General features: G+C 39.6%; 3 protein-coding genes across 3 annotated transcripts; all 3 read left to right on the forward strand.

Moving 5' to 3' along the window:
• The first annotated feature begins 14840 nt into the window (after nucleotides 1-14840).
• Nucleotides 14841-92371, forward strand: LOC308187797 (uncharacterized protein). Its single transcript, XM_080576141.1, has 30 exons — nucleotides 14841-15097; nucleotides 15194-15435; nucleotides 16490-16638; nucleotides 16737-16862; nucleotides 17735-17896; nucleotides 18529-18646; nucleotides 19190-19323; nucleotides 19682-19841; nucleotides 20614-20717; nucleotides 21370-21431; nucleotides 54910-55029; nucleotides 55167-55411; nucleotides 55880-56028; nucleotides 56131-56262; nucleotides 57117-57278; nucleotides 57824-58034; nucleotides 59182-59315; nucleotides 59862-60021; nucleotides 60889-60992; nucleotides 61180-61282; nucleotides 85095-85128; nucleotides 86624-86868; nucleotides 87148-87296; nucleotides 87384-87509; nucleotides 88033-88194; nucleotides 88571-88688; nucleotides 89357-89490; nucleotides 90691-90850; nucleotides 91749-91849; nucleotides 92080-92371. Exons 1-30 carry the CDS (start codon nucleotides 14975-14977, stop codon nucleotides 92178-92180), a joined length of 4230 nt encoding a protein of 1409 aa, XP_080432267.1. The 5' UTR covers nucleotides 14841-14974; the 3' UTR covers nucleotides 92181-92371.
• On the forward strand, nucleotides 68069-78013 carry LOC308195695 (stromelysin-1-like). The gene is given in 13 exon segments (XM_080593567.1): nucleotides 68069-68098; nucleotides 68924-69139; nucleotides 69143-69165; nucleotides 69256-69404; nucleotides 70419-70544; nucleotides 71062-71223; nucleotides 71373-71530; nucleotides 73475-73607; nucleotides 74173-74183; nucleotides 74187-74285; nucleotides 74287-74333; nucleotides 75617-75717; nucleotides 76738-78013. Coding segments are annotated over 13 exon segments (1341 nt in total). The 5' UTR covers nucleotides 68069-68083; the 3' UTR covers nucleotides 76839-78013.
• A 5796-nt stretch (nucleotides 92372-98167) lies between the features above and the next one.
• LOC308195685 (matrix metalloproteinase-27-like) lies at nucleotides 98168-105402 on the forward strand. Its single transcript, XM_080593560.1, has 10 exons — nucleotides 98168-98402; nucleotides 98766-99004; nucleotides 99581-99729; nucleotides 99828-99956; nucleotides 101945-102106; nucleotides 102225-102348; nucleotides 103073-103203; nucleotides 103454-103613; nucleotides 104818-104921; nucleotides 105150-105402. The coding sequence occupies exons 1-10, from the start codon at nucleotides 98241-98243 to the stop codon at nucleotides 105248-105250; spliced, it is 1461 nt and encodes a 486-aa protein (XP_080449686.1). The 5' UTR covers nucleotides 98168-98240; the 3' UTR covers nucleotides 105251-105402.
• Nucleotides 105403-136582: the final 31180 nt, after the last annotated feature.

A 136582-nucleotide genomic window follows, 5' to 3' on the forward strand; every position in this document is an offset into this window, starting at 1 on the left:
TTCTCAGCCTCTCTTTGCATGTCCTGTGCTCCAACCCCTGACCCTCTTCATACTCTCTTCTGTATACTAGGGAGGCCCAAACTGGACACACTACTTCAGATATGCTCTCACTAGAGTCAAACAGAAGAGGAGAGGATCAATTCCCTGCATCTGATGGCTATGTTTGCTAATGCAAACCATATGTTTTAAACTGGTTTTGTTTAGACCTTAGCTCTCATTAAAAATACCTGAAAGGTGTTATGTTCTTTTTCACTGACAAGAAAGACAAACACAAAAACTTTCAAATCAAATCATTCCTTTTTTTTTTTTTTTTCCTGACTGAACACAGAAATTAGTTATTCACACAGCTTTAGGGAAAAAAAAAAAAAACATTTATCTGGTGCACAGCACATCATATATCCTATAATTTAACTTACAGTTTACTTAGCCACATTTTTTTTTGTCATGTCAGCTTTGAATGGGAAATTGATCTTCCTGTTATTTATTCTTTTCCTGTAAATGATAATGAAGCAGTGCAACTAAAATTGCACAATAAGGTAAAACAATCCTTGTGTTTTGATAATGTTAGAGGACAGTATGCACTTCTAGAGTTGGTGGTTTTTTGCTTTTTTTTTTTTTGGTAACACTAAGACAATGGTAGCAAAAATCTACAATTGTCAGACTTATTTCTGTAAGAAACATTCTTTCTGCCTTTTGGATTTGAAAGATAAACAGCAGCAGTATAAGAGCAAAAGTGAACTCTACAGGAATAAATCAGAAATCATGTTGACTGGGTCAACATGCTCTGGCAGTCAAAAGAAGTCAACAAATCTCTGGGCGTCATCAGGATAAGTGCTGAGAACACAACGGAGGGCGTAATTTTGCCACTATATAAAACATTCTTGTGTCCAGTTCTTGAGTACTTAATGCGGTTTTATTCTCCATATGTATGACAATTGAGGAACATTGAGGAAAGTAACCAGATAGGCAATTAAAATGATTAAGGGAATGGACCAGCTACCAAATGAGGAATTTGGAGAATATGAGATCAAGAACTTGGTGTAATTAAGATCTGAAAAATCTTGAAGGTGAATCATAAGCTGAATGCAAAGCTGTTGTGTTTTAAGCTGTAGAGTATTCTAACTATGGGGCATTCAGTCAGGCTTGTAGGAGCCTAGTTTAAGACACAGAAATGACAATATCTCTTGCAGCGTGGTAAGTGAACATCTGGTCTGGAGCTTGCTATCAGAATATTGTTAAAGCAGACAGCATCAGTCAAAAACTCATCAGACTCATATTCTCCCTAGATGTAATCTCCTGTTACCATTGCTAAGAGACAGAATACTGAGCTAGATTGATTAGTTATGCATTTCTATGTTAAATGGAGAAATTGAAGCAATTCATCAAAACTAAATGAAAGTATCTGTACTTAATTCTACAATCAGAGTTTTGTGCTTTGGGAATTAGGTGCTCCAGGAGGTAGAGTCAAAAACTGGATTAATTTATTCTCACACAAACAAAGGCAGGAGGAACAGATTCATCCCTTTGGTACATCCCTTGACTAACCTGATCTCCTTCTATGATCTTATGACTCACTTAGTGGACAAGGGAAAGGACTTATTTACTTGGACTTTAGCAAAGCATTTGATGCTGTTTCTCACAGCGTTCTCCTGGAGAAACTGGCTACTCATTGCTTGGATCGATTATTGTTCACTGGGTAAAAAACTGGCTGAATGGCCAGGCCCAAAGGCTCACTGTGAGTGGAGTTAAACCTGGCTGGCAGCTGGTCACAAGTGGTGCTTCCCAGAGTACAGTACTGGGGCCAGTTTTGTTTAATATTTTTATCAGTGGTCTTGATGAGGGGATCAAGTGCACCTTCAGTAAGTTTGAAGTTGATACCAAGTTGGGCAGGCGTATTGATCTGCTTGAGGTTAGGAAGGTTTTGCAGAGGGATCTGGATAGGCGGGGCCAATGGTCCATGTCCAATTTTAATGCATTCTGCAAGGGTAAGTGCCAGGTGCTGCACTTGGGGCACAACTCTATGCAGCGATACAGGCTTGAGGAAGAGTGGCTGGAAAGCGGCCCAGCAGAAAAGTACCTGGGAGTGCTGGTCAACAGCTGGCTGAAGACGAGCCAGCAGTGTGCCCAGGTGGCTAAGAAAGCTGGTAACACCCTGTCTTACATCAGAAATAGTCTGGCCAGCAGCACCAGGGAAGTGATTGTCCCTCTGTACTTGGCACTGGTGTGACTGCATTTCAAATACTGTGTTCAGTTTTGGGCCCCTCACTACAAGAAAGATACTGAGTTGCTGGAATGCATTCAGAGAAGAGAAACGAAGCTGGTGGAGGGACTAGAAAACAAGACAGATGAGAAACGGCTGAGGGAACTGGGGTTGTTTAATCTTGAGAAAAGGAGGCTGAAGGGAGACATTGCTTCCTACAACTGCCTGAAAGGAGGTTGTAGTGAGGTGGGTGTCAGTCTCTTTTCTCAGGTGGCGAGTGATAGAACAGGAGGAAATGGGCCTCAAGTTGCACCAAGGCAGGTTTAGGTTGGATATCAGGTAGAATTTCTTCATGGAAATAATGGTTAGGCATTGGAACAGGGTTCTCAGGGAAGTGGTGGAGTCACCATTCCTGAAAGCATTTAAGCAATGTGTGAGTATGGCACTTAGGGAGATGGTTTAGTGGTGGACTTGGTAGTGTTAGGATGATGGTTGAACTTGATGATCTTAAGGGTCTTTTCCAACCTAAATGATTCTATGATTCTACAGCAACATGGGTATTCTGGGGTCTGGGAGAACCCAGGCTCAAATTCCTACTTTGCTAACTACATGGATTTGAAATTATGTTTCCTATTCAAATTCTCTAATAACCAAAAGTTATTCACTTTAAACAAGATCTGTCATGTTGCAAAGTCCTCTTCAGTTGGAAGAGTTTCAGTTCCCGAGAATCAACTGGGTTAATACCACACAGAAACAACACTTACTCTTTCTGTCCAGGAGCAAGTCAGAAGTTAAAATATGACACTTCCTAAACACAAGTAGGAAAATGTTTAATGTAGAGTTAGTGGAATAGCTTCAAATAAGTCTTTATAGAAAAGCAACCTTTGGAGAAAATATTGATGTTTCTTAATATTCTGCTGTTTTTAAAACAAACCTGAAAGATAGTACCCCACTGTTACTCTTTACTGATCCAGGACTAAAGGAAAATAAAAATATGCAAACCTTATTTGTAACCATTTATCTAAGCTTGGAATTTAAATAGTCTTTTTATTTGATAATAGTAGAGATACTTTGTATAGTTAGAATTTTCCATGTCAGTTTGGAACATGTTTTATAAATTATTTTTCACTGAAAATAAATAAAGCAATAACAAAACATAATTCATAAGCTCTATGAAACTTCCAGTGAACATTTGTCATAGTTTGCTTTCATTTAGGAATTTCCAGTTTATATGCCAGGGGAACCAAAAGACATATAGCTCCAGGTTTTTTATTAACTTGAAATACTCTGACACAACTCCAGACAGATATTTTCTAACCTGTTTATATAATATATTACACTTCAGAACTGACTAGCAATAATGACTAAACAAACTAGACAGTACAGAAACTTGAGAATGGTATGACTTGAAATCTTCCTAAAACCTTTTCCTGACTGTCTTGTGGTCTTTCTGGTATCATGATCAATTTCAGCAGAAAAACTGGTTAAGAGAAGGTGCTCTAACCATTTTAAGGAGTCTACAAACTTGCTACTCTGAATCTATTCTGACTTAAGCCTTGTGTCATTTTAGTAAACTTTTTTACGTTTATGAATCTGCAAGTATGAACCATCATACAGGAAGTCTCATTTATGAGATTGCTTACATTTTGTCTGTATTCTTCTCTTACACATGGAATATTTGATTATTTTTCTAAGTCTTCCAGTAAACTGAACCATGCTTCACCTGAAGGAAATATGTGCTGATGACTTCCAGTAGCCCCTAGTCTCCCACTAGTGTGTCCTCAAGTGCTAGGAAAGACAGTAGGAAACTTACGGTGATTGAACAGCTCTGAGCCTTAACTGGGAGGTTAATTGCTGGTAAAAGTCATTGAGTGGTAAGCACCTCTCAGGATGTATATGTAGTTATCATAGTGGTAGTGATTAGAAGCAGCTGTTTAATACACCTACTGTTTGTGAAATGCCTGAACGTAGTTAACTACAGAGATGCGCAAAAAGTAGACATCTGTAGTGGATCTTAGATAAAGCCTTCTGACTGATTTACCACAGTCCTTAGGTAATAAATATACTGCCTTCATATTTAATATTCATTAAGACAATGAAATAAACTCAATAAGCCACTGTATGCAATCTTCAGACAGATAAAGTTTACATGGAAGTCAACTGTAATGGACTACAGGAAATTAAAAAACATGAATCTAATGTCTGTAACAAGCTAGTTTTTGTTGCTGTGATGTTTTAAATACTCTGGCAAGAGCAGTTACTTCTGAGCTGTATATTCCTTACGTGTTTTACAGGTGTAAACTTTTGTAAGATTCCTTACACAGGTATTGACTTACAACTAGAAATGTTTTCAGCAAGGGAAAAATACCAGTCTAATTTTTGTTTTCTTCTGGTGCTTTATAGGAAGAGAAGTACTTGCTTATCTTATTGGGCATATGAAGAGTCCAAAGAATTTAATGGTTACTTTACATCTTGGGAAATTGCAGATTACAACATGCATCTAGCTGAAAACTAACTCTGGATTAATATATAATGTTTCAGAATGTATTGGCGATAAAAAAGAAACATTTTTATTTATACATTTGGCAAAAGTTCTAAAAACAAACAAACAAACAAATAAACAAACAAAAAAGTGTCAGAGAGCAAGAGGGAATGAAGTAAACAACTTATATATCTTTTTTAAAAGTACTTGAACAGAGTGAAATAGAATGTTCCATAATGAGATTATTCAATGCTGATGAGGCCACACCTGGAGTACTGTCTGGTTCCGGGCTCCCAAGTACAAAAGGGACATGGACATACTGGAGAGAGTCCAACAAAGCGCAACAGAAACTATGAAGGGACTAGAACATTTCTCCTGTGAGGGAAGGCTGAGAGATCTGGGACTGACTCTTCACCTTCTAGAAGGCTGAATAGAAGAAATAGAAGGTTCTGTCTGAATATCAGAAAACACTTCTTTTGCTGTACGGATGACAGAGCACTGGCACAGGTTGCCTGGAGGGGTTGTGGAGTCTCCTACTTGGAGATCTTCAAAAAACCTCTGGGCATTGTGGTGGACAAGCTGCCCTAGGTGTTGCTGCTTGAACAGGGGGTTGGACTAGATGAATTCCAGAGGTCTTTTCCAGCCTCAGCCGTTCTGTCATTCTGTGAGATGAAGGAAGGAAGAATCTCATAAATTTATCTCTGTCTTATGTGGTGTCCTCTGAGGCAATCAGATGAGAAGTCCTTATGCCCAAGGATTGCTTACTGTCCTTCAGGTAAGCTAAGTTCCACTTATGGATGAGAGCTTGATAGGGAGAGATTTAAATCCTAGCTTTCAGTCTGCAGCTTATCTGATCCCAGAGAATTTGAAGGGAAATTTTGCAGAGCAGTGTAACATCAGATCCCCTCTACCACAAAGGTTTGTGCAGATGGCCTATCTGACCTAGATTTAAAAAGAAATCAGTGCAAAATTGTGTGCATAGCTGAGAAGTACTGAATTCATCCAATAGAAAACAGTGACATATATGTAAGATGTGTTTAACTGTCTTTCTACAGCAATGCTAAAGTAAGGCTTGAAACAATTAAGTATATTGCCTTTCATAAAACTGTACACTAGGGACTGGTCTGAGAAACATGTTTGTGACTCCGATTGCCAGAGAAATTTCAATGGTTTCTGCCAAATTCTGCCAAATTACTTAATTTTCCTTAATAATAATTTTACCTTAATAATTATTTTCCCTTTATCCTTATCTCAACCCATGAGTTGTTTTTTTTCTTTTCTTCTTCCCCTCCTCTTCTGAGGAGGAAGAGTGAGAAAGCGGTTGTGGTGGAGTTCAGCTGCCTAGCAAGGTAAAACCGCCACAGGAAGGCATAAAAAAGAAACACTACAATTGTTCCATTATACGTGACACAACACAGGTGTCTACACACACACAAGTGAGAAGCCTGGTGAGATCCTTTTCAGTACCAGAATGGTCTTTATGCCTGCCAAGAGAAATATTTTAGAGGATGGTTGTACTTTAACGTGAGTGCAGATGTGCTTTGAGAGAAGGGTTGGGGCCCGGACCCAGAGCAATGGCAGAGGGTGGGAATACACCCACCCTGAGCATTTTGCAGCTGCTGCTGATCCTGCTGCTGGCCAGCCCTGGAGGAGCAGTGAAAAGGAGGTATCTTAAGGAAAGGGAGATGGGAGTGCCAGATTAGGATGCTGAAAGCTCCTTCTTTGTCTACTCACAAATGTAAGCTGTGCTACTTTCCCTAATTCATTTGCCTTTACAGTTTTGCAGCTTCCATTTGATTGCTCTTATAAATTTGGCCCTGCATTGAGCCTCCGTGTAACCTCCATGTAGTGTAACACTGATATGGTCTCTCTGATAATGACATTGTGGTATTTCAGCATCAATATGAATAAACATTTATGATAAGTGTCACAGCCTTGGCAAGTCTTCTGTTAACTGATGTATTTCTAATTTTACTTTTCTATAATCCCTTAACCTCAGTAACCAGTGTGAATTAATGGCAGATGCTCTTTATCACTGCAGTGAATGAGAGCGTGCTGCCTACTGAGGAGAGAAGAACAAGTGAAAGATGCCACTTTTTGGTATTTGCTGGTACAGGAAAGAAAATGTTGAAGTCCAGAGCTAGGAAAAACATGACTGGAACTTTTCAGCAGGTATAAGAACAGAGACACATGGCAAAAAATAATTTCTAAGGCCTTATAAAAAGTGCTGTAGAAATTCATCTTTTTCATCCTCATTTCTTCCCACAGCTACCTTGTTCAAAGTGTTTAGTGTTTAAAGCTGCATGACTTTGATCAGGAAGACTGAGAACATTTTACCAGAGACTCTGTGGGAGAAAACTTCATCATCTTTTCCCCATCCCATGTATTTGCAGTTGAATGCTGGTCATCATGTGTTTGTATTACAGTATCTGTAGGTCTTGTGAAAAAGAGGAATGGAAGCTGTTATCTTTTTGTGAAAGTGAATACAGGAGGACATCTATACAGCAGAGGCTGGGGAAAGAGGGCAGAATGACAGAGAATGCCAGAAGAAGGAATGAGGAGATCTGTAGTAATTGCTGAAAATGCTGGTAACATTATCTATATAGAGCACTGTAGTATGCAAGGCATGTTATGGCAGTGGATAGGCTAATAAAGTATGTTTGAATTATTAAATTTACTTATCTAGAGAACTTAAGTCTGAATCACATTAAATTTCATTTGCATTTGCAAACCGTGTTGATTGGTTACTTTTTCTATATCAGGTTCTGACCAGTATTTCACAGTTACAGGAAATCCACTAATATCATGAAAATATGCATCAATAAATTTGAACATGATTGAAAAAAACAATGTAAACTACAGGAGAGTCCACTAAAGATAGATTTTGAATGCCAGCCAACATTTGGGAACCTTTTTTTTTTTTTCCAAACCCATCTTTTTCTGACTTCAGATACAGCAAAACACCAAGACTAATTCATACTCAAAATTCTGTGATGTATGGAACTTGAATATGCCTCCCACCATCTTGGTGGCCTCCCCTAAACTCAGTCCGTATGGAGGGGGTGAATTTTTAATTACATGTACCAAAACCTTTACATTGTGTTTCTTTGTAGTAGAAAAATTAGATGTTTATTTCTGCGCTACTCACCATTATAGTGGAAAACTGCACTTTGTTAGGTACCACTAAGAATTTCCTTAAATCCCCTTTTAGTAATTTTACTAGTAATTCAAACCATAATTTTGACCTCACCACTTGCCAGTAGCACTTCCTATAAAACTGTATGCATCAGACATCTAGTTTTCCTCCCTTCTTCTCAAGAGCTTTTGCAATAGAGTTGAGAAAGTGCTTTTTAACAAGCCCAGCTGTATAAACACGAGTGTGGTTGGCAAGCAAAAGCCAAGGCTGTAAAAATCATATTTCCTTTTGTAAGTGTTTTTAAAATGTATGGTTTGCTCCTAAAACTGCTTACAAATCAAAAATGTACAGTAAGCTGTAAAGAGGGTCTTCTATGCACTTCTGTGGAGGACAAGCAACAGTCCTTAGCATTTGTGATGCTATCTCTTTTTCTTATTTTCAATTTATTTTTTTCCCATTCATTTCACATTATATTGAATTATTTGCTTATATATATGGGAGGCTTTGATCCTGAACAGAAATCTGAGATAGATGTTCAGGTGGAAATTGGGTATTGACTTGGAAAAAGAACAGGCATCAAGAATATGGTTCAACTAGGCTGTACTTTTAACGACTGATGCATCTGAAAAGAGTTTTGTAATACCTCAATCAGCATGTATTATCATTTTGTGAACAGCAGCCACAATTTTCATATTTTTAACTGGCACTAAAGAGAGGGTTTCTCTCCCCTCCTCAAAATCCACACCATTATCTGCCCTCTTCCTCTGTGACATTTCTTCTTACAGTACCTAGGATGACAAAGTTGTCCACAGGGTTAAGTGCAAGAGGCAGCACTGGTTTGAAATACCAGTATCTATTCAGCAATGCTTGTACTTGTTCAGGTTTGTTATTACGTGGGAAGTACAGAAGGTACAGTGCTCTTCTTAATTACCAATCAGTAGAAAGCTGAGTCAGAAGTCATGGGAAGTCCTCATTACTGATAGTAAATGTGTTAACACACATCAGAGAAAAGACCTTGTGGAGACAGAAGGATGTGTGTGGTTCTGCTAGGCTGCTATCTCCAATTTTACGAAAAAGTTGCCTGAACAAAAACATTTCAGAGTATATTACATTTTTAATTTCACATTTCTAAAAGAGCCATCTGTCCTTCCTGAAGGTGTAGAATTCACAAAACTGAAGTTCAAACTCCACTTGGACGTAAATCATGTGGAATTTCTGTTTCATTTGAACAATTTATTTAAACCCTGGATCGTCCAAACTTTTAGAAGTAACTGTTGAAATACTATATAAATAAATCATCAAGCCATTTGGTTTTTTCCTACTGATGATTTATACTACACCTACAACCAGCTACGTATTTCTGTGAACAATAGTTATCCATACATAGTGGATTTTTTAAGGTTTGAGAATAAAGTTGCATGTTACTAAAACTGTTTACAGACAGGGAAAATATTTTGCCACAATGGAAGAACTAAAATTAAAATGTTTTTATTATATATTATATGTATTTCTTTGTTGACACAAGGAATAGAATACATCAAACTTAACCAAGATCTAATTATGAATGTCAGAGACCCACAGTGCTATAGAGGTAGTCTTTAAATAGATTTTGTGTTTGCAAATGTAAACAGTAGGATTTTAAAAATAGAAATATAGGGCGTTGGATGTCTCAAAAAGACAAATATAGAAAATTAAGATTTTACTTTTGAACTGGATTACTGGGTTTTATTTTCCATTATTTGTACTGTTAACCAGTTCCTTCCCATTAGGAGCAAAATTATACTGGCTAGAGAAAAAAATATTGCTTCCCTACAGTTTACTAGCAATAGAAATAACAGGATATTTTGTACGTGCATATTGGTGTGACCAGTCAACGAACCCCTTCAATGGAAGAAGGCTCTGAGGAGATGGGGAAAGGTGATGTGCTCATGAAGGTCAGGGAAGAATGCAGAGCACAATTAATGGTGGGTGTTGCAAAGAAATCTGACCTTTTCTCAATGCAAATGGGACTGGAGGTTACATCTGCTGAGCAGATCAGCCAGCTAACTCAGTGGATCAACCAGCTTTGTAAATGTTTGTCCCTGAATTAATCAGAAGAGTGCAAAATGTATTCCTGAGTTAGCCAGACCAGCATGGGGAATGTATATGTGGCTCAACACCACAGCGAGTATAAAAAAATAAAAAACTCTGAAGAGAGCAAAGGGTGAGCTGATTTCAACCCATGTACTACTTTATGGGAACGGTGGACACCCAGTGGCATTACAGTGAGCATATAACAGAGACTGGTAATAAGGATCACATTTGTATTGTGATTCAGCTGAATGTTGCAATTGTACTCTGTAACTGTAATTTGTAATTGCACTTTGTAACTGTAATTTATTGTGATTTGAGTGTATTGCTACATCACTGTGCTAAATCGAAATTCCATGTAACTTTAAAAGAAAAATCAAGTAAGTAAACTTTGTATTAAACATTAAACCCTACTTGTAGAATATCCAAAAGAGACCAGTCAGAGTTTATTGGACTTGGACAACTGGGTACCACATTTTACAAAGTAATAAAGTAACCTTAATGAAAGAATAAAATACAAGCTTAGCACACAATGACTGATGTCATTCTTCAAATAATTATCTCTTTTTTTTTACAAGTTCCATCTATTTCTTTCACAACTCAATAAAATTCAATTACAGCAACTGCTATAAGTGTCTTCCTCAAACTGTTGGTGCAGCTTGGATACAGGAGCACTATCCTGACTGCAGTGAGAAGCACAACAAATGAACCAGTTCTCGAGCAGGTCAGTACCTAGTGACATACCACTACATATGTACAAAAATTGACATTCGAGCAGAACTGGAAGGCAGCTGTGGTCCTGGTGAGTGCTCAGAGTGGTAAGGAGGAACAGAGCATGGTCTGACCTCTGTGGGAGTTTGCAGCTACTGCCTTGCATGGAGTAGCTGACTGGGATGCCTGCACTTCTCTGGGGCCTATTTCCCATATCTGTTGAGTTTCTGCCAGGCCAGGAGTTGTTTGTACAGAATAAGTCACCTGCAATGTGTATCTCTGTGTGCGTTGGGTGGTAGGGCTCCTCTACAGATGGTGGCTATCAGATCATTACAATCAGCAGTGCCCAGCTGTGAGGGGTCAGCACATCACCTTGAAGAGAGGCATCCAGTGGCATTTGAGATGCAGGAGGGAACCCAAGATATTTGCATGAGACTGTCAGATATAATGAAGGAATGATTAGAGCTGTTTGTCCTTCAAACAATATTGGATGTCTGTGTCAACAACTATAAGCCCTAGGTGCCTACCTCAGAGTAAGCTGAAATGTTCTCTAGAGTTTAGTGAGTGTATTGACCAACTTTTCATCATTTATAATGAAAGTTTAGACACACAGCACCCAGGAAGATACCCAAATTTAGTTCTTTTTTTTTTTCTTCTTTTTAGTTCTTTTAAATTTTAGTTCTTTTTTCTTCTGCAGCTGAGTCTTTCCCTGGAGCTTAATGAATACAGAAGGTGCTGCTGATCAGCAGCTCCCAGTGTGGCAGCAGCACCCAGGTCCTGCCAAGCTCGAGCAGGTGCTGTGCTGCAAGTTGCTTTGCTATGTAGGCAAGCAGAAAGGCAGTCCATCCAAATAATTTGCCTCTGTAGGACAAAGTGGTCCACAGGGTCTACAGGGACTCATTTGATCAAGAGCCATTGCCTTTTCAAAAATGTATATATGTTTTTTGCCTCTGGCACTAACCCCTGCTGAACACATCCAAGCATCCCAGTTGCATCTTTTGGCCAGTAAATGGCACAGGGATGCTGCGGTTTGATTTAAAAAGGAGTCAGGCGTGCGCAATATCCTTGGCCATTCCAGCTGAAGACCTGCCTGTGGGAGCCATTCCCATGTCATTGGCCCCCTCTTGTAACAGAGCCTGCAGATGGAGTCAAACCTGCAGAGGCAGAGCTGGGGCATGTGTTTTTAACCACTCCAGGACTTAATTTATCCAGCTGCACAATGGCTCTCAGAATACCTTCCTTCTCAGAGGAAGCTGATTTAAACATGATGGTGTAACCCTAGGCACTGGAGACATTCCAACTTGGAATACAACTTGTGGTAAGAAACATTAGCAAATTGGCCCATTGACTTTATTTATCTTAGTTTATTTGTCTTGAGTGAAGTGCCTGCTGTTTCAGAGTTAGAAAGCATTCACCACGTTCACTCCCCAATGCTATTTTGAGCACCAAACACAGGGGGTAAATCAAAACATGACACCTTTCAATTATCTGCGGTCACAAAATGCATGTTGAAGCTATATGGTTGGCACAATTTTTGTTTTCAAATACTTAGTACTTTAATGCTGGTTTGAGGTACTTCATTTCTTCTTACCATTTCTCCCATTCCTCTTTATTCATTTTTTTCTTTGGGGGAAAAAAACAGCGTGCTTATTCCAGTCTCTGCTGTGCCTGTGAAAATTACCATCAGCCCAGCCAACTTTACCCACACCCACAAGATGCCAGGACTGCAGAAATTTTGCAGTGCTTATTGAAAACATAGTATTCAGCAGTTTTGTGGGTTTCAGTGTTTGCAAAATGTAACTTCTTTGTGCTTGCTTGTTTGCAGTGGGGTCAGCACAAGGTCTATGAACTACTGCTGTCTGCTTTTATCTCTATTTACATCTCTCTTCACAGTTTTTAGCTCCATTTTTTATTATTTTTTTATTTTTATTTTTAAACTCGGACAGTGGCATCACTTGAGCCTGAGCAATAACTTGAATATCTTACATTGCCCAAGACTGGCAGGCTTTGAAGCTGCCATATGTCCTTGCCAACTTTAAAATCTCCACTTCCTAGAAAAGGCTTTAGGGTCAATGCACTAAGGTAACAGAGGGCAAATTCAGGGTTCTGTACTTAGTTCTCAGCTCTGTCAAAGTCTTTTTGACTGCCCTTAAAGAAAAAAAAAAATCACACACTACGTCTATGATGTTTTTTCTGAAAAGGGGGAACAGTGCTGATTTTCACTGCCACTTCAGTATGCTTGTTTGCACAGTGCTTTGTCAGTGTCTCTTCATTTTGTGTACAGGGAACAAACAAAATCTGTGCCTCTATATGGGCCTCTTGCCACTAGTGTACTATAAATAGCAATAGAAATAAAATGTGCAAGAAAACATATTGGATCATGTATATTTGCATGGCGAAGGCTCCCAAGGGAATCAACCAAATGTGCAGAAAACACAGTTCAGCAACAGTGCATACACAGAATACTCATTACACTTTCTTTGAGAAATCAATTTCTGTCTTACAATTTTTGTTTACTCTGTGCAACCAAATAATTATAGACTCCTCACATTTTTCACTTTAAATGTTATCTAATCACATGCAGAATCTGTTCAAAACAATGGGCTGTGATTTTGCTTTTTTCATTGTCTTATAATAGCTTAAGGCTCAGCTTTATGCATCTCTTCTTACACAAATCTAAAAATAAATTGTTTTCAGAAATGTTGCCTTTTTTTCCAGTTAGCTAACCTATATTTATTAACGTAATCCTGAAAACACTTAGGAATAATTTGGGATTATTCTGTCATAAAAAACAATGGACTGATCACATTTTTACAGTAGCAATTAGCTTCTAAATTAAATTCTCTTATTTCAGAAGCAAAGGTCCCAATGTCACAACTGACAAAGAGAAGTTGGATAAAGGTAAAACACTTTTTGTTAAACTTGGCAAAGTGCAATGATATACAAATGCTGGTATACAATTATTCTCCCTTAGGTGCAAGAAAGCTCATTTCAGGGAATTTGGAAATCACAAGAATTTTAACTGTGCAGTTTAAAGTTTTTCATTTTATTTACAGATTTCTGAGATATGTTTGGTACTGTTCTGCAGAACAGTGATGCTCACAACTTCGCAAAGTCTCAGGAAATAGTTCCTAATGCTGTTTGAGTAACAGATTGAGCTTTTTCACAGCGAGCTACACTGATTTTTATTTGTTTCCTGTTTTGTCAACAAGGCAACATCAATTGCAGGGTAGTGTGTACCAGAAAGTGTTTACCAATGTCTACCAGAAAGCTGCTTGAGGATTTCCATGCCAGAATAGCCTCCACAAAAGAGGAGAGTGAATTCAGGTGGAACAGGACCTCCACTTGGCATCCACGCTCATGGGCACGTGTTGTGATACAAGTCTTAGCAGCAGCTAAGGTTGGAGTGACCCTGGGGAGACAGTAGTCATCAATGAACCTTCAACATAGTAATGCCCATGTATGTCATAATGCCAGATTTATACTATTTTCCACCTCGTAACTCAAAATCACGTTTCTGTCATTCTAGACACACAGATTCATTGCCTGCCTATAGCTGTTAGGTTGCCTCTCTCAGAGAAGTAGCTTTCTCATTGATCTACAGCTGTAGAATGTAGAATTTACTTCTCATGAAGTAAATTAAATTCATGTTTTTAAGGAAGACAGATTGTATGAACTAATCACTTTACATGACCTGCTTTACTACTAAACAAAAACACTTTTAAATATTCAAAGCTTTTTCCTGGTGTTTAACATTTCTGATATTTTTTTTTCCTCAAGCTGTAAATTAGTTTGAAAGATAGACAGGAAGTCACTTTAAAGATCCCTGAAGTATAATTAGGATTAATGCTTTAGAATTATATTTCCTTACAGAAACAAGGAAATGTGGTGTCATATTATAAACTCCATGATGTTACTTCTCATCAGCCAAAGCAGCATTTATTTAAAAAATAACTGCCTCTGTATAACTACTGAAAAGTTGCAGAATTTGCTTAAAAATTTGTAAAACTCTTCTATTTTTTATCAAATAGTAGAATAGTAGCAATCACTCCAGCAGAGAGGAGAAATAAGCCAGTGTAAGTTATTGCAAAATAATCAAAAAGTGATGTTTTCTTCTGCCCATTTATTCCCACAACCCATGTAAATTCTGAGACTGTGTTTATATGAAGATACTGTTTCAGAGACCTCAGTGGGACAACAGATGCCTAAACCACAGCATTGGGGAGGAAAGAAAAAGTAGTTGTCTAAGCATGTTTACTTTCAGTGACAAGGAAGTTCTAACTTGTCCCTAAGTGGTGACTCACTGGGGTAGGACTATAAAAGTAAAGGTAACTGCTCTCTAAAACATCAGGGCTTCAGACTTCACAAATCCAACATGATGCAGTCAAGGCTTTCAGCTGTCTTCTTTTTCTTGTTGGGTTTGTCATTTTGTCTGACAATTCCTATTCCTCTTGAAGATAGCCATGAATTCACAGAGGAAGACCTTCAGTTTGCAGAGGTACAGTATAAAATAATTAATTTGCATTTTTTATAAATACTTTTGTAGTTACAGCTGTTTGGAAATCAGGCTTATTACTTTTTTTTACCTTCTTAGCGCTACCTCAGGACTCACTATGATCTCCGTCTGAATCCCACTGGCATAATGAAGAAGAGTGCCAACACAGTGGCATCTAAACTTCGAGAAATGCAGGCTTTTTTTGGCTTGGAGGTGACAGGAAAATTAGATGAAGAAACATATGAGCTCATGCGGAAACCAAGATGTGGTGTCCCAGATGTGGGAGAATATAACTTTTTCCCTAGAAAACTCAAGTGGTCAAAAACAAATTTGACATACAGGTAAATGCATGGCATTTTGAATGTTATTACTGTTCCTTCTTTCCATGTAGCTTGTTCCATAGGTTGCTCAGTACATGAAGTTGATGGGAGAAGAGTGTGTTCAAGTTTGACAAAATTTAAGTTGCAGTTTATAGTCTTTACAGCCCTACTTTTGGAAAGGTCCCCTAGAACCACCATACGGTCTGAGGAAGTAAATACAAATATTTTTTTTTATTGGACTTTTTCATGTAGGAAAGCCAATGTGGTGTAAGCCACTCACTCCTGAGCTGGCCTCCATATAAACACTCTGGGCACATCCATGGTTCCAAATGAAAGAGGGGTAGGGACTGAGCTTGCAGAACTTAATTGTTAGGTTGGCTCTGTTTTGGACCAGGCTTGTTGTGTGCTCCACCTAGGTCTGTCCTGGACAAATCTGCTCAAGAGGGGTTATCCCAAAGCAGTGTGCATGCAAAACAGTCCGTGTAATGTGGCTGTGAGACATGGGACTGATCCTTGTTCCTCTTCCATTTCACAGCCCAGTTGTAGATATCTTTGCTTGGTTAGATGAGTCCCTCACTACATCATGTCCTCAGGCAGTTGGCCCTGGGTAGCAGATTCCAAATATAAAATCACTGAACTCTTTCAGAAATACCAGTCCAGTATCTGGTAATAATTACTTTAATACTGGTGATTCAAGACTACAGAAAGTTCTTTGGTTCATGTTTGTTCCTCCAGGAAGTGAGAGTCCTGAAATATTTTATATGGCATTAAAATAGTTTTAAGTTAGTGATATGGTTTGACTTGATGCCAATCTGTCATTTTCTAAATCCTCTGGTGCATATAAAATTTATTATAGAAAGCTGTTGGATCATTTCACATGTCTCTGAATAACTGCAATGGAAATGGTTATTTTTATTTCTTGGAGTATTGTATGCTGCTGGCTCTTTGGTTTTAGATAAGAACAAAGGGCAGAAACAAGCAAAACTTTTTAATAAGGTGTACAGTCAGATAAAAATGTATTACACAGTTGCTTCAATCTACACAATTTAACTTGAGATATTAATCTTCTTGATAGAATTATGAATTACACATCAGATCTGAGACGTGCGGAAGTAGACAGAGCTTTCAAAAAAGCATTCAAAGTTTGGTCTGATGTGACACCACTTAACTTCACCAGAATACGAAGTGGCATAGCTGATATCATGATCTCCTTTGGTACTAAAGGTAACACACAACAAATTCTTTTTCATTACAGTTATATTGCTGCCAATTTGATAAGATGCAATATAATTGATTTCATTGGTTTGAATGTTGTTGTATAGAACACGGCGACTTTTACCCCTTTGATGGACCCTCTGGATTACTGGCTCATGCCTTCCCCCCCGGTCCAGACTATGGAGGAGATGCCCATTTTGATGATGATGAAACTTGGTCAGATGATTCTAGAGGTAACAGAGGTTCCTGAGATTACTTCTGACAGTGATAGATGGATAATTTCTACCTTTTGATGTTTGTAAATGGTTTGTTTTGTCTGTTTTCCTGTTTTTTAACCAGTATGTTCACTGTCTATTCATAGGAAACTGGGTTTAATCCCCAGTCATAAATGGGAGTATAACATATGCCTACAATCAGTTTTCAGATTTACAAATCGTAAGTGGAGTGGTTTAAAAAACAAACAAACGAAAAAAAAAAACATGTACAAGCTATTCTGTCAGCTAGACATTTCACTCTGCTCAAAGGCAGCTAGTTGGGAATGATCTTCCTAAAACTTGCAAAAAAGCATATACTTAGCTCAGCTGCAAGTCAGCTACTTATATCTAATTCGAAAATTCTTCATCTTGCCTATTCAGGAGAGAGCTTTGAGCTTTAATAGAACAAAACATTTTTTTTTTTTCGATAGTGTTATTTCACCTTCCTGGCATCAAAGCTAATTGATGCAGTACCAAAACCAACACAGGCTCTCCATTGGAGGTGAATTCCCAACAAATATTTTCTTGACTTTAGTGGGACTAAGACTCCACTGTAGATCTTCCCAGTGTTGCTAAGAAATTTCAAGGAACCTAAAGCTGCCTACAGAACACCGTTGTCAAATAAGATTTAGCTTGAAGAACAACTATGAGATAGTGAACTGATTGAGCCCTTATTAAAACAAAACTTATAGTCACTGGAAAAAGACGATCAGTTATACATCACTTTTCCATTTCTCCAATTATCTCCTTCATTATCCCACGTTAAAGCACAGTGTTAATGTTAATTGAGTAGTTAAGTCCACTTTGGTTATCCAGGGTTATAAATTTTCTTTCATTGGGGTTTGTTGTAGGGTATAATTTGTTTCTTGTTGCCGCCCATGAATTTGGTCATTCACTGGGACTTGAACACTCCAGAGACCCTGGAGCTCTGATGTTTCCAATTTACACATATACTGGAAAAACTGGTTTTGTGCTTCCTGATGATGATGTGCAAGGGATCCAAGAGCTCTATGGTAAGTCTGTATAATATATATATTTCTGGTGTCATTATAACCTGTTACAGATGCACTGCACTGTTTCTAAAGAGCTGCAGATGCTCACTAGCAACAGTCATGACTGATTAAGTCCTAATCACTGAATTCTTGGCAACCAATCTTTAGGAATAGAATTCTTTAGGAGCAGAAGATGCTCAGATTTAATTGTTCAGCGGAAAAAGAAATAACATTGAAGTAACTTTTCAGTGGACTGCTGCTAGCTCTTTCATGTGGTGAGGGGCTCGTAGATTCTTTTGACCTTTTTACCACATAAGAGAAGGTGAAACAAGGAGAAGTAGAAAGGAGAAACAAATATTCTTTTTTCAATGTTCCATCATGGAAAGAATAAAACTTTTAGGGGACCTTCAAAACTTAGGATAAAGAAGGAAGCAAGTCCATTTAATATCTTTGCAGCACAGCTGAACTACAAAGGCCATTAACATATTTGGCTAAAGGAGAGAAGGAGAAAACTGTTTTCCCCAATATAAATGGTTTGCTCATTATGCTTGTATTCATCATGATTTTTGGGAACTCTTCCATGTCCTATTTAATATTATGATCCAGGAAAAGGGAAAGAAAGTTTTTAAACCTATCATACTACATGATTCCAGGTGCTGGAGACAGAGATCCGAACCCAAAACATCCTAAAACACCAGAGAAATGTGATCCAGAATTATCACTTGATGCAATAACAGAACTTCGTGGAGAAATGCTGGTCTTCAAGGACAGGTAACGAGATTGCTATATGATGGATTGTTGGTACTTGATAAAATTTGAGCAAGAGAAAGAGACGTTTCAGTTTTTCACTAAAGATTTGAATAAACATAAATTAAAAAAAAAATCCCAAATCTACATAGATGCCTATAAGAAGTTACATAATATCTTTTTAGGCAGGATTTATAATGCAGTTACAGACTTGACTGCCCAATGATGTGAAGTGAAGCTGATGCAGCTGAAGGCTGACCCCATTTTTACAGAGTTTTCATTTCACAGGGCTTTCTTCAATATGCAAAAATTTACTAACATTTATCTGAATGAAGTTGTACTTTGAAGATTCACCTTTGTCTTTTGAAATGATAACAGTACGTGAATGACAGAATTGGTCTGCAGTCTGATGACTGAGGAAAGTCTTACCACGGCCTCTATGTATTGAAAATTGTATGTTGTGAAAAATGTCATTCTCCATTAATTCATTTTTAGTACAGAACATCGAGGATACTGCTATTTTGTAGTCTGACACTAAAAATGCAATATTTTCTTTTTCTGAGCTAGGTTTTTCTGGCGACTGCACCCTCAGATGGTTGATGCAGAGCTGGTTTTAATTAAATCATTTTGGCCAGAGCTTCCAAACAAAATAGATGCAGCTTATGAAAACCCCATTAAAGATCTTGTCTTCATGTTTAAAGGTGAGTTTTTTATTCTACTGTATGTAGAAAATATATATATATATAGTCAAGTTCAGTAAATGATCAAGAGGTAATCGATGGAAGAACATAACATTCTATCTTCCTTGTTCAAAAGACAACCTATGAATGCTGGCTTCACCCCATGCAAACTTACACAACCTTCAGTAAGTTAGCACATGTACACAAGATCAGATGCCTAGGATTAAATTTAGCATAAATAGTTTAATACACACAGAGTACATGGCCTAAGAATCTGTTAGTTTTATGAAAATAAGGACCCTGGCATCCTCATTTTATCCTTCTCTCAAAGCTGAGCCTTTTTACAAAAGACTTATACATACTTTGTTCTTATTTTCAGGAAAGAAAGTCTGGGCTATGAATGGCTATGACATAGTTGAAGGCTTTCCTAAAAAGATATATGAAATGGGATTCCCAAAAGAAATGAAAAGAATAGATGCAGTTGTCCATATTAAAGACACTGGCAAGACTCTCTTTTTTACTGGAAATAAGTACTGGAGGTAAGCTGCAGACAGAGTGGTGCTTTTTTTCAGCATCCTTAGTCATAACCTGTCCAGAATATTCAAAAAATCAGTTGGGGGGGTTCAAACCAGGCACTACATTGTGGCTCAGATGTTGCCAGTGTGTGGTTTTCATGGGTGCAACAGCTGTGTAGAATAGAAGTCTTGCATGCACATTCATGATATAAATACGCAGTCACAGCCTGTAAAAGCTAGAAAAGTGAAAGAAAGGAGAGAAGAACAAATTGCCCTGATGCAGGAGAGTCTGGATGTCTCCTAGATAAAATTCCTATCTTGCTTCCTAGATTCACTTGTGTGGCACAAGCTGGATATTAGTGCTGGTCTGTGAGAGCAAGAAATCTATCTTACCCTAGGATGGCCATTTTTTTCCTGGCCAGAAATGGGGTTGACAGCCAGGTCATTTGTATAATCAAGAAAGATGTCACCATCCCTTCCCAGAACCTGTGTGTTAAGCAGCCTTAGGGTACGCTTGCAGCGCTGATATGTCCAAGTACCATCACCTCCCTATAGTATGTAGCTTATATACTTCTGAAAATGTGACTTTACTGGTTTTGTGATTATTGGGATTGTACTTCTGGTGTAAGGGTGCCCTGGTTATTACACTGAGTTTCATTAGTGCACTAGACATGCGGTACCCAATGGCTCCTGGCTACTCTTGATGTGGATAAATTCAATGCATACAAAGGGCACACACCAAATCTAAGGCTGTCTAAATCCTCTGAATTTTTATTTTCTTTTATGTTTAATGTAGTTATGATGAAGAGACAGAGGTGATGGAAGCAGGCTACCCCAGACTGATAGAGGAAGAATTTGCAGGAATTGGTGATCGAGTGGATGCAGTCTATCACAGAAATGGTATATAGCCCAATTAACAAAGCTTTATTACAATTAGTTGTGGCTGAAACCTGAGATTAACAACCTGTGGGAAATTCTGTCATTTGTAATTTCAATTTATTTATTTATTTATTTATTTATTTATTTTGACATCAGCACTTCTGTTCTTGCCTGAATCAATTTTCTGATCTCAGTTGCACTCTGGCAAAGATGCTCTTATAAACTGTGGAGATATGTATTTGAGAATCCAAAGGAGACCTTGCTAAGAGAACCTAAGCGATATGCATAATACAAATGCATCATAATGTTTCTATTTCTTCAAATCCAGATCATTCATAGCCAGTTTTTCCAGGAGTGTTTCCAAGTCAGAGACTTAAAACCAGGGTTTTCCTGTTAATGTTTTCCTAAAAAAATGTTATATAATAATAAAACACAGAACTTGACACTAGGTTAAGATATTATTTATTTTAAAAAACTGATCCAGATCATACAAATGGAATGAAGACTCTCAAAAATTTAGCTCAACATTTTAAATACTAAAATATTGCATTTTTACTAAAATATTGTAAGAGTTATTAAACATTAAGACAAAACAGGTAATTTTATTTTGAAGGAAAATTTTAATATAACAGATTTTTCAGGGTTAATTCATTTTAATTTTCTTTTTTCTTAGGTTACCTCTACCTCTTCAATGGATCTTTGCAATTTGAATACAGCATCTGGAGCAAAAGAATTGTCCGTGTCCTGCACACTAACTCCATATTTTGGTGCTGATTACAGTTGAATGACATGTTACAGGCTGCAGAGCAGCTTGTAGTACATGGAAGTAATAATATGGGCATATAGGTTTATTAGAGGAAAGCAAGGTTCTGTGAATATGCACTGGATACCTAGAAACAAATGTATACTGTATATATGGAACTCTATAGCTGTATGTCAGTCTGGAACTGAATTAACTTAACAGGAAAGAAGAAGAAATGATAAGCATTTCAAGGGGCATTACACCATTTAAAGTTTGTCTCTCATTAAAGTGAGATGCTGGATACATCCTCCATGATCATAAGCACTACTAATTTCCAGTAATCTATGCATGTCTAGCATCTTCTCAGAATCTTCTAGCAATTCCGAAGACATCGAGTTGATAATCCCTGGAGTGTTTCTTTTTAAAACTAACCCTCCTGCTCTTTGTAAAATTATTTTTCAAGTACTGGGGATTCAGACGTAATGAATGAGTCAGGACTGCATGGTGATGCCATGAGCAGCATAACACTAGGTTGCAACACTAAAGTTAGAAAATTCAAAGGTATTTGAATGGGAACATCCCCCTAGAAATAGATGCCCATATGATATTTGGAAGAAGCTGCAGGTATAGAAATATTGAGGTGTCATCTCAAAACAGACTGAAGAGCAGGAAAAGGGAACAGTATTCCCTACAGAAATCATCAGTTAGTATGGCACTGGGGAAAATAGAAAGTAGTGATACCAAGAGAATCGCACAGGTTGAAACCTTTCATGAATCTACATCTGGCAACAAAGCCCATGTTTTCAGCTGGTGTAAACTGAAGTAGTTCAAATGATAATTATAGAAGTTATGCCTATCTGTGCCAGCAGAGAACCTGAACATTCAAGTTAAAATATTCAAAATAATACTGAAAGGGTGTCAAACATGAAAAATGTTTATAATGTTAAAAACGAATATATCAATTGTTTCAGCACCATGTAAGCTTTGGGGGGGGGGGGGGGGGTGTTTTGTTTTGTTTTTCAATGCAAATGATGTGGGACTGTGGTGATTTCTCAGTTTAAAAAGTAGTATTAAAGAAACGGGAGGAATAAAATGAAATTGTGAAAGGATTTCAGTTAAGATATCCTACACTGTATGTTATAAAACAAGACAGTGTTATTGGATAAAAGAAATCAAGAAGCTTAACCTGTGCATTTTATTCATTAAAATTTTTGCTTCTACTTAAAACTCTGTTGTTTTTTATCTCTGATTTTTTTTTAATTTTATAGAAAAGAGGAGCAGAGAAAAAGTCATTAAAAGAGAAACTATAAAAGAACCACTGAATTCACAGAATAAGAACTAAGTTGAAATTAGTCCTTATCAATAGAGAAAGTAGCACAAATGATAACAAAATACTATGAAAATCAGTTCCACACTAGCTTGAAGTCTAAACTTTAATAACGAATTCAATCTAACTACCTTGTCCTCTTCTTCCTCCTTAAAACCAAACCCCAAATCAGTCAGTCAGCCAGCCCACCAAGCAAAGCCCATCAATGCTGAATGTTTTTTAAATAGGCATAAATTGCCAGGTTTACCAAGCAACAGGTTAGGTGAGTTTAATTTTGTAATTTATGCCACATAAATAGTAGAATCAAAGAATGGCTTGGGTCAGAAAGAGCTTTAAAGATCATCTCATTCCAATACCCCTGCCATGGGCAGGGACACCTCCCACCAGATCAGCTTGCCCAAAGCCTCATCCACCCTGGTCTTGAACACCTCCACGGACAGGACATCCACAACTTCTCTGGGCAACCTCTTTCAGTGTCTCACCACCCTCACAGTATAGAAATTCCTCCTAACCTCTAACCTAAATCTCTCCTCTTTTAGTTTAAAACCATCCCCCCTTGCACTAACAGTGTCTGCCCGAGCAAAAATTGCTCCCCATCTATTTTATAAGCCCCCTTTAAGTATTGAAAAGATGCAATGAGGCCTTCTCTTCTTCAAGCTGAACATCCTCTGCTGTCTCAGTCTTTCTTCATAGGAGAGGTGCTCCATGGTCAGATGAGGGAGCTTAACAGATTTAGTGGTCTATTCTGACTGTAAAACTGGAATTAATCAATGTCAGACCTTAAAATATTTAAAGGAAATGTAAGTAAATAGAGATGAAGAAAAAGCTTTACAAATGGAAAAACTTGCACTAAAATCAAAGTCCTATTATTTGACATAATGTTGATAAAGCTGCTAGAAAAAAAGACAGAAATAGAAAAAAAAAAGAAAAATTCTCTGCATAATAAACAGAAAATCATTCATTTATATATCAAAAACATTTTTGATAGACATCAGACAGATGTCATTTGAGTGAATGATGTTTGACATTGGATTGCAGTTTAGTTTGAAGTTTCATTGCAGTCTGCAGTGAAATAAAGATCTGGAGGTTTAACCTTAGCCCTTGTTATTTTTGTTATAAAGACTTGGTGGAAAATTATGTCAAAATAGTAAAGAGAGACCAGTTGATTCTGACTGCTCTGAGCTTCAGAGGTCTGACCTGAGCCTCACTTGAGCAGGGATTGCAAAATGCACAGGGAAGCAAGGAGACATTGATTACTATCAATCATATCTATGTAAATTTCTGAACATTTGGCAGCAGTAAAAGGTACTACTTAGGAAGCTGGACCTTCCAGAAACTTCAGCATGAACATATCCAGCTGCTCCCCAGCCCAAACAGTCAGATTCCTGTTTGCTGCTTGGCTGACTGGAAGCAGTCTTCGGCACCAGTCCAAACACGGCTCCAGCTCATGCATCTGCATCCCCAGTGAGAGACGCACAGCCCTGCGGTTAGCTCTACCTCAGATGAGAAAAATACCAGCCTGTCAGTTCCTGGCATTTTGTTAAAAAAAAAAAAAAAAAAGGAAAACAAAAATGCTTGTGCTGTGGAAGTGGAAAGCTGAGGTCAGAGCCAGATGGGCCCTGACACTGCACAGTCAGCCAGAAAGGAAAACTCAGCATGGGACTTGGTGCCTTTGGACCTGCTGCCATCTCATGAGAAAAACATTGCGCAAGTCCATGGTGAGAGCACTGAATGCACACTGATGAGATGCAATGGTCTTAAGGGGTATTGACCAAGACCATCAGGTATTGAAAAGAATTGGGTCCCTTACTTGAGAACTTGACTGAACTCTCTGCCTTCCCTGAGCTGTCGTGAGTGAGGAAAGGACCACAAGAGGCTGAGACAGCTGTGTCCCGGGCTGTAATACAAGCAGAATTAATAGCTTCCTGCCAGATTGCCAGTTTTATGTGGAACTACACAAATCCACCTAATAGCACAGGAAGAGTTGTTAATTAATATGTCTTTTATATTGGTCCCGTTTCTGCTAAGAATGATCATTTGGAGGGGAAGAAAGGGTAATGAAGAGAATGAAATCTGTCAGGTGCTCCTCAGGACCAGTTTCTGTGCTGGTTAAGTGATCCTGAAGAAGGAGGATGGAGAGGATGTCACTCAGAAGAGAGACAAAAGTGAGCAAATGTCATTTAGACTTTTCAAAGTGAGAAACTAGGCATCTGTCCACTGAGTTAAATAATACATTAGAAAGGCAACAAACACTCAGCTACTAGCTGAGGAACTGGAGAAGAAATTCAATTTTAGTGTGAAAATGTTTTATTTTTGGTATAATCTCCAGAAACCTGTTTCAAGGACACTAGGTGGCAGTGATAACTTTGCTCTCTAGAGGACCAGCACAGAAACCCTCAGCCATAGGGGGCGAGACCAAAAATAATACTGTGGGCAAGGAAGCTGCAGCCAATTATGTCAAATTCTTACAGTAGATGAAGATACCAAACAAACATCACCAAAAAGTAGAATTAAATGCTTATATTGTGTTGAAATGTGGATCTCTGAGGAATAAATTAGGACACTAAAATATTTAGGAAACTTCTAGATATATAGACTGTAAAGACCACTAATTTTTTAATCTATTGATAATTCTCTTTCAACATCAATGCAAAATACTTAAAATAGTGTATTCTATGGATAGTCCTCAGAATAGCACAATCCATTAGTTCAACTTCATTAACTGGAAAAAACACACACAGACACAGATTTGTAATCCAACTCCTTGGGAACATGAGAACCTCTCAGCTACAACTTGGTTTCTGAAAAAAAATGGCACTGCTGATATGGAAGCTAGGCAAAAGCAGAGGAAAACATCAGTTGCAAAGAACTCATGTAAAATTGTAAAAATACAAAAAATAAAAATCTGTTATATCAAGTATGTGATCATATCTGCTTGAGAGAACTAAGGACAATTGATAGACAGCTTTTCTCAGTCATTCTGAATTAGTATTTCCAGGCTTGTGAATATTTGACAGAGAATATGATCATGATCTCTGAATCCCTAATACTGCCAAGATCATTAAGAGTACTGAGCATTTAAAGCTAGACAGAAATTGATTTTTGTATCCTGAAAATATTTTTGAGATTTTCAGACACTTTGCTGTTTCCACTGGAAAGAAAAACAAGAAATTTTGAAACTTTTAATCAAAAACAAAATTAAACTAAACATAAAGAGATTCCAGTGTTTATCCTCTGGAATAATCTGTAGCTATATCATCAGTCAGAATACTTACGGGGTTTGGATGGAACAATGTACTGTTTCAGTTTTTTTCTCAGCCTGATTTATAAGAAGGTCTGGACCTCAATCTTCAATCTTCTAAATGAAAAGAACTGCACATTCACTTATTTGTGGTTTTTTTCTGTCTGTCCTGAAGGAGATGTTTCCTTTTCACAAAGATACAATTAAACAGCACTCTCTGGAAAGACTGACTGCCCACTGATTAGAAAGCTCAGGGACCAAGCCCTCATGTCAATCAGCATTCTTGGTTTTGTGCAAAGTAGTATGCCTACACGCACTGTGGGTCCACACCAATTCGGGGGGTTGATGTTTCTGGGGGAAAACAGCATTTCCAGATCGGACCTCACCAGTTCTCTTCAGCATAGTGTAGGGTGTTCAAAACTCACAGAGACTGCGTTCTAAACTGGGATCTTCCCCATTCCCACCCAACACAGTTGTTCTGTGGTTGGCACATCCTTTTTACTCACAGACTTTCAGTTACGTACTACAGTATGAATTTCCAGCCAATGCTGTTTCAGGAGTCTCTCTCACACTGGCTGTGGCTGCCTTTACAACATCCTTTGTCTCCTGTGCATTGTGCTATGGAGTGTGCTGTCTGCCCCTCTCTGTCTTCCTCATAATAAAAGGTTGAGGGAGCATTTTCCTCCAAGAAATATCTTTCCAGGCAGCAGAAAACCAGGTATTGTTTTCTTATTTATATGTTACATAATAAATATCCTACTGGCATAGTAACAAACTGTGATGCAGTTCTGTGTGTATCTGAGTGAGCCCCTCAAGTTATATCTTTACTTTTGGCATGGACTACACTGGGGTCCTACTGTGAAGTGATAGGATTGGCTTATGGAATAGTGTCCTCAGAATGGTCATGTCCACACTGTGTCTGCTGGACCTCACGTGGTCCTGTTCTGCTCTTAAAAGAAGAAAATGTCCTTTTTATATCTGCATGAGTTGTGTCATCTGATCTATTCTAGAAGACTATATGTCTTCACAGGAAATAAAATGACCTTAAGAGTCTGCATTGCTCAGAGGAACCTGGGTAGTTTGTCAGGAACTGGCTGGGTCAGAAGGGTCTGGAGTTCACAGTGTCCTTCCTACACATCTAGCCAATAAGTACTTTCAAACTTAGCTTAGGCTGTCACCAAAGTCATGTCCCCAACTATGCCCCAATCTGAGAAGGTAAATAGTTTGGGAAATGTAAATGCGTGCTACACAAGAATGGCCCTGCACTAACCTAGCAAATACCAGGGACAGTGAATACATTTGGAAGGAGGGCTTTATTTTTGGGGGCTGCTTTTACACGTGCTGTTCATTGGTGTCCCCTGAGTGGCTCTTGTTGACATCCCAGAGTCTAAGGCAGGAAGGACACAGGTGACTAGTTTTGGCAAGTGGATTCAATTGAGTTGGTGGAGGAATCAAGATAATTTAGACAGGCCCCGGCAGTCAAGGCATACCATACATATACATTAAATGCACATTTCCACCCTGTCTGTTTCCAGATAGATCAGAAGATAAAGTTCTTCTTGACCATGGTCCCTGCTGCTGGCAAGGACGTGGAGGTGCAGGAAGAGCTCTTCATTAGGTGGCCAACAGAGGATTACTCATCACTCACAAAAAGAGCAGTAGTATTTTAATATTAGCAGTACAGTTTAGTTATTATCAGGGTTGAAATGAATATCATTTGATGCATGCTTCTTGCATTCTGACTACTGCTTCAGGAAAGGACTTGGCTCCAAAATATTTCTCTCCTTCCACACCAGCCAGAGAATTGTCTTTCTGTAGACTTTCACCACTGGCTGTGATTCTGTGAATTCTCGAGCTCAGTTGATTCTGTCCTGGACCTGCAGAGTACCTCAAATAAAAGAAGGTACACAGGCTTTGGAGCAGGTATCACAGAAATGTTGCAGAAGTCTTCAGACATGCTGTGAAGCCTTGGTCACACAGTACTAAGGAGGAGATACTGCCACTCACAGAGATCAAGCCTGAGAAATTTGAAACCAGATATCTAACCCTATGCAGGCCTGCAGGTTCTGATGCAGCATGTCTTGGCCATAGAAAGCTGGTAATTCACAAATATCACCCCCAGTCCAAATCACCTGTTCTTTTGCTATAGTACATGAGTGGATGGTGGCCAATAAATCATGCAGAGCTGCATGATGGGGTCAAAGACATCAGTGGTGAAGAGAAACTGGAGTAAGACAAAGCCAAGAAGAATTTGGTCAGGGCAGGCTGAAAGGATCAATAGAATAGGATGTCATGTTTGAGGGCACCCTAAGAAGACCTCAGTACTGTCACCCCTGGACAATCAGATGATTCCTGCAGTTCAACAGGGAACTGCCCAATGAAGTGACTCACTGGGGCAGTGAGGATGTGGCCAAGCAACCGGAATAACCAAGCTGTTTCCATGGTAAAATGTATGGTCCCCTTCCAGCTACATGCTTTGATCTAATAGTATCAGTCTATTACTTTAGACCCTGCAGTCAAAGTCATAAAGAAAATCTTTATTTTTATGGTTCTGACAGAGCCTAGACACAAGGTAGTGAATTAGTTTGTGCCCCAAAGTCCACTGCAGAAACTTAGCTGATGGCTTGACAGGGTGCTAACACCTTTAGGCTTTAACTGGGCCATTGGTCACTTTAAGAAACTCAGCTGGATGCCCAGTTTCAGTCTGTCCATGGTTTTAGTACTGGGAGATTTAATCCACATCTCCCGGGATACCCATGACAAAGCAAGAAAATCAATGTGCATTTCTTGGCAATACGCTGGTGTCCTTTCATGGCAGTGCACTTTTCCTACTTCACTAAGTCAATAGTTTTCAGTTTTCAAATTCCAACCACAAATGAGTCCAGCTGCAGTTTCCTGGAATCCTCTGTGGAACTTTTCTCATGGAAAATTTGTGTGTGTCACACTAATCATTTTTGCAAAAAAAAAAATTATTTACATAATGCTTTGGGAATATCTTTGTAATTTCAGTGTGTAAGTTCTGCTCCAAAATCATAGAATCATTAGGGTTGGAAAAGACCTTCAAGATTATCTGGCCCAACCGTCACAATACTACCAATGGCACCCACTAAACCATGTCCCTAAGCACCATGTCCAACCTTTCCTTGAACACCCCCAGGGACAAAGGGAAAGCTTCAATGTGAGCAATCAGAAAAATAGCTTATTTATGAGAATAGATTTCCAACTGAGGTCAATTCCAAATTAAGAGAAACAACATTAAATGAGGCTGTAATATGCAGCACAGAAGTGTCCTGTGTGAAATTTTGTTGGAAATCCTGGTGCAAATTCACTTCATCCATGAGGAAAAGATGGAATCTCAGTATATTGGGTAAATCAAATGCAACCAGCTCTATCTACAGTGACACTAAAGAATGAAATGACAGGGTAATAATATAACAGGGAGAGGTGCAACTTCTGGAGGTATAACATCCAGAAGGACCTTGACAGGCTTGAGAGGTGGGCCCGTGCAAACCCCAAGAAGGTTAACAAGACCAAGTACAGAGTTCTGCACCTGGGTTGGGGCAATCCTAAACACGAATACAGGCTGGGTGGAGAATGGATTGAGAGAAGCCCTAAGGAGAAGGACCTGGGGGTGCTGGTGGATAGGAAGCTCATCATGAACAGACAAGGTGCTCTTGCAGCCCAGAAAGCCAGCTGTATCCTAGGCTTTAACAAAAGCAGCATGGCCAGCAAGGTGAGGGATGTGATTCTCCCCATCTTCTCCCATGAGTACTGTATGAGCTCTAGGGCCCCTAACATAAGAAAGACATGGACCTGTTGGAGCAAGTCTGGAGGAGGGCCAAAAAGATGATCAGAAGGCAGGAACACCTCTCCTATCAAGGCAGGCTAAGAGACCTGGGGCTGTTCAGCCTGGAGAAGAGAAGGCTCCAGGGAGACCTTATAGCAGCCTTCTGGTACCTAAAAGGGGCCTAGAAGAAAGATGGACAGGGACTCTTTATCATGAATTGTTGGTACAGGACAAAGAGTAATGTTTTTAAATAAAAGAGAGTAGATTTAGACTAGATATAAGGAAGAAATTCTTTACTGTGAGGGTGGTGAGGCCCTGGAACAGGTTGCCCAGAGAAGCTGTGGATGCCCCATCCCTGGAGGTGCCCAAGGCCAGGCTGGATGGGGCTTTGAGCAACCTGGTGTGGTAGGAGGCGTCCCTGCCCATGGCAGGAGGGTTGGAACCAGATAGTCTTCAAGGTCCCTTCTGACCCAAACTGTTCTATGATCATATCATTTTATGATTTTATGATTCTATGATTAACAGTAGAATCACAATGTGGTGGGAAACACAAAGGAAGTGATAACACTAGTTTATGTATAATTACTTAACTTCTAAAGCTGTTATGAGCATCTAAAGTGTGAGAATGAAGAAATAAAGAATTGCTAAAGAGACTTGCTAGGATTTGAACCAAAATTCAATTAAGTTAACAGAAATCTCATCATTGATTTCAATTCACTTTGGTTCAGGAAGCAATTGCCCAGAAAACAGTTGCTTTGCAAGCTCTATTCTGGAGACTTATTCCTTCTGCACAAGCAGTTCTAAGAATAATAATTTAGATAAAACGTTAACATAAGTGAGTTTTGTTGGATGAGCACCTGGCTCTGGTGCCATTCAAATATTTCTACCAGATGAAAGCAGAAGCCTTTTGGCAGCTTTCTGCTGGGTGCCAAGCAGGAAGCACACAGCTCAGGGCTTTACATTCGGGAATTTTCCCAAATTATGTTCATGGGACTTAGAGTATGAGTTACACACTATGAAACTGAGTCACTTGATGTGCAAAGTAAATATCGGATGTGGGCTTACTGCCCCTGCGTGAGGCTGCACAAGCGTCAACTCCAGAGGGAAAATACTTGTAGAAAGCTCAGGCTCACATACACACATACTACTGTGCATGCAGCCTTAAATAAACACTGGAAATGTTATTTTTTATGGATCTTCTTGCTCCTTTCACAGCTCTCTGCATTGGATTTTTCATGGCACTCCAAGGAATGACTTGCATAATGTTGCTGCGTGTTTAAAGTGTGAAGTTTCTACTTGGATCTAATGATTCCAGTTGCAGAACATCAGAATTACTCAGCCGTCCAAATCAGACGCCCTTTCAGATGATCTTATTTCTCTCTGTCCTTAATGGAAGTGAGGACTAAACAAAATGCCATCATGGACTATTTCAAGAGCTTTTGCTCAGAAGAAGAATGTCTGCTCAGATCCTGTTTGTTGATTTTTACACGACTTTTCTTTAGTTCTGTCTTGCATAGATACAGATGTTCTTAATATCTGCATTCTCACTTGGATCTCAGATTTAAAATAATACAGTGAGCCCCAGAGTTTTTGTTGTTTGGTTGGTTGTTTTTTGTTGTCGGTTTTTTTTTATTATTTTGTACTCTTTTTGAAAGAGTACTTCCCCATTATCTAATTTTAAACTATTGTCTTATTTCACTGAACGTCATCATTGTTATATTAAGAAAAAATTAATAAGAGCACCTTGTTGCTTCTCTATATGTCTTTGGCAGATCTCCTATTTGTTGTAATTGTAAAACTGATGAGACAATTTTCTGTCCTTTGATGCGAACATCTTTCTGAATTCTTCTGACAGTTTTGGCAGACTTATCCTTGCTATGTGCTTGGCAAGTCTGTATGACCAGAGCTAGACACAATATTCAGGTCAAAGTGAATCGGGCCATTGTGTTTCTAACATTATCTTCAATCTCATTGTCTAAAGTTCATAGCCTTATTGTTTATATACAGGTGTGTATTTTAAGAGGTTTATTTAACTGCTGTTATCAGATAAACCATCTAGTAAGAGAAGACAAGCCAAGGGAACACAAACTTAAGAATTTATCCAAAATAACAGACAAATAAGCAGGAGTCAGGGACATCATCTGTGTTGCTTCAGTGATTAACTATCTGCAATTCACCATTTTCTGTGTGTTTATTAAAGATCAGAGATTTGTGTAAGCTACTCAAAAAGATAATAATTAAATGAAATAAACTGCAAATTCAGTATGGGTCAACACTAAGTGCCAACAATGAATCACAAAAAAAGTCCATCCATCCTGTTATAATGGAACAACTCAGGCTCCGCTACAGGACTACAGTAATAGATAGATATTAGCATTAGACTATGTCAGGGACATGTATGAAACCACAGGTTGTTTTACCTCCTCTGATGTAATACAAACTGCGGATTAACTCCTGACAGGGTACTTAGAGCTCAATTTATTGTGCCAATCTTATAACTGGTTTTAGGGAGTAAGTTAAAAAAAAAAAAAGAAAAGAAATTCAGCGTGCAAATCCATTTTTCAGAGGTAAAGGATTTGGGTAAACAGCTCTGCTTTATGTCAGGGTACAAGACTAACGATTGTGTGAAGTACAAACTTTGGGGTGCAAAACAGGAACAAACAGAGACCTCAGGAAAGGGGAAGGTTGTTATTACCAGTAAACTCCATCAGTGCTGCTGTCCTTAAAAGGGAGGATGCATAAAAGCAAGCCTTCCAGGAGCAAAAACTGTCAAGACAACTTTGATAAATGTGAGAGACAAACAGATATGACCGTATGCGGAAATACAGGGGCGGATTAAATCACCCATCAGTGCAGATCTATCTGCAAGGTTGTGGAGCCGTAATTCCACCCACTTTCCTCTTGATCTTACAACAACCACGGCTGTGTAGGTGTCACAGATGATTTTAGGCTCAGAATGGGTAGGGTAGGTTTTGGTATAACCAAGACAATTGTCAAGTATTTCCAATAATGTAACTTGTTACTGAAAATAGTGCACATGTAAATTATCTATTTTAAAAGCACTGCAATGACATAAGTAACCTCACTTCCTCTGTGTTTGATGACTAAACAACAACATGCTGCATGTCTACCTAGTCAAGATAGAAACTGCAATCCTATATGATATGAGACTTACTGTATCACTAATTACTCACATTGAGAATGACAAAAAGGTATTCTCAATTCTTCTGAAATACTGGGAGAAACACAGAGGCAGGCTTTAAGGGGTCAAAGAAAGGGTCATGCTTTCTATTTTGGCACAGGCATGCTGTTGCTTGCAGACCAGATAAGAGCAGTTTTTATAACTCCAATCTGGGATAAGGAGCAATTCCTCCTCCAAAGAGTTTGTGCTCCAGGTAGATACAATGCATGGTGGTACAACCGTGGTCATGTGTGAGAAGAATCCTACCATGCAGGTGCCAGAGCCCTTCCAAGGTTTGTTAATTTTCCCCATGTTTCGTGACATTTTGGTGGCTGAAGAAACAGCTAGGCAGCATGACAAACAAAGAGAGAAGGACCGGTGTAAAAGGGGCCTGAAAAGTAGCAAGGAAGGGAAGAAAGTGAGAGATGGGCAGGGGAGGTGCAAAGTATAGTTGGAGTGATTGTCACAAACTGCTCCTGGACTGTGGAGCTGGTCTGTGCTGTAACTCAGAGGGGAAACACTGAAGGAGGTCCTTTGCCACCTCGTTTCCTTCTTTAGGAACTGAAGTGTGGGGGAGATAGTTTGTGCCTGACCTGATTCCCATAGGGAAATGAAATGGAGCCAGGGAGCACACTCGGGCCTGTGAGCTGGGAAGTGCTCCCAGATCCCATTGCCTAGCCCTAGGGAAGGTGTTTAAGTGCCCTGAATTTATTGGAGGTGACATTAAATGGCATAGCTTAACATTGTATCTTCAAACTTTCATGCTATCTGTGCTTGGTAATGCAGTGATTGTTGGGTTTTGCTTTTTATTTTTTATTTTTTTTAATTAGATTTTTGTCTATACTGGGTATTTTTATAAGAAAATATCAGGCTTATGCACCACTCCAGACAGACAGAAGACTTCCAAGCCTGCCTGTTTATTCACTCAGGACTGTTTGCATTTTTTCAGAATCAAGCTGAACTCTTCCTCTCTTCCAGTTTGAAGATTCAGAGGAAGAAGGATGGGTTATTTTTATGCAAACAGTAAACATTTTCCATGAGTTGTTTTACAAAATCCTGCATTCCTGTCTTAATAAAAGAAGAGATTTACTGGAATTTAATGTTAAGTTTGAAGTGACGTATCTTTTAGCAAGGAATTTCTGTTGCTACTCAGTACAAGTAATATTGAGGGACCCTTCCACAAGATTGATAAAGAAGCAGCTTCGGGTTATCAAATTGTCTTCCTTCCTTCCCATTACCATAATAAGACAGCAAAGAGAGAATACACGTCAGTGATGGAGTGACAATGCCACAGATGTGTGGTCACAGGCAGAGTCACTGCAGTTATTCCCACATCTTTTAATGACACAAAAGCTCTGCATTTCTAAAGCATCCGGAACTATGTTTGAGAGGTAGCTAAGTAATTTTAAGTAGTCTAGCTACACATTTAAATGTCAGCTGCATTTGCAAAGCTCCCAGCTAACTCTGTAAATCCACAAGTCACGTGATATTTCTGACGCTGAGCATGGCCAGAACTGCATAAGAGGTCAGAGATGCAACCAGCTCACTGCATGTTAGGAAACAGCAGTTACACTACACGTTCCTCAAGCTAATTGTCTCAGTCACCCCATGTGGTAGTTGTGGTCTAAATAAGTCAGTCCCCAGAGAAAAATCCTTGAAGGCTGATGAAGAGGCAAAAACATTTGTCTCTCCTGATTTATGTTAGATCACTTATGCAGAATAAAAAACATACAGGTTCAAAATCCTTTTTTTTTTTTTTCTTTTTTTTTTTTCTAAGAGATCTGAACACCTTCTACCTAATTCATAGAATGATCTGTAATCAGATTTCTGACCAGAATCAGACCAGATTTCTGAATTTATCGTAAATACATTTGCTTGGGACCTTCCATTGAAACTGTTCTTGTTTAAATAACTGTATTAAGCCAGCAAGAAGATAATGTTAGTAATAGCCTAGGTTTAGGGGGATCACCCAGCAGCAGGGGACTGTGGGCCCATTCTTAGTTGCACTGAACATATTCAAATTCAGAACATTTTTCTGGGGAGACCTGAGAAAGTGACTTTCCTCAGGTAAGATTTCCAGTTACTTCTGATACTGACGATCATCATAAGCCACTGGCTTTTGTTTTGTTTCATTTTGTTTTGTTTTTATTGGGAATATCCAGTGTTTAGTGTGTGGGTGTAGTATTTGTCTAGAATGATCCAGTTGACTAGTCTGCTTCCTCACTTTGAATCATTAGATATTTCCATCAAGCAGCTTGCACAGATTTAATTTTATTTTGTCTCTCAGGTCCCTGCCTCAGCCCACAACCTCTTCTCATTTGCTGTGTCAGACATTCAGATGGTGTGGAATAAATAGCTGAGACCTGGAGGGCCTCTCCACACCCAGCAAAGAACAAACGTGCAGGGCTACAGTGTGCTATGTGACAGGAAATCGTGCTTGCTAGGACTTGCATGAAGATTAATATAGTTTGATTTAGTGTTGAAAGACCAACTCTAATCCTCAGCCCATTAGTGTATTTATGTGAGATTTCTGTAGCCATGTGTGGTGGTTTTACTCAGGTGGGCAGCTGAGATCCACCACAACTCCTCCCTCAGTCCCCCTCATTAAAGGGAAAGGGAAGAAAATACTATGGAAAGGGCTCAAAGGCTGAGATAAGGACAGGGAGATCTCTCAACGATTATCATGATGGGCAAAACAGACTCAGCGTAGGGAGATTAGTAAAATTATTGCCTATTACTAACAAGCTAGAGAAGTGAGAAACAAAGGAAAGAAACTAAAAAAGCCTTCCCCCCATCCACCCTCTTCCATCTCCTCCCCCCTGAGCAGTGCAGGGGAACGGGGAATGGTGGCTGCGGTCAATCTATAGCGCTTCGTCTCCGCCGCTCCTTCACGGTCCCTCCCTGCCCCTGCTCCCCGTGGGGTCCCTCCCACGGGATGCCGTCCTTCCCGAACTGAGCCTGGGGGGCTGCCCACAGGCTGCAGCTCTTCCAGAACTGCTCCCACACGGCTCCGTACCACGGGGTCCATCTGTCAGGAGCAAACTGCTCTAGCACACATTTAAGCATCACATTTTGTTCTTATCTCCATACCTCACAGCCCCAGAGCCTTGAAATCTTTCATGTTGTTCAATTTCAAAGTGTCTAGAATTCAAGTATTACCCAGTGTAAAACACCTTGCAGGCAAGGAGATACAAGTGTCCTGGGACTTTATCAAACATTTCTTGGATACAGTCTTGCCCCCAAAACACCTGACAGTGAACAGATTATAACATGTGATGGCAGGTGATTGAACAGATGAGACTCATTTCTTGGAACGAATGATTGCAAAACAGAATTTATTCAATGAAGGCAAACCTTCAAGGCTGTGAAAGCACAGACCCAGAAAACAACATGCACTTACATAAAAAATTGTTTCAGTAAACCAGAAGAAATGCTTTCATGGTATTACAGAAAAAGAAATAAAATAATTAAGGTATATAACAAATAACAAATCTGTTTGTGCCGCAGAACTACAAGATAAATTGTAAAACTCTTTTTTACTTACTTAACTGCGAGACAGAAATGGCAGAGGCAGCACACCAGAGTAATTATTTTTTTATTAACAGTCAATAATTCTTCTGTCCCCGTAATCAGTTCCAAATTAATGCATTTTCTCTTCTATGAATTCATTGAAACAGAGAGTTCACTTAAAGTCAAATAATGGAGACATCATGTACCTTGTTTTAATTTGAGCTTAAGGAAGAGGAGTTGATCAAAGCTACAATTACATCCAGATTAGAAATGAATACACAATCACATTTCTAGTGAATAAGATAGGTCTGATGATAAAGAATCTATGTGGATACTAGCTGGGCTGTACCAAGAGAATAGGCAGTATAGATACAGCATAAACTCTTCCTATATATTGTTAACCCACGTAAACTTTTGAATTAGTGGGAACTAGTGAAGACAGCTCCTATCATTTTATATCATACTGGCCCCACAGCTTGTCTGAATGCAGCCTTTTTCACCTACAGCACAGAAAACAAAAATCATTTCATGGCCAAATGTGTAAAGAAAGTCAAAGTTTTGTTCGTTACTAAAGGTGGCTGGATGCTCCAAATAAGAATAACAAACTGAGGTACTTAAGTATTATCCAAAATGTAAGACCATTCCATTTCATAAACTAACTCTGACTTACGTTACTTAAGGACCTGTGGTTGTTTTTCAGTCCTGGTCTCTTTCTACCTTATACTGGAGTGTTCCTGGAGTTCTGCAGTCTGTCCAGTTATCTCCACTGATCATCAGATTTCTTTATCTAGGCTTATTTTTCCATGTATCCCCTTCTGAGCAGGGTGAGGATCCAGCCATAACAGAGACACAGTGCAGAGGCTATCAGAGGCTAGCATGATCTACTGATCTGGGCTCCCCGGTACAAAAAAGACAGGGCTCTCCTGGAAAGAGTCCAGAGGAGGGCAACAAAGATGATACGGGGCCTGGAGCATCTCCCCTATGAGGAAAGGCTGAGAGACCTGATTGTGTTCAGCCTTGAGAAAAGAAGACTGAGAGGGGATCTTGTTAATGTTTATAAATAACTTATGTGTGGGAGACAGAGGGATTTGACCAACCTCTTTTCAGTGGTTTGTGGGGACAGGACAAGGGGCAATGGCCACAGAATGGATCACAGGAAGTTCCACACCAACATGTGAAAGAACTTCTTCACGGTGAGGGTGACAGAGCACTGGGACAGGCTGCCCAGGGAGGTTGTGGGGTCTCCTTCTCTGGAGATATTCAAGGCCCGTCTGGACGCCTACCTGGGCAACCTGCTCTAGGGAACCTGCTGTGGCAGGGGGGTTGGACCTGATGATCTCTTGAGGTCCCTTCCAACCCCTACAATTCTGTGATTATGTGATTCTGTGAACACTAAAGCACCTTCCTTTGCCACCAAATGCATTGTGTCATTTGTAACCAAAGGAAATTGTGGGATGAAATTGAGTGCAGAGATGACACAGGACTGAATAATTAGCATAGTGCAAGCAGTGGTGGCTGTGAGCAGCAGTGGCTTGGGAAAACAGTAATGGTGAGCACATTTCATGTGTTTTGTATTAGCAGCAGTGACAGACTGCACTAATAAATCTCCACATTTTGCACTAGTAAATCTTAATCTAGATATAATAATAGGAACTAATGATTTTCATTTTATTGATGCTTATGGAGCCACTTTTTGTAATTGCATTTAATCAGGACTTCAGTTCTTGCTCTCTTGCCTGTGTAGAACACCATATAGATGTCTCTTTAAGAGATTTGTCAAGGCTCGTAACTCAGAGTCTTTTCAAAAGCAGTTTTGGAAAGTTAAAAGAATAGTGGTTTTTTGCTGCTTATTTTGAAATTTTTTAAGTGACTTCATTGACAAAACTATTAAAGGAAAACACAAGTTAAAGAAATTGGTGGTTTTTTTTCACTTCCTTAATGAGATCAGTAACTGCAAGCTCCTATTACACCTGCAACAAGGTGACTCCTCACATCTTCATGTTCCTGCCTGTTAAAGGCATTACAGAGACTCTGAATCAGGTTTCAGGCTATAGAATTTCAGCCTATAGGTTATCCCTGAATAGGATTTCAGCTGAAGACCCTCCTTGTCAGCCCATCCAGGTGTCACCCTCCAGCTCTGTCTCTGCTCTGCACTGTGGGTGGGTCCCATCCTGCTAGAACTCCCACCTTTCTTCAAGGGCTCTGCTCTCCTTCCTTGTCCTCTGCCTCCTGTTATCTGCTGCAAGCCCTGGGTAAAACTGTCCTCCCACCAGAACGCTAGCAGACATTTGCATAGTTGCAAATTCCTCATAAGAAACTTCCCAAAGAAAGTGTCACTATGAGTTACAAACCGAGTCTTCTGCGCAGCTGCAAAGCACAGTACAGGCTGACTTAGATCTATTGATTGTCTAGTTCTCTGCATTAGCATCTTCACAAAAACATAGATAGGCTCATCTGTTAAAGGCAAGTCAGTCTGGCAGTATCAATAGCCAGTTTCCCACATAGCTCTTTAAATATATCTAGATTGCATATATGATAACATATGTATGTTAGGCTCTGTTAAGATTTGGCACCCAGGCAGGCACTCCAGACTGCATACAAGTAAATTCACACTTAAAGCCTGATTGTTGCAGCACTGCAAAATATTATTGTGTCGCTAACTTTTACAGAGTGACTAATTTAGCCTGTGGATGTGGATCAAATAGGGATTGGCAGTTGCAATGAAATCTACTCCTGCTATAATGCTTGTTCTCACCGAAAAGCAAATGATAGGTATACCAGCATTTTGAGTGAAAATCAATATTTTTAAGGCATTTTTATTAAAAGTAACAAAAATATCTAAAATTTTATGATAGTCATATCAGACTTTTTGTAACATGGTATAGTTAAAAAATGTACATAGTCGATGCATATAACTATGTTGAAGATATGTTAGAGGACTTTTTAAATTCTGTGCTTTATCTGTGACTTTGATACTACAATTGATTTTTGCATTTTTCTGCTTTGTAAAAAGCTGAAATAATGAGGAATAATAACTGGAATGAAAGTTAAATTCAATTGTTTTAGATATTTTTAGAGGCATATGCATAAATGAGTGAGAAGCTAGCCTGATCTGGAGAGGAGAAACTGAAGTAAGACCAAAGACTACCATTGGAAAAAGCCCCAGAAATAACATACATTTTAGACAAATGCCTTAGGACCTTTAGGCTGGGACTAATTTGTACCTGACTTTAGTCATCCAAAGGTGAAATTGTCTGTGCCTTCTGCATAGTCAAGGGAGATAAATTTATGTATCCAGAAGTGCAAGTATATGTATTCAGCCCATCCAAACATAAGTAAATGGACGATAAAATTAGATGAACCTAATAAGCAAAATGAAAAATGAAGATATTCATTTCCTCATGCATAGCCCTAAGTTTTCTAATCTATACAGAATAAAACTTACTGCTCATTTTTTAACATGCTTGTCTAGAAGACAGAGAACTTTCTGGGAATGAGAGCTACATCACAGACCATACAATATTTTAGCCATCACTTCTAGTATGCAGTATCTGACTGGATGCCTGTAAGGATACTGAATTCTCTGTTACTCAAAGGAAGAGATAATGACCCAAGGATTCAGAAGAGACTGTAAAAAATAGATTCAAAATATCAGCTAGATAGGAGTGGTATGGCTTACTGCATCGCGTTTTTCATAAGTTTGTTAGCTGCAGTCTTTGCTTTTTTTCTTATCTTTAACACAAAGAATTCAACTCTCTGGTGTGTTTTCTAAGTGGAGTGACTTGTACACAAGTTCTGTTCTCACAAGCACAAAAGACAGACAAACATACTGTACAGGTGTCGTGGAAGATTTCTAGAACTCAAAAACATATTTTGTGTTGTTCCACATCTGTTACGTTGGGAAATCTCAATACTGACAGATAATGAAAGTATCTTTTTGTCAAGGTGTTGAAGCAGTATTAGAAGGATTATGACTGAGGAATCATATCAGTCTCCTGACAGTCTTTGATTTTGATTTTTGTAGTTTCCCTCTATTTTTTTACACAAGTTCTCAAAGTCATCCTGAATCACCCTCTTTTCTATTGACTGTGCCCCCCAACTCAGTGTTAGTTTTTTGTGTCCAAGACTTTAGTTAAATTGCTAAAGAAGAAAGGTCCCATGACCCAGCTGGTCCCTGAAGCTCTTCATTTCCTCTCTTATCATATCCAGTAGCTATCTTCTTTATAGTTAGCTCCTTGATCTCCAGACAGATCTACTTCTAAATATCATGTTCTATGTTTTAATTAATTTTCCTTTGATATGGCTTCAAATACTTTACAGAAGCCCAAGAAAATGTGATCTACCACATATTCATTGCCTACTAAAGCATTTCCTTAGTCAACGGAAGGTAGTAAGTTCGTTTATCATATTATTTTATTCAGTTCCTGCCATAATTATCTCATATTTTGTTAGCTTCCAAAGCTAGTTTTCCTTACCTTCAAATTAATCTCATGTTTTGCATACTACTCTGATTGGATTAACAGGTTTGTTTTTTTTTCTGTCTGGCTCGTTGTTCCACCATTTCTAAATATCGGTCTTATATTACTTAATTCTATGTCATTCCTTTCAAGAAACTACTTACAAATGGCTTTTTCAGAGTCAGCTTACTGACTTTTTCAGAATTTTTAGTTCATATATTTTTCTCTGAAATATGCTTCAGCTTAAAGGTGTTGCTTTGCACTCCATGTCTACATCCTCATACTCATCTGGTGTTTGGTCATCTGTTTTGTACCAGTGTTCCTACTAAAAAGTGAGACAATAAATCTTGCTTTCAAGCCATACGTAGAATATCTTAAATCTTTACTCCTTTTTACATGTAGTATCTTTGTTTCTTCTTGCTCTCTTTTACTTCTTTCATTCTCTGTGCAAGTGACAGCTGTCTTGCTATTAAATTTTCTTTTCAAGGTCTAATTTGGTTTGACAGCTTTCACTTTATCCCTACATTTCCTAACCTCTAAATCAGAACCTTTTTTTGAATGCCTGCATTCTTCCACTTAGCTTCAGTCCTCTAAATGAAATGCTAAGCCAGATGTACAATTATTCTCTACTTCCCATATAGTCAATGAAGAGAGACAGACACTGCCAGAAAGTGATTCGACCACAAATATCTCAGCTTCTATCTAAAGACATCTGTTTCTCTCCATAGACCATAACAGAGAGACTGGATGACTGTGCTCCTAACCTAGACAAACTAATGAAGCATCTACATTCATGACAGGTTTCTCTTATATTTAACCTCTTTTCTATACCTTACATGTATCACCTCTGCTTTTTTTTTTTTTTTCCTTGAATTAACTCAGTATTCTTATATGATGAAGTGGTTTTCTAGGATTCTGGTTTTTATTTGGAGAAACAGTTTCTTTCCACCTTTGACCTGTAGAAAATTCAGATCTTCTCTCATTTAAGTACCTGCACTTGAACGAATCACATTCTCCGTATAGATATCCTCCAAAGAGAGACATCCAGCATTATAAGAAACAGGTCTCACTCCTGAAGCTTTGTATAATGATGACTTTCATAGGTTTCATTTCTCTAAAAGTGCTCCAACAAGTTTCTTCCAAATATACCCAAGGATCTCAAACAATTATTCAACTGAATATGTTTTTGATTCTGATAAATTGTTTTTCATTTGAAGTGACTTGTTCTTTTTCACTAGGTCACATCATAATGGTTAAGGCTAATTGGCCTTCTTTTTCTTCCGTCTCTCACCCACAACTCATGTACTTGTTGCTCTGTCGTGTTATTACTAACTGTCCTTGGACTCTTGTTCTGAGATACTATCTAATATATTTGGAAACTTTCAGCATTTAAATGTCTGGGGTCTCTGTTTGCAGTCAAAATTTAAAGATGAACTAAGTTACAAAATAAAATTCAGGAAAGTTCAGCAAAAGAAAGAAAAAAGAATAAGGGTTGGTGAGAAAGAATAAAATAAATAAAGTAAAATAACAACAACAAAAAAAAAAGAAAAGCAATATGTTTGCTCGTAAGCAATTGTTATGAATAAGTGAATCTCCATTGTATATATGTTTTCAAACTGTATTTGAGCACATAAAAAAATTGATGATGCAGAAAGATTCAGGAAGCCTCTGTGGTCAATAATGCTCTTGGACAAATAATGTAAAAGTGTGGGAAATGACAGAAAAAAGACAAATCCTTGCTTGTTGTTGATATCAGGAAAGGGTAGAAGGAAAGACAGATCTCTGGAGAGGGATTTTTGGATTCCATCTCTGAGATTCCTTCTCAGTTTTCTTTTTCTCACATAGCTAATGCTATTACAAAGCAATGAAACAGCCCAGACAGATAGGTATTGCACAAGTACTAAATTCAGATTTACAGATAGGAAAGTGGCAGCTGTTATTTTGGGTTTGTTACTTTAGTTGGCCTTAGGATTGGTACTTCTGCAGAAGTATTTGGCAAATACAAGGTTGCTCAAACCCACCGGTAAAATATTCTAAGCCAGGAAATGAGATATCAGCAAACTCCATGCTAACTTCAGGGCCCATGTCCTACATTCAGAAAGGGCATGGGGAGAAGAGAGGGATGGTGCTGAGTGCTGTGGGACTAGTATGGACAGTCAGCTGCTGGGCAGGTGGGATTTGTTCCTGGGGTAGTTACTGATGTGCATGGCCTGCAGCATGGCACTGGCGGGAGGAGGGAAGGGGCCTTATTCCGACTCACCTGTGTGGAGCACACCTTCAATTGGTCCCTGGCCCTGACAGGGCCCTATCACAGCTAGGGGAAACATTACCTGTCACAGTCAGCAGAGACTACACCCACACCACCAAACTGATAGGGACATGGCTTCAGCAGCAGTGGATCAGTGCTGTTCAGTTTTCCAACCGTGTGCCAGTTAGCACCCTCCAAGCAGTGCCTCTGCATATATCCAGGCACCCCAGCAGACAGCATGAAGAAGAAATGCCTGTTTTGGGGAAGGGGCAACAAGATATCATGGCTGCAGGAGAGCAGGAGTCACACCATGCTCTCCAGGATCAGTCCTTGAACCTCTTTGTGTACTTGGGTAGGTGTTAAGAAGTTGTCACCACTCTCTCCCTCTGGGCGCATAGGGTTTATCTAAATGACACACAAAGTAGATTTCTGCCAGTAAGGTTCTGTGCTGCCACACCTACAATGGTACTACTAATTCATTATTTAAACATGAAGATGTGCTTTGGACTCAAGAGATCTCTCATCTGAATATATTCTTTCAAGGAAGTTCCTTGGAATAACTTGGATTTAGTTAATGCTCGTGAAGGATCAATGCCTAGCTCTTCATTAAATACATAGGATTTTCAGAATATTCCGCCATCCTCAGTGTTTCCTCATTCTCATAGACCTACATCTTCTGGATGTTTGCTCAGAGCCCATCAGTATAATTCTGCCAGTTATGGAAGTGGGTACGTGACTGTTGCAGTGAAATGCAAGTACTTTCCCATACTCTTTGTTCAAGAACTGAGCCTCAAGCAGATGCTAATAATTGAATCACTCTGCTAAATAATCCATAAACACCTGAGTCACACATCATTTTAGTGCTCTTAAGAAAGAGTTAGCTTCAAGAAATATGATATGGATTACTGAGTCAAACTCATTTTCCTGCAGTACCACTTAGGTTAAATTCTCCTTTGTTGAAATGCCTGCTAGGAGGAATTGTGATATTGGCACTCTCTGCTTAATTACCGAACTGGAATTCGGTAGCCATGATTACACTGGACATTTCTTTTTCTAGAAAATTTTCCAGATCAAGTTAACTAAAGGTATTTCTTTTATTGCTATGGGGAACAGATGCTATAGGATGATGAAAATCCTATTGCACTTTCTGAATTATTCTTTGTTGAACAGCACACATGATGTCTTTATTTTTTTTTTCACTATCCATTTTGTACCAATAACAAATTATGAGCTTTAATTGACCAGATTGTGTGTCCTCTAAATTGCTTAAGAGCAGAACGTACTCCTGTCCATGTTTGCCATTTTCTGTGCTAATGATTCAGTATATAACATGACTGGCAGCTAGTTTTGGCACTTTTGCTAAAAGGAAAAACTCATAATTATTTATACAGCTGCACCAAAATGTTGACTCTTGTGGAAAATTTCTCTCACTGATATAAAATTCTCTCTATAGTCAATGGAGAAACAGAGGAAACTAAAAGTTAGTTTGCTCCATCCAAAAAGAGTTATTTCAGACAGTTTGAATAAATTGCTTTCCCTAGACACCTCTTACACAGCCCTGACAGTAATGGGAGATATTAACAAACCAGATCCCTGAATTTACACAGACAAAAGCTTTTAGGTTAACCCGATCCTTAATATGCTGGGGTTTTAGAAATAATGGAGGGCACAGCTGCAGTGTTTTGTTTTGTTTTGTTTGTTTGTTTGTTTGTTTTTCTAGTCCTCTAAAGAAGTTTGTTTGTGTGCATAAAGATATCCCTTGATGTTATTCAAGACCATCCTTCAGGCTCCACTAGTGCAATGGAGGAATCTCCTCCCTCTGATCCCTTCACCTGGAAATTATCTCCTCTGTGAATCATCCTGTGATTCTGTGAAAGCTTCTTAGTAGGAAGACAAAAGGTGCCACTGTGAATAAGAGAAAGACCTAGCTTACCTCATGCTTTGTCTCCAGACTGTGTTGTGGTAGACTTTGCTGGAGAGCAGTATAAGAAACAGGGTACATGCAGTGAGCTTCTTCTGTGAGGGTGCTCTCCCATCATTTGAAGCTCTGATTAAGAAAAAGCAAAAATCAAAACTTGTTAAGTTCAGGAGAAAAACAGTTTCAAATGTTTCAATGTTCTTGGCACTCGGCACCTTCTGATTATCAAATAGCTTAAAAATTTGATGCAAATAAATTCTCTTCTTCCCCACCCCCCCCTTTTTTTTTTCTTGGTCAACTCTGGGCAGGAAATTTTTTTCTAAATACATGAAGTAATAGATGGTGTAGAAGATTGGAATGGCTAAAATATAATCTGGGAAATTTTGAGCATACTTGACCAGTGTATTTCCTAAAGGAAAGAGAAACTTTGTTGGTGGAGAAAAGGAAAATAGAGTTGCTGGGCACATCATATTTAAGAAGTAATAGAAAACTATTAACAATTTAGCAGTCTTGTATGATTACTTTAACACATTCAGTGACTAATTCATATTACATAAAATTTCTCAAGTAGTTAGCAATTTCTTTTATTATCTATCATATTTCTTTTATTATCAATATTGAGATAGAATCATGTCTGAGCTATTATTAGAACAATAAAACTTAGGGGATTTCTTCCTCTCTTCCACCTTTGAAACTTCTATTGATGCTAAAAGGAATTCAGACCAGATTCTCACTCACTTTACATCAAATGATCAATCTTTAATTTCAATTAAACTTTTCTTAGTTTTACCCCACAATAGCATGTTAATCATAGAATCATTAAGGTTGGAAAAGACCTTCCAGATCATCTGGCCCAACCATCCCCCTACCACCAATATCACCCACTAAAACCATGTGCCTAAGCACCACGTCCACAAATAATTGACCTTACTCTATTTTTCTTCCATAAAATTGTAGTACAGTAATAATAGCTCTCTATATTTTATTGCATTTTTTATTGATTCACAAGTTTTATTTCTATTGTCGTGTAAAATTAGAAGTGAATGTATGGCATAGACATAGAGGAATTAACCAATGATCAATTTTAAACAAAATCCTGACTCTAATGGAAGAAAATTTGAATACAGCAAAAACATAAATTCCTTGCAGTACAGGTGCTTTAAGAATTCCAATGCCTGGAAAGGATATTCTCATATCACCTGAGATAGTTATAATCCAATATGTTGAAGTACAAATCCAAAGATCAATGGCTACTTGGAGAAACATTAACAATGTTAAAAAATATGCAGAATATATATGTAAAGAAAGATCACAGCCTGTTCTCTGTGGACATTTGATATTTTTATTACTAATTAAACTGAATCTAATTACTATTTTTTTATGTTGCAGGTATCCATCTACTAAATACTATAGATAAAAAAGGTCTGTTATTAGATAGATAAACTTTCAGGATTTTTTTTCGTTGTGATAAAGCAAATGGTTTCAGAATCAAATACAAGATGAGATTGTTTAATCAGAGTTTAATTATGAGTGTATCAAATAATCATCTCTATAGTAAAATAATGTTGGTATGTGTGGGGCTCAGAATCTATTATTAAGAGACAGGTAAAGCTAACCAAAATTTCCGTGGGGAGATAAGTTTTCTCTAGTTACATCTAGAGAAAACGGAGAGACAAATTTTAACCTGTGCCCAATAGCTAGACTAGTGGCTGGGGTCATAATATGACATAATAGTGTGTGTTTATGCTGCGGTTTTTGGTACCCAGTGCAGCCATGTGACTGAGTTTCCAGCTCGTCTTTAAAAGGCTTAGTTCACTACATACATACTGGCAGAGTCCATGGTGCACTGGGTGTCTTCCATTACAAGAAGCAGATGTACAATCTGGAGATTAGAATGGTTTTATTTTGAGGTGTTTATAGTAAAGACAGAGGAGATGCATTGACAAGCTTTGTGTTCAGTAAAAGCATGAGCTAGGGAAAAACTCAATTATTATGAACTACACAGCTGCCTGTTGCTTCATTCGTCAAACTCCATGACTACCCACAGCACTTCTTCCTGTTCATGTTCACCTGAACTACTTCTCATAGCTCTGGGATCAGATTATTTGGTCTTTAATATGTGAAGCATTATACCAAAAGATTTTGGAGAGAAAATACCGTGATAAAATCTTACAAAACTATAGTGAAGCAACATCCTCATGAGCTTGCTTCATACTTTTTTCATTTAGCCGGAGGCCCCTGTACATAAATGAAGCTCGGGATAATCCCTTCCAACCAAGTCATGAGTCCAATTCCTTAAAAACATAGTCAGCATGAAAAAATAATTTCATTTAACATCTGAAAACTAATTCGTGCCCTTGGCCATTATTGCACATACAAGGTCGGCTCTTGTGCCATCCTCAGTAGTGCCATCTAGAGAAACTGCTGCTCTCCAGTCCCTCTGCTGTATTGCAGAGTTAATTCCTCCCTAGCATACTTCACTCAGATCACTTGAATTTGATTAAGCAATTAAAATTATAAAGGCCTAATAATCCACCTTATTTGGAGTGAGATAATGTGAATCCATCTGAGTATCTCAGCTACGTGTTCTGAGGGCTACATGTTCTGTGAGGGCAGTAACCACTGTTCAGGCAGCTGGTGGTGAGATGGAGGATGCCACTTCTAGAAAACAATGTGACAAAAGATACAGAAAGGAGTGGTTGTTGCACACATACCAGTAACTTCCAAGCCCAAAATGTCTCTTAAACCATCCAGTGGCTTCCCATTTATGTTTTGTTTTGTTTTGTTTTTACAAAGGGAGATTTAGAGCACTATACATTCTCTAACAAATACCTTAATGTAAAGAAATGATTAATTGTACAAATTGTGATGATCCCCAGCTAAAAATTATAAGAACTTAAGGTAAAATTAATGTTTGGTGCTCATGGTCTACTGGCAGCTATTTAATTATACAATCGTAGAATAGTTTGGGCTGGAAGACACCTAAAAGAACGTCAAATTCCAACTCCCTTGCCATAGGCAGGGACACCAACCACTAGACCAGGTTGCTCAAAGCTCCATCCAGCCTGGCCTTGAGCACTTCCAGGGATGGGGCATCCACAGCTTCTCTGGGCAACCTGTTCCTCACCACCCTCATAGAAAATAATTTCTTCCTTATATCTAACCTAAACCTACCCTCTTTTATTTTAAAGCCATTACCCCTTGTCCTATCACTACACTCCCTGACAAAGAGTCGCTCCAGCTTTCCTGTAGGCCCCCTTTAGGTACTGGAAGGCCCCTATAAGGTCTCCCCTGAGCCTTCTCTTCTCCAAGATGAACAACTCCAGCTCCCCCAGCCTGTCTTCATAGAAGAGGTGCTCCAGCCCTCTGTTCATTCTCGTGGCCCTCCTCTTGACTTGCTCCAACAGGTCCATGTCCTTCTTGTGCTGGGGGCCCCAGAGCTAATGCAGGGTTCCAGGTGGGGTCTCACAAGAGCAGAGCAGAGGGGGAGGATCCCCTCCCTCCACCTCCTGGCCATACTTTTTTGATGCAGCACAGTATACAGTTGGCTTTCTGGGCTGCAAATACACTTTGCCAGCACATGTTCACCTTTTCATCCACCAACACATCCATGTTCTTCTCCTCAGACCTGCTCTCAATCCACTCTTTGTCCATCCTGCATTCATGCTTGGCATTGCCCCAACCCAGGTGCAGGACCTTGCACTTGAACTTATTGAACCTCATGGGTCCACCTCTCCAGCCTGTCCAGGTTCCTCTGGATGGAATCCCTTCCCTCCAGTGTGTTGTCTGCACCGCACAGCTTGGTGTCATTCACAAACTTGCTGAGGGTGCACTCAATCCCACTGCCAATGTCATCAACAAAGATGTTAAACAGTCCCAGTCCCCATACAGAACACCACTCACCACTGTTTTCCACCTGGACTTCAAGCTGTTAACCACAACTCTATGAGTGCAACCATCCAGACAATTCCTTATCCACCAAGTGGTCCATCCATCACATCCATGTCTCTCTAATTTAGATACAACAGTGCTGTGTCAAATGCTCTGTACCAGCTCAGGTAGCTGACATCAGTTGCTCTTCCCCTATCCACCAATGGTGTAACCCCACCTTATAAGGCCACCAGATTTGTCAAGCACAATCAGCCCTTAGTGATGTCATGTTGGCTGGTGAAGAACCATTGTAGATCACTACACAAAGTGGTGATCATATCCATATCAAATAAGGGGCAAGGAAATATGAAGCAGCTGAAGAATTCCATGTGTACTAAATATCAAATGTTCTGCTACAAAAAATGGACTCCTAGCACCACAGCCACATATAACTGAAGACTGCACCAATCACTGGCCAAGTGCATTAGTCAGTATTTAAAATTATTGTTCTAGTTTCTGCACCTGAATAAATAAATATGTTGCACCTTTTACAAGTCATCTGTATCCAGAAGACTTTCTGCTTAAGAAGCATAGATTCAGAGACCATGGTTTACACATGAAAGATAGCAGATATTGTATGAGATACCAATATTCATATACGCAACATGAACTGAAGACCAAGATTGCCAGTAGTTGATTGCCTAAATTATCAAATGATGACCATTACATATAACAGGGGAATGACAGATGGCTTCCTGGAATACATTCCTGCTTTTTCTGCTCATAGCCATAAGAATCAGAGAGCAGAGCTAAGGCTTCTAAAGGAGACTTCTTGAGCTTCATATAGGGCTATAGCATCTTGGCTGAATATCTAAGTCAGGGTTTCCATGACAAATTATCAAGGCTGTAAGCTTTTTCCAGTCCACACCAGACGGAATGCCAGAAAAAGTCAGAGATTCTTTAAAGGATCAAGTTCCCTGTCTCTTTCTAATACTACGTCTACTGTAATAATGTTCATTACAATGAATGAAATAACTGCATAATATTAACTATATGATTTTTGGAACTACCTAACTACATGAGTCAAATGCTTAAACTGTTGTTAAGAGATAGGATGATCAACAGTACATGGGAAAGCATTTTCCATGGACTTGTTTTCTGTCTTCTGTTTGTTGATACGCTTTATAACAGAATAAGAATCACACAGGTTTAGGTCCTTGTCCATGAAAGTGAGTGTGTGTGAGAGGAAAGGGGCGGCAACATTCTACTGAGCCTTCTCCTTTAGCAGGAAAGGCTGGATCATGTCCAATTTCTTTGGTGGCTTGCCTTGTTGGGACAGTGACATAGTCTGAAGCTAGTAGGTGCCAGGATGGTAAAGAGGAAACTGAATTAATTGTGTCTCACAGCCACAGTGCTTCCTGCCTCACCCATTGCTCAAGGCCATGTCTAACTTCAGATTATAGCCCTGATAAATTGCCAATTATGAAATATGAGGTCAGATGTAGGATGCCAAAATTTCAAAATTTTGTATTGCTCTTTCATAAATGAAAACTTCAAAATTCTGAGGCATTGTGTTCTGGCCTGCTTCTTGTTCAATAACTGATGGTATAGCATCAATGAACTGCAATCACTTTGAGAACATCTTCATCAGAAACTATTAAGCCAGACTCTGGTGAGAGGAAATGACATGCAGATTATGAAACTTGTTTATACAAATCAGCTAAAGAAAAGTATGTAAGTGATTTCAGCTTTGTTATTGTTGATAATACTCGAGGAGAGTATACAGAATTGAAAAAATATCTGAATTCCTAGTTAATTAAAATCAGCCATTGAGGCTATCTCTACACGCCATCTCTCAGTTTGCAATGAAACCTGGACAAAATGCCCAGATGAAGTAGAAAAATGCCTAACATAGTTATTAGTAGCAGCTGAATATTATAAAACTAGGATGAAAAATCTCCACTGATGAATGGAGCTATATGGATATACAGACAAAACTGTGCAATTCAAATCAGTACTTACTTCAGGCTAGTTTCAATAGTCTCAAAATACTATCTTGCAGAGATAGATAGAAAGTGTTTCATTTCCAGTAAATATGCTTAGATTTCTCTCTCTTAATAGCAGACCTATTTTTGTTTCCATGTGGCAAAGGTAGAAACCCCATTCATTCCTAAAACCTATTTCCCTAAAATTTTTTTGAAAAGTAAAAGAACAGACATCCAATAAGTTAGAAAAGCCAAAAAGTGCAGCACAATACCCCAGCATTATTCAGAATATATTCAGTTTCTATAAAACCAATTTACTGCATTTCATTCATAACACAATAAATTATCATTTGGGAATACCCAGATGAACATATAAAGCTCTGCTAAATTTTCTGCTTCTGTACCTCTCCCAACCACTTCTTTTCTGTAATCTAGCTGTTTTCTAGCTAAGACACAGATTCATCTAATGACGTAAAGTGACATTGTTTGATGTGGAGTCGTTGCACCTCAAGCCTTAGAGCAGGCTACTGTGAATTTATCTTGCAGTCCTGTTTAAGTGGAGAAAATCAGCAGCTTCTTTCATGCCTGGGTATGTCCAAGCTCTTCATACTCCCTCCTGCTTCTTTGGCACAGACAAGTCAGAGCTGGGGAGAGTTTAGAAACAGTATGGGGAAGAGGAGGTGGGAGAATTTATAGTTCATTCTATGAATTTAGGATGTGAAATCATAGTGTGTATACCTCTATTTTTTTCAAGCTTCCTTTGACCTAATTTGCAGTTGTTTATACAGTTAATGATAATTGTTTATGTAACTATGTTAAGTATGCTTCCACTTCTTTCCACAAGTCAAACCTGCCAAATAAAAGTGGCATGACATTTCTAGATGGAATTTCAAGCATATAAAAATAAGAAATGGCAAAATTCCCAGCTAAAATTTTGACAAATCTTCTGAAAAGCCTGGCACTTGAGCTAGACTTTATAGGATAATATGAATTATGCTGTCAGAGAACAAGCAGTTCTGTGGTGGAGGAGCATTAGCCTGCACATTGGCAGGCTTTCAGCTAAAGGCTCAGTCCAACTTCAGGGGTCTTCCTGGGAAAGTACCCATTTGTCCCTTAATGTGGTGATTAAGGCACTCACTGGTGATATGGGATGTATGAGTCTGAGTGCAGATGAGATGAGGGAAGAAATGAGCAGTGTTCCTGAATCCATCCTGGCTGCTTTGCTGCTGCGTAAGCTGGCAAGAGTCACTGCTGCAGTCTATGCAGTCTCCGGGGCAGTCAGAAGGCAGCAGCGACTTTGGGGCTCATCAAGGGAAGCAGCCTCTTGGGGCAGATGACAAGATCAGCTTCTTGTTGGGGTTATCTGTAGGGCCAGGGCATGAAATAGGCACCGACCTGTTCAGCCTCGTCAAAAACAAAGTGCCTTTGGGCACCCCTGAAGCAGAACTCATGAACCAATAGGTCAGGCAAAAGTGCCATGAGAGGTCATTTCTTCAGCTCAGATCACCCCATTTAAAGCACAGCTATGTCTTTGCTGACAAATCTCCACTATGGCTACTGACAGTATTTTCAAGCACCTTAAGCCTTACATTAAAGCCACAAAACAGTTCCTGCTCACATTCTGTGACACCTAAAACCAGGACTGAGCACCCACTAGTTTGAACCCTAAAAGTTGCTAAGGTCTTCAGGGTCAGCACAAGGAGGAAAATCCTCTCTTGGATCTCAAACAAGAAAAAAGAAAAGACTTGCTCACGCACCTCAGAGTCATACAGGCTGCCTCACTGTGAATTTTCCCTACTTGTGCTGCCAAATGTACTGACAAGGCAACACTCAGCTCTCCCCCAGCACTCACCTGCCACTCTATAAATGTCAGCTCGAGCACAGAGACAACTCAGCAGCTACAGAGGAGCTGTAACAAACCTATCGGCAGACATACAAAAGTCAATGAGAAGCTGTAGTCTCCTAAACAATAAAAAGGGCTTGGTAAAATGTTTGCCAAGTTGTTGTGCTGCATCTCGTTGCTCTGACTGCTTCATCCCAGATCCCTTGGACACAACAAGCAGGGTGTTGACAAAACATGCAGCTGAAAGCAAAGAGGATAACTTCCATATGCTAACTGCTTTGCTAGGTGCAAAGAGATACAAACACTATTTAAAATTCAGCTTCACATCTGAATTCCTTCACAGAAATACAGACACTGTATGCTACAAATGTAATTTGGGGTGCTGTCCCATGACTGAGACAATCTTTCACCTTGCTGCTGCCAAAAGGAGAGGCCCCAGCATCCCAGCCTCATGCCGGGCTGCCTCCCTGCATCACCATCCCTATCTGTGCCGTCCCACCCCTCCTTCTCTTTTGAGCTTTTTTGCTCTTTTCACACCACAGAGAGCCAATGCAGTTTGCTAACCTCAGTCAGGGATTGTTTTTCTGGGATACTTTTCTGTAACTACAGCCCTTTGATTCATTTCCCTGAGGGTGCACTTGATATTGGAGAGCACACGGAAGGAGCAGGAATGCTGGCCACGATGGAAGGGGCAGGAGCACCCCTTAACAGCAGCGGTGAGCTATTGGCAGAGCCGTCCACATCCCACTGCAGTCTTAGACACAAACATTGGTGCCACCTGACTCAGCAGTTCAGGGACCTGGGCTGTGACCTGGGTCAGACATGCAGTGTGACTTTCTCCAGTTGGGCAGTGCAGCTCCAGTTGCCTTTGGAAGGAGGCCATGCCCTTTCCCCAGGCCACCTCGCAGACTGCCGAGCTCAGCTGCTGTGGTGCCAGGGTTGTTTTCTGAAGCTTCCAATAAATTTGCTTTCACTGGCAAAGTGGTTTATTTTCCTTCTTTTTCTCATGTTCAAAAACAAGTAGACTATTTTTAGCTCATATTTTTTTTCCTTTTGTACTTACATTTGGACACAAAGTCAACACAGGAGAATTCTGCTTCAAAAGATGGATGTCTCAGAAATGACCTGCAAGAAAGACGGAACTGTGTGATGGTTGTTCTGCAGCATCTGCACAAAGTGTAATGCACCACATTCAGAAAAGGATTGGGAACTAAAAGTAGGACTTCTGGCAAATTTGAGAACTAGGAATCTACAAGAAAAAAACTTATCATCTTCCATCCAATTTTGGGGATGCATTAGAAAGGTTCTTTGAAAACTCCCTACCAGGCAGTCTCTAGGGCAATTTCCACCATATCTTTTTTAGCTGTGAAAATGCCCTTGGCTGATGTAGACCATGGTGTACAATCTGGGCTTCTCTACTGAAACCCTTGCACTGTGGTGTGCGGGTTGCCTGGGATGAGTATGGGAGAACAAGGGGACATGGCCACAAGTCTGTGATTACATGGGTCAGGCAGCAGTATAGCTGTAGCTGTGCTGAGGTGTTAGGGCTGTTCAAGAGGAGAAATAAATGGATCATTTGTATAATCAGTTATACCACTAACATTTTCAGGAAAAGATGGGCTAAAGGAAGGGGGTCATCCCTGACATGCTGAGGTCCTGCACAGGTGCCACGCCGAGAAAGGTGAGGCCAGTTTCTGGAAGTCTCCGTTCATATGCTACAATGAATTACAGACTGTTGTGCCTCACAAAGAGCCAGGTCCCTTTGGCACCTCTGAAAAATGAGGTGATTTTTTCTAGGTGACCAATTATAAAGTTAGATATTCACAAGTTTGAAATATTGTTGGGTTTTAGGAGTGAAGGGAAAAAAGAATAATGTCCAGTAATACGATTGCAAAATCAGGGGTTTTCGGGGAAGGTAAACGGTCATGTGTTAGCCTGCTTCTAAAACTAAATCTGTTTTCCGTGTTTCTGTGGGAAATCAGAGGATGTTATTAACTGAGTCATGCAGCTGTTGACTTTAGCAAGCAGGCAACTGATATAAATAGAGAAACACTAGTGAGCTCTGGACAGAAGTGATTGAGAGGTCTTCTATAAGGGCTCATAGGACAGAGAGGCAAAGATGAAAATGAAGATCCTTGCTTTCCTTGGGTTACTGCATATTGCATGCTCTTATGCTTTCCCCGTTGCTCCAGAAAAGGAAAAAGAAGATATGCAGTTTGCTCAGGTAAAGACTATAGACAAAATAAAGAGAACAATTTATTGAGAAAATTAATATAGTAATGAAGAATATTTTACTAACAATGTTCTTCCTTTGAAAAGAAATATTTATGCTCTAAATTGTTGCTTTTCCTTCCTTATTAGAAATATCTGGAAAACTTTTATGATTTTAAAGAAGAGAAACACTCTCTCTTTAAATCAAAGAACCTCGATCACATGGGTGACAAAATCCGAGAAATGCAGTCATTCTTTGGGCTGGAGGTGACCGGGGAGCTGAATCGTAAGACACTGGACATGATGAAGCAGCCCAGATGTGGGATACCAGACGTCCAATCATACAGCACCTTCCCACGGAACCCTAGGTGGAAGAAAGAACATATAACATATCGGTAATGCATATTAAAGCATGTTTCTCTGTACACCACTGGGAAGCTTTGTGGCTGCCAGGCAGAATTGATGCCAGCAGGTTCTTTACTATTTGCTCCTGTATGTATCCTCACAAAAACCCCATTCAGGATGACAGGGCCAAGCATGTGGTGAGCATCCAGATCTTTTGCTTTAGGTTTCCGAACAGTGATAAAAGAGACCAGAACAGCAGTCTACATCAGCTTGTTAAAAGCATACTAAATAACATAATCAGTGGATAGAAGGGTTACAACTGAGAATATCTATGGTAGGATTTCTGAAAAAGATGATACCTTCAAAAACTTCCTCTATTATGTAAGCAGATAACTAGAAAATAAGCAACCAGACCTATAAATAATAACAACCAGCGATTAAAACATTTGACCTCCATACTCTGTGCCCTAGTCACTTGTGATCTGCTTGTTTTTAGTTCCTTTTGTCTTGTTTTACAGGATTTTGAACTACACTCCAGACATGCTGCAAGCTGATGTGGACGAAGCAATTGCAAAAGCCTTCGATCTCTGGAGCAGTGTCACCCCTTTGAGATTCACCAGGATCTACAGTGGTGATGCAGATATAATGATCTCCTTTGCTGCTGGATGTAAGGGGACCTCTTGTCCTAGGAATAAGTATTTGTCACTTTTTCCTACAGAGCTGATGAAAAGTGTCTCTTGTTTTTTTTCTTTTTTTTTTTTTTTTTTAGATCATGGTGACTTCTATTCCTTTGATGGTCCAGGAGGAACTCTGGCTCATGCCTACCCCCCCAGCAATGGGATAGGAGGAGATGCTCATTTTGATGAAGATGAAAACTGGACCAAATTTACCACCTATAATGGCAAGTAACCTTAAAAATTTTGTCTTTTTTTTTTTTTTAGACAGTATTTGTCTTGAAGACACAGTGAAGTCACAGACACTATGTCAGTAATTCCAGTATTTGCTGAGGTGTAAAGTGTCAGCATAATTTAGTACAATGATTCTGCATATCCTGATCTGGGCTGCAGTCATGATAATCCCCTGAAGATAAGCCACAGACTGCAATTGCAGCTTTAATGAAGCAAATGAGTTTAGCATGAACCAGCAATTGGGTAATCATGACATTGTAAGGCAGGGAATTTGGGCCATCAGGTAATGACCCAAAAGTTGTAATAGTGAGCTCTTGCCCCCCCCACACCTTCTTTTTTTTTTAATAAAATTATTTAAAATGATGGAAATCTTAAAATTCTGGAAAGGAAAAGAAAAAAGAAAAACAAAAAGGTCTTGGATTTGTTGAAAATAGTGAGGTTTTCTGGTGTCCAGCAATGTCTGGGGATGATATCAGAGCTTACATGATAACGGTCTTTCTGAAGTAGTTATCAGGTGAGTTCCATGTCATTTATGATATTTGAAATGTGACCAGATGATTAAAATGTCCTCATCCAATTTTCAGTCTATATTAACATTAAAGAATTTTTGATTCTTTGTTGGCAGGAAAATTTCTGCAGCATGAGCAGTGTTCCCAGATTGGTTCCCCTGGAAACTCATTTCTTTTCTAGGATGCCAGACAACCTCTTACCCCAGACATAGTTACATTTTGCTGTGTTGTTAACACCGTGAATGATATGTCATGAATGAGAAGATGAAAACTGTATCTCACTGCCATGCAAGAATACTTGTTTAGTGCTTGTTCTCTGTGCTGGAATTTTGTTTTAGGATACAACTTATTTCTTGTTGCTGCTCACGAATTGGGCCACTCACTGGGTCTTGGCCATTCCAATGTCTTCGGTGCCTTGATGTATCCTATATATATGGCCAAGGATACAAGAAACTTCAGACTTCCTCAGGATGATATTGATGGCATTCAGGCCCTCTATGGTAAGCAAAAAGTATCATTTTTATTGGACAATAGATAAGCATTTATAACAAATTTTATTCAACAGCTAATAAGTACTAATCTTAGTACTATAGGAAGGATGCTGAGATTTAATTTCTTGATATTATTTTGGGTAAATCGCTCAGTTTCTTTGTGGCTAAAAGTCAACAGCTGCAAAATGGAATCTGTGGGCTGTGTCCGTGCTACTAAATCAGAAAGTCCAAGAGCTTTTCTCTAACGCTACTGGAGGAACAGCATGTAACTGTAGTATTAAACTATCTTACCTTCCACAAAAGGGCAAACGTGCACAACTGCCGTTAGGAAATTGTGTTTGCTCTACATTAACTCCTGAGCACATACATTTTGAGAGAGCAACAGCTTGTCAAGGTAAAACCATATGAAAATATTTTAAGAGGTTAATATTTTTAAGGCTAATATCTTTAACCTTAAAGAACCTGAACATTTGTGTCGGTAGGATACATCCTGAAGCTCTGCAACATGAAATCTTAATTCACCTTCTAATTCCACATTTATCTATTTCCCAAAGGACCCCCCAGGGAGTCTCCTGCAATTCCAACAGAAGTGCTTCCCCCACAAGAACCAACTGAAATGACACCTACAGAAGTACCAACAGAAATGTCACCCCGGAAAGAACCAACAGAAATGACACCCTCAAAAAGACCAGCGGACTGTGACCCTCATTTAACTTTTGATGCTATCACTACTCTTCGTGGGGAAATACTGTTCTTCAAAGACAGGTAAGTGATTTCTTTTCTAGCAATACCTTCTTCTGAGACTCACAAAGGCAAAACATAAAGTTCAGTTCAAGGAATTTATCTTCCCTTGGTTACAAAGGAAGATATTTCTTTCTGAAAGTACTAAGGCAACTTTGCAAATTTGTACTAGCCCAGCAAGAGCTGAGTAACATGGTTTACTGACAGGTGAGTAAAATGTTTTAAGCCATCATCCATCATCACCCAAGTCTGTTACAATTGCGCAAGACTGAATAATCCCAGCATCACTCCTCAGCCTGCAGCTGCTTCATATGCAGCCACAGCTTTATCACACCAACCCACATCTGGGTCATGGAGCTGTGGAAAGTGCTGCTGATGACTTTAGTGATTTTCTGACCTAGGGGCCCACACTGAGCCAGTGCCTAGTAGTGCCTGTAGATAAGCCCTGCCATTAGAGGTGTTTTGGGGTATGTTCTGACAATGAGTGCTGTAACAAGGTGGTACACTCCCACCCTGGAGAAAGAGGACAGCATGTCAGGCCCAGCATTTCACCCACTTCTTGGGTGGGCAATTGTGTTTTGATTGAACGAACTCCTTTTGATGAAATGGGTCTGATTCCCCTCCTAAAGCATGTAATGAAGTATTGTAGCTTAAAAACTTTTTAGGGAAGGGGAACAAGAAGCAATTCCTCCTTATTTTGGGTTTTGACATATTCTTCAAGAATGTCTAGTGAGTATTTGTAAGCAAATTGAAGTTAAGAACAAAGCTGTGCCGGCCCATATGGGACATGGTGAAGACAAAGCTTCAATGATCAGCACTACCACAGGCATCACACTTTGAAGGGCAAGCCATCAAGGTGTCAGTGGAGCAGTCCACAGGGCAAGAGGCTCTAGGTGGTCCTGCTTGCGCATGGGGTATTGGACAATGTGACCTCCAGAGGTCTCTTCCAACCTCAACCATTCTGTGACATCAGTGCAAGCAGAAGTAAGGGACAAATATCTATGTGAGAGCAGGGCAAAGTATAGCACTGCATCCCAAAAGGGGTGATGGCTTTGCCCTATAGGGAGGACTGTCTTCAGCACCAGACATGGGATTTTTAAGTACATTTCTGTGCCACTGATCTCCTAGTGAAATTGAAACAATGAAACATTGCTGTTTTCATTTCTATCAGCTACGTCTGGCGTAAAAGTCCCTACTTCTCAGAGATAGAGCACGACACCATCTCCACATTCTGGCCATCACTGGCAGCTGGCTTTGATGCTGCTTATGAGATTGACAAGAAGGATCGAGTGACTTTTTTTAAAGGTATTTCTCTTATATTTCCATCAGTCCTTTTCATGAATAAGTGAAGCAATGGTAGTACTGCTAGCTTGCCTATACTTGTGTATGTGATGTAATCATAATGGAATTGATATAACAACAACATATATTCTTAATATTTAAACCCATTTTCACTTTCAAAATGCTCTTAATGTCATTAGTTAATGTTGCTTCATGGCAGTCCTGCACAATATGATGTTACTCTTGTTAGTGAGAGAGACCAAAGCTGTGACAAAATTCATTGGTTGCATTGCTATTCAGATACATTTTAAAAGATGTCAAGCACACCTAAAAAACATGCTGAGTTTTAGCTACTGCATTTTATAATACCATACTGAGCATTAAAAATGGAAAATCCGATATCCAGTCTCTGAAATATTCAAAATTGTGTGTGTCCTAAAATGACATGTTCGCAGATGGACTTCTGTGCTACTTGAATGCATTTATTACACAGAAAACTCTGGGACTTTGATAAAAAGGAGTTCAGCTTCTTTGGGAATCCCTACTAATATTTTCTGTTTTTCTCAACAGACAACCAGTACTGGGCTGTCAGTGGCTACAATATAGAGGCAGGATTCCCCAAGCCTATTCAGAACCTAGGTTTTCCCAGAAGTGTCAGGAAAATAGATGCAGCTGTTCATGACCAAAATACCAAGAAGACCTACTTCTTTGTAGGCAACAAGTACTGGAGGTAAGGCCAATTTCTCTCTTGTGTAGCAAAGAATCAAAATAGTTTTTAAAAAGTGAAGTTATATTGGAATTTATACAGTAAATTTGTGGCCTCTTGTCAGCCTTCCTAGCCAATATAAATCTGAAACTCAGAGGCAATTACTCAACTCTTTTGTAGCAAAAAAGTTTGTAAAGAAAAAGATAGACATCCATTTGCTATTACCAGTTTGTGATTAAGAGACACAAGCAAATGAGCTTTGTGTAGTTGTCATAAAGCAGTATTACATGAAAGTAGTACAAGAAATAGTACAAAAAAACAATGTAAGTAGACTTTGTCATCATATCATGCACCAATTCTGTAGCTGTTAAGGGGCAGCTCTCTGAAATTTTTAAGTGAAGAATCTATTAAGAAAGCTATGGAAAGAGATCAAAATATTGATTTCTTAAAGAAACAGTTCTGCTAAACAGTATTGTTAACCCTAATAATTGAATTGTAATAATATTATCTTGTAACAGTGTTAATACACCAGAACTTTACATTCCACTCATGGAGTCACTTTTTAGGTTGAATACTGTCAAATTGAAATAATCAGTTTGAAGAACCATTTACTCTATGCTTAAGTTTATTACTGAGTAAGAACCCTTCCCAGACCTATTATCAATCTCAGGGAACAGAGTTGAACTATTTAGTCTAATGTTCTGAAAACAGCCTTGCATAGGCCAGTAAAGATGTGAATATTCACACAGGCAGGATTTATAGAGTTCACTGAGTTCTCTATACAGCTCATAGTTACTGGGTTTTCAGTAGGCTTATTTAGTAAAATTTCCACCTGGTTTCAACATTGACATCACATGCTTGTTTCTTGTTTTCATTAATTTCTTTATTCAGTTTTGATGAAAATACCCAGTCAATGGAAAAGGGATATCCAAGAAAAATAGCAGCTGACTTCCAAGGAATTGGCCACACTGTTGATGCTGCCCTTCAGAAAAATGGTAAATACATTTAAATGTAATTAAGAACAAACTAGAAGACCACCAGCTAATACAAACAAAAAGTATATGTTTCAAATATATGTGTTGAAATGATTTTTTTAATCACCAAAGAAAATACCAAGTATATGTCAATATGTATGCTGAACTTAAATATTAATTTGCCATTGTTGTGTCCATTTAATTCTAGGACATTTCTACTTTTTCCATGGATCAAACCAGTATGAGCTTGACATCAAGACCAAGAAACTTGTCCGTGTAATGAAGAGCAACAGCTGGTTTGATTGCGAGAAGTATTAAATGATGGTGCAGGGCTGCATTTGCACCAGAAATGTTTTTTCATGTTCCTTGACTATAGACAACATCATTCAGCTGTTACTGTGCATCTGATTCTGAAATGACGGCCTTTGAAATACCTAATTTAAAATCTTAATAATGTAAAACTTAATGTACAGTTTTAATTTATTTTTTCCAACTATTTATTAGTCAAATTGTTTTTGAGTAATAAAAGTATTTTGCTGGAGAATAGTGGCATTTGTGTATTTTGTTTTAGTACTGTGGTGTCAAGGTACAAGGTAGAACTGCACGCAAGCCTCAGTAATGCCAGGACCCCTGCAATGCTTTTAGCAGTGCTGTGCAGGGAAGTTAAAGAGAATCAGAGGCAGTTGAGCAGTCTAGAGTGGCAATGAGAAAAGACCTGAGAAACAGAGGCAGAAAGAAAGACACTAAGGGAAGTCGTGGGAAAAAGTAGAAACAGATCCTACAGAAGGAGATCCCATATGGTAGCATTGGGAAGGTTTATGGTAGCTGTGTCCTCACCTGCCTTGACCCCATGGCATTGGGAAAGAGGATGTATCCCTGTTGGTAAAAGGGGAACATGGCAATGTCCTGAGAGGACACGTTTTGGTGCCTCTGTGAGGTGGTTTTGGTGGGCAGAGTTAGGAGATTGGTATGGCAGGACAAGAGCAACTGGAGAGAAGAGTTGGTTTGGGGATAGACACAGCATGCAGGCAAAATGGGATGCAATGGAAGTACAGTCACAGGGTAATCACCAGGGAGTCAGGAGATCACCCACACTGAATTGTGAACATGTGTCGTGGGAATGACATCAGGGCTGACTGTCCAGCTCACAATGCTGGACAGGAACCACTGACAAGTCCCACAGCAAACAAGTCAAAGTGATAAGAAAAAAACAGGATTTTCATGTAACCACTGGAGATGACTCCTCTAGAGGAAGAGTGGCAAGACACAAACAAAAGCACACACACTTCCTCTATCCATCTTGTTTGGGTTGCAGTGTGAACCTCCTCATAATCTGCCCCACTACCTGGCCCATCGTGTCATGACGTGCTCCCCTGGCAAAGCCATGCCACTAACCCACATGAACACGTACTGTGATCCCTTTGCAGTGTGTGTACATGCAAAGCAGTGAAAAGCCAGACTGTAGCTTTACTCACTTTTCCTCAGTCAGCAGAAAGACTCATAACCCTCCCTCCGCTAGTCCAAACTAGAGAGGTGCTGGGCTGTTCAGTCCTCCAGCCAGAAGCCAGCACAGAGCTATGACATTGTCCCTTCTTGTACCAAGGCTACATGGGGTAAAGAGCCTTCAGATCAACCTGATTTCTCTGCACCAGTAGCTGAGGGTTGTGAAAATCCAGCTTGCTGAGGAAAGGCATCAATAAAAGTGCTATTCAGAGACCAGCTTGGTGAAGCATTGAGCTCTCTCAATTTACCTTTGTTGAGGATCTGAAAACTTGGGGCAGACCAATATCACCTGAAATTCAGGGCTAGGTTTCTGAAAATATCTTGAACTGCAGCAAGATGCTCAGCACTGCCTTTGTGTGAGGGATTCCCCTGCTCCTGAGATCACCACGCCTAAGGCTCATCCTCACTGTTCAAGGCCTTGCTGGCGCCAAGTGCACAGCCTGACTCAGAGCTGGCTGGACTTGAGGTGGTGAAGCTGGGGAAATGGCTGCATTAACCCATCCCCACAGCTCCTGGGCTGGGCTGGCACCCCACGAGTCAGCCTGGAGTGTAGGCCGCAGAGCTGTGACCCAACTGCACTTGCTCTGCAGGCATACACGTGGTTGGGCACCAGGCTCACTCGTGGGGCGCCAGCCTGGCCAGGAGATTTGAGAGGATCTAGAGTCTTAAGGACAACACTTAGGGCACCAGCACAGTAGCTGAGGGGCAGCCATGATAGGTGCTTTGGTTAAATATAGCTCTAAGCTCTGCTTTTTCAAAGCAGACATGTTGCTGCGGAGAAATATCTCAATGACTAATATACCCCTTGGGCTGTAAGAAAGCTTGGCTGATGTCCATCTGCTCCTTGAAAGGATTTGATCCCATCTCCTATAACACTGCTCTGATGATGTGATTTTATGAGGAAGCCGACTCCTCTTAACTGTTCCTCGTTCTCTAGTAGAACCAGAAAAGGCAGTGAGAATGGATGGGAATGACTGATGAAGACAGTCTTCCAGTTCCCACTGTTCAAAACCTCTTGTCTGACATGGTCTGTTCATTGTGTAAGCTTTGTGGGTTGCTAGCTGAGCTTTGCTAAAATGGGACCGTGCCCTAAACCAAGAGAGGCAAACCTAAGGCAAGAGAGAAACTAAGCTGTGAATCTCAGGCTGGTTTAGAAGCCCTATAGGGACTGAGCAGCTCAGCATTACCACAAAGGCTGTGGTGTACCAGGCTGAAGTCATGGGCTGACAAGTGGGTGAGCTCACCTGGCAGAAATCCAGGCAGGGCAGAAACATGGTAAAGCTGGTGTTGCCTCAACATCTCCCGATATCTTTCTCAACAGTTTGTGCTGTGTACACAGCCTATACCGAAGAAACTCAGTCCAAGGACAAAAGATGCCTCCAGGGTGAGGCAGGGAACTTGTGAATGCTCCTTATACATTAAGAGTGGAGTTAAATCCCTTTGATTTTAAAAGTGCCTACACACTTTTGTATCCTAACTAGATACCTGCTTCTACATCAAGGCTACCTGCGGAAATCAGGCCTTTAGGCCCTGTTTGTTTGTTGAGTGGTGGAAGTGTTGCAAGAGGAATCAAAAAGAACATTTAAGCAATAGAGAGGCAGAACATTGATGATGTTAATGATGACTCACCATTGCATTAAAATAAATATATAATAAATATAATATAATATAATTAATATAATATAATATAATGTTAAAAACTTATTTCTTTAACACAAGACTGGTACTTTTTCTTAGTTATCACCTCAATAAGACAGCTACCTGAAATTAAAATACTGTCTCCCACTTCCAGGTGTTAATTAGCTTAAACTGCTAGTATCAGAAAAAAAAGAATGTTATTTACTTGGCTGTGAAGGGTAATCCAGAAAGTTTACTGTGTTTTGGTCTGATCTGGACTATAAATGCAAGACAACGTCATGATTTTTACCCTGACAGAGGGACTGCTGAGTATTATTAACCGTAGATTTTCCATCTGTATTTCCATTTTGTTAAAGTCTTAAATTTTGGCAAATAAAGAATCTTATTTTGGTTTGGGAAAAGCGAGGAAATTCCTGGCAAATGATATAATAATAAGTAATTCAGATTGTTTTAGAAACAGGAGTTCTGGAGCTGCCTATCTGCACTTGGTGAGCAAGTGAAAATTTCTTGTTGCTATGATTTCATTATAACTCATAAATGGTTGCTGGAATTAAAGGTCTCTTGGATACCAGTGGGTGAAATTTGCCCATAGACATAATTTCAAGAACTCATTCTCTAAGAATATGGACTTCCCCTGGAGTCTGAGACCGGGTCTGCAAAAACAGATACACAAAAACACCACTTCTCAAATTCTTCACTGTACAGCTGTTGTTCCAGACACACTCTACTCTCTTGCACTTCAAAACACATTCAAAAACTTCTTAATGGCTTAATCGACAGCTTTATAGGGTCTTTACAGAATATTAGCTGTGTGAGCTTGTAACAGTGTGTGCTGACACAAAAATATCACAACAGGTAGCAAAAACAATCTAGGGAGCGCCTGCTCTCCTGGCACTTCAGCTGCATATACCAGACACTTGTAAATGCTACAGCAAAGCTGTGGACTCCAGACAAAATGTAAAGCCATTCATTCACAAGCACTCAGTCTATGGTTGGAAAACTGGTTTAATCCCACTAGGTGTAGTGTCATATGTTGCTTTTGGGGAAGGGAAAAAATTGTGTCACACAGAAATCTTTGGAGATGTTATGAGAAGGATCTTCCCATGGCAGAACTGCATTTCCTCTTCCTGGCCAGATTTTCAAGACTGTTGTTGTAGTTGTGGAGGAGATGTCTAATATATGTCTAAATATAAGTCTAATGCTGTTCTCTGTGTCTGAGATTTAAGATCTTCCCTGTCAGGTTTTCTGTACAAAGCAAGTCTCCACTCACAGAGACAGACAGCACTGCTACAAGCATGGAGAAAATGAAGATGTATTAAGCTGCAAGGAGGCACTGGATACTCAGCACTGGAGAGGCAGGGTAGCCTGTGTGCAAGCTGACCAGCACAAGAGGAGCCCTTCTGGTGAATCAGCATTACTGTGATGGAGACAGATGACTGTAAAATAAAAAAGAGAAGTTGGTCCCACACTCATCTTCATCGGCTACATGATATTTTGGGGGCTGCACAGTGTTTGAGGCACAGCCAGGCTGAAGACACTGAGTTAAGCACTGCTCAGCAGTAGCACAGGCTGAGGCTGCTCAGAACCATCCAAGGCAGAATACTGACTCTGGAAGACGGAAAGATAAGGACAATCTTAAGAGATTATCCAGGCTCTTTTAAGGGTCAAAAGGAAGAGAACATAACAATTTTCACACTCGCTTCTTTAAGCCAGAACACGAGATTGTTATTACATCTTGTACTACTTCTGGATGAAGTCTTGTCAAAAGACAGATTCAGAGGAGATTGCTGAGGAATGTTGTTCATAAAACATATTCTAGGTGGCTGCAAGATGCCTGAGGAGGTGATTGATCTCTTGAGGGCAATGGTGAACAGTAAGAATAGTGAGTATTTGAGAAAGCTGCTAATGAGAAAAATGTATAAATTTCATCAATACCCTGCTTGATTGTTTCTGTCTTCTCTAATGGCCCTTCTATTAGAAAGAAAGATGAGTGAGGAAAATCTACCAAATCCTACAGGTTGGAAAGTTACTTCTTTCTTCTAGACCCATGGAGACACTGTACACACATAGACACATTCAACACTTGGATAAAAATTGCATTTTGTATGGGAAAAGAAAAACGTTGGAAAGCTATAGTGAAATAGCTAGAAGCTATTTCTACAAGTGATATTGTGGATATGTTAACTGCATAGGAGAACACTGCACAGAAGTTACAGATTCATCTCACCCACTCAATGTGAGACACCTAACAACTATATAAGCACAATCATTATTAAAAGCTCCTTGTATGAGCTCCTTAAGTGGTTCTCTTCTCAAAGCAGCTCAGCCATCCCAGTTCTGAGTTGTTGTCTGAGCATGTCGAAGTCTTTCCAGGGACAGGGAGGGGGTCTTTGCCCCTAATGTAAATTCCTCAGTTAGATGTCTTCTCGAAAGGTAGGAATTCAGCCCTCAGTGACCAGGCTTCCCCAACAGAGCCCTGCCAGCTGCCCTCTTCCTTCTGCTTTCCTGGGGTCTGGCCCCACTCCATCTGCTTAGATCTTCCAGTCTGCTCTCCACAATGCTCTCCACAATGCTCTTCAGCAGGCAACAATTTCAGCAAATATCCCAAGCACACTATGTATTTATAACCTCTCTTTCCATAACTCTATTCTGCTACCAGCTCTGTGGAAGGGAAGGTTATTTCTCTGCACATGCCCTTCAGTGTGGCAGCTGTCACCTAAATCTTGTGTCAGCCCCACAAAGAAGCCTCAGATAGAGTAGGCTGCCTCCAGTGATAGTAGATAGCACTCTTCAAGACTCACATGATTTTTACCAACTCACCTCTACTTTGTCCTCATTTGTGGTAGTGCATAGAAAGTGTGATGAGGCATGTAGCTCCTAAGGAGGACCTATGTTGGGATAGACCTGATGTTGAATCTCAGCAGTTCTTACCACCAACAGCAGGCACAGAGAACAGAGAACCCCCTTCTTTGAAAGAGAAAACCACCAGAGAGTTCAGGTCAGAAAATCTGAGTGCTTCTTTAAACCTTAAAATCAGTATATAAGAAAGAGACTACGAAATATGAAGTCATCAGGCAATTTTCCAAGAATGTTGGGAACTCCTGCAGAAAAGTGACGTACAAATTCCTCAGCCCAATTTCTATTATGAGCTTAACTTGATTATGCTGAGCAAAGTTCTTTCATTTCAGTTCTTCCACATTTTCCTGAAGACAAAAGAAAGGTCAACACAGGTGAGAACTGTGTCAAAGAAAATCTGCACAAAGCACTACTTCAGCAAACCATGAGTTACAGCATTGACCTGCTAATTTTGAAGGACTCTGCTGAAGGGAGAGATGATGGCACTATTATAATCTCCAAAAGTATGAAAGTGCATACTCCTATATGGACAACAACAAACAAACAAACAAACAAACAAACAAATAAATAAATAATCTATTTGCAGTTTAAAGTTCTACAACTTTCTGTGAATTTTTGTTTGTTTGTTTTGTTTTGTTTTGTTTTTTCCCTTTAACCACCCATTTGAAATCAATAGGAACTTTGAATGGAAAATGTTATAGAGATATGCCTTAAGTTTTTGGAAAGTAAAACTGCATTTTAATACTTAAAAGGTTAATGATCTTATTAAAAAGAAATACAGGTCTGTTATCTCCTCATTAATCATACTTCCATGTTGCCAAACCTCCAGAAGGGTGGAACCGGATGAAAGACAGCAATCGATCTTTTTATGTTAAAACTGTTGTTTGGCATATATTCTGTTGCTAACTAAAAGTTGTGAGAAGCAGTGAGTCAGGGACTGCAGAGCGTTATAAAGCAAATGAGTACTATATAAAGGTGAAACAGGTGAGTGGCATACTACAAAGAAGACTTTTCTAAAGGCAAGTGAAAAAGAGAATGGAGAACCTCTCATTTCTCCTGCTATTGTGTATTCTCATGCTTTTCCTGCATATTCAAGGCAGGAGAAAGAAGGTGGCATGCAGCTGATTCAGGTAAGGAGGGTAGACCTGGGTAGATAGAGCTGAGATCTCTATCAACAATTAAGCATCCATTGTGGTCTCTGGAATAATGCTAGTATGTAATAGCTTGGGAGCTACTGTGTATTCCAGTATGTACTGCAAATTCCATTAGAGTGAATAATATGATTATTTCTCCAAGTAGGGGGACTTCTACTCTGTACTGTGACGTCAAAGCCTTCTTTAACCTTGACTCATTCCTGTTTTATTTTTTGTAGAGAACAACTAAAACTGCTGATGCATTCACTGCATCAGTGTTGAGTTGATTATACAAATAATTAAACATCTGAGTCAGCATATGTTTGATTTGTAGTCAGGTGGAAATGTGGTTATTTATGTGACTTCTAGTATTATGAGATGTAGCTCTTAATAAAAGGATATTATTTTTTTCCAAATTATTACTCTAAAAATGTGGGTAGATGGAATACCGCTACTGAAATTTTGCATTGAGTCATATATTTCAACGAGTTTTTTCACTGCCTGCTCTAAATGACTCTGGGTAACCCTGGAGCACAAGGTTAGTGGAGGACACATTACCATAAAATAATCAGTTTATTAGACAACTGCTAAATCTGAATGTATTCTGAGTAAAACACAAAGCTTTTGTAGTGATAATATAATACAAAGTAACTGTAATTAAGAGAAAAATATTCATACAGGCTTTAGCAAACTCTATTATGCATGGTCTCAAGGAACAAAGAAAAGTAGCAAAGATATGGGTCTGAAGTGGTATTAGTATAATTTTTAAGAGCTTCAAAAGTGAACACATTTAACTGTCCTAAAATGCTTTGTTTTCATTAGAAGTACCTGGAAAATTACTACGGCTTTAAGAAAGATGAGGAGTCTTTCATCTGGAAAAGTAATAGTCCAATGACCAAAAAAATAAAAGAAATGCAGGAATTCCTTGGGCTGGAAGTGACAGGGAAACCAGATTCTGGCACTTGTGACCTAGTACAGAAACGTCGCTGTGGATTCCCTGATGTAGCTGGATTCTCCACCTTTGCAGGAGAGCCAAAATGAGCAAAACAAGTTGTGACATACAGGTAAACATAATGCAATCCTTAATGTAAAGACAGTGTCTTATGTAGCTAAGTTGTAAGGACACAATTGTTTCTCTATATTATATTGTAAAGGTTACTAAACTCTACACCAGACCTTCACCCAGCAGATGTCAATGTAGCAATCAAGAAAGCATTCAGCGTTTGGAGCAGTGTGACCCCACTGAAATTCATCACGAAGGACAGAGGTGATGCAGACATAATGATCTCCTTTGCAGCTGGAGGTAACAGCCTACATAACCATAGTGAGTTATTGCCAAATACTGCCAGTATGAAGCCATTGACCTGAAAAGGTCATGATTCATTTTCATGTAGTGCACAGAAAAACACAATTCCTGCTCAGGATGTTATGGCTATGATTCTTGAAGATGTTTGAGGGAGGATGTAGAGGGAGATGAGGAGAGGAGGGAGAAAATAAATGTAATGAGCTGCCTGTAGTTCTCTGAAACTGTACCTAACATATGATGTACAATGTATGCACAAACCACAAGGGGCTTGTGGAATATATACAGGTTCAGAGCACAACTGAGTGGGTAGCGCTAGTTACACTCCTGGGATTACTCATACACTCTACGTGAGCTAAAAAATTTCTAGACATACTCAAGGCTTACATTTTTGGCATTGCCCTCAGGGTAGATTTACCAGCAGCCTTCCCTCTTTCATTAACAGTCATGCATGCATGCACTCTCTGAGCCAGCTCCTCTCTTCCCACCCAAATAAATATATCCACTCATTTGGGTTCTGTAGAGTGTGCAAGCACTGCACGTAACCCTTAAACATATGTTCTTAAATCCTTTTCTGGAGTTTCCATTCAAGGGCTCACCAGTGAAGGGCTCACATTGTTCTCAGGACCTTGCTTCTGCCACCAGCACTGAAGTTACCAGTCAGGTCAGGTTCAAGTAGTAACCTGCTGAGGGCTGCTGACACAGAGCATGCAGGAAAAAAAAAAAAAAAAAATAGAATAGATTTCAAGAAAATCTCTGTTGTCCTCCTCCTCCTCCCTCATGGAAGAAATAGGTAAATGTCCACTCATGTCTCGAGGAAGCCAAGTTTTCCCTCCCAATGCATCAGTTTTCCCGGTGAAAAATAGACCTTTTGGCAAATCTGTGTGGAAAGGGACCTTGAAAGTTTACAATCAGCAGAATAGAAAGCTCTGTGCATGACTGAGGTCTGTCACCCACCCACACTGCTCCCTCCCTGTAGCCTCCAGTCACCTCTTTGTGGGATTTGCTCCTCAGGTCACAGTGATTTCCTCCCCTTTGATGGCCCAGGAGGGTCTGTTGCTCATGCCTATGCACCCGGAAAGGACCTTGGTGGAGATGCACACTTTGACAAGGATGAAACCTGGACCAAAAGCACAGAGGGTAGGAAATTCAGTTCTCCAAGCCCTACCTGAAGCAGGATGTACATGGAATCAAGAATGCAAAGTCTGTCTCCTCTCTCCCTTAAGAAGTGCTTTAAAATGGGGCTGATTTGAAGGAGCATTGGGCAGCTCTGGCTTCTGTAGTTATAAAAAGTCCCTGAGCTCTCTGATTTTAAAAGTTATGGCTTCAGCCAAACTTTTGCCCTGGACTGAGTGGAGATTTACTTGGGAGGAAGCTGAGGGAATGGGCAGACCCCTTCTCCCCACCCCTGCACCCTCTTTGTCTCTCCCCTACAGTTACATCACCTGCACTAATCCAGGGTCCTTCTCCTACACTGAAATGTTTAATGATTTCATTATGCTTCTTTCTGACCAGAATTTTGTCTCCAACTGAATTTTCCACAAATAGCTTCACTTTGTCAGGCAAGCAGTTCTGATAACCTCTTATGGCCTGCATGTTTTGAGGACAAGTGAAAAGACACAGATCTCCTTTCATGTCTTTTGTTTGTTGTTTTCAGGTACGAACCTGTTTTATATGGCTGCCCATGAGTTTGGACATTCACTTGGACTTTTCCATTCCAAAGACCCCAATGCTCTGATGTACCCAGTTTATAGGAAATTTGACCCTTCAGTATTCCCTCTTCATCAGGATGATATTAAGGGCATTCAGTACCTCCATGGTAATTCACAGTTATTAATCTTAGAATGCTTATCATTTCAAACCCTTTGGAATACCTGTCAATAACTTTGGATATATGGATATATATATATACTGGATATATGTGAATGACTCAGCATTTGAATTTCTTCCATAAACTGCTTCCTTTAGGACCTTCTACCACCTACAATGACCAAAGTGAGTCTGCTGAGATAAAGGACCCAACTGAGTCAAAAGAGCCTGCATTGCCAAACACCTGTAGCCCTGATTTAACTTTTGATGCTGTCACCACTTTCCGTGGGGAAATAATGTTCTTTAAAGACAAGCAAGTCAGCTTTCTGAAAGCATAATACCCATGTATCATTTATAAATTATGTATTACAGCATAGAAAAAGAACTTTATCCAGAATATTTTATGGCTGGTTTTCCTCACAGTGGTCTCAAAGGCGTTCAGATGAGAGAGAGATCTACACTCTGAGGTAAATGGCTAATTTGACAACTGGCTTATGAGCTCCAGCCTGCACAGGTGTTGTTACCCCTCTAGACATCTGGGTGATACCATCCAACTTCAGGGACTTTCCTTCAGCACTGTGAATGACCCTCCAGGGGAGGCCAACCTCAGCTGGCCACCAGAGGAGCTGAGCTCAAGCATTGGCTGTTTGAGGTGCCTGTGGTCACGTTGTCTCTCACTATGCACAATCAGAAGTCTGAACAGAGGCCCTGGGCTGTACCAAGGTGTTCAAGCTCTCTTCCTTTGCTGTTACCTGAACCAGGGCATGTATGAGTGTGTATGTAAACAATCAGGGTAATCGGGAAGTTCACACCCAAGCACAGGCTTTGTGCTGTAGTGATAAGTCATATCTTATATCTCTCCCCAGTGCTGGCTGCTGCTCTGCTATGTCACTGAAAGCTATTCTCTCTACTTTCAGTGGAAGGGAAGTGCCTAAGTCTCACAGAGGATATTTATCACTTTAGGATCACTTATTATTTGTAGAAAAATTCACCTGAGTGGTTGCAAGCTTCAAGCTATAGCATAAATAGTGCAAAGCATTATAACAGCAGTCTGGCTGTTGGAGTTGAAACAAGCACTGTACTCTGATTTATTATAGAAAGTTCTGTTAACTTTATGTCTTATTTTATCATCTGCTGGTAATTCTGATTCTCTCACTGCAATAATCTCTAGTAGTGAAATCTATAATGAAGTGCTAAAATTGGTGATTCTTTTTTGGGTTGTACAATGTCTCCAGAGCGCTCATTGATTAAAACAGACACTCAGAAAAACTGCATCTAAGAATTAGAAACCTCTCCCACCTTAAAAAAAAAAAAAAAAAAAAAAAGAGAGAGAGAGAGATTAGTGGCAGTAAGAAGAGGGTGGTGGAGAAGTGGTGAGAGGTAAGAGGTAAGAGTAAGGAGGAGGATCATATCTGAAACAGGATGAATAGGATGGGCTAAGGTGCTTCATCTGAAAATATGGGCAGTTTTAATTTTAGGCTGTAAGCAAGCCCTGGTATTTGACACCCAGGAGAGTTCAGCATCAGAAAAAGACACCACCAGCATTGGGACAATCAGCACGTTCATTCTGTCCTTGCTTTGAGCTGAGGGTGTACCTGTCCTGAGGCAATACCTGTTTGAAAAGCCCCTGCAGTGATTTAGTACAATAATAAAAGGTGAGGGTAGTTGATTCAGTGCTAAGCTCAGATAAACTGCCCGTCTCCGAAGGCATGACAGCCCAAAGACTTGGGAGAAGGGCTATAAGAACTGATTCCCTTCCTTTTCAGGAGGTAGCGCTGTGCTTCCCCTGCTTCAGACCCTCCCCAAAATCAGCATTAAAGGGAGCTTTAACTTCAGGGAGTTGAGTCCACAAAGTTGGACAGGTGTAATTTTGCAGAAGATACTTATGTACACCAACCGTTTCTCTAAGCTGTTGGAGGTAACCCTGGGGTGGGGATTCGTTCCCCAAATCATACCCCAAACCAGTTTCTATACATGAACCAGGTCTCTAGCTTATCTTCTGCACAAAGGGAAAATAATAGCTGGTTAGACACAACAGTTCATCTGACCTATCTTAGACGTCTGCACCAAGATGAGAGGAATCCTCGCCATGGAAATGACATTCTTTCCATCAATATTACAAAGAGATTAGGGTGACTAACACAGGGTACATGGCTGGGTTTAGTCAGATAAATCCTGTCCCTGTTGCCATGGCATGGTTTCATGCATTAGTGTGTGTAAACATCTGATTTTATTCAAAGCCTGTACTATATTTACATCAGGCATTTTTGGCACAAAATCCTGCAGTAAGAGAAGTTGATTTTCATTTAGTATCTTCGTTCTGGCCATGGCTGCCCTCTGGTGTTGATGCTGCATATGAAATCCCTGAAAAAGATGAAACTCACCTTTTTAAAGGTAAGATTTATATATATATATATATATATATATGTATATATTTATATTTTAATGCCAACTTTCCTAGTAGCTTAGAGAGATTGTGTCTGGCTTGAAAAACACTTTAAGGTCTTTCTGTGGGATTCCATGAACTTTAATTTAGTCCAATAAATTGGGATATTTCAATCACAGAGATAACAAACATATTATCCAAGATAAGGTATGTGTCTAATTTTTTTTTTAATATCAATAAAGTTTCCCTGCCAAAATAAATGTCATTATTTTTGTGTTTTGTTTTGTTTTCTGGAGAGTTATCTATTGAATTTGAAAATGATAACGTTTGTTTCTAGTTTGAGGAAAACTAACATAAGTAGGAGGGAAAAGTGGAGTTTTAGTTTCTGTAAAATGTGGTGCACTCTACTATTCTTGCATGTTTTTGGACTGCAGAACTAGACTGTACAATGTTATCAAGTAATCAATAGTTTCTCTCTGTATTTTTTCATTTAAAGATTAGTTTTCACAAAAAAAAAGGACTGCATCATTCCTGGAAGATTCTGATAATGTTTTCAGCAATTTTTCTTGATAGGAAATGAATTCTGAGTTGTGAGAGGAGATACCATATTACCTGGATACCCCAAAAAACTCTACATCCTGGGATTTTCAAAGGATGTTGCCAAAATTGATGCTGCTTTTTACAATAGAAAAAAAGGGGAAAACATATTACTTCATCGGGGACAGATTTTGGAGGTAAAATTACCTGTGTTACTTTCCAAAAAAGGACCAAATATGATCAATATCCTGTCATGACTTAAGATGCATAAGTCACACTGTTTTGATAATCTGCTTCACTGTCACAACTTTCTGTGGAAAAACATTTGAAAGGGAATTGAAACAATGTTCTTAGATCTCCTTGTAAATGTTTTAGTTATGTAGCATTTATTTATTTATTTAAATTTATTTACTTTGGGGACAAAAATAAATAAATAAATAAAAAGCTATCTTGCAGTTCCACAAATCAGCTCGTGAAATCAGTTAGAACCATAATAACACATGATTTATATCAAAGCCAGTTCTGTGGGTTATATATCCCTCTCTCTTTCCAGTTACAAACAGACCATTCCATGAAGTTTCAGACAAATGTCTTGCACAGCAAAGAACTCTCTGCTGTGCCTGGATATGATTTTCTTTCTTCATTCAGTCTGTGTTGCAGACCATATATTTCTATCTGAAGGAGGTGCTCCTATAACAGAAGCAGTAGGTAACTTCAGCTTTTGTAGGTGAATGACACAACTTCTGTCTTTCATACACATGTATGTCACACATATGGAGATCATCCTGGAGTAGCTAGTCAGCTATAAACTTACAGTTTGAGCAGAAGACTACAATTCTACATTTTCATTCAAAATCTTGTAGTCCAGAGGGCTTCATCTGAGTAATTTTTCTGATAATTAAAGCTCTTGCTGAGCAAAGCAAAATGCTTTCAGCCTTGTTGTATGTTGCAGAATTCCAGTACTGATAAACTGTACTTCACTCAAAATTTAACAGCCTGTTATAAGTAAACTGAGTAAAATAAGTTAAACTATAACGTAAGAAAAAAAAAAGAGAGAGAAAAAAAAAAAAAAAGATTTTTCCTGATAAACATTTCTTGCAAAGAGGGATCAATAAAGCAATCTCTTTATAAACTTACAGATCTAACTTATGCTTGAGATAAGATTATCCACCTCTTCTTTACGTACAGTCTCTTAAAAACAAAACAATAGAAATAGGGCAGTTTTGTGATAATGGCTTACATACTAAGTATTCTTAGATGTATCTTAGATGAAGTCACGTAAACGGAAGTAATTCTTCCAATGCAGCTCATAGAGTAATAATTGTTTATGAAATCTTGGACATGTCTCAAGGCTGTCTAAATGCTACTGATAGTCTTCATTGAACTTGGATCCCTGGGGTGAAGGTATTGGGGTGGGCTGGATTAATCATAAGTTGTTTGCACTTTTAATTGGCACCAGGTTTTTCTTTTTTTTTCTCAGTTATAATCAAAGAAATGAGTCCATGGGAAGGAAGCCCAGACTGATAAAAGATGCATTTCCAGGAATTAATGGGAAAGTCGATGCTGTTTTTCAACACGAAAGTGAGTCATTTTTCTTAAATAAACTTGAACTACATGACCCAGGGGGTCTTGGGGTCATGGGGTTGAGAGTGCTTGGACAGAAAGAGGCTCTTCTGCAGGCTCCTCATAGCCCTGAGGCTGACCCCTGAGACCCAGAAACAGTCATGTAAGACAGCCATGCTTCACTTTACCTCCTTGAAAAATCATGATATATGCTTTTGATGACAGAAGAGCACCACTCAAGACGCTGAGGTCTCAACAATGTAAGATCTATCTGCTGTGGCCAGGCTATCATAACTTGATCCTGTGACATAAAATGTCACTGCTTTGAGAATAATAATTGCCACTATCTTCTCCTGCACAACAGAAGATGTTTGCTGGGACAGACTTAAGAGTACGTCTGCACTGCCAGATGGTGCAGCTACCCAGTTCTCTCCTAGCTCTTCATCCACCTACCATCAAAACCCTAGAATGTTAATTGGAAATCTACAGCTTCCTCCAGAACAAATCCTATACATGATGGTGGGAACCTTTATCTGCAGTCCTCACTCTTGGAGACTGCCGTGAGGCTGGATCTATCCCTACCCCCACAATATCTAGCAGCACCCCAGCATTCTTACATCCTCTTGCACCCCGCTGTGCTCTGTGCCATGACCCAGGCTGTGCAATACCCACTCCCAGATCCACAATAAAAGAAGAAATGCTTCTGGAGGCTTTCAACAAAGCCTTGGCATGATAGTAAACATTTTAAACTGCAGAAACACACCCAAGATAAATTTGTTGTAGGGTCACATCATGGGCTTCATTAAGTAAATCGTGCAGTCTGTGTATGGCTGGTTTGCTGTGGAAGGTGCTAGCCCTGAGCAGGGTGACCCTGTGCCGCGCTGCACCATTTTGCAAAGGTTACCCCTGAGAGCAGATAGTGTTGACAGTGTGTGTGTATACAAAGTTTTTTGAACTCTCTCCAGCTTTTGTTAAAGCATACTAATCTTTACACCTGCAATATCATAATTAAACTGGCTTTTTTTTTTCTTTCTCTAGACTTCCTTTATTTCTTTCATAGAAGAAAGCAATTCGAGTTTGACTTTGATAAGAAGAGAGTTACACGCCTCCTAAAGACAAACTTCTGGTTTCCATGTTAGGAAAACAGAATCTACAATGGTGTAGGAGATAATGCAGTCTTATTGCACAGGAAACACTTTTTCTTTTACAGTTATATGGAACATATAGGTGCTTCAGAGTCAGTCATCACACCTCAGCCCCTGCATTTTCATTGTGTGCTTCTGTAATTAACAAAAGAACAGTATTTACAATACTATGGTGTATATATATATATGTGTGTGCATATATATATATACATAATTAACATCAGGATTGTTGACTTACCAAAGAATAACACAGCTTTTACATTTGATAGAAAACTGTGTCAATACACTTTTTCCATAGTCTTCTTTTCAGTCTTCATGCTGTAAATCACCCTACAAAGAGCCCTACAAAAGAGCTCTACAAAGAGCCAGGAGTTTGTGAGGAACAGCATTGCTTTCAATAAGTTTTATATATAAATTAAGCAAACAGGCTAATCAGAGCTACCTCTCGTAGTTATGAAGAGACAGACAGGAGCTCCAGAAACCAATTCAGAAACCAACCTAAGATGGGTGCATAGGGACAGAAGTGCTTCTTCCTTAGTATTGGCAGCAGCTCCAGCTTGTTTGAGCAGCTTATGTTATATGCCTGACTATAGGTGGCTAAAATGGTGTGATGAATCTTACCCTAAGACATTTATTGATATTTATGTGATTAAAGGTTCATGTCCACAAACACAGGAGATTAGGGGCATGCTGGCACATGGGAGAGACCCAGTCACCCCGACATGTCCCATGCTCCTCCAGTTGTTCCAGGTGAACCTCAGACTTTGGGCCAGGAGGATACCTGTCACTGTACGTCAATCCCCATCACCTCACAGACTGAGGGGTCAATGCCACTGTTCAGCACTGTTGACAATAGCCTCCCAGGCACTGGAGTTAGGCATCACTGGCAACACTCCACAGGTGGGATTAAAAGAGTCATTCAAGCAGTTAAGTATGCAGATGGACAGCTAGCAAGACCTAAGGTCTTAGAGAATGTAACTTTAACTTTATGCATGCAATAAATAAATAAATAAATAAATAAATAAATAAATAAATATCGACCCAGTATCCAATCCACTGTCTCCCTGTCAGACAGATTACCTAAAGGAAAAAAGAAAAAAAAAAAGAAAAAAAAGAAAAAGTTTTTCTATTTGATTCCTCACAGAATCACAGAATGGTTAAGGTGGGAAGGGACCTCTGGGTCCATCTGGTCCAACCCCTGCTCAAGCAGGGACACCCAGAGCAGGCTGCCCAGGACCACGTCCAAGTGGCCTTTGGAGATCTCCAAGGAGGAGACCCCACAGCCTCCCTGAGCAGCAACCTGTGCCAGGGCTCCATCACCCTTGTGGTCACTGAAATACCTTTGTTTCAGTTTGTACACATTGTCTGTTATCCCATCAGGATAAAAAGTATTGTATTTATATATACAATTGTATTGAATGATTGCAGTATTTCAACATACATTCTGGAACATTTTTCTGACATATTTTTAACCACCATAGTAGCAGGGCTACTCCAATGCTCCAATGGGACACTCCAATATTTATTTAGACCATAAGGAAATTTAATCTGAACTTCACTGAGTTCCAAAACATAGTATGGCGCACTCAGTCTTGCAAGACACAGCCATTGCCATTTGTTTGGTCCTGCAGCAAACAGTGCAAATACTGCTGCTATACTCTGCTGTAGAGCTGACAAATAGGGCTTTGCTGCCCTGGCAACACTGGAGACAAAATGATTATATTGAGCTACACCATGCCCAGAAAAAGAAATTAGTAGATCTGATTGTTGTCCAAGGCCAGGGAAGCAGGTTCAAATCTTCTAATTTGAGTGTTTGTATTGAATAAAGTAGGAAATATTTCAATTATGTTAATTTGTTCCTTATTATTTGCCTCATGCTGTTCTTGTTTCATAGTTCTGTTATTCCTTCACATTTCTGGCATGGCTTTCTGAGTGGTCTCATAACCGCAAGACATTTTAGTCTTAATCAGTCCACGGTCTCAGCTACAATAGTAAAAGCCAAAAAAGATGCATGAGTGGTTTGGCTCACACTTTATAGGTTTTATTTCCTCAAGGAATTCTCTAACTGCCTCTCAGCTTGGGTGGTTTTCTTCAGTTCTTCCTCCTGCTGATCATCCTCTACAGTATCTTTGCCCTCCACAGCACTGCCATTTTATCTGACTGCATTAGACCATGTTTTATTTAAACGTGACAATTTCTTCTGTCTCTAATGTTCCTGACATTTTCTGAAATACTCTCTTTCAGATGGGATTATAGTTCTCCGAGCAATGCATACTTGTCCTAGATCCTTTATGATTGTTGTGGCTCCCAAATACTTCTTTATTTCTTCATTTTTTTATTATTTCTGATGAGTTGGGATTCTACTTCCTTATTTCACTAATTACATGCACAGATGACCATGCTAATTGTTGAATATGAAGTCTTGGATATGTATCAGAAGTAGAGCTTAACCGTCTGTAGTAAAATCTGTTCTAAAATAATGTAAAATTTTGTTTTCCTGTTGTATGTTGGTGTCTTATTTTTCTTCCCAATTCTTATTTTCAAAATGTCCTGTACTACTGGCAAGTCAGCCTCATCATTTGTGTGAGAGTAGTTTTTTTAACTGAAGGTTATTGACCTATGTTTCATGTGCTCTTCTGAGATAAACTTTGAAATCAGGAGTCTTAGCTGATATAGTCATTGTCTGCAATGCACTCCGTCGAAGTGTTTCAGTTACAGTCTCTCAGTCTTCTAAATATAGCAGATTTTTCCATGTTATAGCAAATTTCTAGCCTGTTTGCATCAAAATTAAGTGAAGATAAAAGTCTCTTCACAAGGAATATTTTCATGTGATTCTTTCTCCTGGAGAATTCAGAGCACAAAAAATACTGTTTTCTTTAGTAGTGTATATATAATGGTCTAATTTGCTGTGGTTTTCACCTCTTGTTTTGGAGGGTGTTTGGTCTACATTTGAATGTATCTATCTGTTTTCTGTTCACCAAGGACTCCACAGTGTGTCAATCAGACACAAGCCAGGATGTCCAACGATATCTACCCTAGGAAAAGCAGTTTGGCTTCGATGCTGTTTTTCTTATCTCTTATTGGTTTTCTTGGTTTCACACAGTCACCCTCACTGGTAGGGAAAAATCTCCTTTGGCATTGTTCTTGGTATGATTACATATGCATCATCACTATAACTAGGGCTGTGGTAATGAACTGAAAACACACTGTGTAATGATTTGGACACCCAGAACTAAAATACCACAGAGTATCACCTAAATAAAACAGACAAAGATAAGAGAAAATGCGCTGGCCAAAAAGAACAAAAATAAAATAATTACATTTAACAGGGATTTAGGAAATGGTTCCTAGCAAATACTTGGCTTTAGTTTAATGAAAGAGAACAAAAAAGCTCTCTCCCATTGACAGAAGAGGCATATCTGGGCATTCAGAACCACTGAAGACAACTCAGAACTGCAGATACACCTCTCTCAGATGCTGCTAGTTTTCTAGAGATTTTTTTTTAATGCTTAAGTGTAGCTTTTGTTCCTAGATGATTTCCTGGCAGCCTCTGGACTCCAACCGGCCCGTCTGTGTTTGCTCCCTAACAGCTAGACAACTGGTCTTGCAGGTTCACAATTAGTAGCTCTCAATGGGCTGTTTCAGCGTTAGTGCCATGCTTCCAGCTAGGAGTCTGCAAGGCTATAGCAATTCCAAGATGTCCCAAATGGGCCAGAGTCCCTGGGCATACACAGATGTATTTTGCAGATTAATGCAGGGATATTTATCTCTTCATGGTGACTCTTTCAGCCCAAGTTTTACAACTGCACACCTTTTGTGACAATTGCCAGGTTTAGGGGAGAAGGACTTCAAGCTGGTGAGATCAGCTCTACAAGGTACCCCAGGGCCTGCCTGCCATCAGGGAAATCCTGCCTGGGACACAGCAGAGCAGTTTCCAAGCCCAGGTAGCAGCTCTTGTGGGGATGAAGTATCTGATTTGATTTTTCTGTGTGTCCAGGAAACAGGTACTTGGCACAGAAAGCGGCACTCCTTCCCTTCTTGAAGCGCTACTTATTTCAGTGATGATGCCATGTCTGAGACTTGTGCAAGTCACTGAGGTGTAACTCAGGCACTACCCCAGTCTGTGACCTGTCACATCGCATTGCTCCTCTACAATAGAATAATTAGGGCTGATTCAGCACCTAACGTCCTCAGCCCTATCTCAGTGGCCTTTGGACTTGTGTGTGGTTTGAACTATGCTATTACGCTCCTGTCACTGCCCAGCACAGTATCCTGGTTCATAAACAGCATGACTGATCGTACTCTTGGAGTGGAGTCAACAGCATTTTTTAAAGGAAATGTATAATATTGGCTGATAGTAAGCCACAAGCTTGTGCAAACTTTAAAACATCTGACTCGGAGGATTGCATTCAGCTTTTTCATCTCAGTATTAAAATGTACCTTGCTCACTAAAAGAAAACTCTTAATGAATCTTCTAACTTTACTAGGGTATCTGGCAACCAGCTGTGTACTGTTACACAGTGACGTGACTTATATCCCTGACACTTCGGTATTCCCAGAAAAAGGGACATCCTTCAAGGAAAAAAGATTGTTTCAGGATAACATTCTGGTTTTGTGGAAAGATTTTGATTTTGCTGCTTCAAAATGTATCGTAAACATATGGAGAGATTAGGATATGCGTAGCAGTACAGAATGGACATAAAAGTACTTCCTCGAAGAATGACGACTATACTTGCTAGTGCTGCCTGAGAATGAGAAAGAAATTGCAAACATCAGTGTGACAATTTATAAGTTAACAAACAATTCTTAGAACTATGAATTACCAATTTTCATTTTTGTAATATTAGAAATATGGAGCTACCAATCAAAGTTCCCCTTTCAGCAGTAGTTCTGTAGTGAGAGACTTTGATTTAGGGAAAACCCACGCATGATTCACACTGTGGGTTTATTTTTTTGTTATTTAGTCAGGGGTGTGGGTGGAAGTTTCTCCTTAGGAAGAGAAGAATGAAAGCCATTAGAAGATTTAAAAAATTGATCAGATATAATTGTGGCAAAAGAGAACTAGCCTGAAGAGTCGCATACAAGCCCTCAATAAGTGATGTATAAAGTAAATGGAAATCACTGAGACAGAAAATTGTTGGAAGCTGGAAAACTCTTCTGGGGAAATACTTCTCTTCTAAGACGTCTGCCTAAAGGTTTTCTTCAGTCTGTGCTGAAAAGAGGATAGACGTAGAGGATAGATGTGCTGGATAAACCTCTGCAATGCTTGCGCTCTTATGCAGACTTGAACAAGGAATGGTGAGTTGAGTACCTAGAAAAGGATACTTGGAGGTCTCTTGCCTCAGCATGAGCAAAAAAGGTGCAGCTTTTCTGAGGAAGAAGTGTGCAAATAAAGTAAGGTTGTTGCTAATACAGAGAGTCAGAAGCCTGTACTGTGTGTGGGAAGAAAGGAAACCCCTCTGAAAGGAAAAAAAAAAAAAAAAAAAAAGTCATTTATTCACAAAGGCATCAACACCCTCTTCCTTAGGCATCCAGTTTGGCAATGCTGAGCAGATGGGTCCTGGACCTGGCAGGGTGATTTGAGGCAATCTGGGTGATGTATGGATGCTCACTCTCCAGGCAAGAGCTGTCTCTAAACAGCAGTTGGAGGTAGGTAAGGCTTACCTCTCTCCAAAGGTTATATAGAGATGTTAGGCGCACTTCAGGCAGAGCCAATGTGTTAGGAGATGCCACATCCAGTACCCTGACAGAGGTGAGGCTGATGCAGTGCCATGGGTCCAGGCGGTAGAGATGCTGAGCATGTGTTCCCAGTAGGTCCAGGCACACCTACACACACACACACGCCACACCGTGGATGTCCCAGCAGCTGGGCTTAGACTTCCCAGCCATCCTGCAGCTGCCCTGGGATGCCCTGTTTTCCCCCATTGCCTCATGCACACTCACACAAACAGGTCTCTCTGCTGACCCCACATCCCACAGTCTCCCTCCTAGTCACTGGCTTGGGCTCCCACTCTCTCCAGTAGCCAACCCACAAACACCCATGTCTCTCCAGTATCCAGCCCAGGCTTATGTCCACTTTGAAAGTCAGCTCCCAACCTCTTATCCTACTCACTGACTCATCAGCTGTGTCTTCACCAGTGCTCGTACACAGATGTAGTAGGTACTCATGTGACACACACATCCCAGTCTTTCCAGTTGCTGGCATCACAGACACATGGGTGTGCAGCCCCTGGTCCCACCACAGGGGCTGTCACTGAGACCCCACATACCTGTGCACATGAGAAAGAGCCCCTTAACCAGGAAAATTGCTAAAAGTGGTGTTTAGTGAGAAGCCAGGACTGTGCTGGTCACATGGGGGGGGGCATGGTCAGGCAACCAGAAACCTGCTTGCACACAGCCAGCCCTTTATTCCCTTATCCTGCTGTTTTCCCACTTGTTCCTCTCCAAATCACCGTTAATCCTCCTGCATTAAATATCCCATAATAAGTCTTGCGAAATCTCAAAATGCTCTTCCCCTGCACCCCATCATGTGTCCCATGCCCTTTAGGAAGTAACCTACCACCATGTGACGAGGGCTCTGGTGGCCCGAAGAGGTGGCTGGGGCTTCCCAGCTGGCCAGGGTACCCCTCTGCTCCTTTGTGTGTGAAGGTGAGCCTCTAGTCACTCAATATAACACAACAGTCCCACAAGAAAAGTGAGGGACTGTGTTGGCACAGGTCAGCACTCAGTAAATTAATTTTGGCACATTCGAGTTTCCTTTTGCTGGCTTTTGAGGGTGTTTTTTTCTGCAGACTTGGAAAGGAGAGGGTGACAATGAGAGAACTGCTGTGTGATGAGAACAGAAGATGACTGAAACCTCTCTTTCCATCATTCAAGGGAGATGTGCTGAAGGACACGCAGTGGGAAGCCAATGCAGATGGTGAAACGGGACATGACTTTGTAGCCCAACACGATGGAAATTCCCAAGGCAGAGTGAAGCCACTGCTTCTGCTTTCTCTTCCTGATGCTGTTTAAGATTTTCATTCAATGACTATAAGCACATAAGCAGCTCCCACAGCTAGTGCTGGAATCCAGGACTCCCTAATTCTGCCATTGGCTGTCCTAAAAATTAATTTATTTGTAGTTTCCAGGAAAACAACCAAATGTCCCCTCCTACCCTCTGCCTGACTCAGTATCCTCCTGGTCCCATTACAATTTGGCAAAAGACCCTTTCCAGAAGTGTGCATAGCAGTATAAACTTCCTGTACAATCCATAGCTTGTGATTTCCTAACGTTCCCATCTCAGATGCTGGACCCTTCTGATTAACCTGCACCTCTTCTTTGCCTGTACGTGTTTAAACATCATATGTCTTAAGAAAATAAAAGGGGAAAAAAAAAGAATAAAAGAAAAAAGAAAGGATAGATAAATATCTAAGGAGCTAAGGAGTTCTTCGGGAAGACAAAAAAAAAATTCAATTTCAAAAATTCAATTTCAAAATAGACACCTATTTGGGGCTGACTGACATGACACAGGAGGTATGGAAATCTACATCCTTGTAGGGGGGAGAATGGAGACTTACATCCTTGTAGAGGTCAGGTGGGATTCCCTAGAACATCTCAAATTGTACAGATGCTCATGACAAACCTCTTGTTGAAGCACTCTCGTTTAAGACCACGGTAGAGTCTTGGAGAACATTCACAGCTTGTCTTTTGGGAACAACTCCATATATTTAACAATATTTATCATACATACCTCCTCTTGATGAGACAGGGAACACAAAGTCACAGAATGGTTTTCAATCTTTATTTTCTAGATACACATACGTTCCTGTTGGGTTTCACAGAGTCTTTCTGATCAGAGTACATTACTGTGCCTGGATCTAAACACCCTATTGCATGTCTTCTGGCAAGAGTATAAGCATTATTTTATTAATCATATATATATATAATCCCAGCTTATATGTTCCAGTAACCTGACTGAATTTTTAAATATCAGTTGAAAATTTTTGAAACATTTTAGTTCTCAAATTTGCTAACAGCACAAGATTGTTTTAGACAGAACTGCTAATTAGCTGATGGCAGCCCTCATGGACTTATGATACTAATTATTCCTAAATAAGATCAGTTTGTTGCACTTTTATATGTTATTGCTACATATTTGGCAAGGTTTTACATTTTATTATTTATTATATCAGAACATATGTATTGTTATTGATTATAATGCAATATATTATATTATGTTACTGTTATATCTTCTGATTTTTTCTCCAGTTTGTCAAGACCTTGTGCCATAAACACTCTAAAGGTATGATTTAAAAAAAAAAAAAAGTTATGTAATGTAATATAATTTGGAAATGAAATGTAATTTTCACCTTTTATCTGAAGAGTACTTCCTTATTTACTAAATAGACTATGAAATTGCCCAAAACAGAAGGCTAAGGCAAAATAAAGACAGTAACATTAGTTAAACACATTTCATCACTCCCTGATGATGAAACGGTTATTCATCATTTTTACTAATCAGAGGATATTATGCAGCATGAGTCAGACTGTCACTGATTTACAATTTAGCTATATAAACAGAGCTGAAAAGCATGCTCAATAGCTCAAGACTTCAAAGAGTAGCTGAGCCAGAGAGCATTTGACAAGAATGAAGTTCCTTTCGCTTCTCCTGTTGCTGTCTGTGGCTGTCTCCTCTGCTTTCCCTGTGGGTCCAGAAGCAGAAGATGAAGGACAAACCTTAAATCTTGTGGAGGTAAATATTGTCTGGTGCATTTCTAAATGAAACAGAAAGTAGTCTGAGAGACTACTATAACTGCAATTCTTTTCATAGAATATGACTTGAAATTAAAGATGTATCATTTTGCAGGGGTTTCAATAGAAAGCTTTTCCTACTAATCTGGAAAATCTATGAAAATTTTGTGGAAATTACTTACATAAAATTCATCTAAAAATTGCATAACTTCTCTTTTGATGTTTTTACTAAGGTAATAGCATTAATAGAGAAGCATGAGTTCTAGCCACAAGGCTCCAAGGTTGTGCAGAAATAGTCAAAATTGGCAACAGTTTACATTTCAGAGTGTGCTTTGAAACTTATGACATGACTGGTCTCAGTAACACAAGGGAGGAAACTCACTTGAATCAGAGTCGGATTTCAATATTTTGTTGAATGGATCTTTTTGGAATATTTTTTTAAAGAATGAAATCTATGAGAAACGAAACATTTGTATAGACATAACATGTATACACTATATGTCTCTACGTAATATATATGTCTCTATTTATTGGAGACGACAGTATTGAAATTTAGTATGAATATCTGGTTTTCTAAAATCATATTACACTGCTTAAAATAAACGGTATGACTTGGCAAGTCCTGACTCTCCAGCTGTATTCACCAGCTTTGTCAGGAGTCCTAGCTGTCTGGGGTTTCATTGCCAATCTCTATTTCCTTGAATGGGACAAATGAAGTTATAAATTTCCTCATAAGTTTTGCTACTAAAGTAATGGGTTATAATAAATAAATGTGGAATTAATTATTAATAGCAAATATTAGATTTTAAAGACATTTTCTCCATATATTCCATCCATAAAACAAGACATTTAGATAAGTATGAAAAGTGTAAATCATACCTATCTTTTCATACTGATTCCTGAAGAAAATAATCTGTTCTAGCTTTCGGTAAATACAGAGCTTGTTGATAAAATCATTTAAAAAGACTTAGAAAATTTAAGTGTGACTCAACAGAATACTGATATGCCACAATATAATGCCACTTCTTTTTTGTATTCTGGTTCAGACGTATCTACAGAATTTCTACAATCTTCAAATAGATCACCATCCTCATGTAAGACAGAGGAGTAAAAATCACCTTGTTGAAAAGCTCAAGGAAATGCAAGAATTCTTTGGACTACAGGTGACTGGAAAACCTGATCTTGAAACTTTGGAGATGATGAATAAACCCAGATGTGGTGTTCCTGATGTTCAGCAATATATGTTCACACCAGGGAATCCAAAATGGAAGAGAAATAATCTGACATACAGGTAACTTCCTAATCTGGTTCAAAAAGATATAAATCTCGCATCTCAACTTTGGAAGCCTGAAGTAAAATATATTATGGCATAAATATATCTGCATTGATTAACTGACTTCTTGAAAGAAACAGGCACTCTACTCTAAAAGGCAGTATCTAAAGTGAAGACATTATTGATTTTTATTCATGAAAGAAATACCTAAGATTTCTTACTTTTGTACTAATTATTATTTTTCAACTAAAACTCTGTATTCTTAACATTATATAATGTGTTGGTTTTGCTTTGAAGGATTGTGAATTACACCAGAAAGATGAGACAAACCGATGTAGATGAAGCAATCGAAAAAGCTCTGAATGTCTGGAGCAGCGTGACACCATTGACATTCCAAAAGACTGAGGACAAAGATGCAGATATAGTGATCTCTTTCGCTTATAGAGGTAAAACTGATACCTTTACATAGTAAATAGCCACCTGAAAATATAGAAATAATTTGATTCTAAATGATTTTTTCTTCTTCATTTTAGATCACCAGGACAACTCTCCTTTTGATGGCCCCAATGGGCAGCTGGCTCATGCTTTTCAACCAGGTGAAGGTATTGGTGGAGATGTGCATCTTGATGAGGAGGAAGCCTGGTCAAAAGATGCAAGAGGTAAGGACTCTGTAACTGGATCCATTTATCTAGTTTTACCTTGTAAAATATTTTCATGATACTTAGCTCCTAAGCCTGATTGCAGATAAAATGTGAGTAGGAGGGTCAGAGCTTGTCCTTTTAAATTGCTTTACTCCACACTTCAAAGTTTCATACTATCTAGAGTATTCAAACATCTTCAAAATTTTCATCCCTGTGTTTGTTATGAAGGATTGTTCTGTTGGATCACGGAATATCCAACATCATTGGAATAATCCTTGATCCTGAGTGGTTTACGCAATAATAGGAGAAACAGGATTTTTGTTTAAGACAAGGAGACCATAATCAATGCCCAGCATTCTTCAAGTACTCATATAGACCTTCAGTTACAAAATTTATGAGTTGTAATGTTGGTAGTATTACTTACAGCCTGTCTTGTACCTGTAGCATATTTTGGGAAGATGCATAAAACTTTTCCCATTTAGTCAACTATGTTGAATACTGAAACAGATGTTACATTTTTCATATGATTCTTATCCCACAGGATACAACTTGTTCATTGTTGTTGCCCATGAGCTTGGCCATTCACTGGGTCTGTCCCATTCAAATGATCCTGGAGCACTGATGTATCCAACTTATGCCTACACGGACCCCAATGAATTCATTCTTCCTCAGGATGACATTGATGGCATTCAAGCTATATATGGTAAGAAAAACTATTTTTTTTAGTATTTCTACTTGGAGGCAGATTAATAGAGATAAGAATATATTTAAAATATATTTATTCCACTAAAATGAGAAATCTAACTGTTTTAAACAATGGATAACAAAAGAAGGAAAATTTCTGGAGGCTATCTTCAGCTGAAGTCCCTTTCTGCAAAACAAACATTTTGGAAAAGATGAACACAACTGTTTTTAGCAATGTCAAAATTCTGCTTTTAATGATAGACATTTAGTTTATATCCATATGCCCTCTCATTCTCTTTAAAGAATGTTCTTGACATCCTTGGACACCTTCTGAACACTGTCTTTATATCTTTCCATATTAAAAGATAAATTTTTCTTCATTTATCTTCCTATAGGACAGATTAATGCTGCAGTGCAGCCTACAGGGCCCAAAACTCCACAAGCCTGTGACCCCAATTTGACATTTGATGCTATTACTACCTTGCGTGGAGAATTAATGTTCTTCAAGGGCAGGTAATACCAATAAGCACATATATTATATCTTATATATATTCAATAGTTTAAAAGAAAAGAAAAATGTAGTCCATGAGGGAAAACTATCATTTTAAATTTAGTACAAAGAGAAACACTAGAAAACCACCATGGTACCCAAGAAAGGGTTCTCTATTCATTAATCTCAAAAGCCTTAATTGACAAGAGCTGTGAAGGAGGTCAGGACTTCCAGGTTGTTTCCCAACTGTTTTGCTGTTATGGCCATTGCTGTGACAGATATGTCTCTAGACTAGATATGGCAATGTATTCATATGTCCCATGCTACAATCTTTTTGCTACAAAAGCAGAGGCAGGACTGAAAGTACCAGTATTTAGGAAGACATATTAGGTGGTTACTGAAACCAACTCAACCTTCCTATCCTACAGAGAAATAGGAGAGCTTATATTTATCTTGCCTGATTTTTGGTACTAAACAAGGTGCTAAACTTAAGGGTGCAGTCACACTAGACTTCCTTTACATTCAGTGAAGAGGGATACTCATGCCCTAATGAGTAATTCAGACATTAGACAGAATACATCACTAAGTGGAGGTACTCATCTCCCTCCTGTTATAGTCTGGGAGTAATGATCATTGTTTTACATTTATGATGAGTGGAACTGTTCTAATATGTAAATTTTGTTTTAACCAGATATATGCTGCGCAAACATCCTGAGAGGGCAGAGACAGAGCTCAATTTTATCTCACTGTTCTGGCCAAAATTGCCATCAGGAATTCAAGCTGCCTATGAGAATATTGAAAAGGATGAAGTTTTACTTTTTAAAGGTAATGGAATCTGAACTTCTTTACTTTTTCTGACCATATCGTCCCTTGACCTTTACAAATTATGCAATTATAAAAGTCATAGTGATTCTTTAAGGAAGGCCGGTGAAAGAGTCTCTTATAAAGCTGCAAATAATTAAACCGGAACATGATAGAGCTATAATGTTAGAAGAGCTCTCCAGAAGTCATAGTCCTAAAAAATCTTCCAGCTCTCTTTTAGTTAATGTGCTGAAAAACAAGACATAAAAATTATTTCCCTGCTTCAAATCTAGTTTTCTTCAGGTAACAACATTTAATTTATGCAGAAGGATTTTTGCTGTCTTAACACATCATTCAACTGGCAAATACAGGAATTTGTACATTAATGTTACTGTTCTCACTATTAGCATGGAGTATACTGTTACAAGATTGTTTAGTATGATTTTCACCAAAAAGATTTGAAGTCTAGTTTAAAAAGGGAGTAAGAGAGTTAGTTACTAGACTTTTTTTTTTTTTTCCTCTGGAAAGATATTTCAAAAAATATTTTTGAAATTGTATTTCGAAATCTAAAGGGAAAAAAAAAAAAAAGACTTTGGGCAATCTTTGGAAAACTGACACGCTTATTAGTGTTTTGTCATATTTTTGAAAAAAACAAGTGTTGGTGAAAAATTACGCTGTGAGAGGAAAAATGTGTGTTCACTGAGAAAAAAAAAATCCTTTTCTTTAAAGTTCTCAAATACATTTTAAATATCTCAAATAACTTCATTATTATTAACTTCATAATGTACCAAATTAAAGTATATATTACCATATATGAAGATGTTCATTGCACCTAAAATTACCAAACCATTTTGATTAGACATATGCATTTCTTAATAGTTTGATGCACATGATCTAGCATTCAAATATTACGTGGATCTATATTCAAATAATATGTTATAAAAATGTAACGAACTTCCAGCATTCCACTCAATGTCAGTGGATTAAGTCATCAGCCTTCAGCCCTCCACAGGTTGTTAACTAGACAAATATATTATGTTCATTTGACCTAGATCTGGGGAAAGTACTAACCATACACCTTGTCATTCTAGTGGTTTTTACTCATAAAAACAAAGGACATTTCCACTCTCTTCATAATGTAGTTCCAATGTAAAGATTAAAACCATTTTCTAAAACAATAAACTGAAATAGCAAAACCAAATGAAACATATTTATATTTTTCAGAGGACAAATATTGGGTTATCAGAGGATATGACATTCCACATGGTTATCCTAAACCAATCTATCGCTTGGGGTTCCCGAAGACTGTTAAAAGAGTTAATGCAGCTTACAGTGACGAGACCACAGGAAAAACATATTTCTTTGTCGCTGACAGATACTGGAGGTAAGGTGTAATATTCATCTACCAGAAAGTGTCTTTTCATTTGTCCCTGAGGATAGATATATTACTATAAAATTAAAATGTAATGATGTAAATCAGGTATGCTCCAGAAATTTAAACAGGTTTCTCTGGGAGTTTAAACATTTAAAGAAGTTACTATGAAATGCCAAGATTTCTATTGGATTTTTTGCCATTCATTAGATTGCTGTAGTGGCAATGTATTTACTTGCTACTGGATGAAACATCTGTTTACTAAAGCAGCTATTTTTTAGTAAATTATTCACTTTTTCTCCACAACACTGATGCTTTTCTGTGTAATGTTATGGTACAATACACTTTTCACTCACATTTCAAACAAAATGAACTACTAATAAAAAGTATTGTAATTGAATTTCCCTTTGAACAGTCAAACTGTACATAATCTCCTATTGTACAGTTGGTATTATTTGTAATTTAAATGTAGCTCATGATATATTTCTGAAAGTACCTGGCTGACAGTAATATAAGTATGCTTCAGGACTGTGCTACAAGTTTTTTTATTCCCACACTTTTTGCTACGCTTTTAGATTGAACTGGATATCCAGTAGCTAGAAATAGAAACACATTTTAGATGCAAGTGATGGCCAAGGCTCTAGATCGTCCAGGAATTCATTAATATATCCGTGGGCTTCATTCTCAGGATCCATGAGAGCTTTGTTACAAACTTGTCTGAAGGCAGGTTTTTTAAATTTCAAGACATTCATCAGAACTTTAATATATAATAAGAATTAAAAATCTACTTTAGCTTATCCTTATAAGACTTAACACTAAGAGTAGAGTTGCATAGGTGTGTGAATTTGCTTTGAACTTTCAAAATATTATCTGCTTCGCTACAAATTGTAATGATGTTTCTTGTTTTAAGATATGATGAAAACAAAAAATCCATGGATCAAGGTTATCCCAGGAAAATAGTCCATGACTTTGGAAAAATAGGCAGAGTTGATGCTGCTTTCCAGACTGATGGTAAGTAAAACATATGTTTAAACTGGGTTTACTTGAATATTTGACCTTCTTTAGATAGAAGCATTTATTTTCAAAAACCTGTTATTAGCCCTGAAGCAAAGCAATAGAAATGAAAATACAAATGAAAGTGAAAAATAGAAAGTATATATGAATGTGTTTTTTTTTGTTGTTTCTCCCATAATACCAAAAAATCACCTATTAAATATAACTGGATTTAATTTTGCTTTTAGGCTATGTCTACTTCTTCCATGGAACAACTCAGTTCCAGTTTGATCCTCGGTCCAAACGGATTGTCAGTCAAAGGAAGAGCATCAGCTGGTTTAATTGCTAATTGCAATGTTTTTCCATATGCACACTGTATATTTTTATGTGCTGATTTTTTCAGCATTTTATGACTATCAGGTCAGAATGATTTTCTGCCCAGATTTTGTAAGAGTACAGTTTTAATAATTATTAATTGTAATGCAAATGCATTTATATAACTTATTACACTTTCACCCGCTATATTAATATTCCTAATAAATTATATTTGTCATATCATTGTGTCCTTGCTTTTTTATTTGTGTTAATACTCAAGAGTGAAGTCTAGCTTCCAAATACTAAAAAATGTGTTTTGGCATGAAATCTTGGATTTTTATCCCTAGCTAAAGAAAGGATCAGCCAGCTGGCTCTGAGAATTATAACCCCACACAAGTTCTGGCAAAAATCCTATGGGTAATTAGGACAGTTGGTCTAGTGTCAATCCATGAAATTATCAGTCATTATCTAGTGTCAGTCATCATTATCTAGTGTCAGTCTACAAAATCATTAGTGCCAGTCCACAAATGCCACTTCCATATTTGTATTTAAGAACTGAATTTAAGACTGGAAAAATGTATTATAAAGAAGGTTGCTGAAACCTTTGCCCTGCTATCACAGGTAGCCACATTATGTAAGGGGTGGATAAACCTCCTCATTCAGGGAGGCTCTGTTAAGTACTTAATACTCCAGTAGTTAGTAAATCCCTCCTGGTTTCAGTGGAATAAAGGATAAAGAAGATTGCGTTAAAAATGAGAATTCTTAGCCAAAAATATTTCTGATACAAGAAGTTCATGAAAAAGACAGCTTTATATCCACAGTTTTTATTTTCAAATGTCTTCAGTTAGAATGGTTTCTGAAGGGTTATCCACTTTCTCTCTCTTCCTCCCCCCCCACCTTTTTTTTTTTTTTTTTTTTTTGTAGCTCAGCTACCATTAGAAGCCATATGTCCCGTAACAAGATGTATTGTCTCATTCTTCATCTGCATTATGCAACATACATACTTCAGAGGAAGGTTTCAGGTTAATGTAATAGAATTCACAGGATTTTGAGAAAAGAACATATAACCTTATAACTTTTTTTCATTGGCTGTCTGTATTGGAAGCCTATTAAATTGCATCCTTTGTAAATAAATAACAGATGATAATTTTTACCTTCATCAAATTCAAGAGTAAAAATTGATCTAAATTCAAAGATAAGAAATTATAATTGAAAATGGAGGTGAATATATATTATATTCCTTATAAAACCTAACAAATAAATAAATAAATAAATTTCAGTAAATCAAAGACTTAAATTAATAAGTTAATTTATGTGAACCTTGTTCTCACAAAATTCTTTAATTCGAAACTTCAGTAACAATGCTATTTTACATTTTTCTTGTGCAAGCCTGGACAATCCATCTAAAAGCTGTTTTAAATGTTTATGTCTAAACTGATTATGGTTTTTTGGGTTTGTTTTGTTTTGTTTTAATAGAGATCACCTACAGACCTAGCAACAGAAGATTTAGAGGGAAAGATAATACTTCTTTCTGGACAAGGTCTAAATTAAAAAATAAAAATTTGGGGCATATATTTCCTTCAAATGTGAAGGTTGTGAAGTAATTCCAGAATAGCTCCTCAGAGTTAGAGCAGGACCACTAATTCCTCTCTAGACCTAAAAACTGGGGGTACTCATTGGAGCAGAAAAAATGTTAAATGGGGTAAGGAGGTGGTTATGTTTCAAAGGAAAGAGAGAAAGACAGAGAAAGGATAATTCACAGCCCATAAAGATGGAGAGTTTAAAGAGAGGAGAAAGTTATAACAACATATTTTTAGTCCACGCCTTTTGGCATCCTGTAAAGTTCTGATTTTTCAGTTCCCGGGCACATTTTCGGGAACTTGTTTTGTAAATTTTCTTTGAGCAGGAAGACCAAGAGCTCAAAATGAAGCGATTTTTCTGAGAGAAAATTTCCCTCAAGCTTGCATGAGTGCATTTTTTCTTTTCTTGCATGAGTGTAACAATTGCTCCATTTCAGCCACAAAGGACAGCTGGTGCCAGCTCCCTGCACAAGCACCACTTCCAGTAAGTCTGACTCTGGTTGTCATTACCTGGTAAGTCCATGCAATCACCTGCCCTTTTGATAAGTTCATGGTCCTATTTGCTAAGAACTTTACTAAGGTAGAGTGCTGCAACACTCCCTAGTGTTTGTTATGGTTTTTGTGTGTAGACCCCATTGCTATTAATTGAGGCAGATTCACCCAGGGAGGCATTAAATTGCCTAAACATGTGTTCAATGCATTGGTATCCAAGATGACCATGCAGGTATGAAATAGGACTTCTGGAAGATCAGCACTCCCTAAAGCCCCACAGAGCCTATGCTGTCTCTCGACACCAACATTTGGATGGATGAATCCTGCCCTCACAGAGTGCAGTCTTTGTCAAGGGTTTGTTACAGATCAAATAAATTATTTAAAACATTTGACATTGTCCCATATTTTTCTGTCAAGCTGAGTAGAGTCAACTTTGTTGAATCCATGGTCAGACTGATAGGACAAGGGGTAATGACTTTAAACTAAACGAAGGTATGTTAATATAAGGAAGAAATGCTTCACAATGGGTGTGGTGAGACACTGGAATGAGTTGCCGAGAGAAGTTGTGGATACCTCACTCTTGGAAGTGTTCAAGGCCAGGTTGGATGGGGCTTTGGGCAACCTGGTGTACTGGGTGGGATCCCTGCCCATGGCAGGGGGGGTTGGAATTATATGATCATTATGGTCCCTTCCAACCCAAACCATTCTATGATGTTACTAATTGAGCCTGCAAAGTAGTGGCTCATCTCAGCTACCTGAACAGGTATCTAGTGCCAATAAGGTGTCTGAATGTTTCCACCTGGCCTCTCAATGCCAGTCTAGGAGCCATGTGTCCCCTCTAGGTCCTGGGTCACAGCCACCAGGCCTGTGTCTATGTCTCAGGTTCACTAGACTGTCTCAAGAGAACAACACACCACTGTTTAGGCAACTAAATTGAAGACTAAATGTTTTCATATGATCTCAGGCTTAGGCTCCCATGATGGTCAATGGTGTTGGTCAAGACATTTGGTGAGCTCCTGAAAGCTGTATCATCCTCTGTTTACATCTTACATGTGGTCAGAATAAATGCTCTGTAGATATCATCTGACCATATTTATTAGATTTCTGTTGATATCATGCAAGCCTACACAGTTAACTCACATATAGACACCCACAGTGTGAACTCTTAAGAGATCTAAATCCCTGATTGTATCATATTAAGATGACCATGATGCAGTGGCATTGAGGATTGCTATAGCTCTTTGTGTAGTGTCACTTGGTGCTAGTGATGTGGTGAGGACAGCCAGTGACCTTTCTAAGTTAAAACTTGGGTTACATAGCTGCAGTCTGGATGAAACCTATTCTAGGAAAACAAAGGAAGTCACAAGGCATAACATCCTCAAACTCTAACCAAAGCTAAAGATAAGAAGAAGGAAACCATAACCAACAGCTGTTTCACAGCTACTTCTTCTCTCAGACCTCAAGGCATGCTATAGACATAATTGTGTAACATCTTTTGTGAGAAACTGCATTTAGACTTCTCTCCCATGAGTAGTGGGAACTGGCTGCTGTGTTGTGCAGGTGGTCAAGTAGCAAAAACCTTACACAGGCTTTGAGTAATGTAGGACTCCATCACCTGGCACACAGGTCTCTTCTGAGCAAATACTAATTTAGCTTGAGCTATTAGCTGAAGCTAGAAGCATAGTTTAAATTAGTTGTTTAAGCTGTTCTACATTCAGTAAAGACGGCAAAAGAGTACCTGAAAAGGGCAGGTCATCCTATCCCAAGACAGCTGACTCAGTCACTCTCTAGAGAGACATATTTCTCCATTTTCTATAGACAAATACTTAACTAATAAATGTATAAAGCTAGGTGCAACGAATCTTATCCTAGCTGTTTTCACTGTCTCTATCCTTCGACTGCTGTACAGCAGATAGCTGTGGGAACTGATAGCCAACCACAGCAGGAAAAAAGATAATAAATTCTCCCAGTTCATATCAAATTTCCTTACAATACTGCCTTAATTTTTTACAAAATTAAATTGAAAACAGCCAAAACACCTTTTCCGAAAGGATACTCTAATGCCATTGGTAATTATGCTTCATGCAAAAGCTACTGAACAGTTTGTTTTTTTTTGTTTTGAGACCTGTGCCATATATACAGTCAGATGGTAATGCCTTCTAGCTTTAAAACCATTGAGGCAACCAAATATTTCAGTTTTAAAATGGAAAGCAGAGCTCAAAAAAAACAAAACAAAACAAAAAAAAAAAAACTGTATTTCTGGACAAGTGCACAAGGAATTTCTAGTTTCAGTTCTGTGATACTCCCCATGTCAGAAAATTTGCTGTCACAGTTTGTACCTCGGTAACAGAATTAAAAGGGATCCACGTGTCTTGGGTCTCTTACCTTATCACAATAAAATGATAATAATGACAAATTAAGGGAGGTGGGGTTTTTTGTTATTGTAGCTGAGAAATACTATTAACAAGAAAGTTTAACAAACAAGGGTAGATTGTGAAATTTGGGCTAGAAAATTCGTCATTAATGTCTCCAGCTGGAGAAAAGTTGGCTGCAAGTGACAGCAAAAAGCCAGCAATATGAAAACAAGAATTTCCCGAGAAAAAAGCCGCAGTCCAACACAAGGATATTTCCTACAACTCTTTCATAAATGTTGAGCACACACTGTCAGATCTCCTTGGAGGTCCTAAATACCTTCAGCTCCCATTCCTAACAGTGAAAGAGGAAGGTGCTTGGCCAGGACAGGATGAAACTCTATAATTTGTCACAGTTTGTGTGACTTTAAATTTCCTTTATTCTGAATTACTTAAGACAGGAAATAATCATATCCCCTGTGGTTATTGTGGTTAAACTGAAGAAGCCTTTCTTGATGAAAAGGCAGATAGATAGATAGATAGATAGATAGATAGATAGATAGATAGATAATTGATAGATAGAAAGAAAAAATAATAGATAATTGATAAGAAAGAAAGAAAGAAAGAAAGAAAGAAAGAAAGAAAGAAAGAAAGAAAGAAAGAAAGAAAGAAAGAAAGAAAGAAAGAAAGAAAGAAAGAAAGAAAGAAAGAAAGAAAGAAAGAAAGAAAGAAAGAAAGAAAGAAAGAAAGAAAGAAAGAAAGAAAGAAAGAAAGAAAGAAAGAAAAAGAAAGAAAGAGAGAAAGAGAGAAAGAGAGAAAGAGAAAGAGAGAGAGAGAGAGAGAAGAGAGAGAAGAGAGAGAAAGAGAGAAAGAGAGAGAAAGAGAGAAAGAGAGAAAGAGAAAGAAAGAAAGAAAGAAAGAAAGAAAGAAAGAAAGAAAGAAAGAAAGAAAGAAAGAAAGAAAGAAAGAAAAAGAAAGAAAGAAAGAAAGAAAGAAAGAAAGATGTAAGATTATTCACATCCTTTAGGCTGTCTTATAGGGTAAAGTCTTTTTCGCTTATGGATATCCTGGATTTTATCACTATAATTTAAAGAAAACACACAGCCTTTCCAAAGAGTTTCAGGGAAGAGAAGGTGAGTGAATTGAGCCTTTCTTCCATTTTCTAAAACAAACATTCTCACTTAATGGATGAATTAAAATATTTATTTATTTATTTATTTATTTATTTATGCCTAGAAATGGCAGTAATTTGTCCCAAAGTTTTAGTTCCTTGGATGGGATGCCTATCTGGTGCATGACCCCCATTCTCAGACCGAGAGTGGATAAGACTCCCTCTACATTTGGAGGTCCCATTTCACACAGGTGGACTGGGACATCCACTGTGCTCCATTGCATCTGACATGAAATTGCTCAGATTCTCTAAAATTCAGTCTAAAATATCTAAAATTGAGTGCCAGGTTTGAAATGGTAGCCAAGCAGCTCAGGAGTATTCAAATACTAACTGATTTCAGATGGCTGTGAAATCGGATGGGTTTAATTAAGTGTTATTGTGTCAGCCAGCACAGTGTTATAGGATGTCTGGAGGTAATCAGAGCACGGTAGACTCTGAGTCAGTCTACAGCTGGCTCTACAAAGCACTCTATAACCATACTAACTGGAATGTGAGAGGCGATGCACACGGAGCAGAAAGCAGACTGCTCTCGTACAAGGATGGAAAGGAGTGTAAGAATGAAGACAATTTTGCTTCTTCTTTTAATGTGTGCTGCTGTTTCTAACGCTCTTCCCATCCACCCAGAGAAAGACAACAAAGGAGAAGATGCAAAGCTTGTAGAGGTAACTCTATTGTCCATATCTGAGATCTACAGCCCTTTCCTTTTAGATGTAATCTGCATGTTCTAGCTATGCAGCAGTTTGCTGTCTTTCTGAGGCAATGCTATTTCACAGAATTCTGTTGCCCAAACTTTATTAAAGTAGGATAATCAGTAAAAACTGGAAATGTCAAGTAAATAAGAATCAGAGAAAAATGTGCCTGTTTCTGTTTAGCTGTGATCCTCAGGAAAACAACTCTTGTGCTCTGAAATCACAGGCAGATGATTCTACTAGCACAATACACAAACAATATCAGTCCTAAGTTATGTATTTCAGAGACAGACCAAAATGTGAAATGTGTTTGCTTTATTTTTTCTTTTTCATTAGGACTATTTAAATAAATTCTATACTGTTGAACCAGATCCAAATCAGCTTGGATGGAAAACAAATGCTGAATCGACAGCTGAAAAACTCCAGAAAATGCAACGATTTTTTGGTTTGAAAGTGACTGGAAAACCAGACACTGAGACATTAGAAATGATGAAAAAACCCAGGTGTGGAGTTCCTGATGTGGGTCTTTATGGTGTCACTCTGCCTGGGTGGAAAAAAAACAAGCTGACTTACAGGTAGTATTTCCATAATTGTGTTTCTGTGCTTATATTGTGGTTTTGTGGATATCCACGTTTGTTATATTTAAATGTAACTTCTATAGCAACTGTTTCCATCTGGGAACACAAAAATGCTTTTGTTTCTCCAGCTGTTAGCTAAGTATATTCCTGAGAGGAATCTCTGAGATTCAAGCTGGGTGTTTTACATTTTATGAGTCAACTATAGTATTTTGCCTGTCTTGTATCACTCCTAACTAATATTCTGTGAGCCAAACAGAAATATCAGTTGCACCCTGTGCAAACCCTCCTATCTTCAAAATTTGCTAAGACCAACAGCTTAGTCACGGAATCACGAGGAGACAATTTTCCTCATGCCCAAGAGACCACCCCCTGGATAAAGGCCACTTGGAGAAAAACTGATACTGTGTAAACAATTATTTTTATGCAAAAGACATGTCGGGTGGTTATTATGTTCCTTAAACTTACTCAGTCCAAGATGAGTTTGGGGAGCTATTGGATTACAGGGTAAATTGCTTCTTATACATCTCTGTTCATCATCTTAACAATATTAGAGAAATTCTTTTGTAACCGTAGAATCGTGAACTATACACCAGATATGAGCAAAGACGATGTGGATAAAGCAATCCAGAAGGCACTTAAAGTGTGGAGCACTGTCACCCCGCTGATTTTCACTCGCATTCATGAGGGAATAGCAGATATAATGATTGCTTTTGGAACCAAAGGTAATGGACTGACTGCAAATCAGTGGTAAGACTAATTTAAAGATTTTTCCAGTTGTCATGACATAAACTCAATGTTATTTCAACATCATATTATTTAGCTCATGGACATTGCCCTCGTTATTTTGATGGCCCCCTTGGTGTCCTCGCTCATGCCTTTCCACCTGGCGATGGTTTTGGTGGTGATGCACACTTCGATGAGGATGAAGATTGGACCACAGGCTCAGATGGTATGTAATAAAAGGTTTCTGAAGTGTTAAGCCAATAGGAAATTCTTTTCTGATTTTATTTAGCTGAAGGATACACTGAGACAAAGCATAGCACTAACAGTTCAAAGATATTGCAGACCATCCTCAAACAGGAATACTTAAAATGTGATGTGAAAACCAGCCTGATCTACTCTAGACCATATTTACCAAAAACAAACGTACCAACAGGGACAACCCTTTTCAGATATGAGTGCTACAGACGTGCTGCTCTTACCTGGGGGTCAGTGGGGCCCATCCCCACCAAAGCTCCACAACCCGTGATAAAAGCTGGCTCTTTTTCCCCTCCTGGTGCACATGCTGGCACCAAGCCTGCACTAGCACACCCTGCAGAGGCAGCACATCGTGCCTTGCAGCAGCCCTTGGAGGAGGTTCCCTCCATCTGAAACTCATTTGAGCCACCAGTGATAATAAAGAGTCCTCACCGATAATACCAGATAGGTCCCACTATAGCTTTACTTTGCATTCAAGATAGAATGAGCCAATGTGAGGAAGTGTTTTGCAAGTAATTTCAGTTGCCTGCCAGCAGCTGGGAGTTTGAACATGCCATTTTGGCTGCCCACAGGCTGAGATGCAGGGTGGAGAGGTGACTACAAATGTGTGCCACCAGCCCAGTAAACAGAGGGACACCGAGTGTTCAGCCATCCACCTGGGACCCGCCTGCTCCCCTCAGCCCCCTGGCTGTCAATACAGCATGTACTGCCTCTGACAGATCTATCACTCCATGGGCATATTACCCTGTTGTATCCACTGTATGCCTTTTCTCATCCACTTTTGGGGATGGAAAACAGCAGAGGCGAACTGGACTGCAGGAAAAACAAGGAGCTGACAAACAGGAAGGTGTTGTAAAAGGACTGCACAAGGAGGAGAGATGTGGGCTTATTGTGGAAAAAAAAAAAAAAAAAAAAGAGGGTTGATGGCTGTACTCCCATGTTGAAAAAATGTAATGCTTCTCCCCACACTGGGAATGAATGGGTCAGCCCCAGCTTTGCTGTTGTTCCTCAACAGCGTGGCTCCAGCAGTGATATATTGCAGAACTTGTTGGAGAGCTTGGGAGGCTCGTGAGAAGGGAGGACAGGAAACGTGTGTGGAAACTTCAGGCTTTGTTTGTTTTTTTGAGAAATGGAAATGTTGTCTTCAGTCAGCCTGTGTTGGGCAACTGATGACAAGTTCTCTGCTCTGCCACAGGCTTGTGATCTTCACTGTTGATATTGCTGGCTCACGGACAGCAGAGCAGATGATTGTTCTTTCCTAATTCAGAAAGGCATTTTACTTGGAGGGATGCACGTAATTAACTGCACTTTGAAAGAAATCCTATTTTTTATCTGTTTACTGTGTTAACATTTCACTGGAAATAAGCATGCATAAGCATAATATTTTTTAAAGATTTTTTATTTGACAAGGCTATAGAGAAGCCATATGCTTAAAATTCTTATTGATAAAAAGGTAAACCATCCAGGTAAAATTATATTTTTCTTTACCTATTCATGACCTCACCTTTCTTACCCAGGTTTGTGGGAGGTGTGGGGAGCTGACAAACAATGACAACTTGGTACCTCAACTGTGCACAGAGTGCACCCTCTTCTCCTTTCCCTGGAGAGCTGTTAGTTTGACATGACTCACTATCTAATCGGCTCTAGTTCAGCTGGGAAACCCTGTCAGGACATTCCTCAGGGCTGCACCCACACTCACCCCCAGACAGCTACTCATGCCACACATGTACTTTCAGTAGGTAACAAAAAGAACAGCAGGAAAGAGGGCCAAGAGTCACGTCCTTCTAATGGTGGAAGAACACAACCTACCTATATAAAATGTAGGTACATGTATATGCATACCCTAGTGAATTACGGTATATTGTATGGAAACCATCACAGCATTAGCCCTGGTGTGCTCAGAATGTATTACCCATTTGCAGACCAAAAGTAGACTGATCTCTATATCCATTTCCTAAGGATTCAATTTGTTCCTTGTTGCTGCTCATGAGTTTGGCCACGCACTGGGTCTCTCTCATTCTAACGACCAGAGAGCCTTGATGTTCCCCAATTACGCCTACGTCAGCCCCAGCGAATTTCCTCTCTCTCCAGATGACATAAGTGGCATTCAGTCCATTTACGGTGAGTAAAATCTACTGCTTAAAAAATAATAAAAATAAATAAAATAAAAAAAATCCATTCATACATGAAAAACTTAATGTTTCTACAAATGTGGTGGATTCTAAAATGTCTCCCTTAGGTTCTCCAACAAAAATCCCAGATAAAAGCCCACCCATTCCTACATCACCTAAAACCTGTGGCTCCCAGATATCTTTTGATGCTATAACTACACTCCGACGAGAAATCATGTTTCTAAAGGGCAGGTAAATATTGATATGACGATTGACTCTGTGAAGTTTGTGTTTTAGACTGAATACTCTGGTGGTTAGCATGACCATGATTATGGGATTTATAATGAGACAGATGGATAGATTTCAGAATCAATTGTTCACAGAAACAAAACTGTCAGCAGATAGGAGTTATATTAATATTTTTACAGGATCCCCTGACAAAATAGGCTGATTCTTATTTTCAGAAAAAAACTTGGCCCCAGTAAAGTTTTATTCCCAAAAGTATAGATGGTTACAACAAGCAGTGAAATGAATAATTGCTGCAACCAATTCCAAATAAATTAGTATGCTCTACAATACAGTTGAACCATTATCTCTTCCAGTTACCTATGCAAGCCCTAAGTCTTGTATTTGGGTATACAAAGAATAGCCAGTCAGGCTCCCCTGGGACCCTATACCTCTCATATTACACAGTACAACAGCAATCTGAATTCGGTACTTGCTTGTAGGTGATATTATTAATCAATCAATACCATGATAATTACCAATGAGGGTAATTCCACAAAGAAGTCAGGAAAAAAAAAAAAAAAAGCCCTATTTCCCACAGAGGGGAGTTTTCCTTTCTGACACATCAACCCAGGTAGTTCCACTGACAAGAAAGAACTTGTAAATCACGATGCTGTTCACATTCTTGTGCATATACAGAAACGTCTGTGGTTTATTATTTACTACAAAAATTGTTTCATATTTTAATCAGACACTTGTGGCGAGTCTATCCTGATAACTCAGAAGTTGAACTTGAATTAATTTCTGCCTTCTGGCCAACTCTGCCATCTGGTATTCAAGCAGCATATGAGAACATGAAAGATCAGATCCTATTTTTCAAAGGTGAAGTATGAGATTTTCTTTAAATTTTTCTTACCTTTAGTTTTGAAGGAAAATGAGGGAAGAAGGGTAGCTATATGTGCATGAAATTCACTTTTCAAATTAAAATAAATAAATAGATAAATAAATAAATAACACTAAGGGTCTTTCATCTAGTTTTCCTACAACCTACACTGAGAAAGTATGTTTTTCTTTCATTTAGTTTCCCAAAATCAATGGTAAAACTTTACCTTTTTTTTTTTTTTTTTCATAGGCAATAAGTTCTGGGTTATCAGCGGATATCAGGTGTTGCTTGGTTATCCAAAGAACATCAACACACTGGGCTTTCCTAAAGGTGTTAAGAAAATTGATGCAGCTGTTTGTAATAAAAATACAGGGAAGACAGACTTTTTCATAGGCGACAAGTACTGGAGGTATGAAAAAGAGACAAATATTTTGTTATGACTGACTCCAATATAATCTGTATGCAATTAAAATTGCACATTAGACATTTATAGAACATTAGGTAACACATAGAAATGTCTTTTTGACTCTTGCAGAGAGAATAATATAGCTTTGACTTTTGAGAGTTTAATGGTGTGCTAAAACAGCCATTTAAGATAAGAACTCATTTTGATGCATTATACCCAGAAGCTGAAAAAGTTCCTGCATGTAGACTATTTTTACAAACAAACAAACAATTATCTCTAGAAAATAAAGAAATGAGAGAGAGCCTATTTCAGCAGAAGGCTGGCTGGGACAGCTTGTACAAGATTTCTGTGATTTCTGAAAAGTCCTAGATTATTTTACCTCTTTCAGAAAGGTACCAATCACAGTTCATTTCCCTTCCTTTGGCTGATTAACATTAGATTTACAATGTGCTTCTTTTAAATCCTATTCACTATCTGTACGAATGATTCCCTATTCTTGAACACTAGGCAAACAGAACTAAAAAGTCAGCTTTGAGAAGCTGATCGAGTCCTCCTGTGTGCAAGGGTAACTGATGCAAAGGCTTCTGCAGGCAACCAGGAGCATGTATGGGTCAAATACACTTTGTTATGACTATTTGTGGGGCTACTAGTGAGACATGCAGTGTCAGCTGGATTTTTGGCCGCATGTGGTTTCCTGCCCTTTGTTTTTTATAGTTTTGTAAAGAATGTTCACAATATCTTGCACTGCTATTTTACTGCCTTGGTCACAAGACAAAGGCATGTAAGAAAACCACAGCATGGATTTCTTACCTAGTAACACCCATTCTCTTAGTCTCAAATCCTTGTGAAAGGTATTTCTTGTATCCAACAAGAAGTAAAACAAAGGTTTGCTTGTTTACTTGTTTTTTTTCCTCAAATTCTTCAAAAATTTGTTTCCTCAGATCTTCAAGAACCTTAGTTCCCCCTTTCATCCCTCAAATTCAGTCCCATCTTATAAAAATTGTCCCAACTTGATTTGACCTGAAGTAAGTCAGTTTCCTCCCTTCTATGTACAACATTATATCAGAGTCTAAGAGGAGTATAAAATTCATGTAAAAAAATTGTGCAGTCACTATAGAGATGGTGAACACCATTCAGCAACTGCTTCATTCTTTGCAGAACTGGTGTCTAAATTCTGTAAAGCTACGTCTCCTTTTATATGATTTAGGTATGATGAACACAGCCAGTCCATGGAGAAGGGTTATCCTAGACGGACAGTCAATGACTTTCCAGGAATTAGCCAGAAGGTTGATGCTGTTTTCCAACATAAAGGTAAATGAAACGAGCTTGGGCTTTTAAGTAAAATCAGTTTCCTTTTAAAGAGCACACGTTCTGGAGTTATTATTGATGTCATTATTGGTGTATTCTGCAAAAGATAGAACTGAACAGATGCTCTTCTGTGTGCACAAAGATGGTGTTATGTTAGACATGTATGACACTATGTTAGAATGAAGCTACTTCTTGTTCGCATAATTTAATGTCTTACTTTTTTGTTTCTAGGATTCTTCTACTTCTTCCATGGATCAAGGCAGTGGGAGTTTGACCCTACTGCTAAAAAAGTTATCCGTGAAATGAAGAGTAACAGCTGGTTTAACTGTTAATATCATTAAACTTTCTTATACATAACAAATGAGAATAAAGTCATTCTAGATTTCTCAAAGGCTGTTCTTGTATACACTGCTATATGGCAGAAGCAATGGGACTACTTTTCATATATGTTTACTGTTTTAATAAACTGGTACGTAAGCTCTAACTGTTCCCCTCATTAAGTGCAAAATGTACAACATAATTTATTGTTTTATACTTGGGGAGGAGGGGGGACAAATCATGTGGAAATAAATAGTTCTAAGTTTGAAGTCAAATATTCATACATATTCATACATATTCATACAATATTCATCTCTTGAAGCCATTTTATATTTCTAAGACGGTGTGAAAGACTACATATTAATGTGCTAGCTCTAGTTTTCAGATATTCTTCCAACTTAGGATATTTATATTTTCCTTTTGTCCCCAAACGTCTTCAAGAACCAGGCTTTTTATTACTTGTTTATTCTTCTGTCTCATCTCCTGTCTTCTCTTGTCCTGTTCTTTGGCTATTGAAACCTTGTTCCTTTCCCATCAAATCAATATTGTGCCACAAAAATGACCTCCCTGTCCCGGTGTCCAAATATATTTACTCACCCTGATATGTTTTCCCAGCATATCAATTACCATTTCATCAGCGGCTGTTTGGGACCAATTCACAAATCTTTGTGGATCTACTAATGACATTCTTCACAAATCAGACCTGTCCTAATCAAGAAATATACTCATTTACCATGTCATAGTGCTCAACCTTTGCTCTGCTAGTACAGTACATGTGCTCCAAGTACAAAATGCATTATTACATGCTGTCACTGTACACAGGGCAGACTCCCCACAAAACCAAACCAAAACTATAAACTCACAGTCATATCCTCTTCAAGTATTTCCTTTACATTTAATTTTGGAAAGAGGCCCAGAACAAATTGCCAAATGCTTGGCTATATCATGTGCACAGCTGGATATATCTGAGAATATGGTCTCATTAGTATTGGCTTGTCCTCCTGCTCCCTAGTTCTCATATGTCTGACTGTTTTACACACCTATTCTGTGTTCAAGTAAAAAGTTTCTTTTTGCTATGTGTTTTTACAGTGCCAGGTGCAACAATGCAATGATTGCAACCTGAACCTTACCTACTCAATTTGGTGTAAAGGGTGCTGTCATTATGTTGCTGCTATTATTATGAGAGCCCCTCTGACTTGTTTTCCACCAGGAAATCAAAAGAGAGGCTCAGATATGCTGTCTTACTGATCTACAAAGGTAGTTAAGGTGAACAGCAGCATACTCTATAACCCTAACAAAATTTAAACATAAAGTGGAGTAAAATGGTAGATACTTGAGTGAGATTCATCTCACAACTTTAGCTTTCTATCTCTCTGTATACTTACTCTACATGAATTAGGGAAGATCCCTGTACAGAAAGAAGAGGGAAGTTCTCCACAATGTTACTCATCTCATTCAAAGACTGTCCAAGGGCAAATCAGTACCTCCACCCCCTGGAGAAAGCGTCTCTTTGCAGAGGCAAGCCAGTCTACTCAATTAGAGTAGCTAAGTTTTCAGACAGCCAACGTTTATTAAGTGTGTTGAAAAGACTAGTGTCTTTGCTGGTATATTTTAGTTTTTATGGGATCCAAAACAGAAGGACATGCTATTTTTATCCTCTCTGATGTTCACTTTCTGGTGAGATAAATCATCAGCTTTTAATATGACCACAAACCAATGTTAAAGTTGAAGGCACCTGCTTGGACCACCACTACCTGTGGAGTGGCCACAATAGACAGGAGCAGAACACACTGGAAGCAGGCAGGATGGAGATGGTTCCCTACCTGTTCCTCTGTCCTAGTCTGCTTAAACTCTTCTCCACATAATACAGATGACAACTGTCTAGAAAGCACAGCTGAACATCATGTTCACAGAAGCTGCCAAGCCAGTTACACCTAAATGTTTTTACTCAGAGGCAAGTTTATTCTTTCATACACTCTCTGCTTGGTGTGTAACACAATCGTAATCTAAACTGCAAGGAACGTTTAATCATTGAGTCATCAAGGAGGTTACTCAGTGCTTTACAGTACTTGGGCAAGTTCCTCTACTTCACATACATAAACAAACATGAGTATCTGTACTCCCTTCTTTTCTCAGGTGTTTCATTGTTTCGCAACTTGAATAACTTGTCTCGAGAAAAGTTAATTTTTAACAGAAAAATGCTCTTAATGCTTTCTGACTGGCAGCTTTGGCATTATGTTAAACCAACACAGGGTGCATGTTCATAGGTCACCTGCAAAAATAAATAAAACAATGAGTATTGTTTTTCCTGTATTTGCAAAGAAGGTCTGAAAAGTCACACCCAACACAAAAGGGCTTGACTTTTGCTTAGTGATAACAGCATGGCCACACTGTTTTCCCTCTTCATGCATTGTTTCTTCGGTGAAAAACCAATTGGAATAGGATCATCACAGCAGAAATCCAGTAAGTGATGAGTGCTCACTGGTCATCCTTTCCCCTCAGTCTCTGCCAGGAGCCTAGCTAATGTGGGATTTAATGTGGGATTATGTCTTGTACCTCATTGCAGCCTCCCACCCTCCCACAGCCCTTGAGAGCTTCAAACAGCACCTCCCCAGCACTCTCTTACACCATCTATAACTCCTCATAATGCATGTAAATTTCTTACCACTTTCCCATACTGCGTTTAAGTTACCAGCTGGGTAATGCTGTGCGGTCATGGGCTGACCAGACAGCTGGCCCCACAGTCCAGGCAAGGAATCAATTATCTTCCTTCCCTCCTCCAGTAACAGGGGTTTTCTCCTCTAGCCAGCTGCTATTTTCCACAAAACCCCTAGGAACTTCAGTATCTTGGTTCAGCTTGGCTGAAGTTGGCCAGTACATTCAGCTGTTACTGTGGGAGCAGAGGGACACACAAACAGAAAACAGGATCCCACTTGGTCAGCCTGAAATAATTTTCTTAGTGTTTTCACTGAACATCCTTCTTGCTTTCCACTGCACATTTCTATTTGGTTTTGTAATGCTATATTCCCCCTGCCGTTGACCAGAGGAGTTTGGAAGGGTAGACAAGGCAAGGCAAAAAAGACATATGAAACCAAGGAGAAAGCTAACCCACACTTGTCTTTCCAGTTGCTTTGTATCACAAAGAAACCATGATAGATAGTTTCTTGTCCAATTTATATTTAATGCTTTTTTAACAGCTGTATTTTAAAAAGATCATAAGATGGTGATGATGAGACTGGATTAGGAAATGAGCAAATTATGCATCCTAATGCAATGTGTTGCTGAGACACACAAAGTGTCTGTGGTGGGTTATCCTGAAAAGTCCCTGCTCATTTCTCTGCTTGCAAGAACCTGGATTCCCAGAACGTCTGTGGAAGTGCTTTAGCTACCAATAGGGCTTAAAACCATTTCTTCCACTTCCCTTTCAGATGAGCAGCCTATCCGCTGTGCTTTTGGGTGACAGGCAGATACCTCTGTCTTCCAAAAGCCTCAAGAAAACTCATCCTATGGGATGTAAGGATCTGGTGCCTTAAAAGCAGAGAAAAGATATGAATCAGAGTTTGTCTGTGAAGAAATAACTTGTCATTACCTGTATGTGCATAGGTCTTCCTTGCACTCAGTGGTAATTTCATGCCTTTTGCTGTTAATTGCTCAAATTCTGATAACAGAAGAGGAAGCTGCAGGGACAGTATTTAAGCATTGAGAACCAACACACTTTTTGAAGAGCTTAATGAAATTAACCTTTTTGAACTCTGGCACTTCAGCATGCCAGACCCATACCCAAAGCAGGGCACTGACACTCAGTACTGCCCTTGCAGGTACCAAGGGAGGATGCCAGCAAGAAAGGCAGATGAGCTGCAGGATGTGCCTGGTGCTACAGGTCTCTGGGGGCTACAAACAGAGGCAAAGACCCTTGCAGAATGACCACTCTTAATGACACACATCTCAGGGACACCGCCAAGCCTGTCCACTACACCGGCAGACAGGACCTGAAGGTTTGAGATGTGAATTCTGTGGTTCTGGCTGTGAGAAAGAGTTTTTCATGGTCTGCCTGCATTCTTTAATTAAAGCAGTTGATGGGGGGGTAGGGGAGCAGGAAGTGGCTGTGGGGGTTTCTCCTCATGCTTCATGTGCTTCGTGTGTTTTTGTGCCCTGCTACCTTTCTGTGTGTGACTAGACATTGGAGTGGACGAGTGTATGTGTGTGTGTGTGTGTGTGTGTCCCACAAAAGCTCCCAGCCCACAGGGCTGTGTGGGTCTGGGCAGCCTCTGTGGGGCTCCACAGGCCCAAATGGGACTAAAGGAGGAGGGCATCTCACCAGCTACATGGGAACACCTTTTGAGTATTTTGCAAAATATGCTGCTGGTAGGACTGTGGGCAATACACCTTCCTCACAACTGACCAATAGAAGCTTTAAAACCATCAGATGAAAAGTTAGCACAGGCTGACAGAGAAAATGCTGATTGTTGCAATACGCTGGCGCTAAGAAGCTCACAGCGCAGGGCAAGGCAGGCGTCCCACGGCAGAAGCCCTCAGGGAGCTGTGGGCACTGACCGCCACCAGCGCCCAGGCCGCTCAGGGCTGGGCCAGGAGGTGCACGGCTGCCATCCAGTGGCCACTGCTGCTTCGGCATCTCCTGAGGGTTAGCAGCAGGTCCCTGGGGTGGATTCAGGGCCAGGGCCAGGGGCAGAGAAACGCGAGAGGCCGTGGGGATGTCCTCCGGCCCCACCGCCTGCCCGCTGCAGGCCCCGCTGTGGTTGCCCAGCGTTTGATCCAGTCAGCGCAGCTCCTCAGGGGCTGACGTTACTTGTAATAGTACTACGTAATATTTCATGTAAAGCAAGAAAACTCTGCAAGGAGAATGACAGATTTGATAACGAAAATGCTTTGTTAAATCTAATTAGTACCATGACTTCAAATCAAGTAAACTGAACGGTGTGTTTACCAAATTTCTGGTGATTCAAAAACGTGTATAAAATAATAGAGTACTAGAAACTATGCCCTGAAGGACTGAGTACCCTAAATTGTCATCAGGTACTACGGGAACTGGTAAAAAATGTTTTACTTTAGATTTAGAAAGTAACACTGATTAAGTTGAAAAATCAATATTTGAAAGTGAAGGTATTTTGTGTGGGAAAAAAAAAAAAAAAACAGACGTTAAATGCCATTATTAAACAGAGCTTGGTAATAAAGGTGAAAAATACATAGTTTACAAACAGCACCGGAGAATATTTTTCAAACTATGCATGTATACGTAGTACAAATACATATGCACTTTATTTCTAGCTATGTTTCAAACTATCTTCATTAATTTTATAAGTACTGCTTTTGATTTTCTCTCAAAAGTACAGACGAAGTGATTTATAAAATGAATAGGTTATTTAGGGCATTATAGCTTAGGTTATTGTATTTTTTCAAGCAGCTGAACAGAGTATTTAACACTTCATACTACTGCAAACTGAATTACTGTGAACAAACCAAGCCCTTAGTACAAACGAAAGACACTTTGTTCAAAGAAGCAAGGAAAGTTTACACTGATCTTAGAAAAAGATCAAACTGCTATAGGCATGTTCTGGAGCAAAATGCTGTGAGTTAACAAATATAAAGTGTTTGTGTACAGAGTTTGTGTACAGACGTACAGAAAGGTCACACAGATGTGTATTTTAACTAGCATAGAATGTGGCAAGAGAATGATTACAATAAAAGAAGTCTTTCATTTCCAATAGTGATAAACTCTTTCTTCCTTTCCAGGATCACAATGCAACCTGTGTAAATCATTACAAGAGGACAGGCTTTAATTAGAGAAAAGGGCATGCCAAAATTCAAACACATATTTAAGTAACACTACTTCTGATATCTTTTGCTTTGTCAGAGTCCTAGTGGCAACATCTGTGTTCCTTATGACCATAGAGATGTACTGCCATAACAAAGCTCACACAAAGTGCGTCTATTCCTCAAGCAGTTGGCTGAACAAATGTGCCTTCAAACCAAAGTTCACGAACTGTTACAACTAAACAGGTTTGTTTGTTTATTTAATTATTTATCAGCTTAGACAAGCATCAAAATATGTTATACGTTATATTCAGAATTAAGTTACCAATTTCTGGTGCCCTGTGCAGAATTCTCCATATAGATAAAAAGAGGTAAATTGCAGTGCTAAGTTTCTATAAGAAAGTCTAGGAGGATGGTAGCAGCTGGACAGTAAGTACCTAGTGGACTCACAGGACTGAATTAACTTGTGGGAATATGTGCGAAAATACATCAAATCCTATACTTCAGTAGTGTGGACTATTTAGCAGTGCATGAAACAAGCCTGGACCCCACCATCCTTCTTCCCTGAGTGGTCCCCTCAAGTCTCATCCACATAGCTTATGCTCTCAATGCACTAACCCTTTTTTAAGGGTTAAAAAAAGCCTCTGATTTTGAACAGGTTATTCGCAGGTGCAGATTATTGGAGGTCATAATTTTGAGAACCAATAAAGGAAAGATGGCTAAATAAACTGCTAATTGCACAAAGGAAAATACAGAGGTCACTATTTTCCCTATTTTTGATTATGTTGTGGGGTATTTCTGAACATCAGGAAACATTTATTGTGAAGGTAACAGAGCACTGGCACAGGTTGCCCAGAGAGGCTGTGAAGTCTCCCTCCTTGTAGACATTGAAAAGTCCTCTGGCAGTGGTGCTGGGTGAACTGCCCTAGGTGTCCCTGCTTGACCAGGGGGTTGGACCAGATGACCTCCACAGGTCTCTTCCAAGCCTCAGCCATTCTGTGAGTCTGCAAAAATAGCATACACATATTTCTGTAAGAACTTGTTTAGACTGTGAAGACTAAGTTCGGATAATTAATTTCCACCAATATTCTTATGTCTGAGTGTCCTACTGGCTGGTTCTGAGACTTCAAAGATGCCTAGTCATAAGGAAAATGTTAGTTTCTGCACTTTGGGGTGAGTTTGACCACCATGACATCAACCTTAAAGCTTTAAAATAAGTGTGGAAGGAAGATAAGGATATCCATAAGAAAGGATACTGAACTTTGACTGAGAACATAGTGGCAATGGACAAGAATAAGGATGGTATCTCTTACAGCATCTGCTTGGGATGGGGCACAAGGGAACTATAGATTTTAATAAACTGGGATGAATATGCCTAGAAAGGCTGAATCTACATTAGCATTTTGGTTCAGAGAAGCAGTGTGGTTTTGAAGCCAACCTCCTTATCATCCTCACTTGCCATGCATGGTTTCAGCTTGCAGAGCAGTTTGGGGCCACAGAAATCAGATTCCTGGTGGAGGATGCTCTGCCACAGCTGCCCGTGCATTGACAGAGATATCAGGGTTTGAACCAAAGAATGGTCCTTTGGGCACTTTCCAAAAATATGGTCACAGGAAAGATCTTTAGCACCAGAAGGCAGTCCCAAGTCTCTGTATGTATGCTTTGTCTGTGTGTAGCTAACAGTGGGAGTTATAAAACAGACGGATTTAGCCCTCTGGTAATGTTTCTATCAGCAGCAGTTATATAAGTGTAATTGTGCATGACTGGAATTGTGCTGAAATATTTTTGTGGTGTTCAAGGCAAACAGATGAGTACACAGTCTGGGCAGCTCTTCCTGACAAAAGTGTGTGTTTACGTTTGCTGGCGGTAACCACAATCGTCTAAATCAATATCATACATAAGCCTTCATTCAATTTTATTTGCTTAGAAATTGCAAAATCATTCAGTTTTTCAGCAACTCAACTGTGAAGTCTCTGACAGGAGTAAACATCTAGTGTAACACACAGGTGCTAAGAAGTTTAAAAAAAAAAAAAAAATTGTGCAGGGAGGAGAAATAAAGAGAACCAAAGTCTGTGTGCCTAATTAGGGGGTGTAGCTACCCCACACAGGTAGCCTGCAGCTATCTGGAATCCCAAAGCTTCATTTCAGGGCCGTGCTTTGAAAGGTTATTCTCTATCCAAAAGTCCTAGGAACAATACTGAGCTCTGTGTCATTATCCAAGTGTGGCAGTGCAAGCTGAATCCAACAACTCTGCTGGAAAATCAAAGGATTGATCTCTTACACAAAAGGCAATGGTGCTGTAGAAAAGAGAAGTGAGCAGCCAAAATCTCTGTAAGAAACGTGACTGGGCATCCATGTGTTCCTTCCATGTTCTGCTGGCCATCCCCCGATCCCAGATTATCAGACATTTCTTTAGAAGTTATTACTGGGTCCAAGATGTCACCTACTTCTTTTGGGAGTCACATCCAGTCTACTTTGCCCTACAGCCCTACAACCCTACTTCTCACAGTGCTTTTACTTAAACATTTGTTATAGTTGGTGGATGGCTGACACCCTTGGCCTTTAGCAGTTCACAGAGTTCATACCCTGCCTAATTCATTACCAATCCCTTCTCTTTCTCAAGATTTGTGTGTCACTTATTACTATTTCCTTCCCAAGTGGTTTAGATCCATTTTCTGTTTTCCTTTGCAAACCAAACCCACGTTACTGGGAAAGCAGGAACATGACAAAGGAGGGCACTGAGGACTACTGCAGATGAGGACCTGAAGGTCTGTGGCAGAGAAAAGACATGGGAAACTAAACAGAGGCATTTATAGAAGGGGAGACCCATCTCAATTTCAGTGTAATAAAGATTTATTATTAGAAATACAAGAAGTACTTAAGAGAATAAAGCATACTGAACTATCACATGGAATAGTAACTTGATAACATATAGATTATCATTACTAAATATGCGTACATTAATTTTCATTTCTCTTTTTTATTAATTAGCAGAAAAAGGATAAAGTTAGCTGTATACAAATGGCCAATAAAGGGCTCATGAACTATGCAAGCCATCACACAGTCATGTGGAGGTGGAGACATGGTGCTCAAATTTTAGACCACTTCCATTTCAGTCCTGCTTAGAGAGCTGCTACTCCAGAAGCAAGTTTAACTGCCATAAACACTGAGAAGTATCTATTGATGCTATTGAGTATCATGGTACTTAACTGGGGCATTAACAAATTGCTTGTTTTCAAACTTTAAAGAAGAAGACTAATGATACAGTAGAGAAGTCCCATTTTGATTCCTAGGAAGTGCTGAGATCTTTGCTTAGCTTGCCCTCTAATTATTAAACTGTTAAGTTAAAACAATATTGGAGGTCTATCATTTGGCCAAAATAACAACTGCCAACATGTTCTTCTAGAAATATGGAAAGCACAGAGACTGAGCTCTTTTTCTGCATTTCTTCTATACATCCTTGGGTCATAGAGTGGCCTCTTTGTTTATCTAGGCCTCAGACTAGATGGGATTCATGTCACTACTCTTAGATATTGCCCACGCACAGGACTACATCTCAACAAGCTATCCTTGATTTCCTGCATTACCAATAAAGATAAATAACCATTTTTAGGAACTTCAGGATGAGACAGATTGCATCCTGTGAGTGCTTATTTCTTTAGCTCAGATGTAAAAGCATTCTCTTTAGATATCTACATTTCATCAGATGAATCCCACAGTGACCTGCATGGAATATACTGTTATGAGAGTTCAGAGAGTCTTGTTCCTTTTCAATAAGATTTTGTTCATACCAGAATTAGAAATAAACACATTTTGGTCTTTGGTCTGTGATAGGGATCTTATAAAGACAGTACCAATGCTTATAATAAAAGATCTAATTCCTGCAAAAATAACCTGTACTCTCTATGTGCTGGTAACTGCTCCATTTTCTTTGCTTTTAATGCTATGTTCACCCAACGTATTTTTAAATCAGCATTTCATACAGTGAAATGTGAAAATCATTCTATTTATTTCTGTGAATATGTTTATATGTCAATGAGCAATTTTTTATTATTATTATTTTCTTGGATTTTAGGACTATCTTGACAAGTATTAAACAAAAAAAAGGGAAGGCATCAGGCAGGGGAGATGACAGCAGCTGACATGCCCTTGACAAGGAAGCCTAGAGACATGTATGCCATTGCTTGGATGATTTAAATGGACAGTTACGTTTTTTAATTTTTATCAATATTATCTGTTTATTAATCATATCTCTTATCTTCATTATTAATTCAGCACAACAACTTCATAGTGAGTGTCTATGAGTTCACCATAATGTACTTGGAATTACAGAAGGACTGTATTATAAAAAGGCAGAGCACAAATTCAGACGCAAGATTCTTTGTTTTAGTGAGAAATACAGAATTGCTACTATACCAGTAAGTACATTACATAAGAAGACTGCACATTTTAAAACACAGATTGGATATCACTAAATGAAATGATCTTGTGATATGCTAATCACTAAAATTTTCCTGGTATGACATTTCTAAACTTCTCTTGCTTTATATTTTATCTCATTACTATTACACATCACTGCCACTAGATGTCACATTAACAAAATGGACACCTAGTCTCCACAAACGTGTGAATCTCGTTAATAGATTAATTGAAGGAAAGGTATTGCACGTAAACATATAAGGGGAATGGCTGGGAAAGAAAGAAAAGAAAGAAAGAAAGAAAGAAAGAGAAGAAAGAAAGAAAGAAAGAAAGAAAGAAAGAAAGAAAGAAAGAAAGAAAGAAGAAAGAAAGAAAGAAAGAAAGAAAGAAAGAAAGAAAGAAAGAAAGAAAGAAAGAAAGAAAGAAAGAAAGAGAAAGAAAGAAAGAAAGAAAGAAAGAAAGAAAGAAAGAAAGAAAGAAAGAAAGAAAAGAAAGAAAGAAAGAAAGAAAGAAAGAAAGAAAGAAAGAAAGAAAAAGAAAAAAAGTAACTGTTGATCTTTAGCTTTTGGCAGTAGGAAATTATTGGTCTTCTAGGAAGACTCCACAGTTGCAACACAACGATACAGGAAAGCTCATGATGAAGTCACCTTTTTCATGGGTTATTACAATGCTTTTAAAGAATCTTTCAAAATGGATCCTGATTCTTTACTGGAACTCTTAGGCCTTACCACAATACTAACACTAAATAATGATAGAAAAAAAGAGACACATAACTTACCCAATGCAAATTAAAATCATATAAAAGAAAAAAAATAAGTCTAGATCCTTCAGTCATCATAGACTTGCCTATATTTAAAACTCAGCTGGCTCAATGCCCTTGCTTTTCAGCCCCATGCATGTTCACAACTAGGTTACAGTGATGAAATATTGTTCTATGTGTACATAAAAGCAGGTTGGCAAACTGGACACAATAAAGAAAAGATTTGGTACAACTTCTGTGACATAACATGGAGTTAATGAATACTCTCCAGAATAAGTTAAGGAACCTGACAAAAAAATCAGAGCTATGGAGACAGCCCTGGATCACATCCTGCTACCTAACAGAAGGACCAGCCTTGGGTTTTGAATCCTGCTTCACTGTCATCATGGTCACAGCTTCCCAGGACGAGAGCTAGAGATGGGTGGGACAGGAAAAAGGCAACGTTCTACATAAAAATACAAGCCAAAAATCTTCCCACTTTCACCAGAGAGAAAAATCTCTGTATTCTGTGATTATGCCAGCCTAATCTGGTTGTTCTATCCATTTTTACATTTACAAAAAATGTGCTTCTTAGAACATCATTTATGAGTATCTCGTGTAAACTGGAATTATGTAAATGAATTTAGATCACACTGAATGATACTAAATCACTGTAAAGTCTTTCAATCTGAAGAATGCAGGTTTTCAACTTTTTTTTTGTCATTTTTCACATGGATTTTTCTACTACAGTTCAGGAAGGTCTGAGCAGCATGTACAAAAATTAATATTCTTGCAAACTTTCCCAACAGCATTTCAACACAACTGGAAGCCTAGGCATGGAAACACTCATGTGATATTCACTGAGAATTTACCACAACATAATAAATTCCTTCCCCTTTTGGCTACAAATGGACGTAGTCAGACCGGCTTCCCTTCCCTTAAATTTGTATCCTTGTCCACAATGCATGTTCTGCATAAACACTGGGACAGTTTTGTTTCACTGTGGTCCAAAATCTAAGGCTCTATTTTCTTTAACAATTGGGAAAAAATAATTCTCTTTCCTGTCCTACATCTCGAGTTGCCAGGCAGCATACACACATACAAAAAATAATAATATTAATAATAACTCTAGTCGCCTCTCATTAACATACATAGTGAACTGAGAAGCCACACAAAATCCTGTCTTTTGGGGTACTAGTACACAGTAAAGAGCCTAAAAGCAGTCCTTTCTAAGCTAGAATTCTACCTAGTGATGGCTCGAGTTACCCTGAATGTCTCACAATGGCCCAGGCTGTTACAGGCAGTCTGGACCACACTGGAAGTTCCCAGGTGATCTTTGCTAAACCCCAGGACTTTCGATATTGAATCAATAGACTGAAATGAATCAAAGAGGACTATCCAAATTTCACAGCAACATCTGACATTCCCACTTAACTTCTAAAAATTAGTAGAAAGTGCCAATTCCTGGGGGGGGGGGGGGGGGGGTGGGGGGGGGAAGTAATTGGAATCACTGAGAAACACCATTAAACTCCTGTTATTTTTACAAAACAAATTGATTACACAACCTTATACTAAAGAAAAATAGGAAAATGTTCCCACTATCAGGAAAAAAAAAAAAAGGAAAAAAAAAAACCCTTCTATTCTAGTTTCTGAATGCTTATCTTTGAGGAACTATACAGAAGAATGGAAGCCACACTAATATATCTTTGTCATCATAGGGTAATGAAATATATTCCCAGACTATCATGCAGAGGTGGGTAAGGCCATGGAGATGGTGTCACAAGTGTGAAGTTATGAAGCAGTTATTATGATATCTTTTGATAGTAGAAGACCACAGCTGATATCAGTTTATCCCTTCCTAGCTAGAGAGGGAAATCCATGGAGCAGAATGCATGTAACATTAAAATCATGAGTTAATTACTTGGAATGAGAAAAAGATTTTACATTGCCTCAGAACCACACTGTGATTCTACTTCATGACATTGCTCAGTCCTATCCCTTCAGATGAATGCTCTAAGTGGACATGAATCATTGTGTCTGTACTACTAGGGGTATGGATGACCTCTTTTCTAAATCTCGTTCCCCTTCCCTTGAGTGTCTAAATAAATCCTTTTCACCAGACATTTTCAGTCTTTGTTCATGATCACAGCTCTGAAAAGGCACTTTCTCTCACTCTGTGCTTCCCAGGTTGCCGTTACATGTGCTTTCCTCCCCAGAAAAATGCACATCAGTACTCATTAAGGATATAGATTCTGAACCTGTGTGGCGTGTTTTTCTCTTTCTTCTATTATAATTTGCTAGATAATCAAGAGTCCTGTCCCTCTGATGGCCCACATGGGCCCTGGTTGCATGCTTTTGCCCCAGCTGAAGGACTGGGAGGGGGCACTCATATTGATAAAGCAGAGAAGTGGACCACTGGAACAAATGGTACATGGAAATAGCTTATAATTTTGCAGATTTAAGGACTACCTATGAACCAATCCTTGAAATTAGCATCCAGAAATCAGTCTGTTCCTGAGGTAGCTGGGGAAGAAGAAAGTGTAACTATGAGGGATGTCAGAGCAGTTTAAAAATGTGGAACTGTGAAACATGAAATCCAGCATTAGGAGATATATTTGAGATCAGTATGGAAAGTGAATACTACGTGAACAGACTGATAGGCCTTAATCCCAAGCAAACTCACTGAAACGAGTATTATAAAATAAAAATCAGGCAGAGAGCAGGCTGTCCCCCTGCAGCCCACGGGTCCCACACGGAGCAGATCTCCACGCTGCAGCCCGTGGAGGAGCCCCCGGTGGAGCAGGTGGATGTGGCCTGGAGGAGGCTGCGGCCCATGGAGAGCCCCCGCAGGAGCAGGCCCCGGGCCGGAGCTGCAGCCCGTGGAGAGGAGCCCACGCAGGAGCAGGGGGTCTGGGGGGAGCTGCCGCCCGTGGGGGACCCGTGCTGGAGCAGTTTGCTCCTGGGGGATGGACCCCGTGGTACGGAGCTATGGTGGCTTTACTTGGGTGGGCGGCCGAGCTCCACCACAACCACTCTCTCACTCCCCCTCCTCAAAGAGGAACAGGGAGAAAATACGATGAAAAGGGCTCAAGGGTTGAGATAAGGACGAAGAGATCACACAGTAATTATCGTGACGGGCAAAACAGACTCAGCATAGGGAGATAGTAAGATTTATTACCTATTACTAAAAAGCTAGAGAAATGAGAAACAAAGGACAGAAACCAAAAGCACCTTCCCCCCCATCCACCCTCTTCCACCTCCTCCCCCTGAGCAATGCAGGGGAATGGGGGAATGGGGGTTATGGTCAGTCTATAGCACTTCTTCGCCACCGCTCCTTCATGGTCACTTTCTGCCCCTGTGCTGTGGGGTCCCTCCCACGGGATGCAGGCCTTGCTGAACTGATCTGGCGTGGGCTGCCCACAGGCAGCAGCTCTTCAAGAACTGCTCCAGATATGGGTCCGTACCACGGGGTCCATCCCTCAGGAACAAACTGCTCCAACCTGGGTCCCCCACGGGCAGCAGCTCCTGCCAGGTCACCTGCTCCTGCGTGGGCTCCTCTCCACAGGGTACAGGTCCGGCCCGGAATCTGCTCTGGCAGGGGTCTTCCACAGGCCGCTGCCTCTGTCAGTGTAGGTCCACCTGCTCCACCGTGGTCTCCTCCACAGGCTGCAGTGTGGAACCTTGCTCCACCGTCGTACTCCATGGGCTGCAGGGGGACAGCCTGCTTCACCATGGTCCTCACCACAGGCCGCAGGGGACTTCTGCTCCGGCACCTGGAGCACCTCTCCCCCTCCTTCTTCACTGACCTTGGCACCTGCAAGGCTGTTCCTCACTCCTCTCACTCTCCCATCTGCTCTGTGGCACTGCATTTTTTTTTTCCCTGTCTTAAATATGCTCTTGCAGAGGTGCAAAACAACATCGCTTATTGGCTCGGCTCTGGTCAGCAGTGGGGCCCTTACCAAATATGGGGCAGCTTCTAGATCCTTCTCACAGAAGCCACACCTACAGCCCCCAGGTACCAAAACCTTGCCACGTAAACCCACTAAATTCTTGAAGAGCTGCAGCCTGTGGGCAGCCCCCCAGGCTCAGTTCGGGAAGGACGGCATCCCGCGGGAGGGACCCCACGGGGAGCAGGGGCAGGGAGGGACCGTGAGGGAGCGGCGGAGACGAAGCGTCAGGGACTGACCGCAGCCCCCATTCCCCACTCCCCTGTGCCACACAGGGGGAGGAGGTGGAAGAGGGTGGATGAGGGGAAAGGTTTTTTAGTTTGCTTTAAGTTCTCACTAGTCTGCTAACAATTAATAAATTAGATTTATCTCCCAATTTTGCATCTGTTTTGCCTGTGACAGTAACTGGTTAGTGCTCTCCCTGTCCTTGTCTCAACCTGTGAACATTTTTTCATGGTAGTTTATCCCCCTCTTTTGAGGAGGGGGAGTGAGAGTGTGGCATGGCAGAGCACAGCTGCCCATCAGTGTGAAAACACCACATAGATCAGTGCTAAAACATTTATCAGCTTATAGAGTTGAGGAGAAACAGAAATGTCCAGAAATGTCTGTGGGACATACTAGATTCTTATCCAAATTAAAGTAAATTAAGTAGTGCCAGAGAAGTGATAATCTATACTCTTAATTTATTAACTTGGTCCCTGGCACAGCTTTGCCCTGAACAACCTAACATTTGGGCATGATTCAGGAGTCAGTATAGTTCAGGGAAACTCCTCAGGAAGTAATCTGCTGTTCTGAAAGATAATTTTAGATAAGTGGACAGTGGTTCCAGGCCTGTTACTTTTATTAGTATAGCAGTAGTCTGTGATTGCTTTTTGCACATTGATAGCTTGCCACACTCGTGAATATTAGCATGATGTATCCGACCCTTCTTTCTTGTTTATACCATCAGGTTTTGTTCCCATCCTGTAAGTAGTCTGTCATTCACCTGGGACTTACCTGGTACTTTTCCCTTCTCTGAAGGCCCAGGTTTTAATAACCTATTTTGGGGAGTTGGAAAAGAAAAAACAGACTCTCAAAAGTCAGAGGTCCAACCTTAAAACCTTATACAAAACTGTAAAAGATGTTTGTTTTTCTGGATATTCCATTGCTTCATACCAGAGGTTTTGATAGCACAGCCTGTCGTTCATCTTAGTCCTGTTTGGATGAGTTAGCTCAATTGTACACCTGAAATCTACTACTCTCGGATGTTCTGTTCAATTTCTGATAACTTTTTGTCCAACCATGCTCAATAAACCCCTTCCCTATAAGTCAGACCGAACACTGATGTCTTCTCTTTCAGTGTCACTTGGGTGCTAGTCAAAACAACCAACATTAAATATATCCAAAACATCTGACAAGACTCTGCCTGCAGAACTCTCTGCCAAGCCTCAGGCTCCTCAAAGGTCTGGACTATCTTTTTCCCAGTCTGTCCCAGAGGCAGATTGGGCAGCTTTCATCTGTCTGATTCCAGCATCCATATAAATTGTCTCATCTGAAGGATTTAGGAGCCTAATCCTACCTCGTTTCCTTCCTTGTGTCCTTCAGTTTACCAGACAGGCCTGACTCCAGTCATAGATCACTGACCCAAGTGAAAGCATTCGCAAAGGCAAAAACATCACCACTTGCACAGATTTCAAGTATCTCCTCTGGATTTCTAGGAATATTGTTGCATTCCTGGGAAAAGAAATTCTCTTCCTCAGAGATGGGAAAGGTTTACACGCTCTTTGTCATCCAGTGTGTTATTTCTGACTCAAGAAATGTTTCTAGATAGTCGGTACAGCTTTGTTTGTTTTTTCACAGTTTTTCAATGTCTTTTTTAGTTTCATTTTTGAATAGCTGAAACCTGAGTTTCTTTGTTGGCAATAAGCTTCTGAAAGACAAGAAAAATGTATGCTTTCCAGGGGGGAGGGGGACGGACGACGGGATGGGATGGGATGGGATGGGACACTGCCTTCTAAGGATTCCAATATCTTCTCTATAAAAACATTCTGAGAGATAATGGGATCTGAGCTATGGGACAAGTGAACCTTCTTGATTATAAGATGTGTGGAAGCACACAGTTCGACCTGGAATTGTTAGCTCCAGAGCAGACACTACAGAGGCTGCAGAGGGTGAAGGCAGATGCATGCCCTTTCTGCAAGGGCTTTAATCAAATTATCACTTTGAAAAGGGCTGAAAATGGTTGCTTGGATCCATTCCAGCCCCAAGTTTACAACAGAAATGACAAACTCTGATTCATCAGCTGAGCTGGGACAACTTCTCCTTTGCTGGCCTGCCACTTCAGCTGGTGTGCTGGTGCAAAGCCAGGGATCAAGGGGACCAAGAACATCTTCTACAAAAAAAAAAGTGAAGTTCTTTCAGATAACGATTAATCAGCAGTCTACTACTATTTTGGAATGACAGCTCACTGAAATACTATATACTACAGCCAAAATTCACCACAGCCTACCATGAGCTGGCAGGGAGTCAGGCAGGATTTCATTGGACTTGTGCCTTAATAGCAGCTTGCTATAAATAAAGATTGTCAGCAAAATACTCTTTTTTGAGAACATGTAATGGTGCCATGAAAAACAGTTTCAGAAAATAAAGAAAACTTCCTAAAATAAAAAGTAATTTAATATTAAAAAAAAAAAAAAAGTAATAAAAAGTAATTTAGTATTACTTTTTATTTCATCTTTTCTTCAGGAAACTGAAAAATGCCCCAGATTTCATAAATTGGTTGCCATATCCTTTGTGGCCTGTGAGTCATTGCCTAGATCTGTAGAAGGAAGAAATTCAAAAAAAACACGGCTTTTACTACCATTCAGTCTCTCATTCTGAGGTTCATGAAGGAGATACCGCCTGTGAAAACACCTGACAGACAAGAAGCTATATGACTAATGCGTTAATCAGTGCTGGGGAGAGATTTCCAGTTACAGATAAAACCAATATTACCAGATAAAAGAGAAATCATAGGACTGATATGGTGAGGTACTAAATTGAAGCATGTAAGACAGCATTTCAAAAGGAGCCTACAAGCTAAGGCTACATCTATAGCAGGAAGTCAAATACACTTGGGAGCATTCTCTGACATGGGGGCCAACAGACATGAAATTGCTCATGCCCACCATTTAACTCGCTCACTCTCTGAAAGAGGTTGGATACATCCAAACCAGTTATTGGGAATGGTCCCTGATGCATGACATATACCGAATAGTTCCTGAGAATTATTCAGAGGATTGGGATGAAATGGCTGAGAGAGAGGCTGTATGGCTGAGAGGCTGGTGCCATAGCAGGAATTTTGTTGGTTTTTTTTGGACCGTGGGACAGTTTACTCAGCACCTGGCCTGATGGCTGCAGATGGAGCCTACCTGTCTCAAAGAGGGAAACGAACCCTAGCCCAGGAGCAGGCAGGGCTTGTCGGGAGGGCTTTAAACTAGATACAAAGGGGGACAGGAATGAAATGAGGCTCGATAGAGATGAGCCTGGGGGAGCAATGCCAGGGTTGGGGGAGGTCAATGGTGCAATGGAAGTGCATCTACACCAATACACACAGCATAGGTAACAAACAGGAGGAGCTGGAAGCCATTGTGTGGCAGGCAACCTACAACTTAGTCTCCTCCTGTACTCATCTCTGGTGAGGTTGCACCTCGAGTACTGTGTTCAGCTTTGAGCCCCTCGCTACAAGAAGGACATCGAGGCCCTGGAGTGTGTCCAGAGAAGGGCTATGAAGCTGGTGAAGGGCCTGGAACACAAGTCCTGTGAGGAGCAGCTGAGGGAACTGGGGTTGTTTAGTCTGGAGAAGAGGCTCAGGGGAGACCTTATTGCTCTCTACAACTACCTGAAAAGAAGTGGTGGGGAGCTGGGGGTTGGCCTCTTCTCGCAGATAACCAGTGATAGGACTAGAGGGAATGGCCTCAAGTTGCGCCAGGGGAGGTTTAGGTTGGAAATTAGGAAACATTTCTTCTCAGAAAGACTAGTCAGGCATTGGGATGGGTTGCCCAGGAAAGTGGTGGTGCCACCGTCCCTGGGAATGTTTAAGGAGAGGTTGGATGTGATACTTAGGGATATGGTTTTGTGGGTGATATTGGTGGTAGGGGGATGGCTGGTCTTTTCCAACCTTAATGATTCTATGAAACCACCCAGGAGCCACTCCAGAAATATAGCAGTACATTGGATTGAGATCTTTTGTCCTGGAAATGCTTTTCAGTACCACAAAATTTACCATCCATAGCCTGAGCATCCACCCATCTCTCTCAAACTTCCTCTAACACCAGGCTCACAGATGCCGGTGTAGTGGCTTCCAGTGAGGCCAAATACAAAATTCTCTCTGTTCTTCTTGCCTTGTCTCTTACCTTTTAATTTTATGCCCATTTAATTAGTTTCCATTTATTTTTATTCTTGGCAGTGTGAGAAGAGAAATTAGATGACTCTGACAAGAATTTCAATCAGAGTGGCAGCTGCTGCAACCATTTCACAAGAGACAACATAACATGTGGCTCATAGGAAGCCACAAGACCGCAATAAAAAGGAAAGAAGTTATAAAGCAGGATATCCTTTGGAGACTGTTACTGTTCATTCAAACAAATGTGAAACACATTGGTCTAGTGGAAGGATAAACAGACACAAGATTACCTTGGAGAGCTGGCAGAGTAAACAGAATCTTTTTCGACATGCATACTTTCACACACAGATGAATATATGCATATATATATGTATGCATACATTTAATTGCATAGGCCTATTTATGTATGTATATGTAGGTGTGTAGGCATATATGTGTGGGATTTGCTGTTCCACCTGGATCCATACAAGTCCATGGGTCCGGATGGGATTCATCCCAGGGTGCTTAAAGAGCTGGCTGACGTCATCGCAGGACCTCTCTCAATTATTTTTCAACAATCTTGGGAATCTGGAGAGGTCCCAGTAGACTGGAAGCTGGCAAATGTTGTGCCAATTTTCAAGAAGGGCCTGTCAGTCTCACGTCAGTGCCTGGTAAAATTATGGAGAGGATGATCCTTGAAGTTATTGAAGCGCACCCGGGGGACAATGCAGTCATTGGTCCCAGCCAACATGGGTTCATGAAGGGTAGGTCCTGCCTGACAAATTTGATTTCCTTTTATGATAAGATCACCCATCTAGCTGATCAAGGGAAACCAGCTGATGTGATCTTTTTGGATTTCAGCAAAGCTTTTGACACAGCATACAACTTAAAAAAAACATCATACAACAGGTGAGCAATTGGCTGACGGGCAGGGCTCAAAGGGTTGTGGTAAATGGGGCCACATCTGGCTGGCGGATGTCACTAGTGGGGTCCCTCAAGGCTCCATTGTAGGGCCAGTTCTCCTCAATGTTTTTATAAATGATTTGGATGTAGGACTAGAAGGTGTTTTGAGCAAATTTGCCGACGACACCAAACTTGGAGGAGTTGTGGACTTGGATGAGGGTGGAAAGACCTTGCAGAGAGATCTGGACAGATTGGAGAGCTGGGCAATCACCAACTACATGAAGTTTAATAAAAGTAAGTGCCGGGTCCTGCACCTGGGATGGGGCAACCCTGGCTATCCGTACAGACTGGGCGACGAGACGCTGGAGAGCAGCCCCACAGAGAGGGATCGAGGGGTTGTGGTTGACAGCAAGTTGAATATGAGCCAGCAGTGCACTCTGGCAGCCAGGAGGGCCAACCGTATCCTGGAATGCATCAAGCACGGCATCGCTAGTCGGTTGAGGGAAGTGATTGTCCCGCTCTACTCTGCGCTGGTGCGGCCTCACCTCGAGTACTGTGTGCAGTTCTGGGCACCACAGTAAAAAAAGGACATTAAACTGTTGGAGAGTGTCCAGAGGAGGGCGACAAAAGATGGTGAAGGGCCTAGAGGGGAAGACGTATGAGGAGCGGCTGAGGTCACTGGGCCTGTTCAGCCTGGAGAAGAGGAGTCTGAGGGGAGACCTCATCGCAGTCTACAACTTCCTTGCGAGGGGGAGTGGAGGGGCTGGGGACCTACTCTCCATAAACACCAGTGATAGGACACGTGGGAACAGTGTTAAGCTGAGGCAGGGGAAGTTTATGCTGGACGTCAGGAAGAGGTTCTTCACTGAGAGGGTGGTCGCACACTGGAACAGGCTCCCCAGTGAAGTAGTCACTGCACCAAGCCTGTCTGAATTTAAGAAGCGATTGGACTGTGCACTTAGTCACATGGTCTAAAATTTTGGGTAGACCTGTGCGGTGCCAGGAGTTGGACTTGATGATCCTTATGGGTCCCTTCCAACTCAGGATATTCTATGATTCTATGATTCTATATATGTGGGCAACAAGTGTTGGTCACCACGTTGCTAAAGATGCAGCAGTACATTTGAGGAGAACTCAGCCAACATACTGCAGAGGTGCTGTAGTCCTGTCTGTAGTCCTTCAACTGTCTTCTGCTACTCTTCCCACTCCCAGTCCACATAGCATTCATCTTGGTAGCTATTGGCTCACTATGACCAAGGAAACAGTCACGGCTGCAGCAACCAAAGTGCAGATTTCCTATGGACTCCTCTCAATGGGTTCTCTACAAGGTAAACCTGGCTTTCTGCCTGCTAGGTGGAAGCCCTGCAAAATCAGTCTCTTAGGTTGTTCTACTTGTATCATATGTTTGGATTCAAACATGAAGGAGGAGGCATTCTCAACCAGAAATCTGTGCCATCCCAGGCTATCTGTCATGAAGTATCTTGGGCTAGACCATTCTAGTAGCAGGTGGTAAAACATAGGTAGGGTGTTTAATTTTAGAAAGTCTGAGGGTGACATCTGTTTCACCTAACCTTTATTCAGGCTTGGTGAAACTATTATACAGGTGATTACATAAAAGTTAATCTTCTGCATGTTAGTGTCAGTGAGGAGAAACACTTTGGGGGAATGAGATGTTTCATTCGAAGTCAGGAGAGATGAATCCATGCTTGACATCCAAAACTGCTTCTGACAGTAGGACAAATACTTGTGCATGATCTACTTTATTATCTTCCTTTTCGCTAGTCCAGTGGCACAACTCTGACAGGTTTCTTGAATCTCTTCATCTGAAGGTAACACAAGGTTGCAGCTGGCAAGAGAGTCACTGCCAATTGATCAAAGCAGAGCCCCCTAAAACACTGAAGATCACTGACCATCCTTCTCAGTTGCTGTTTCCCAAAAGGCTTCCTTTGGAGGAGGCAGGCTCAGATGACCACAAAGGTACAGCCAAAGGCCACCAGGAGTTCCTTTCCTCAACTCGCATCATATGTTGATGCTTTTTATGAAGGTTCTGAGAGGGGTTTGTCTTATTTTTTCAAAGGCCAGTTATTTCAGGGGAAAAAAAAAAATTGTTAAGGAAAGAAAAACTCTCAGTCCTACTAGCCTCTTGAAAGACAACCACAGCTGTCTGTAACTTAGATCATTACTTTGGGTCACTGGAGTACAAAGCCATCATTGACACTGGGAATCTCTAATGCTAGCTGTCAATTTGTGGATCAATTACCTGGAGATGGAGAAAGATCTGAGAGTTAAGGTTATCTTTAGCAGCCAAAACAGGAAATTAAAGTAAATTCAGCCTATTCCTAAGCTACCTTTTAGTCACATTGTCTGCAGTTTGCTCATTTATAGCAATGTCCTAGTTTCCTAAAGAGTTACTAGAATAATTATATGTGAGCTAGGACTTCATGTCTTGTACAGAAGTTCTAGCACTGTACAGAAAAGTTATGATGGCAAGTTAATACTGCTGAACACTAAGTGAAAGTAAGTATACCAAAAGTTTAAATACGGAAGGAGCCATTTACGATCATATTTCCATCCAGAAGGGGCTATTCATCATTTCATTCTTGAAAAAAGAAAGGCTGAGAGAGCTGGAGATGTTCAGCCTGGAGAAGAGAAGGCTCTGGGGAGATGTCATTGCAGCCTTTCAGTACCTAAAGTGGGCTTACAAAAAAAGATGGAGAGCAACTTTTTACATGGGCAGATACTGATAGAGAAATGAATGAAACCTCATTGAATGGAGATTTAGATTAGATGTTAGGTGGAAATTCTTTACTGTAAGGGTGGTGAGACACTGGCACAGGTTGCCCAGAGAAGCTGTGGATGCCCCATCCCTGGAAGTGTTCAAGACCAGGTTGGATGGGGCTTTGGGCAACCTGGTTTAGTTGGCAGCATCCCTTCCCATGGCAGGGGGGTTGGAACTAGGTGATATTTAAGGTCCCTTCCAACTCAAGCCATTCTGTGATTGTATGATCTTGCAATATAGAGACTATGAACTTCTCTAGCAGTTATCTTCCATACAAGAGGCCTTACAGTTGAGGTTTTTTGTTTGTTTGTTTTTAAGAAATCAGTCCAAACTTTACCTAAAGACATGAAGTGATGAAGAATTTCCAAACATTAAATGAGGTGTTTTAGGATTTGAACTATTTTCTCTTAGCTTAAATGGAAAAAATAAAACATTTTCAATCAGATCTAACACCCCTTAGGGCTTTAGCGTCATCAGTCAGATCCTAAAGCTATGCAGGAAGACCAGAGCACACCCTGCACTGGTGGCAAAAGATCCCAAAGAAATACATTACTAGTTGCACCATGTAGCAGTTTTTGTTGGTTTTTTTTGCTTTTGTTTTCTCACTTGTGCTGAATCATAGCATTGGCATTTTTTCCTTCAAAATCATATTCAAGGTCCATATCTGCTACTGCAACACTGAAAAGCCAACATTTTTTTTATGACATCTTTCTTTTTTTCAGGCCATCATTACTGGGTAACTTAAGGATTTCAAATGCAGGGTCCCCCTCTCACCAGTCTACCTAAAGGATGAAAAGCAGATGCTTTCTGTTGTGGGAGACAAATATTACGGGTGTATGACTTGACAGTCTGACCCTTTTGGACTGTGTTTCAGGGACCAGGCAAATGCAGAACCACCCGCTGTAGGAGAAAATCATGTTTGAGACCACCTAAGGAACCTGAAGATACACAAAACCATGGGACCTGATGAGATGCATTCATGGGTCCTGAGGGAACTGGTGGGTGTAGTTACTAAGCCACTACCTAATTTGAGAAGTTGTGGTAGTCTGGTGAAGTTCCCACTATCTGTAAGAGGGGAAACATAACCCCAATTCTTAAAAAAGGAAGAAAGGAAGACACAGGGAACTACAGGCCAGTCAGTCTCACCTCTGTGCCCAGCAATATCATGGAACAGATCCTCCTAGAAACTCTGCTAGGGCACGTGGAAAATAAGGAGGTGACTGGTGAGTGCCAACATAGCTTCACTAGGAGCAGATCATGACAGACAAATCTGGTGGCCTTCTACAATGAGGTTACAGCATTGGTGGATGGGGAGGAGCAACAGACATCATCTACCTGGACTTGTGCTTGCTGGACATTTGGCACTGTCTCCCATGATATCCTTATCTCTAAATTAGACAGACATGGATTTGTTGGATGGCTCACTCAGTGGGTAAGGAATTGGCTGGATGGTCACACTCAAAGAGTTGCAATGTTTCAATATCCAGGTGGAGACCAGTGACAAGTGGTGTTCCTCGGGTGTCAGCACTGCCAACAGTGCTGTTTAACATCTTTGTTGGCAACATGGACAGTGGGATCAAGTGCACCCTCGGCAAGTTTGCTGATGACATCAAGCTATGTGGTGTGGTGAACATGCTAGAGGGAAGGAATGCCATCCAGAGGGACCTGGACAGGATGGAGCGGTGGGCCTGTGAAGGTGGCCCCAGCAAGGCTAAGTGCAAGGTCCTGTACCTGAGTTGCAGCAATCCCAAGCACAAACACAGGCTGGGTGGAGAATGGATTGAGAGCAGCCCTGAGGAGAAGGGCATGGAGGTGTTGGTTGATGAGAAGCTCAACAAGATCCATCAATGTGTGCTTGCAGCCCAGAAAGCCAACCGTATCCTGGGTGGTATCAAAAGCAGCGTGGCCAGCAGGGTGGGGGAGGGGATTCTCCCCCTCTGCTCTGCCCTCCTGAGACCCCACCTGGAGCCCTGCGTTCAGCTCTGGGGCCCCCAGCAGAAAAAGGACATGGATGTATTAGAGCGTCTCTGAATAATAATGTGGAGGCTCCCTCCATTGAGCACAGCTAAAGGCAAGCAGAGATTGCTCTGCCATCTCTTCACCCTCCCCAGGGCTGCCATTTTCATAAGCACACTGAGATACATTCTCACGTCCTGGCTAAACAGAAAGCACAAACATGGTTCGTAAAATCATGGCTCCTCCAGTTTCAGGCAAATAAAAAACCAATGTTGAGAAAGACCCATAAAATCCTTATCTCATACTATTCCAAACAATAGCTCAAAGTAGTCCTGAGATCTGGAAACTATTCATCTAAAGATCTTCTGTAAACACCAAACCACCAAAAGAGAGACTTCACAGGTATCCTAAGTGCTAGGCCTTAATGCAGCAGATAGTTTGTTAATATGTTAGCTACATGTAGTAGATCCCTTCTTACCACACACACCTCTTCTGCCCTCATTGCTGCTCATTCTCTCTCTGGGAAGATATGCTGAAAAAATATGCAGAGTCCAGAAGACAGTCCTATCAAGCTTGCGTTTAAATTAGAATTAATCGTCTTTAAATTTTTTTGACACTTTTGGAGTAGAAATGCAATTCAAAATACTTAAAGTAGTTAAGAAAATAAAGAATAAAAATATCTTAAAATTGTCAGTATGAAAGAGAATCTCAGTGGAATAAAAAACAACAACAACAACAACAAAACAATCATTTCATATATTTTCATATCTAAAAAATTTTGATTATTTCTCTGTCCTATCTAATGTATTGCATTTTTTCTGACCTGTCTAACTAATTTGTAATCTTCTTTGCTTTTGCAAATGAAATGGGAACAAAAAAATGCAGTTACTCAAAAAAAAAAAAAAAAGGGAAAAAAAAAGGATGGGAGGTTGAAGTTAGGGGGAAAATAGCTAAAACTTTTCCAAGAAGAGTTATCTGGAAAATTCTGACCCACCTATCTTAAAATCAATTCACACTTACTAAGCATATGAAATAAGGATGCAGAGTGAACGCAATATTATTACAGCTGTTCTGAGCAAACCACTGAGCAAACACATTGATTCATTCTAAAGAAACCACATATGGAAAAGCTGTAAAATCTTTGTAGGAGGTATGAAATTAATTTGACTTGGTGAACACAGAGCATGTGTATATTCTGGCATGGGCACGAATAATAAAATAAATAAGGATGAAACTAAACCAGATGTCTGTGCTACTGTAGTTATTATTTAGTAAAGTTATCAGCCTATGGAGTGCACCTGAGTTTCCCTGAAGACTAACACTAAAAGTAGCATTTAAGATTTTAATCTGATTTTCCATTTTATTGATTTCACAGTGGAAAACTGACTTTAGAGGAAGAGACACTGATTTGATCTTGATGATTTTTTTCTGCTAGTCCTAGAAAACTTCCATTATCCCAAATCTAATTATGTTTCATACTTGCAGTTTCTATAGATTTTTTAGGATCGATCAGTTTCCTATTGGTCTCTACAGATTTTCTCCTTTAACCAAATTCTTCAAACTTTTTTTTCTGGCCAATGTTGTCCATTTTTTAAGGTATCAGAATGCATTGCTGTAGCCATACAGACTATACTAAGGAAATTGCACAATCCAAGTGTTTGTGTTTCAATACAACTTGAATCCACTTAAACCAGTTGAAGAGGTGAGCAGTAAAGGTTCTCTAGGCAACTAAAGGGCTACTGGGAATGACCAAGCATTAAGGTTTGCTTGCTACTCTGAGGGAGAGGCAGCAGAAAGGGGATGGAGTAGGTAGCTTTATTGTCTTAGTGCTCCTCATACACCAGCAATAGACTGAAAAGAGTTGTCTCTGTCTGCTTTCTGATATCCCATATTCACATTTCTGTATCAGAAGCATGGTTTAGATCTTAATTATCGATTGCAGGGAAGGAGTCTTGCCATCCCAAATATATCTTTGAATATATGAGAAAATAGTGTTAACACTGGTCTATTTATAGCATTCATAACATAATTCTTCCAAACATATGATGAAAGGCAAAGAAATATGGTAAAGGACTATCCAAAGGGCATTGATAAGGAGTTCATAGAAATCAGATGGCAAAACAGCTGCATCACTGGAAGGGAATGGTGAGTATTTAACTACACAACAAACAGGCCTGATCCTGTCAGTCTGTCCTCTGTGGAAATAAGGGAGTCAATATAAGCACAATGTCTGCTTCTTTATTGTTTGATTTCTATGATGAAGCTGAACAAGACTTCCTGTACATCTGTTTTAACAAAGACTCTGAAAGGTATCAGATCCAGATCTGAACTATTTAGTCATCAGATGATTTCAAAACCCAAGATATAATTTGCATTTAGTTTAACATTTTTCTCCATCTTAGTTTTAAACTAAGAAATTTTTAATATTTATTCTCTTCAGTGTTAAAGGCCACAATACACACAAAAATGATGAGGTTCCAATTAGGAAAAAGCTGTATATATTTTTATTGCACGGTGGAAGTATTACCTCTTTAAAAATGACTTGGAAATCTCATATGCATTGCTCCAACAGGCAAGCTTTGAATCCAAATTTTGTTTATTTTGGCATAAAGACTTAGTATAACAAGTGAAGAAGTGACTGGTCCACATTTAGCCATAAATGCTTATAACATTAACATACGTTTAGAATTAATTTGACAATGAATTTGAGTTGATTGACGATGAATACATCAATATTCTACAGTCAGTGCAGTTAGGTTAGCCGAGCTTGTGCTGCCTGCGTACACTACATGTGAACAGCCCAGGTACTGCTAAAAGCAGAGTTGGGGTAACACAGATTTGAATGTTGGCTAATGGTATAAGTTAGTTAATGGTATAAGGCAAGCTAGTGGGGTGATAGCCACTGCAATGAAGGAATAGATAAAGACGTCCCAAACTGACTATAAAAATAAACAACCCCTTGTCAGAAAAATTAATTTAGTTATTAAACTGTTAAGAGGGGAAAGATTTTCTTTTTCAAATTATAAATACTCACCAAGAACATAAGAACACTGTAAGGATTGATAGCAGCCAGCAAAATGTAGTTTTTCCTGTGGCACATAGCAATCATTACTGACATTACATAAAATGTTCTTCAATGTTCAGATGTGTCAGTAAGCACCAAACAGTGCTCACTGGGGCTCACACCTCGTACCCTCCAACAGCAAAACTGCTCCTGGGAGCTCAGTCTAGAGTTGGTTGTGTCACCCTTCTCAGTGATGCAACAATACATGTGTGTAGGTTTGCCAACAGACGCTTTAGCCTGCTAATAGCTGTAGGGGCGTTTCATGAGTGCTGCTAGGTGGCATTCATGAGGATCAAATCCAGAAATTCTTCACCAAGATCCTTCTTCATGACGGGAAGTTAAAAATGCATGAGAATGAATATATCTGTTCTGTCTGAAACATATTGACATTTAGGCTAAGTTTAGATGAAGCACACTGGAAACAGCCTAGATTTGCAGCAGCACCAGGTTCAGCACAGCCTTCAAGCCATGCCAGACGAATAGGGTAAATCCTCAGCTCCAGAAAGCTTCAAGCTTTTAATACTTTTAATGGTACCCAGGCAATTCAGTTTAAAGTTGACTCATCTGTCTTTGAACTACAAATGCATGGTTATGAACTTCTGCTTGAACTTGACTTCCCAATCTTAGCATCCACAGACCTCAAAAAATATCACTACTCATTTACCATTATATGCTACTTCTGTATTTTTAAAAATTCCAGGAGGCCTCTCACAGCTCCATAATGTAAATACCACTATAACGTAAATTATGGCCACTATGTAACATGTATATCTAGCTACAAACTATTGCAGCAGAGCCCTTAGAATGAGTTAGTTCTAAAGAACACTTTTTTTTTCTTTTTTTTTTTCCTTTCTTCCCCTTGCCTAAAAGCCTATGCATACGACAGAGAGAAGGAAAATGTGATTGATGTTGTGAAAGGCAATTCCTAGTTTGGTTGCAATAGTAGATCATCAGATGGAAACAGAAAAAAAATGAAAATTGGACTATGAGGACCATAAACAAGGTTACTCCATTTCCAAACTTTTCTTTTTACATAGACACAGAGCGGGAGGAATGCTACTACTCAGCCCATTTAAGACTATTCCAAGAAATGCATGTGTTGGCATTTCAGAGAACTTCAGTCTCACCTTAGAAACTCCTGGACCCAGAATTTAAATACTTTTCTCCTAACTAGAATTGATTGTAATGAAATTCAATGAGTCTTTTCTGACCACTTCCTAAAAACCTGCATTTCCAGGGAACAGGATGACACAATAGGAAACCATTGCAGAAGCTGATTAATCAGACACTTTCACCATGGAACCTGCCAAATATTTCAGAAAGAGCAGCTAAGAAGGAAGAAACACTCTTGTGGTTTAAGCGGTCCTATGCAAGATTAATGAACAGAGAGGCAAATATTCACACCCATCCAGTGTCTGATCATTTGAGTTCATTACACTGCTTCTTCAGTCTGACATTTCGTCAGCACAATCTGTTTTCATCAAGGGAAAAGGGGATTACAGAGCAGAAGATAATCTCCACTTCTCCACTTTAGTTTGAAAGGATTTACTGCGTAATCTCATGAAAGAGGCTTGACATAGTGGTTACTCAATTATTTAGTTGAAAACAATGGTAGAGGATTTGCATATCACTGTTAAACACAGGGGAATCATAGGGTAAAGTATGGATACTCACAATGTCTGGTGTTTTCTGTTGTCATTCTGTTGTCATAGAGTCATAGAATGGTTTGGGTTGTAAGAGACTGTAACGATCACCCAGTTCCAACCCCCCTGCCATGGGCAGGGACATCTCCCACCAGACCAGGTTGCCCAAAGCCCCATCCAGCCTGGCCTTGAACTCCTCCAGGGATGGGGCATCCACAACCTCTCTCGGCAATCCACTCCAGTGTCTCACCACCCTTACAGAGAAGAATTTCCTCCTAATGTCCATTCTAAATCTATCTTCTTTTAGTTTAAGACTATTCCCCCAGTCCTATCATTATCTACCTGAGTAAAGAGTCCTTTTCTATCTTTTTTATAGGAGCCTTTTAAGTATTGAAATTTCTTCCCAGAAAGAGCAGTCGGGCTTTGGGATGTGTTGCCCAGGGAGGCGGTGGCATCACTGTCCCTGGGGATGTTAAGTGAAAGGTTGGATGGGGTACTTAGGGACATGGTTTGGTGGGTGATATTGGTGGTAGGGGGATGATTCTATGATTCTATGATAAAGGAAAACAATTTTCCTAAGATAAGAAAAACAGGTGCTGTTTTAACAGATTAATTCTCTACATCATCGAAATCTTACAATGAGTCTGGTATTTTTCAGTAATACACTTCCTAGATGTATGAAGCTGTACCACCAACTCTCCATTGCAACAGACTTTTCTTATATAGGGAAACCTTTACCTTTCCTTATGTAAGGAAAACGGGGCAGACTGAGACTTTCAATGGGAAAGTACCAATGGGAGTGCATCCTAATTTTTTGTTGTTTTGGTTTGTTTGTTTGCTTGCTTGTTGAGGGGGGTTTGTTTTTGTTTTTTGGCAACAATGTGCAGAGAAGAGATTGTTGTTTTTTAAAACAAATATTGAAAAAAAAATTTGTGTTGTTCTTAATTATTGTTCTTATTAGAGAGTTTACAGAGCTTCATTCATCTGATAATTTGGAACCTATTTGTTATTTCTCTTCTATTTTCTCCATCTCGGTTTCCATATCCTTTAAATACAGTTGTCTTAGTTTAATCTCTGGGATGTACTTGAAGAGAGTAATTGTGTCTCATCTTCATTGTAACAATTAAAATCATTGATGACAACTAGAGGTGGTTGGATTTTGCTGAGATTAGCAGCTGCCCTCCAGCATGGTTTTATTCCCTTACACAGATGAACAGAAATGCTCCAGAGCAGAAAGCAAAGAGCCTGTATACTACATAGTACTTCATTTCTTCAGCTTTGAAAGTCTTGAGTAATATTGTTAGCCCTGAAGTTGTCAGGCAGTTGGACTAGTTTGGGTTGAAGGTCCATTACAACTGGGCTATTTTATTTTGTTACCCCACAGCTATTTCTTGCACACAGTGCAAGAAAAGCTGCTACAGTGGTGTCTTGGAAAGAAAGGTCATTCAAAGGTATTTAAGAGGAAGTCATACTTTTGTCTTTGCTCTGCGAACTTATTGAATTTTACTATGGATACTTCAGTGGTGGATTACTTTGCTGGTTCAACAGAATAGTTAATGCACAGCAGAGAGAAAGTATGTTTTTATAAATACCTTTGTAGTTCATGGAAACTCCTACCCTTTGGACTATCAAGGAAGCAGTTGGCTCATGTGGTTCAACCCGGACCTAAAGTAGATACATATTACTACGAGAATGAAAAATGAAGTCTTCTGTTGCGTAGTGTGGGAAAAAAGAAGAAGAAGAAAAAAAAAAAAAGAAAGGGAAGGGAAGGGAAGGGAAGGG

Source organism: Anser brachyrhynchus (assembly GCF_964034855.1).
Source record: "Anser brachyrhynchus genome assembly, chromosome: 1".
Lineage (NCBI taxonomy): Eukaryota > Metazoa > Chordata > Aves > Anseriformes > Anatidae > Anser > Anser brachyrhynchus.

Coding starts and splice junctions, on each gene's coding strand:
- LOC308187797 (XM_080576141.1), top strand. CDS start 14,975: ATGATGCAGTCAAGGCTTTCAGCTGTCTTCTTTTTCTTGTTGGGTTTG. Junction 16,863..17,734: donor TTGGTCAGATGATTCTAGAG/GTAACAGAGGTT, acceptor GGTTTGTTGTAG/GGTATAATTTGTTTCTTGTT. Junction 85,129..86,623: donor GTGCCATAAACACTCTAAAG/GTATGATTTAAA, acceptor ATTCTGGTTCAG/ACGTATCTACAGAATTTCTA.
- LOC308195685 (XM_080593560.1), top strand. CDS start 98,241: ATGCACACGGAGCAGAAAGCAGACTGCTCTCGTACAAGGATGGAAAGG. Junction 99,730..99,827: donor GATTGCTTTTGGAACCAAAG/GTAATGGACTGA, acceptor CATATTATTTAG/CTCATGGACATTGCCCTCGT. Junction 104,922..105,149: donor TGCTGTTTTCCAACATAAAG/GTAAATGAAACG, acceptor TTTTGTTTCTAG/GATTCTTCTACTTCTTCCAT.